Source organism: Cavia porcellus, unplaced genomic scaffold (assembly GCF_034190915.1).
Source record: "Cavia porcellus strain 051 isolate PalLab524CR breed Dunkin Hartley unplaced genomic scaffold, mCavPor4.1 scaffold_33, whole genome shotgun sequence".
NCBI classification, from domain to species: Eukaryota; Metazoa; Chordata; class Mammalia; order Rodentia; family Caviidae; genus Cavia; species Cavia porcellus.
In genome coordinates, this window is record NW_026947516.1 from 5362364 (window position 1) to 5506542 (window position 144179).

General features: G+C 40.7%; 1 protein-coding gene across 8 annotated transcripts; it reads left to right on the forward strand.

Moving 5' to 3' along the window:
* Positions 1-1252: 1252 nt before the first annotated feature.
* LOC101788316 (patatin-like phospholipase domain-containing protein 4) lies at positions 1253-59061 on the forward strand. 8 transcript variants are annotated; one of them, XR_001199573.3, is made up of 4 exons: positions 1253-1526; positions 2638-2839; positions 32063-32237; positions 46540-59061. XR_001199573.3 is itself a non-coding variant. In XM_005000351.4 (3 exons), exons 1-3 carry the CDS (start codon positions 2014-2016, stop codon positions 17816-17818), a joined length of 321 nt encoding a protein of 106 aa, XP_005000408.2. In that variant the 5' UTR covers positions 1660-2013; the 3' UTR covers positions 17819-19594. The 8 variants fall into 8 exon arrangements, 1 of the variants encoding a protein (XP_005000408.2); XR_001199575.3 differs by lacking the exon at positions 1253-1526 and adding an exon at positions 1574-1623; XR_001199574.2 differs by lacking the exon at positions 1253-1526 and adding an exon at positions 1596-1653.
* The last annotated feature ends 85118 nt before the right edge of the window (positions 59062-144179 follow it).

Here is a 144179-nt window from a genome sequence, read left to right on the forward strand (position 1 = left end):
CCCTGTTCTAAAAGCAGCAATCTCATTCATGAAGGATTCACCCTCATTTCTTACCTGCTGCCCAAAGCCCCTCCTCCCAACACTATAACATTGAATGTTAATTTTCATCATATGAATTTTAGAGGCATATAAACATTCAGAGGACAGCATACTGCAGGAGTAAGACCAGTGTCTCACAAGCTTTAAAGAGCACAGCAATACTCAAGGCTAGTGTTAAAATGGCAGATTTCTCATTCGGGAGGGAATTCATCTTATAAGCTTTCTGGAAGTTATTCTCATTGCACTCAATCACACAGAGGACAGCAGAAAGCCAAAGAACTAGTTTGTCGTTCTATAGTTCTTGATATTTACTTTGCCTTTCTTTCACTAAATTTTGATGGAAATAAACAACTGTACCTAACTATACCACACTCAGTAATTCAAAGTGTATTAGGGATCGGCTGTTTGGGCACATTATTTACATGAATTAAAAACAAATCTGTTTGTAAACAATTATACCAAGTACTCTTCCTTACAGAGGATGTTGTGGGTCACTGGTGACACTCAGAAAGACAAAGTCCAGGGGAGAAGCAATTCAGAGCACTCTCTCTCTCCTCTGTTCCCCTGATCCCACCCCCCCTCACCCCCGCACCCCAGACCCCCGCCCCAGCTAGCTACCTTCCGCGAGGTGCAAGCTCTGTGGTTAAATCAGGCGACCTGGTGGGCTTTCAATTACAAAACTGAAGTAACTCCACAAGAGAGAGAGATTGGAAAAAGAATTGTCAGACTCCTTTAATTCTGGAAAAGGATGCTGGCTTGCAGAATTCTTCAAGTCTCGACCACACACCCAATGGTGACATTGGGGGAGCCTGAACTCTCTATGGGGGCCCTCAAGGTGGCCTGGGTTTTACAATTTAGCGATAAATAGAACTGCATTGTTCCATTTTGCAGATAAGCTACCCAGGAAACAGATTACACACCTGCCCAAGGTCACAGTGCCTAAAAACTACAGAGAACGTGTAAATTGCAGGACTTCACAGTTTGGCATTTCCAAAAAAAACAACGCTTGGGGAAGAACACAAAACAATGCCTCGCCTCAAGGTAGCCCCAGGACTCCGCCCTAAACTTCACCGGCCTTTCCCCAAGGGCAAGAGGGCGGGAAGGGAGGAGAACCACTTCCAGGATACAGACCGGGCACCAGCAAGCACTTCCGGAGCAGAGGTGGTGAGGGTCGTTAAAGGTCAGCTGGTTTTCAGGCGATAGCCGACACGCACTTCGGGCTGAAAGGGCTTCAATGATTAAAAAGCAGCTGTGGTTAGCCAAACAGCGCGGCTCTTGAAGAAATAGACTTTTCTATGGCCTGCGCCCGAAAGCACAGCGGCCTACGCACCAAGTAGGCACAGCCATGTTGAGCACTGTATTTAAATACAAGAGGCGGGGCCGGGCTAAGCAAGGCGATGGTTCTATGACGTCACAAAGAAGTTGGGGCAGGAGAGGAAGCCGGACCTTCTTGGGCGGGCAGAGCGAGCAACTTCTGGCTCTAATAGGTAAGTCCATTTTGAATGACAGCCCTGTTCTCCCTTCTGGTTAGGGTTGGGGGTTGGGGGCGGGCCTATCAACACGGAAGTGTCTGAGACGGCATGGGTAGGATGAGGAGCGGGAGGGCGATTCAGGGTAGGCTGTGCTATGGAGACGACCGTGATGGCTGAAACCCTTGCCCGCGCTTATCCAGAGTGGCCTGACCACCTGGAAAGTAACTCCCCAAATCCCTTTTCCCCTCCTTCTTGCAGAAATGCAATATAAACCTTCCTGCTTATGTTGCAGCCGGCTGCACCCGATGCTGGCAGGCGTAGAACCTTAGCAATCAGCAGTGCCTAAATTGTCCTGAGCTTTCCCTGCATAAGGGACCTTGAGCCCCAAACAAACCCACAGGACCTCAGAGTGGGCTGCCTTTTGGCACCATTGATTTAATTCATGTGTGTGTACCACACCCACTCAGATGATGAGAAATATGTACAGTGTTTTTATGTTTAGATGTGTTGCAGCTATAGAATGGTGAAAGGGCGAATCTTGAAGCCTGCCTTTGCTTTCACCAGTCAGGATTTTGGATTTCTCTTGAGGTACTGGGCAGTGAAACAAGCTGTATTGTTGAGTAATAATAGTTTATGGGATCGTTGGTTGCGAGCGTGCTTCTATTGGAAGAAAATGAGGGAGAGAAGCAGGGACCTGTTTTTGAGATGGGCTATTCCTTAGGATTCAGTGCGATTTCTAGTAATTGTTCCTCTTCAGCCTGATGGCAGCCACTTCCTGCAAAAAGTCCCAACAAGGTCAAGAAAAAAAAAAAAAAGTAATTACTGGATTGATACATATTTCTCGCCAAGTAATTAAATGTTAGATCGCGTAGTCTATGTGCTTAAAAAGCTACGGAATGTTCTATGTTACTGTTTAATGAATGAGGCTATGTTAGGGATCAAGGTGAGCAGGGAAAAGACGGTATTTCTTTGAACGTTTCCTGGATTTAATTAGAATCAGTGGAAACGACCGCGCTTAAGATAGCACATTACTTATTAAAAGAAGAACTGGAATGGCGATCATTATAAGATTACACAGCATGTGGGATGAGCGATAGCAATTTAAGGCATTTTTGGTTTTTTGTAGCTTTGCCAATTCCGCAGCAAGAATGAAGCCCATCAACCTGTCCTTCGCAGCCTGTGGGTTTCTTGGCATTTACCACTTGGGGGCGGCAGCTGCCTTGTGTAGGCACGGCAAGGAACTCCTGAAGAATGTCCAGGCTTTCGCAGGGGCCTCTGCAGGATCCTTGGTTGCTTCTGTCCTGCTAACCGCACCAGGAAAAATTGAGGTAATTAAGTAGTCACAAGGCTGTGTTCCTCATCAAGAGGCCAAGAGGGGGTGGCAAAATGAGTGGGGATGAGGCTTTGTCTGGGGAAAAAAAAGGTTAACACTTTTCTTTTACAATTAACTCTTTGGATATCAGGGCTCTGAGGGTATGGAAAGGGTTTATTTGGGGTAACATAAATAAAATACCTTATTTTACTCTGCAATAAAGCCCTGTTTCTTTTAGGCGAAGGATATTTGCTCTTCCGTTGATTGTGAGAACAGAACTGAGACCCTGTTTTTGAGACCTTGAGCAGGGGGGCTTTTGCTCACCCCTCATTTGCAAGCAGTCATACAAAGGAAACTGGCCTTAGGATTTCAATTAAGTGGCAAGATAGGGGAATTTAATTTGCTTTTAATTCTCACAGAGAGAAGCAGCTCCAAATTCCAGGAAGTTTAACCAAAAACGATAAAAATAGCCTTCAGCAGGTATTTTCATTAATGGGAGCTATGTTTTTCAGATGCTTTTTCAGCTGTCTAGACAGTGATCAAGCATTTGATCACAGTAAGAGCTGGTTTCTATGGATGGAGAAAATATTTGTTAATTACTTACACAGTCTAGTGGCTTTGAACAGTAATCAAATAGGGGTTTAACACAATCTTATTTTAACAGAATCATTTTGTAGTAAAATTTTACTGGTCCAATTCTGTCAAAGTCTGAACACATTTGTTTTTCTGTTTCTTACTTATTACCAGTCAATTACCTTTTCTCTAGCTTTTTAGACATTAAAAATTTTAACAAAATCCTTGAATTGATTTTCTTAGTAGTCTAAAATTTATTAAATCATTTTATGTATTTTACCACCTTAAAATGTTACACTTTAAAAACTAACTTTTCAAATAGCCTTCTTAAAATCTATTTGTTTTTAAAATCCATAAACACATATATATATATATATATGTATATATATATGTGTGTGTGTATATATATATATATATATATATGCATATATTTTTTTACATTTTAACCAGAAAGAAAAATACTTTTAAAGGCATTCCAAGGTTGTACATAATCAGTTGAGGGTTACAACATTAAACTAGACACGACAAAAACAAGGCCAACATTAAAGACACAAAAGTTTTTCTGTCCATGGTTTGGTGACCTAAAGGGAAATAAATTTTCATTATGACCCATAAGTCCAATAAGTCACATAGAACCTGCAAAATAGATCAAGAGAAAAAAGAAATCTGAATGTTAGTACTGAGGAAACAGATTCAAATGAACACATGGCTCCACAATAAAAATATACCAAGCACAAAACCAAATGGATAAAAAATCCCAAATCACAAATGGGCTAGAAGATGTTTCCTGCAGGGTGTCCCACTCTGGTGCAGAAGGAGCCAACCAAGCTCCTCTGCAACTTCAAATGTGTGCACTCAAACTACAAAGAACAAAGACTGAAATACTTACAGATGGCTCAAGCTCATTGATTGGTCAAAAATGTGGGGAAAGTTCCCTGTGTAATCCAGGAGAGCCAAAAATGTAATCCACCCAAAAAACAAGGCCCCATAATGAAAAATGGGGCAAGACCCCCAAGATGATAAACAAGTCAAGACATCTTTTTTAAAAGAAGTGTTTTTATTTTAGCCAGCCCAGTGACACAGTGCAGGTGGAATTTTCAAATCTGTGCAACTGAGTTAGAATTTTGACTGATTTTATAGTTCATTTATAATTAGTTCTTTGATCATTAAGTACATAATGATGAGAAACAGAAACAAGGTGGGCCTTCGTTTCACTTTGATTGAGGTCAAAGTAATTTTTCAGCGGGTTTTTAACCAATTCATAGCACTTGGTCTGCCAAATCCAGGAAAATTTGTTTTTCATAAAGAGAACAATGTGTGACACAGCATAATTTGTGTCTTACAAGGGAAACAAAAGTTGACATAGCACACAGGTTACTTGGGAGGGGCAACACATACAGAACAGCATAACGATGCAGTCAGCTAATATATAACTAGGTGGTTGGGGCTTGGATACTAGGGTAACACGCTCAGTACAGAATGACAATACTGCTAATAACTAACTTTTTAATGAAATATTTTTGCTAATTAGCTGTTAATCAATTATTTTAATTTTTGAGCATCTTAGAATCACAAGGACTCAGCCTAATGAAAGACACCTCAAGTGGAAAACAGACCCTCAAGGAAAGGTCATTGCAGAGATCCCTGTCAGGTCCTGGGATGTCTCATGCCCCATTGGCACTGTATCCGTGGCTAGTTTGTAGGCATTTCCATCTACAAATATTCAGCAATGAGCCTTCATAGAAAATCCTGTGGTTTCCATGCCTCCAAAAATCCACGCTTTTTAAATCTTGCCCTGCCCTTGTCCTGCCCTTGCCCTCTGTGCAACTAAGATCTCTATGGCAATGCCCAGTATTGTGACTCAGGTCTCCTCCTGTAATCATGTATCCTGGATCCTGGGGTCTAGCTCACCATGCTGCTCAGCCAATCACTGCCCAGCATGGTTGCCAGGCAATCATAAGTCTCCTGACTTGTGTTCACAGTTGGGACACAAATTTGCAGCTTACCACCTGACTCAATCACAGCCATTGCAATATTTTTCTTAACAATCCTAGGTTGTTTAGGAATTTAATTCCAGTTGTACTGATCAAAAGAACCTGACATACATTGTGAAGTGTGATGACATTCTTGCTCTGTCCTGATGTCAAAGGGGCCCAAACTTGAATCCTACAGTCCACTGATTTCTTTCAAACTGATGTAGATCAAATCTTTCATGAGAAAGATTGGAAATTCCATAGTAACTGGGCTTTGGCTCTGTTTTTGAGGGCTTGTACTGTAATCCTGAAAGTGCTACACACAGTCTGTCCTGGAGTATTGGTCCATGGTAGTATCAGTCAGCCCTTAAAGCTTAGCAATGACTGGAGAAGTCCTTAAGCCAAGGAAAACCCTGGCATTGCATGAATATTTTGAGTCCCTGCTTCATCTTTCCTGGTTTCATGTGGTTCACATTTCACAGAGTCCAATTTAGAAGAAGTCTGCAGCTGTGCCAGCAGAATGATGCACACAGTAGCCATGAAAGCCTTGCTCAATATACAAGCCAGCAAAATTCTAGAGAGCCCATGATCAGCAAGTTTTCTGAAACTACAAATGAATCTGGATGGAACAGAAATCCTTAGAAATGGGAATTCAAATCCACATTACTATCAATAACACAGATATATCTTTCAGGTATACAATGTTTTGTCCCACAACTCATGAAGGGATCCCAATTGCCTATCCCAAGATATTCTTTTTTTATTTAAAGGAAAAAAAAAGTATAAGTGTACAAGTAATACAGAATTACCAAAAAAAAGGGTAAGAAATCACTAGTTAGTAGATTACATACTGTTATCTTACAAATAGTTGTTCAAGTTACAGGATTAAAGCATACAAAGTGGACATTCAAACAGTGAGACTGCAAACAGTTGTGTTCAATGATCTAACAGAAACTCACTAATATGGTGATCTATCTTAACACAACTAAACACACTTGCAGTTGTATCCTTTAGAGCACTTTTTTCCTCTCTTTTTTAAAACAAAATTTACACATTTTGGATTTTATTACTCCCATAGTTCTTATTATTTTTTGGAAGAGAATAAAGGCAAATATGAAAAAACAAAGCAGTCAGTCAAAACAAAGATTAGAGATAGCACATGATGTAAGAACAGAATACAAGGTTATCAACAATGGATACCATGGTGCCTCTTGCTTCCTTAAAATGAATGCCTAGATATTCTTAGAAGACACGTGAAATGGCACATGTGATCAATCAGCAGTGTGTTTGCATCAAGTTTATTCCTATGCCCCTGCTTTATCTTGGCTAGTCTTGCGCAGGGCTCTCCATTTCTCTTTGGATGAGATACAAGGACCAGAGGCAAGTGTGTGGCATGGCTTCATAGTGTTTTTTTATGGGATGACAAAGCCCCAGATGAAAATCGTCCCAGGACACTGGGTCATAAAGACAGGATGAGGAATGACAGCAGGGGCATAAATGGGGACATTGAAGGGAGCTGATTGGCTCTGGGGGACACAAAGTATCAGGCTCTAGAATTCAGAATGCATCATCTGCACCTGCACCCACTTGAACAGTTTTGATAATCCACTTCTGGGCAATTGTGTGCTCTGAATTGGACTCAGCTGTTCATTGCTGCTTTCCTTTTATCACGGAGCAGAGAAAATTACAAGGTTTTTATGTGGATGGAGTGTTTTACCTAGGCAATAGGTGGTTCCCTTGCAAGGTTAGAAGCCAAAAATTCCTCCAGAGCCCATAGAGTTTGAAGCAAACTGACATGAAGTTTAGATATTTCATGTCCATTTCTCTTTGGGAAAGCTTTTTTCTACTATTTGGTAGGAATTGTTGTTACTTTTTAAGCTCAACCTGCACATGGCATCAAGGAAAATTCTACTTTCCTCACCCTGGTTGAAACCACACCCTGTGTCAGTTTGATTGCCATTCCTGGGTAGAACACTGAGAAAGGGACAGAACATTATCTCACTGCTTGAAATTCAGAGGACCTACATTGGAGTAACACTGAGAAACTCCAAGGAAAGTGTGCTGTCTTTTGACATCAAAAAGTCTGGGTGAACCCCTAGTTACTCAAAACCTTGGAAAGGCAATGGGTCCCTCCACAATGGAATTGGGAGCCCTCTGAAGCAGAGCTTGGGAGAAACAGGAACTACAAGGGAGGATTGAACACCACCAATGGAGTTGAAATTTCCATTGTCCAACCCAGAGAGACATTGGCTGCAGGCCTGAATATGTGAGTAGTTGATCAGCAGGTTAGCACACATCATAGGGAACCAAAAATTTTGTAGGGAGAAAGATATTTGCCCTGGATCTCAGAGTAGCCACAAACATTATTTGGTGTCAAAGGTGGTCAAAATTCCACTCAAAGGAAACAGATTTTTGCAGGTTCATTGACTGGAATGATAAAAGTTAAAACATTCCAAAGGTATGATAAAAAGTTTAGCTCTAAACCGTCTGAGAATAAAAGTCAACATCTAGCAGCCTCTCAAGCTTTAATGGGAGAAAAATTATTATCATGCATTATGTCACTGTGACATTTTCCTTCAGAGCTGTTGGAGAATACCCCCATAAATGGGGAGTGGACTTGTCTGTCTCACAAAGCTAAAGTTGGAAAATCAGAAGCAATTACAAAAAGAAACCAACCAACAAAGTCCACAAAGTGAAAACCAAAATGTTGCAATGTTTTCTAAAAACATCTGGTATTATTATTTGGAAAGATTTTTTTTCTGAGCTCTGGAATCCCTAGACCCTCAATCTCAGGGACTGTCAAAACAATATTACAAAGAACCTGTCAAGTAATATTCTGATTTGTGGAGCCATGACACAATAGAAATGTTCTAGGCTTGATATATGTTACAGTCCCCAAAAGTGCTGTTTTGGGTGGTTTAATTCTATCCTATTGTGTCTTCCAATGGGGTCACTTGATTATCTCTTGCCTTGTTTTTTTTTTTTTTTTTATTTAAGAGGAAAAAGAGAAAAACACAAAACAAACCAAAGCGGCGTAAGGGTACACGCAATACAGAACTACAAAACAAAACAAAACAAAACAAAAAACCATAACAGTAAGAAATTACCTGCTAGTAGATTACACACTATTTTCTTGAAAATAGTTCCTCAAATCACAGTATCAAAGAACACAAGGTGGACATTCAAACAGGGAGACTGCAATCAGCTGTGTTCAATGTTCCAAAAACATTGATAAAGTCAGCTATTTAACACCCCCAAACACACTTGCTGTTATATCCGTTAGAGCTCTTTTTCTTTTTTTTTTTTTCCCTCTCTTTTTTACAACAAAATTTACACATCTTGGATTTTATTACTCCTTAGTGCTTATTACTTTCTTTGGGGGGGGGAAGAATACAGTCAAATATGGCAAAACAAAGCTGTCAGTCAATACCAAGGATAGACATAGCACATGGTGTAGAACAGAGTACAAGTTTATCAACAATGGTTATCAACGTTGTCCCTTGTTTCCTTAAAAAGAATTGTCTATCTTATTAGATATTATAAAGTTGGACAAAACAGTAGACAACAAAACCAATAAAACTTAGGCATTGTAAACATTACAGGACTTCCAAAGAAGACAATAGTCAAACCAGAATGGGTATCTTAGTGAATCTTATTGTCTTCAAAGTAGTTGCCTATGTCTTCAAACTTGATACTGTCATACAGAATGGAACAGAGTCTAATCAGTCAAAACAAGATCGTGGGAGTACTACAGGACTTCAAAACAAGTTAATAGGAAATCGAAAAGAGTTACTATTTATATATCCTAATTTTTTTGAATTTTTTCTTAAATTAAGAAAAACATAAGAAATGACTAAATAATTGTTTTTTGAAACAATAAGGGGGAGATTGAGATAAAACAGGACATAACAATATAACAATAGAGGTCACAGCATGACTGTTTCAATAACCTAGTACTTCACCACCTTATAACCTGACTTAATAGTAGTTACCATAGTGTCTTTTTCCTTGAAATATTTGGGTAAAACTTCATATACTCTAGCTTCAAATATTTTCATATCAAGAAGCCCAGAATAAAGCCTTTCTAATTAATGAGTGAAAACTTTATAAGGCTTCAAGGCCACCTAATGGGAAATCATGATTACCACATATTTTTATATATTTGAATCATTACTTACATTAGGGAAACTATTCGGTATTCACACATGCGAGATTGATTTATTTCACTTATGAGTATGGTCTCAAGCTGCGCCCATTTATTGATAAATATCTCAATGCGATCCTTCTTTATAGCTGAATAATACTCCATTGTATAGAAATACCACAACTTTTTTATCCATTCCTCAGTTGATGGGCACTTGGGTTGTTTCCAAGATCTGGCGATTACAAATTGTGCTGCTATAAACATAGGTGCACATAAATCACTGTGGTATGATGCTTTCAGTTCTTCTGGGAATATGCCTAGAAGTGGAATAGCTGGAATAAATGGGATTTCCAGTCCCAACTTTTTGAGAAATCTCCAGACAGATCTCCACAAAGGCTGTACCAGTCTACACTCCCACCAGCAATGCAGGAGAGTTCCTTTTTCCCCACAGCCTCTCCAGCATTTGTTGTTGGTTTTCTTGATCCTGGCCATTCTTTCAGGAGTGAGATGGTATCTCAGTGTGGTTTTAATTTGCATTTCTCTAATGACCAATGATGATGAGCATTTTTTCATGTATTTATTTGCCATTTGCATTTCTTCATCTGAGAATTGCATATTCATCTCAGATGCCCATTTTTGGATTGGATCTTTGAATTTCGGAGGTCTGAGTTTCTTTAATTCTTTGTATGTTTTAGACAAGAGTCCCTTGTCTGAGAGAGAGTTCACTAAAATCTTTTCCCAGTTTGTGGGTTTTCTTTTCACTATGCTGGAGATTTCTTTTGACATGCAGAAACTTTTTAATAAGAAGTGGTCCCAGTTATTGATTCTGGGAAGTATTTCCCGTGCAGTTTGAGTCCTGTTCATGAATTCTTTACCTACTCCTATGTCTCCAAGGTTTCTACCTATTTTGTCTTCCAATAGATTTAGTGTTTCTGTTTTAATATTCAGATCTTTGACCCATTTAGATTTTAATTTAGTACATGGTGATAGACATGGGTCTAGCTTTAGTTTTCGGCAAATGGAGAGCCAGTTTTTCCAGCACCATATATTAAAGAGACTGTCGTTCTTCCAGCGAACCTGCATGGCTCCTTTATCAAAAATAAGGTGTTTGAGTGTGTCCGTAGTTGTGGTTGTATCTTCTAATCTATTCCACTGATCTTCAGCTCTGTTTTGATTCCAATACCATGTTGATTTTACTACTGTTGCTTTGTAGTATAATTTCAAGTCAGGGATTGTGATGCCTCCTGCTTTGTCTTTGCTGCTTAGAATTGCCTTTGCGATTCTAGGTCTCTTCTGGTTCCAGATGAAATTTAGGAGTGATTTCTCTAGATCTATAAGGTATGTTGATGGTATTTCTATTGGGATTGCATTGAATCTGTATAACAGTTTTGGGAGAATGGCCATTTTCACAATGTTTGTTCTTCCTATCCATGAGCAAGGGATGTCTTTCCATTTTCTGAGATCATCTTCAATTTCCTTTTTCAGTGTATTATAATTTTCACTGTATAAGTCTTTCACTTCTTTCGTAAGAGTAATTCCTAAATATTTCATTTTTTTGCTTGCTAATGTGAATAGTCCAGTTTCCCTTATTTCCCTCTCTGTGGTTTTGTTGTTTGTGTATAGGAATGCTATTGATTTCTGAGTATTGATTTTGTATCCAGCCACATTACTGAATTTATTTATTGTATCTAAGAGTATTTCAATGGAGTTTAGGGGGTCTTCTATGTAGAGTATCATGTCATCTGCAAACAATGATAATTTAACTTCTTCTTTTCCTATCTTTACCCCTTTTATTTCTCTTTCTTGCCTAATTGCTCTGGCTAGTACTTCCAGTACTATATTAAATAGGAGTGGTGATAAAGGACATCCTTGTCTTGTACCCGACTTTAAAGTAAAGGCTTTCAATTTTTGGCCATTTAGTATGATGCTGGCTGTTGGTTTGTCATAAATGGCCTTTATTATATTGAGGTAAAGACCATTTATTCCAATTTTCTGTAAAGTTCTTATCATGAATAAGTGTTGGACCTTATTGAAGGCTTTTTCTGCATCTATAGAGATGATCATGTGATTCTTATTTTTGGCTTTATTGATATGGTGGATTACATTTATTGATTTGCGTATGTTGAACCATCCTTGCATTCCTGGGATGAATCCCACCTGGTCATGGTGTATAATCTTCTTGATGATTTGCTGGATCCTATTTGCCAATATTTTATTGAGGATTTTTGCATCTGTGTTCATTAGGGAGATCAGTCTATAGTTCTCTTTTATAGTTGGGTCTTTCTCAGGTTTTGGTACTAGAGTAATATTTGCTTCCAGGAATGACTTAGGAAGGATTGCTTCCCTTTCAATTTCATTGAATAATTTGAGGAGTGTCGCCATTAGGTCTTCTTTATATTTCTTGTAGAATTCTGCAGTGAATCCATCTGGGCCTGGGCTCTTCTTGGTGGGCAAGGACCCAATTACATTCTCAATTTCATTAGCAGAGATTGGGTTATTCAACAGTTTTATATCCTCTTGACCTAGCTTTGGTACTTCATATGCTTCTAAGAATCTGTCTATTTCTTCTGTGTTATCAAACTTTTGAGAGTAGAGGTTTTTGAAATAGCTGTTGATGATCCTCTGTATTTCTATTGGGTCTGTAGTGATTTCTCCTTTTTCATTTCTTATTGCATGAATTTGAGCTTTTTCTTTCCTTTTTTTAATAAGGTTGGCTAGGGGCTTATCGATTTTATTTATTCTTTGAAAGAACCAACTCTTTGATTCGTTGATTCTTTGGATTGTTTTCTTAGTCTCTATTGCATTGATTTCTGCTCTGATTTTTATAATTTCCTCTCTTCTTTTGGCTTTGGGCTTGACTTGCTCTTCTTTTTCTAGCTGTTTGAGGTGTAGCATCAAGTTATTTATTTGTATTTGTTCTGTTTTCCTGATGTGGAAACTCAGTGCAATAAATTTTCCTCTGTGGACGGCTTTCATTGCATCCCACAGATTCCGGTAAGTTGTATCTGCATTTTCATTTTCTTTTAGGTATTGTTTAATTTCTTCTTTAATTTCTTCTGTGACCCACTGATTACTCAAGAGTGTGTTATTTAGTTTCCATGTGTTTGCGGAATTTTTGCAGTATCCTTTGTCATTAATTTCTAATTTCAGAGCGCTATGATCCGATAATATGCAAGGGATGATTTCAACTCTTTTGCATTTGCTTAAATATGTTCTGTGAGCTAATATATGGTCTATTTTAGAAAATGATCGATGTACTGCTGAGAAGAATGTGTATTCTGATGTTGTTGGGTGGAACATTCTGTATATGTCTATCAAACCCATTTGTTCACAGGTGTGATTCAGTTCTGTTATGTCTTTGCTCATTTTCTGTCTGGTTGATCTGTCCCTTGGTGTCAATGGTGTATTAAGGTCTCCTGTTACAATTGTGTTACTGATAATTTGAGTTTTCATTTCTGTTAATAATTGTTTTATATAACTGGGTGCTCTGGAGTTTGGTGCGTATATATTTAAGATAGTTATCTCTTCCTCTTGGAGTTTTCCCCTTACGAGTATGTAGTGACCTTCTTTGTCCTTTATGGTCATTGTTGGTTTAAAGTTCACGTTGTCTGCAAACAGAATGGCTACTCCTGCCTTTTTTTGGATTCCTGCTGCATGAAGAAATGTTTTCCATCCTTTGACTTTCAGTCTGTGAGTATCTTTCTGGGTTAGATGGGTTTCCTGTAAACAGCATATGGTTGGATTTTGTTTCTTGATCCATTCTGCTAGTCTGTTTCTTTTGATTGGTGCATTGAGACCATTTACATTAATGGTTATTACTGTTAAATGCTGGTTAATTGTAGGAATGTTATCTCTCTGCTGTTGCATCTTTATCTTTCGGTTCTGTTTAATTATTTGCTTTGCTTAGTGGTTTTTTCCTTTGTGTATCTAAACTGTCTTTCAATATTTTTTGCAGGGTTGGTTTGGTGTTCATGAAGTTCTTCAGCTGTTCTTTGTCATGGAAGTATCGTATTGCACCATCTATTTTGAATGACAGTTTTGCAGGATATATCAGTCTTGGTTGGAAATCATTTTGCTTTAGGATCTGGAATACTTCACTCCATGCTCTTCTTGACTTTATCATTTGTGCTGAGAAGTCTGCTGTGATTCTGATAGGTTTTCCTTTATAAGTGATTTGTCTTTTCTCTCTGACAGCTTTTAATAATCTATTCTTGTGTTGGATTTCTGGGATGGTGACTATTATATGTCTGGGTGTAGTTTTATTTTGGTTATGACTGTTTGGAGTTCTATATGCTTCACTGATCCTGATGTCAGTTTCTGATCTCAGGCTTGGGAAATTTTCAGCTATTACTTCTCTAAATATCCTCCTGACATCCTTCATGTTGTCTCCCTCTCTTTCATTAATCCCTATCATTCTTATGTTATTCTTCTTTGCATCGTCTTGCAGTTGTTGAATTGTTGTTTCCTGGTTCCTTGTTATTTTCAAAAGATCTTTCCTTTCCTGTTCACTAGCTGCAATCCTGTCTTCAAGGTCTGAAATTCTATCTTCACTTTCATTAAGGCGGTTTTTACAACTTTCAGTGGAGTTTTTTATTTCCTGTATATCTCTGTGCATCTGCATTATGTATTCTGTTTGTTTCTTATATTGCTCGTCTAGGGATTCTATCTTTTTGTTTTGTTCCTCCAATTTTTTATCTGTGTTTTCTTTAGATATATTTAGAATCTCTTTCATTTCTTTTATCATTTCTTCTTTTATCTGGGAGATTATTTCGAGTTTGAATTTCTTTAAAGCTTCCTGGAGTTGCTTGTCAATTTCAGTGGCTATTGTGTCCGATATATGAGGTGAATGGGATATATTTTCTTCTATATACATCGCTCCTAGGGTTTCTTGAGATCTCTTGCCTTGTTAACCACTGGCCAAGGAAGGAGACTACACATGTGGCAACAAACATGAGAATTTCACTTCAATACCCTGATCAAATACTCATGAAATTTAATTTCCCATTCATCCTAAAAGATTTTTATATCAGATTGACTGGCTCACCCTCTTTTCTCTGTCCTTTCCAAGATCTCTCCTCTTTTGGATGTTGATTACTTCTGATCAGAGTATTGATATCCAAACTCCTGCATATGCTCACACACATTCACCTTTTCAACATCCTAAAAACATGCTCAGGTGTAGTTTCTTTGCTTTTGGATGGATGCCCTTAAATTCAGCTTCATCCACATTCCCTGACTTCAAATACCATTTGATTGTAGTGGTTTTGTCACTGAGAAATTTCACAGCTTGCCGTGAAATTTCACAGCCAGTTCTTCTACTGAGTGATCATGAGGCCAACCAGGCTTCATTGAAGAGGTTATGGAAGAGAACTCAGCCAAATGACAGACATTTCAAGTGGAAAACACATCCTCAAGGGAGGGTCCCCTTGCCAGGTCCCTGGATATCTCGTGTGCCATCAGCACTGAATACAAGGGCAGATTTGCAGGCATTTCTATCTACAAACTTTTAGAAATAAAGATTTCAGAGAAAATCATGTTGTATAATGAGAAATCTCAAGTCCACTTCAAACACCATTGGCTCTTGAATTCTTTCCTACTTACCAATAAAGAGGACCACCAATCTCCTAGGTCAAACACTCCTGCCACACAAAAATGTTGTCATGTTTTCTCCTCAATGAGAAAAGGAAAGCAAAAATGCACAGCTGTGTCCAATTCATAGTTCACAGTTGCCCAGCAGGCCACCTTCAAAACTGTTCACATGGGTGAAGGTGCAGATGCTGCATTCTGCAGCGAGAGCCTGATATTTTGTGTCCACTATAGCCACTCAGCTCCCTTCTTTGTACCCATAAACTCAGGCCCCTGCACTCATTCATCATCCTTTCCAAATGACTCAGTGTCATGGGACATTATTCAACTGTGGCATAGTCATCCCATGACACACCCTAGGAAGCCAAGCCACATGCTGGGCCTTTTATCTCATCCCAAGAGAAATGGAGAGCCCTGGTTAAGGGCAGGCAGATTAAACAGGGGCATATGACTAAACCTGAAGCACAAACACTGCTGATTGAGCAGTTGTGCCATTTCATATGTCCTGAAATATATCTGGGCATAGGCCATTGGGATAACTTCATGAATTGTGGAGCAAAATATTGCATACCTCCAGTCTTGGCCATATCTGTGACACTGAGACTAAGGGTATTGGATCTGACTTCTAAGGATTTCTTTTGCACCTGGATACATTTGACGCATGAGAAAACCTGATTGTCATGGGCTCTCTGGGATGTTGCTGGTTTGTGTATTGAGCCAGTTCCTCATGGCTAGTGTGCGCAATGTTCCGCTGAGATAGCTGCACACCTTTTCTAAATTAGGATCTGTGAAATGTGAACCACTAGAAACCAGGAAAGATGAAACAGGGACTCCAAATATTCATGCAATGCCTGGGTTATTCTTTGCTTAGAGAATTCTCCAGAGTTGGTGGCTTTCAGGGCCAACTGATACTATCATGGAGGCAATAGTCCAAGACAGACTATGTATAGGGCTTTCAGGCTTACAGCCCAAGCCATCAAAAACAGAGCCAAAGCCCAGTCACTCTGGGATTTCCATTCTTCCTCATGAAATTTTTGTTCTCCACTGGTTAGACAAAAGTCAGTGAACTGTGGGAGTCAATTTTGGGCTATTTAGACTTCAGGAGAAAGCAAGAAAGTCTCCAATGTTTTTTCTCTACTTCACAAAACATGTAAAGTCCTTTTGAACAGGAAAACTGGAAAGAAAATTCGGACACAACATCAGGAGATTAGGGAAAATATTACATGGATTGAATGCCTGTGGTTGTGTGAGTTGAAAAGCTGTAGATTTTGGTCCCAAATGTGAACACAAATCATGAGGCTTGTGGTTGTATGGAAACCACACTCAGCAGTGATTGGCTGAGCAGCATTGTAAGTTAGAACCCATGTACCTAGATACGTTTGCAGGAGGAAACCTGAGTCAGAATCCTGGGTATTGCCATGGAGATCTTAGTTGTACAGAGGAACTTGCGGGGCAAAATATCAAAAGGCTGGGTTTTCAGAGGCCTGGTATCCAATACAGCTTTCTCTGAAAGCTTCATTGCTGAAAGTTTGTTGACTTTCAGCCTGCAAATCTGTCCATGCATACATAGTGATTGGGACATAAGACATCCCAGGAAGTGGGAGAGGATCTCTGCAAAGACTTTCCCTTGAAGATCTGCTTTCCAATTGAGTTGTCTGTCATTTGGTGGAGTCCACTTCCAGAACCACTTCAGTAAAATCTTGTTTGGCTAATGACTACAAAATAGAAGAACTGGCTGTTAAATATCTCAGCAGCAAAACTGCTGCAAGGAAATGGTATTTGAAATCAGAAACTGTGGATGAAGCTGAATTTCAAGGGCAGCCATTAGGAAAAAAGGAAACTACCATGATCATGTTTTCAGCATGTTTAAAAGGTGAATATGTGTGGGAATATGCAGCATATGGGATATCAGTACTTTGAACAGAACCAATCAACATGGAAGAGAGGAAAGACCAAGGGAAAAAACTTAGGAAACAGGAAGAGCAACACAATCTTATATAAAAATTTTTGAGGATGAAAGGGAAATTAAAATTTCATGATGATTTGATCAGGATCTTGAAGTGAAATTCTCATGTTTTTGGCACATGTGTAGTCTCCTGCCTGGGCTAGTGGAGCACAAGTCAGGAGCTCATCATGTAATCCTATTGGAAGACACAATACCACTGAATAAAACTACTCAAAAATTAGTGTATCAAAATCTTCAGACTGCACTTTTGGGGATTGTACCAGGTATCAAGCCTAGAGCATTTCTATTGTGTCATGGTTCCACAAATCAGAATGTTACTTGACAGGTTCTTTGGAATATTGTTTTTTTCAGTCCCTGAAATAGAGGGTCTTTGGATGGCAGAGCTCAGAATAAAAATCTTTTCTCGATATTAATATCAGGTGTTTTTAGAAAACAAACATTTTGGTTTTCACTTTTTGGACTTTGTTGGTTTGTTTTTCTAATTGCTTCTGATGTTCTAACTTACTTTTGTGAGACAGACAAATCCACACTCCTATTTACTGGGGAATTTTCTGACAGTTCTGAAGGAACCAAAAACCTGGTGATATATAATATTATAACAGTGTTTTTCCCATTAAAACCTGAAAGGTGTCCAAATGGTGACATATATATCTTAGCATGGATTTGAGCTAATCAACATTTTATCTAACTTTTGTGATGTTTTATCTTTTATTTTTCCAGTCAGTGAACATGTGGGAAGATGTTTTCTTCTGAAGGGAAGTTTTCACCAGCTTTACACCTAATACTGTTTGACTACTCTGAGTACCTGGGAAATTACATTTATCCCTACAGAATTTTTGTTTCCCTGTGATCTGTGCTCACCTATTGCTCATTTAATAACATCTTCAGGCCTGCAGTAAATGTCTCTCTGTGATGGACAATGGAAATATCAACTCCATTGGAAGTGTTCAATTCTCCCTGGTAATTACTATTTTTCCACAGCTCTGATTCAGAAGTGACACAATTCCATTGTGTAGAGACACATTGGTGTTTACTCACTTTCAAGTTTTCTAAAGTTTTGCATAACTAGAGGTTTTCCGATCCTTGCTGTTGTCAAGAGAAAGCACAGGGGGCTGGGGATTTAGCTCAGTGGCATAAGCGCCTGTCTTGCAAGCAGGCAGTCATGAGTTCGATCCCTGGTACTGATAAAAAACAAAACAAAACAAAACAAAACAAACAAAAGAGACAAAAAAAAAAGAGAGCACAGTTCCCTTGGAGTTTCTCATTGTTACACCAACGTGGGTGCTGTGAACTTCAAGCAGTGAGAAGATGTTGCTGTCCCCTTCTCAGTGTTCTACTGGGGAAGACAAGCCAACTGACACAAGGTGAGATTTCAAGCAAGTTGAGGAAAGTAGAGATTTCCCTGATGTCATGTCCAGATTGACCTTACACAGTAACAGGAATTCCTAACAAATTGTAATGAAAAGCTTTCCCAAAGAGATATGGACATGGAAAATCTCAAAATCTTGTCAGTTTGCTTCAAACTCCATGGGCTTTTAAGGAATTTTTGGCTTAAAACCTATCAAAGAGCCACCTATCTCCTATGTAAGACACTCCTGCCACTGAACAACATTGTAATGTTCTGTCTTTTATGAGAAAAGGAAAGCTGAAACATACAGATTTGTCTGATTAGAGAAGACTGTTTGAAAGCAGACCAATGTCAAAAGTGTTCCAGTGGGTGCAGGTGCAGATGCTGCATTTTATAGCCTTGACTCTGATACTTTATGTCACCCATAGCCACTCAGCTCCTTTCTATGTCCCCATTAACTCAGGCTCCTGCCCTCATTAATCACACTGTTCATGTGATCCAGTGTCCTTGGACATAGTCATCCCATGAAACACCATTGGAAGCCAACACACCCTTTCCTCTGGGACTTGTATCTCATCCCAAGAGAAATAAAGAGCCCTGGGGAAAACCAGCCTAGATAAAACATTGGAATATGACTAAACCTGATGCCCAAACACTGATGTGTGATCAGTTTTGCCATTTCACATGTCTTTTAAGAATATCTGGGCATAGGCCACTGGGATCCCTTCATGAGGTGTGGGGACAAAGTATTGCATACCTCAAAGACATATCAGAGGCATTGAGAGGAAGGGGTATTTGGATCCCATTTCTAAGAATGTCTCTTCAACCCAGATTCATTTGAAGTTTGAGAAAACCTTCTGAGCATTGGCTCTCTGGCAGGATGCTGGCTTATGTATTGAGCCAGGATCTCATGACTTGTATGTGCCGTGTTCTACTGGCATAGCTGCAGACTTCCTCTAAATTGGGCTCTGTGAGATGAGAACCACAAGAAACCAGGAAAGATGAAGCAGGGACTTCAAATATCCATGCAATGCCGGGGTTCTCCTTCACTTGGGGACTTCTCCCATGGTTGCTGTATTTCAGGACCAATTGATACTACCATGAAGGCAATAGTCCATGACAGGCTGTGTGTAGGGCTTTCAGGTTTACAGTGCAAGCCCTCAAAATAAAGCCTAAACCGAGTCACTTTGGCATTTCCATTCTTTCTCATGAATGTTTTCCTCTCCATCAGTTTGCAAGAAATCAGTAGAATATGGGGGTCACTATTGTGCACCTTACATGTCTGAATAGAGCAAGAAAGTCTCCAATAATTTTCCTCCACTTCACAAAATATGTCAAGTTCTTTTGATCAGGATGACTGGAAATAAAATTCGGACACTAGCTAGGGAGGTTAAAGAAAGTATTGCATGGATGGAATGGCTGTGGTTGTTTGACGTAAAAAAAAAAAAAAAAAAACCTTCAGAATTAGGTCTCAACTGTGGACATAAAGAGGCATGTGGTTGCCTGGCAAGTACACTGGACAGTGATTGGCTGAGCAGCATTGTGAGCTAGACCCCATGTTCTGGGCTATGTTTTCAGTGAGAGACCTGAGTAAGAAAGCTGGACTTTGCCATGGAGATCTTAATGAACAGAGCAACTTAAAGGACAAGATTTCAGAATCAGCGATTTTCAAAGGCCTGGTTTCTAACAGGATTTTCTCTCGAGGTTTCATTGCTGAAAATTTGTAGATGGAAATGCCTGCAAATCTGCCCGTGAATACAGTGTCATTAGGACATGAGATATCCCAGGACCTTACAAGGGATCTCGGCAGTGAACTTCCTTGAGGATCTGTTTTTCACTTGAGATGTGTGTCATCTGGCTGAGTCCTCCTCCATAACTTCTTCCATGAATCCTTCTTGCCCTAACGCCAATGCAGTAGAACAACTGGCTTTGAAATTTCTCCACAGCAAATCTGTTGCAAGCAAATAGGATTTGAAATCAGAGAAAGTGGATGAAGCTGAATTTCAAGGGCAACCATCTTAAATCAATGAAACTAACCCCTTAGCATGTTTTCAGCCTGTTTAACAGGTGAATATGTGTGGGAATATGTAGGAGGTTGGATATCAGTACTCAGATCAAAATTAATCAACATGGAACAGAGGAAAGACCACATTAAAAAACCGAGGAAAGAGGGATGTAAAAATCTGATGTAAAAATCTTTGAGGATGAAAGGGAAATTAAAATTTCCTAATGATTTGATCTGAGTATTGAAAAGAAATTCTCATACTTGTCACAGGTGTAGTTTCCTGCCTTGGCAAGTGGAGAGCAAGATACGGGGAAATTCAAGTAACCCTATTGGAAGACAAAATAGGAAAAGAATAAAACCAACCCAAATTTAGTGTATTCAAACCCTTCCACAGCACTTTTTGGGACTGTACCAGGTATCAAGCCTATAGCATCTCTATTGTGTCATTTTGCCAGCAATCAGAACGTTATTTGACAGGTTCTTTGGAATATTGTTTGGATAGTCCCTGAGACAAAGTGTCTGAGGATGGCAGAGTTGAGAATCAAATTCTTTCCTAGATATTAATGCCAGGTGTTTTTAGAAAATTTTAGTGAAATATTTTAGTTTTCACTTTTTGGGCTTTGTTTGTTGGTTTCTTTTTCTAATTCCTTCTGATTTTCTAACATTAACATTGTAAGACAGACGAGTCCACACTCCAATTTATCAGGTATTCTCCTACAGCTCTGAAGGATTCAATCAAGCTGACATAATATATGACAGTATTTTTTCTCCCATAAAAAATGATAGTCTGCCAGATGTTGACACTTCTGATCTGAGCAAGGTGTAGAACTAAGACCTTTTTATCAAACCTGTGGAATAGTTTATCTTTCCAGTCAATGATCTTGCTGAAAGTTGCTTTCTTGTGAGAGGAAGTTTTCACCACCCTGACTCCAAATACTCTTTGTGACTATTCTGAGCTCCTGGGAAAATATCTTTTCCCTATAAAATATTTGGTTTCCTGTGATTTGTGGTAACCTGCTGCTCAATTAATCACATCTTCAAGCTTGCAGGCAATGTCTCTCTTGACTGGACATTGGAAATTTCAACTTCATTGGGAGTGTTCCAACCTCCCTTGACATTCCTGTCTCTCTAAAGCTCTGCTTCACTGGTGACCCAATTCCATTGTGGAGAGACCTATTGCCTTTTCACACTTTCAGATTTTCAAAGGTTTTGGGTAACTAGAGGTTGGCCCAGCCATGTTGTTTTCAAGGGACAGCATACTTCCCTTGGAGCTTTTCATTGTTGCACCAACGTGGGTCCTCTGAATTTCAAGAAGTGAGAAAGTGTTGATGTCTCTTCTCATGGTTCTACTGGGAAAGGCAAGACTATGCACACAGTGGCTGGTTTAAAGCAGGGTGAGGAAAATGGAGATTTCCCTCCTCCCCTGTGCAGGTTGACCTCACAAAGGACAGAAATTCCTACCAAACACTAAAAAAATGCTTTGCCAAAGAGAAATGGACATGAAAAGTCTCAAGGTGTCAAGGTCCTTTCAGTTTGCTTCAAACTCTATGGGCTCTTAATTAATTTTTGGCTTCTAAACTATCAAGGGTACAACCTATCTGCTAGGAAAGACATTTCTGCCACAGAAAAATGTTGTAATGTTCTCTCCTCCATTAGAAAAAGAAAGTAGAAACACAGAGCTGAGTCCAATTCACAGCACACAATTGCCCAGCCAGCCACAGTTAAAACTGTTCAAGTGGATGCAGGTGCAGATGCTGCATTCTGCAGCCTATAGCTTGATGCTTTGTGTCCTCATTGCCACTCATCTATCTTCTATGTCCTCATAGTTCAGGCCCCTGAACACTTTCCTCATCCTGTCCATCAGACCCAGTGTCTTTGGATATTTTTCACCTGAGGCATAGTCATCGCTGTATAGCAACTAAGAAGCCAAGCCACACCCTTTCATCTGGGCCTTGTATCTCATTCCAAGAGAAATGAAGAGCCCTGGGAAAAGGCAGCCAAGATAAAACATAAGCATATGACTCAGTCTGATGCACACACACTTCTGAGTGATCAGTTGTGTCATTTCACTAGTCTTCTAAGAACATCTGGACATAGACCTTTGGTATAATGAAGAGGAATGGGGATTTGAATCCCATTTCTAAGGATTTCTTTTCCCCCAGAATACATTTGAAGGTTGAGAGAACCTGCTGATTATAGGCTTTCTGGCATATTGCTGGATTATGTATTGAGCCAGGACCACATGGCTAGTGTGTGCAGTGTTCTGCTGGCATAACTGCAGTCCTCCTCTAAATTGGACTCTGTGAAATGTGCACCATCATAAATCAGGAAAGATAAAGCAGGGACTCCAAATATTCATGCAATGCCAGGGTTCTCAGTTGCATAGGGACCTCTCCAGGGTTTGCTGGCTTTCAGGGCCAACTGATACTGCCATGGAGGCAATCGTCCACTACAGATTCAGGCTTACAGTCCAAGCCCTCAAAAACTGATCCAAAACCCAAACACTGTGGGATTTCCTTTATTCCTCATGAAAGGTTCACTCTCCATCAGTGTGAAAGATATCAGTGGACTTTGGGTGTAAAGTTTGGGCTCCTTATTCATCAAGATACATCAAGAAATTCTCCAGTAATTTTCCTCCACTTTACAAAATATGTCTAATTCGTCCTTTGATCAGGACAACTGGAAAGAAAATTTGGATCCAAGCTAGGGAGATTAAAAAAAATTGTATTGATGGAATGGCTTTGTTTGTGTGAGGTAGAAAGCTGCAGATTTTGGTCCCAACTTTGGACCCAAATCAGGAGGCTTTTGGTTGCCTGACAATCAAACTGGGCCATGATTAGCTGAGCAACATTGTGAGATAGAACTAAAGTTCTAGGATACATGTTTCCAGGAAGAGACCTGAGTCAGAATGCTGGGCATTGCCATGGAGATTTTAGTTGCACGGTGGAACTTTCAGGGCAAGATTTCAAAAGGGTGAGTTTTCAGAGGCCTGATGTCCAACAGGATTTTCTATGAAGGCTTTATTCCTGAAAGTTTGTAAATGTAAGTTTCTGCAAATCTGCCCTTGGATACAGTGCCAAAGGAACATGAGATATCCAAGGACCTGACAGAAGATCTCTGCAATACTTCCCTTGAGGATTGATTGTCCACTTGAGATATCTGTCCTTTGGCTGAGTCATCCTCAATAACCTCTTCAGTGAAGCCTTGTTGGCCTCATATTCAAGCAGTAGAAGAACTGACTTTGAAATTTCTTAGCAGCATAACCGATGCAAGCAAATGGTATCTGAAATCAGAGACTGTGAATCAAGATGAATTTCAAGGACAGCAATCTGAAAACAATGAAACTACACCTGAGCTTGTTTTCAACATGTTTACCAGGTGATAATATGTGGGAATATGCAGAAGGTTGGATATTAGTTCTCAGAATAGAATTACTCAACATCAAAGAGAGGAAAGACCAAGGAAAGAATGTAGGAAAAAAGGAGAGCCAGTCAATCTGATATAAAATCTTTGAGGATGAAAGGTAAATTAAACTTTCATGAAGATTTGATCAGGGTATTGAAGAGAACTTTTACTGTTTTTTGTTATATGTTTAGTCTAGTGCTTTGGCCAGTGTAGCCCAAGGCAGGAGATCATCAATTAACCCTATTTAAGACATAATAGCACACGATATAGGCACCAGAAAACTAGTGTATCCAAATCCTTAGACAGTATTTTTTTTGGATTGAACCAGGTATCAGTCCTAGAGCATTTCTGTTGTGTCATGGTTCCACAAATCATAATGTTAATTGACCAGTTCTTAGGAATACTGTTTTGACAGTCCCAGAGATAGAGGATCTGGGGATGGCAGAGCTCAGAATAAAAATGTTTCCAAATATTAATTCTAGGAATTTTTAGAAAGGCAGTGAAACATTTTGGTTTTCATATTTTTGACTTTGATATTTTGTTTGTTTTTAATTGCTTCTGGTTTACTAACTTTAACATGTCCATACTCCTATTTTTGCATGTAAGCTCCTACACCTCTGAAAGAATAAATCTAGGTGATATAATATATGATAATAGATTTTTAAAAATTTTATTGCAGTAGAAAATGAAAAAAACAAAATGTCTCAAGTTATAAAGAAAATAAAAAATTAAACAATATAAAGTCACTAGTTAATAGATTATATATTGTCAGCTTAGAAATAGTTGTTCATGTTACAAAATTAAAGCATATAAAGTGGATATTCAAAGAGTGAGACTGCAAGCATCTCTGTTCAATGAACAAACAAAAACTCAGTAATGTGTTTATGTATCTTGTACACTTAAATATATACGCAGTTATAGCCATCAGAGCACATTTTTTCTTCTCTTTTTTCAATGACAATTACACATTTTGGGTTTTATTACTCTTACTGTTCTTATTACTTTTTAGAGAATAAAACCCAAAGTGACATAACAAAACAGAGTCAGTAAAATCAAAAGTATGTACATAGTACATGGTGTAAAAACAAAATACAAGGTAGTCAACTATGGTTACCATAATGTCTCTTGCTATCTTAAAAAGAATTGCCTGTATCATCAGTTATATCAAAATTGAACAAAACTGTAAAGAACAAAACCAATAAAACCAAAACATTGGAGACATTACAGGACTTAAAAAGAAGATAATAGTCAACCCATATTGGGCATCAAAGTGAATCTTTCTGTCTTCACAGTTATTGCCTATACTCTCAAACTTGGTACTATCAAGCAAAACAGAATAGACTAAAATCAGTCAAAACAAGATGGTGAGCATCTTGGGGATTCAAATCCAGTGAAAAGGAAATTAAAGTGGGTTACTGTAATATATCACGCTATTTTTAAATTTATTTTTTCCTTAATTGAAAAGACAAAAATGAAAAAAATAAATAATAAAATAGGAGATTAAGATAAAAGAGGAAATAACAACAAAACCGCACAGGTCAGAACATAACCATTTAAGCAAAATAGTGTTTCACCACAAGATATCGCGACATAACAGTACATACCATAGTGACTCTTTTAGTATATCTTTGTATACTGTAGCATCAACCATATCACAACAATGTAAAACCATTCAACAGAATGCCAGTATTACAGGGTATTTAGAACCAGCTAACAGAAAATGAACAATGGTTTCTGTATTATCTCCTTATCTATAAAAGTTATTATTTGTATTATTAAATATAATAAAATCCAGTAAGATACAACACGTTAAGACAGATGGACACAGAAGAACAAAAGCTTGATGGGACTTCAAAACAAGTTGATATTAAATCAGCACTAGCTATTATGATGTCTTGTTTTCTTCAAAATAGCTGTTCATACCATCCAAACTTCTCTGCCTCATTTCTGTTGTGCTCTTTTTCTGTCATTAGTTATCAGTTTGTCTTCTTCATTTCTCTTTCTGCTCCATTCATTGTGGCCTCTCTGCCGCAGTTTCTGGAATCTTGGTATTTTTATTTTGTAGAATGCCCTGCAGTATTCTCTGTAGAGTTGAATTGGTGGTTGCAAATTCCCCTAGTTGCTCTTTATCCTGGAAGCACCTTGTTTCTCTATTAATTTCTAGGGACAGTTGTTCAGGATATATCAATCTTGGCTGAGGTTATTGCCTTTCAAATCTTGAATTATTTCACCCCACGTTCTTTGTGATTTGATGTTTTGTGCTGAGAAGTCTGCTGTAATTCTGATGAGTGTTCCCATGTAAGTGATCTGTTTCTTGTCTCTGACAGCTTTTAACATTCTTTTCTTGTATTGGATTTCTGGAATTTTGATTATTATATGTCTGGGTGTAGTTCTGTTTGGGTTGTAAGTGGCTGGGGTCCTGTATGCCCCATTGATCTGAGTATCTTTACCTTTTCCCATATTAGGGAAGTTCTCTTTGATTATTTCTGTGAATAGCCTTAGCAATTCATTTGTTTGTATCCCTGCTTCTTCCTTTACATTCTTGATTCTTAAGTTATAGATCACCTTATCATCTTATAGCCTTTGTATTGTGACTGCTTGTTTCCTTGTTATTTTTAGGAAATTTTTTCTTTCATGGTTCCACATTACAAATCTGTCCTCCAGTTCAGATCATCTTTCCTTAGTTTTTTTCAAGTGTTATGCCAGCTTTCTATAGAGTTTTTAGTCTCTTAGAACCTGTTTTATGTATTCTACATTTTTTCTACTTTGTCCATCAAACAATTTCATCTTTTTTCCTGTTCTTCCATTCCACCATCTTTTTTTTTTCTTGGGAGGTGCTTAGCATTGCTTTATCTATTCTACTTATATCTTGCTTTACTTGGTTAAATACTTCACTTTTGAACTCGTCTATGAGCTCACAGAGATATTGCTTTATGTCTATTGGTGCCATGCCTGATATTGCATGTTTTCTGTCCTCATTTTCCTTTGCATTCACCTTTCCTGTATCTGTGTTCTCAGGATTGGGGGCTGAGGACCTTTTCTTGTTTCTTCCTCTTCCTATACTTTTTCTTCCTTCCATACAAGCATATGTAGGAGGCCCAGTTTCCTTCTTTGTCAGTTACATTTTGTTTGAATCATGCCTGCCCTGTGTTAAACCCCACTGCGTTTTACTAGGGAGACACAGAACTGGGAAGCCTATGCAGGGCCCACCTCTCCTGGTCAGTCAACCTACTGAAGGCTTCAGTGCATTAGGGGGCACTGCCAGGTGCAGGGACCTGGTTTGGGCTATCCTACTGGGTCTTAGTCAGCAGCATCACCCAGAGCAAGCACTCCCTACCAATCCTGCTTGAGAGGGCAGTATGTGACTGAAATCACTGCAGTGTTCAGTTCTGGATAGTGTGCCCAGTCCTAGAATGTCCTTTGTTGAAGCCTCCTAGTCTATGGAACTCCTAGTCCCTGTTCCTCTTACTCACTATAGGTTGACAGAGGGCACCCTCCCAGCTCTGCTCTCAATTCAGTTTGAGGAATCCAGCTCTGAGAGCATTCCCATCTCTATCCCTGTTATGCCCATTCTGTTCCAGCAGTGGCAGCAGGAAATTCAAGCTTCGGTTTCCAGAGGCACAAATTCCAGCTTTGGCACTGAGATTTTTGCTGTTCAAGTTGTAGCACTGGGATTGCATTTCCAGGTGGTTTCTCACAGCTTAGTTTGTTCCTAGGTCAGCAGGGCATATCTTCTCCTGCTTAGGACCCATCACACTGCACCACTCCTGGAATCTAAGCTGGTAATATAAGAGAGACTCCACAGTTGCTGTTATATATCCCACATGTTCTCTCACTATGATAAGAGACTTTCTCCCATGAAAACATGAAAAGCTGCAAGATGTTGACAATCACAAAGTAACACAAAGTCCTAGCTAATTGTAGAGAAAAGTTTTCCCAAAAGAGTTGGACACGAATAATCTCCACATTGAAGTCTGTTTGCTGCAAACTCCATGTGTTCTTGAGGAATTTTTGGTTTCTAATCTATCAGTGGGACCACCTGTTTCCAATGTCAGACATTCCTGCCCTGAAAAATATTGTAATATTCTCTCCTCCATGAGAAAAGGAAAGAAGTATTGTCTCCTATATAAAAGCCTCTCAAAAGTCTCCAGGAGGAGGGAGAAAAATCACAGGTAACTCTCAGAGCAGAACAGTTTGTCTTCCTTAGCTAATCATCCTTGTTTGTGGGATAACGTGCTTGTTTGTTGGATAACTTGCTTGTTTGCAGGATGTGCCTTCCCCAGAGGATGTTTGACTAATCTAAATTTGCTTGTTAGCCTAATTGTTACCTGAAATTGCTCTACCCAAGAAACGTAACCTCCGTGTTACTGTTCTATAGTGCACCACAAAAATTCCCCCTGAGTTGTGAGACTAGCAGATGTTTGCAGTTGTACACATAAGAACACTATCCTTTAGCTGTTAAGCCTGCAGTTTTCCATATTGCCTACTGGAAGCTGAATCATCGGGCCAGTTCTTTAACAAATAATTTTTTTCATTCCAAATTATTTTCTCTGGCTACTTCATACCTCTGCAAGTGGACCATCACTTTTGGGGGCTCATCCAGGAGGGAATAACAGCCCACCATCTCAATTCCTGAGGACGGATTCGCTAAGAGTAACTACTGGAGGCTTCCGTTTGATTCAAAGTCATACCACGAAGTCTTAATTTTGTTTAGAAGATGAAGCCTTCCTCCTTGGGAGGTCAGATCCTTGTTAGGAATTCTAAATCATCCGTTTTGGAGTCTCTTGACTCATTTGGGTCTTGGACCCCAGCAGGACTGTCCTCCAATTTGATATGGGAATTTGAAGGGAAGTTTCAAACCAAAATTCATTTATTTTACCAGAGAAAGGTTGTTTTCATTTTTATCAGTACTGGTGGTTTTGTTTTTCTGTTAAGTCTTTTTGTAGTCCTGGCTTGTCTCGTGTTATTTGTTCTAACTTTTCCCTTCCAGGACACTTGTACCTGAGAGCTCACATGCTCCCTTGGACCAACTATCATCCATTTGGTTGCTCTGAGGGTGCAGACAGTTTTCTTTTAAACTCCAGGAGACCCTCCGAACAACAAAAAATCCTAGGTTTTGTGATTCTTTTGTATCATTCTGTTTCCTCTTTTATTTGCGTCCCCTTTCTCTTGATTTCCTCCTCTCACAGAGAACCACAGCAGGCAACAATGGGTCACTGCAGTGAGAAAACTTCTCTCACACCCCTTAGTCTTGTCATGGACCCTTTTAGAGAATTTAAGAACTGGGATGAAGGCTACAGTGAGCCTGTTTTCAGAAGAATGCTAATGGTTTTTGCTTCTCAGGAGTGGCTGATAGGGACAAATGGCATCTGGCCCCCAACCAGATCCTTTGACATGGCTAATGCCTAGGCTGTCTGCCAGTATGTTTTTGGGCCCAGTTCTGACCCAGAGCAAATAGTTTACATTCAGATGTGGATGGATCTCATCTATGATTCTCCACCCTGGATTAATCATTCCCTGTAGGTTGAGGTGGTGGCAACATTGAAAAGAAAACCAAAATCACCTGTGTTCAACTCCCAACTTTTGTGCCAGTTATATATCAGTGGAGGACCCCTGGAAGATGTCTCCGCCCTCCTCTTGTTCCCCTCCTAGAGACCCCTGACCCAACAGCTTCTCCCACCCTCCCAGTCCAATCCAGACCCAAAGTAGACCATGGCCAAATTCTCCTGATTCCACCATGGTGGAGTCAGCACTTTGCATCTTTCAGGAGGTTCCTGACTCCTGGGAACCAGGGGACTCGATTTTTGTCTATACTCCTTTTGCCACTTCTGACCTACATACTTGAAATGGCAAAAACCCTTCATTCTCCAAGGATCCCAAAAACCTTATTAGACTAATTAAATCTATGTTTCCACCCATCGTCCCACCTGCTACAAAGGTCAGCAGATTTTAAAAGTCCTCTTCACCTCTTAAGAATGACTTTGCATCTGCACTCTAGTGCAAAAATGAATCTTGGACCCAGACAGGAACCCCATGGCTGATCCAGAATGACTAGAGTGCTCCTTTCTTTTATCCCGCCCTGAAACCTCAACATCTGGAGATAGGGAGGCTCCGACACAAAATTGCCAACTGTTTCTCAGGGCCCAGCACATGGCAGCTAAGAAATTAGAGGGACTCAAGGGGATGCCCCTAATTAAGTTGATAGAGATAGCACATAGGGTGTTTGACAATGGAGAGAGATGACAAGAGGCAAAGAATAAGAAGGTCACAAAGGTGTTAGAGCTGTGGTGTGAAAAAGAAATTAAGCACAAACAGAAGCAAAAGACAGATAACAAAGTCAAAAAGCATACCCGTCTCAAAACCAACCAATGCACTTATTGTAAAGAAATAGGGCACTGGCAAAGGACTGCCCCAATTTAAAGGCAAAAATGGAAAAGGATGCCAAGATTTTGTTGAGCAAACAATGAGGGCATCAGGGCTAAAATGATCATCCTGAAAACCCAATAACCTTTCAAGTGAGAGTAAAACCAGTAAATTTCCTGGTAAACATAGGTGCAACTTATTCTGTCTAACTCAACCATTGGGGACACTGACTGATAACAAAGTAAACTTAGGCTGCTCCACCAGAGGGTGAAAATGTTACCCGAAGGTCGTGGCCCCATTAAATCTCCCTGGGCAAAAGAGCACTATGCATGAATTTCTATGGGTTCTGGAATGACCAATTCACTGCTAGAAAGAGACCTTCTTCATAAGTTAAAAGGCCAATTGAGTTTTCAAGTAGAGATCCCACAACTGATTCTGGGAACATCTGGGGAACAAATCAAGGTACATGCCTTCCTTTCTGAAAGGGTGATCCCACTTCAGAGACTGACAGATATCTCCTGAAGGCTTGGCAAGCTGAAATACTAGAAATGTGGGCCAAAAATATCCCCCTGGCCTGGCGATAAATCAAGTTACTTTGGTAATAGAGTTTTTGCCCCAGCTGTCTGCCATTAACCTTAGAAAATATCCAATAAATTTACAGGCCAGTCAAGGAATTACAAAAAATATCACTATATTAAAAGATAATAAGATTGTTGTACCTTGTATCTTTCCCTGGAATACACCATTGCTCACAGTACAGAAGCAGGGGACCCAAGATTACTGGCCAATGCAAAACCTCCGATAAGTCAACAGGCAAGTGGTTACTCTGCATCCTAGGTTTCCTTATCCCTACACTCTGCTGAGCCTTTTGAGCCTAGAGTACATCTGGTACTCAGTCTTGGACTAAAAGATGCTTTTTTCACCATCCCAGTGGCTTAGGTAAGTCAACCCATTTTTCCTTTTGAATGGACTGATCCAGAGACTGGAGTAAATGAACAGTCGACTTAGATGCCTTTACCACAAGTTTTTAAAAATGTTCCCACTTTATTTGATGAGGGCTTAGCTATGGACCTGACAGGGTATTGAGAAGATCACCCACAGGTCATACTTTTGCAATATGTTGATGACCTATTAGTGGCTGCTAAAAATTTTGAGGATTGCAAGAATGCAACCAAGACCCTGTTACTGACTTTGAATGATTTGGGCTACAAGGTTTCAGCAAAAAAGGCACAGATATGCCAGCAGACAGTGACTTACCTGGGATATCAATTACAAGGCAGAAAAATGACCCCTTCAAATAAAAGTGTTCAAGCCATCCTACATATACTGGCACCAAAAACCAAAAAGCAAGTTCCTGAATTTATTGGTGTAGTTGGATATTGTAGGCTCTGGATATTAAACTTTGCTGAGATAGCCCATCCACTATATGACTCTTTGAAAGGGCAAACACAGGGCCCAATGGAATGGACAGACATGTAAGAGACAGTATTCCAAAAATCAGGAAGGCCCTAGTGGATGCCACCGCACTAGGACTCCCTAACATAAACAAGCCATTGTTATTGTATGTGGATGAGCTGAGAGTAATTACAAATGGTGTAATAACCCAGGAACTGGGGCTCCAGCAGAGACCAATGGCCTGTCTCTCCAAGAAGCTGGACATTTTGGCCAAGAGTAGGCCACTAAGTTTAAGGATCATTTCTCCTGTGGGTGTGTTGATAAAGGAAATTACATAGCTCACCTTTGGCCAGAAGGTCACTGTGCTAAACTCTCACTGACTTGAGAGTTTTATCTGGGCCCCTCCAAAACGATGGCTATTGAATGCAAGGGTAATACATTACCAAGCACTGCTTTTAGATCCTGACCTTGTTGTTTTCAGTTCCTCGGCAGCCATGAATCCAGCCACACTTCTGCCCGATAAGGATCCATAAACCCCAAACCGTAATTCTCCACCTTGATTGACATCTACCAGAGCCTTCGATCCGACCTGACCCACAAACCTCTGGAATGGGAAACATCATTCTTCTTAGATGGTACCAGCGACATGTACCAAGGTAAATGTGTTGCAGGAGCATACGTGACCTCTGAGATCCAGATTTTGTGGGCCCAGAAGCTGCACTCTGGCAATTCTGCTCAGCTAGCTGGACTCATGTCTTTGAAAGAATCCTTAAAACTGGCTGAAAGTAAGCGGGTTAACATGTACATTGATGGCAGATATACTTATGCTACCACTCATGTACATGAGGCAATTTATCAGGAAAGAGGTCTATTGACCTCAGCAGGAGATAAAATAAAATGCACCCCCAATATTAGACCTGCTGGCAAGTTATTTGGTTACCTGAGAAATTGGCCATCATACATTGTAAGAAACACCAAAAAGGAGATGATCCCATTACAAGGGAAAAAATTTGGATGATATGGCAGCCAAAGAAATTGCCATAAAATCAGTGGGGTCTAAAGAAGATGATATAGAAGAAACCACTCCTATCTTCCTGGTGATTCCTCCAACATTATCAGAACCTGTGTATACACAAGGTATACAGAACCTGTGTATTATAGCTGTGTAATAAAGGTGGCTGGCAAGACTCCATGAATTCACCACTCCCACCTTAAGGTCCTAGATGCCCAAGAAAAGCAATCTTCTCAAGACTACTCTGCAACTAATTGGTAACTCCCTAAAGTTAAAGTTCACCAGTTGCACTTGACTGTAATACACATGCATCCCATCATTGCACTTCTTTTATATAACTTGATAGTTTCTGCCTCTTCTAGATTGTGCATGAATGTATTGTAATTGGAGAACTTGGACTATATATGATTAAATTTCTCATAATATGATAGAAAATTTTGAAACTGATCTGCCTACATTTACCTTAGTTTTATGCAAATTGCTTATATATCGAGCTGAGAGACAGAAGTTTATCCTTTCATGGGATCCCCGTATATTTATTGTGGACTAGATATCTACTTGACTAAGTTATTCAAGGGCATCTAGATTACTTATACCCTAAGGACTAGTCTGATATTTCCAGCTTAGCTTGCTGTGTGTATAATTACTATAAGGAAATGTATTGTTATGCTTTTTCCTTTGTAACATGGGAAGTTGGATACCAGTCTAAGAAATATCATAAAATAATCCAAGGGTATAACTCCTACTGCTCTACTGGTGATATGTGTAACCCAAGCACCTTAATTTTCCAAAATACCATGATCCTAAATGGAGATCAGGATTAACTTATGGGATCATGCACAGACCAAAGAAACACCTTTAAAACCCAATTCTAGACCACACCCACCCCTAAGCTCATTCCAGCCCCTAAGACAACACAGAAAAGTCTAGCAACAAAATGGGCTACAGAGACAAATCCAACCTCCTCTCTTAAAACCACTCTTCCTCCCACTCCATTTCAACTGGTGTCAGACCTGTTTTCTTCGCTTGAGATAGCTTGCAACTCCTAAGTGAAACACACATGACTGGGAAACTCAACCCTTGCTGGCTTTGCTTATCCCCAGCAATTCCCTACCTAGAAGAACATGTTAAGACCAATGGTACTGTAAAAGGAGTCAACCTCATCTGACTATAACTGCTAGGGGAATCAACCAATGTTTTTTTTTTTTTTAATTTTATTTAAGGAGAAAAAAAACAGAAAAAGGGTACAAGTTATACAGAATTTCAGAAAAAATAAACAGTAGGAAATCACTAGTTAATTAATTATTGTCATCTTAGAAATAGTTGTTGAAGTTACAAAATTAAAGCATATAGAGGGGACTTTCTTTTTTTATTTTATTTAAGAGGAAAAAGAGAAAAACACAAAACAAAACAAAAGCGCTGTAAGGGTACACATAATACAGAACTACAAAAACAAAAACAACAAAAAAAAATAACAGTAGGAAATCACCTGTTAATAGATTACATATTATCATCTTGAAAATAGTTGCTCAAATCACAGTATCAAAGAATACAAAGTGGACATTCAAACAGGGAGACTGCAAAAAGCTGTGTTCAATGATCCAAAAACATTGACATAGTCAGCTATTTAACACCCCTAAACACACTTGCTGTTATATCCGTTAGAGCTCTTTTTTTTCACCTCTATTTTTTACAACAAAATTTACACATTTTGGATTTTATTACTCCTTAGTTCTTATTACTTTTTTTGGGGGGGGGAGAGAATACAGTCAAATATGGCAAAACAAAGCTGTCAGTCAAAACCAAGGATAGACATAGCACATGGTGTAGAACAGAGTACAACGTTATCAACAATGGTTATCAACGTTGTCTCTTGTTTCCTTAAAAAGAATTGTCTATCTCATTAGATATTATAAAGTTGGACAAAACAGTAGAGAACAAGACCAATGAAACTTAGGCATTGTAAACATTACAGGACTTCCAAAGGAGACAATAGTCAAACCAGAATGGGCATCTTAGTGAATCTTATTGCCTTCAAAGTAGTTGCCTATACCCTCAAACTTGATACTATCATACAGAATGGAGCAGAGTCTAATCAGTCAAAACAAGATCGTGCGAGTATTACAGGACCTCAAAACAAGTTAATAGGAAATAAAAAAGAGTTACTATTATATATCCTAATTTTTGAAATTTTTCCCCTTAATTAAGACAAACATAAGAAATAACTAAATAATTTTTTTTAAAGAATAAGGGGGAGATTGAGATAAAACAGGACATAACAATATAACAATAGAGGTCAAAGCTTGACTGTTTCAGCAACCTAGTACTTCACCACCATATAACCTGACTTAATAGTAGTTACCATAGTGTCTGTCTTTTTCCTTGAAATATTTGGATAAAGCTTCATATACTATAGCTTCAAATATTTCCATATCAAGAAGCCCAGCATAAAGCCTTTCTAATTAATGAGTGAAAACTTTATAAAGCTTCAAGGCCACATAATGGGGAATCATGATTACCACATATTTTATATATTTGAATCATTACTTACATTAGGGAAACTATTTGGTATTCTCACATGTGAGACTGATTTATTTCACTTATGAATATGGTATCAAGCTGCGCCCATTTATTGATAAATATCTCAATGTGATCCTTCTTTATAGCTGAATAATACTCCATTGTATAGAAATACCACCACTTTTTTATCCATTCCTCAGTTGATGGACCCTTGGGTTGTTTCCAAGATCTGGCGATTACAAATTGTGCTGCTATAAACATAGGTGCACATATATCACTGTGGTATGATGCTTTCAGTTCTTCTGGGAATATGCCTATAAGTGGAATATCTGGAATAAATGGGATTTCCAATCCCAACTTTTTGAGAAATCTCCAGACAGATCTCCACAAAGGTTGTACCCCGTCTACACTCCCACCAACAGTGCAGGAGAGTTCCTTTTTCCCTCTCCAGCATTTGTTGTTGGTTTTCTTGATCCTGGCCATTCTTTCAGGAGTGAGATGGTATCTCAGTGTGGTTTTAATTTGCATTTCTCTAATGACCAATGATGATGAGCATTTTTTCATGTATTTATTTGCCATTTGCATTTCTTCATCTGAGAATTGCGTATTCATCTCAGATGCCCATTTTTGGATTGGATCTTTGAATTTTGGAGGTCTGAGTTTTTTTAATTCTTTATATTTTTTAGACAAGAGTCCCTTGTCTGAGAGAGAGTTTATGAAAATCTTTTCCCAGTTTGTGGGTTTTCTTTTCACTATGCTGGAGATCTCTTTTGACATGCAGACACTTTTTAATAAGAAGTGGTCCCAGTTATTGATTCTGGGAAGTATTTCCTGTGCGGTTAGAGTCCTGTTCGTGAATTCTCTACCTACTCCTATGTCTCCAAGGTTTCTACCTAATTTGTCTTCCAATAGATTTAGTGTTTCTGTTTTAATATTCAGATCTTTGACCCATTTAGATTTTAATTTAGTACATAGTGATAGACATGGGTCTAGCTTTAGTTTACAGCAAATGGAGAGCCAGTTTTTCCAGCACCATATATTAAAGAGACTGTCGTTCTTCCAGTGAACCTGCTTGGCTACTTTATCAAAGATAAGGTGGTTGAGTGTGTTTGTAGTTGTGGTTGTATCTTCTAATCTATTCCATTGATCTTCGGCTCTGTTTTAATTCCAATACCATGTTGATTTTACTACTGTTGCTTTGTAGTATAACTTCAAGTCAGGGATTGTGATGCCTCCTGCTTTGTCTTTGCTGCTTAGAATTGCCTTTGCGATTCTAGGTCTCTTCTGGTTCCAGATGAAATTTAGAAGTGATTTGTCTAGATCTATAAGGTATGTTGATGGTATTTCTATTGGGATTGCATTGAATCTGTATAAGAGTTTTGGGAGAATGGCCATTTTCACAATATTTGTTCTTCCTATCCTTGAGCAAGGGATGTCTTTCCATTTTCTGAGATCATCTTCAATTTCCTTTTTCAGTGTATTATAACTTTCACTGTATAAGTCTTTCACTTCTTTTGTAAGAGTAATTCCTAAATATTTCATTTTTTTGCTTGCTAATGTGAATAGTCCAGTTTCTCTTATTTCCCTCTCTGTGATTTTGTTGTTCGTGTATAGGAATTCTATTGATTTCTGAGTATTGATTTTGTATCCAGCCCCATTACTGAATTTATTTATTGTATCTAAGAGTCTTTCAATGGAGTTTAGAGGGTCTTCTATGTAGAGTATCATGTCATCTGCAAACAATGATAATTTAACTTCTTCTTTTCCTATCTTTACCCCTTTTATTTCTCTTTCTTGTCTAATTTCTCTGGCTAGTACTTCCAGTACTATATTAAATAGGAGTGGTGATAAAGGACATCCTTGTCTTGTGCCCGATTTTAAAGTAAAGGCTTTCAATTTTTGGCCATTTAGTATGATGCTGGCTGTTGGTTTGTCATAAATGGCCTTTATTATATTGAGGTAAAGACCATCTATTCCAATTTTCTGTAAAGTTCTTATCATGAATAAATGTTGGACCTTATTGAAGGCTTTTTCTGCATCTATAGAAATGATCATGTGATTCTTAGTTTTGGCTTTATTGATACAGTGGATTACATTTATTGATTTGCGTATGTTGAACCATCCTTGCATTCCTGGGATGAATCCCACTTGGTTATGGTGTATAATCTTCTTGATGATTTGCTGGATCCTATTTGCCAATATTTTATTGAGGATTTTTGCATCTGTGTTCATTAGGGAGATCGGTCTATAGTTCTCTTTTTTAGTTGGGTCTTTCTCAGGTTTTGGTACTAGAGTAATATTTGCTTCCAGGAATGACTTAGGAAGGATTGCTTCCCTTTCAATTTCATTGAATAGTTTGAGGAGTGTCGGCATTAGGTCTTCTTTGTATTTCTTGTAGAAATCTGCACTGAATCCATCTGGGCCTGGGCTCTTCTTGGTGGGTAAGGACTTAATTACATTTTCAATTTCATTAGCAGAGATTGGGTTATTCAACAGTTTTACATCCTCTTGATCTAGCTTTCGTACTTCATATGCTTCTAAGAATCTGTCTATTTTGTTCTGTGTTATCAAACTTTTGAGAGTAGAGGATTTCGAATAGGTGTTGATGATCTTCTGTATATTCATTGGGTCTGTAGTGATTTCTCCTTTTTCATTTCTTATTGCATGAATTTGAGCTTTTTCTTCCCTTTTTAAAATAAGGTTGGCTAGGGGCTTATCGATTTTATTTATTCTTTCAAAGAACCAACTCTTTGATTCGTTGATTCTTTGGATTATTTTCTTGGTCTCTATTGCATTGATTTCTGCTCTGATTTTTATAATTTCCTCTCTTCTTTTGGCTTTGGGCTTGACTTGCTCTTCTTTTTCTAGCTCTTTGAGGTGTAGCATCAAGTTATTTATTTGTATTTGTTCTGTTTTCCTGATGTGGAAACTCAGTGCCATAAATTTTCCTCTGTGGACGGCTTTCATTGCATCCCACAGATTCTGGTAAGTTGTATCTGCATTTTCATTTTCTTTTAGGTATTGTTTAATTTCTTCTTTAATTTCTTCTGTAACCCACTGATTACTAAAGAGTGTGTTTTCAGTTTCCATGTGTTTGCGGGATTTTTGCAGTATCTTTTATCATTAATTTCTAATTTCAGAGCGCTATGATCCAATAACATGCAAGGGATGATTTCAACTCTTTTGCATTTGTTTAAATAAGTTCTGTGAGCTAATATATGGTCTGATTTAGAAAATGATCCATGTACTGCTGAGAAGAATGTGTATTCTGATGTTGTTGGGTGGAACATTCTGTATATGTCTATCAAACCCATTTGTTCACAGGTGTCATTCAGTTCTGTTATGTCTTTGCTCATTTTCTGTCTGGTTGATCTGTCCCTTGGTGTCAATGGCATGTTAAGGTCTCCTGTTACAATTGTGTTACTGATAATTTGAGTTTTCATTTCTGTTTATAATTGTTTTATATAACTGGGTGCTCTGGAGTTTGGTGCATATATATTTAAGATAGTTATCTCTTCCTCTTGGAGTTTCCCCCTTACGAGTATGTAATGACCTTCTTTGTCCTTTATGGTCATTGTTGGTTTAAAGTTCACGTTGTCTGCAAACAGAATGGCTACTCCTGCCTTGTTTTGGATTCCTGCTGCATGAAGAATTGTTTTCCATCCTTTGACTTTCAGTCTGTGAGTATCCTTCTGGGTTAGATGGGTTTCCTGTAAACAGCATATGGTTGGATTTTGTTTCTTGATCCATTCTGCTAGTCTGTTTCTTTTGATTGGTGCATTGAGACCATTTACATTAATGGTTATTACTGTTAAATGCTGGTTAATTGTAGGAATGTTATCTCTCTGCTGTTGCATCTTTACCTTTCTGTTCTGTTTAATTATCTGCTTTGCTTAGTGGTTTTTTCCTTTGTGTATCTAAACTGTCTTTCAATATTTTTCGCAGGGTTGGTTTGGTGTTCATGAAGTTCTTCAGCTGTTCTTTGTCATGGAAGTGTCGTATTTCACCATCTATTTTGAATGATAATTTTTCAGGATATATCAGTCTAGGTTGGAAATCATTTTGCTTTAGGATCTGGAATACTTCACTCCATGCTCTTCTTGACTTTATCGTTTGTGCTGAGAAGTCTGCTGTGGTTTTCCTTTATAAGTGATCTGTCTTTTCTCTCTGACAGCTTTTAATAATCTATTCTTGTGTTGGATTGCTGGGATGGTGATTATTATGTGTCTGGGTGTAGTTTTATTTTGGTTGTGACTGTTTGGAGTTCTCTATGCTTCACTGATCCTGATGTCAGTTTCTGATCTCATGCTTGGGAAATTTTCAGCTATTACTTCTCTAAATATCCTCCTGACATCCTTCATGTTGTCTCCCTCTCTTTCATTAATCCCTATCATTCTTATGTTGTTCTTCTTTGCATCGTCTTGCAGTTGTTAAATTGTTGTTTCCTGGTTCCTTGTTATTTTCAAAAGATCTTTCCTTTCCTGTTCACTAGCTGCAATCCTGTCTTCAAGGTCTGAAATTCTATCTTCACTTTCATTAAGGAAGTTTTTACAACTTTCATTGGAGTTTTTTATTTCCTCTATATCTCTGTGCATCTGCATTATGTATTCTGTTTGTTTCTTATATTGCTCGTCTAGGGATTCTATCTTTTTGTTTAGTTCCTCCAATTTTTTATCTTTGTTTTCTTTAGATATATTTAGAATCTCTTTCATTTCTTTTATCATTTCTTCTTTTATCTGGGAGATTATTTCGAGTTTGAATTTCTTTAAAGCTTCCTGGAGTTGCTTGTCAATTTCAGTACCTATTGTGTCCAATATATTAGATGGTTGGGATATATTTTCTTCTATGTACATCCCTCCTAGGGTTTCTTGAGATGGGCTGGAGGTTTGAGGTTGTAATTTGGTCTTTCGTTTTGTCATTTTCCTATGTTTCTGTGTTTCAAGTGTTATTTCAATGCTTCCTCAGGATCTGTTGAAAATCCCCTTCTATGTTTGTAGCTACTGAGACTCTGGCACCACGCTACCCCAGGCCATTGGGCCTTCAGAACCAGTGGCCCTCCTCTGCCTGCTCAGAACTCTGCGGTTCCAGACAAGCTGGGCCTCAGGGTCACTGTGCGCCCATCTGCCCCTTGGAAGTTCCACAGTTCTTCAATCTCAGCCAGGTTAGTGTATTCACCACAGGCTGCAGTGCCTCAGGAACCTGTGATCCCTCCCTGCTTGCAGAGATATCCACAGTCCTCCAGACACATGGAGAGGCCGATGCAGGCACCCCAGATCTGCCCAGCTCCTCCTCTGCACACTGATGGCCAGGTGCGGCAACAAAACAGACTGGGCTCGGGTGATAGTGTGGGCCCGCCCACCCGTCGGGAGCTCAGCGGTTCTCCAAGTGCAACCAGGATGGGGAGGCGGATGTAGAATCCTCAAACCCACCTCTCCCCTTCACTGCCCCCGGAAGCCTGGAGGGACTCCAACAGTCTGGGCGGAGACATCCACAGTTCTCCAGACACACAGAGAGGCCGATGAAGGCACGCAGATCTGCCCAGCTCCTCCTCTGCACACCGATGGCCAGGCTGGGACTTTCAAACAGTAAGACTGCAAACAGTTTTGTTCAATAATCCAAAACCATTCAGTAATATGGTTATCTATCTTATACACTTAAATATACATGCAGTTATATCTTTTAGAAAAGTTTCTTTTCCTTTCTTTTATACAATGACAATTACACATTTTGGGTTTTATAACTCCCACAGTTCTTATTACTTTTTTTTGAAGAAAGTAAAACCAAATGTGACATACCAGGACAGAGTCAGTCAAATCACAAGGATGGACATAATACATAATGTAAAAACAAAATACAAGGTGATCAACAATGGTTACCATAATGCCTCTTGTTATCTTAAAAAGAATTGCCTATATCATCAATTATAATAAAATTAAACAAAACAGTAAAGAATAAGACCAATAAAACCAAATCATTGGAGACATTAGAGGACTTCAAAAGAAGATAATAGTCAACCAGAATGGGTATCACAATGAATCTTATTGTCTTCATAGTTGTTGCCTATACTTTCAAACTTGGTACTATCTAGCATAACAGAATAGAGGAAAATCAGTCAAAACAAGATGGTGAGAGCAATACAGAGTTTCAAATCAAGTTAATAGGAAATCAAAGCGGGTTACTATAATATATCCTGCTATTTTTTTTATTTTTCCCTCCTAATTAAAAGGTAGATAATAAAAAGGAGATTGAGATTAAAAAAGAGGGCAAACAACAAAACAGCACAGGTCAAAGCATAGCCATTTAAGCAAAATAGTGTTTTACCACAAGATAATCTCGACATAATAGTAGTTACCATAGTGTCTCTTTCCTTAAAATCTTTGGGTATAACTTCATATACTGTAACATCAAACATATCAAGACAATGTAAAACCATTCAAGAGAATGACAGTATTACAGGGTATTCAGAATCAACTAACAGAAAATGAACAATGGTTTCTGTATAATCTCCTTGTCTATAAAATTTTTGTTTATATTATCACATATAATAAAGACTAATAAGATACAACACGTTAAAACCGATGGAGACAGAAGAACAAAAGCTTGATGGGACTTCAAAACAAGAGGATATTAAACAGCACTACCTATTATGATGTCTTGTTTTCTCTGAAATGGCTGTTCCTACCATCCAACCTTCTCTGCCTCATTTCTGCTGAGCTATTTTTCTGTCACTAGTTGTCAGTTTGTCCTCTTCATTTTGCTTTCTGCTCCATTCATTGTGGCCGCTCTGCCACTGTTTCCGGAATCTTGGTATTTTTCATTTTTAGAATATCCTGCAGTAATCTCTGTAGAGTTGAATTGGTGGTTGGAAATTCCCCTAGTTCCTCTTTATCCTGGAAGCACCTTGTTTTTCCATCAATTTCTAGGGACAGTTGTGCAGGATATATCAATCTTGGCTGGAGGTTATTATCATTCAAAGCTTGAATTATTTCCCCCCATGCTTTTCGTGATTTGATGGTTTGTGCCGAGAAATCTGCTGTAATTCTGATGGGTGTTCCCTTGTAAGTGATCTGTTTCTTGTCTCTGATGGCTTTTAATATTGGATTTCTGGAATTTTGATTATTATATGTCTGGGTGTAGCTCTGTTTGGGTTGTAGGTGGCTGGGGTCCTGTATGCCTCATACATCTGAGTATCTTTACCTTTTGCTAAATTAGGGAAATTCTCCTGAATTATTTCTGTGAATAGCTTTTGTAGTTCATTTGTTTGAGTCCCTACTTCTTCTTTTATGTTCTTAATTCTTAAGTTATAGATCCTCTTGTCATCTTCTAGTCTTTGTATTATTGCTGTTTGTTTTCTTGTTATTTTTAAGAAGTTTTTCATTTCATGCTCCCACCTTACAAATCTGTCCTCCAGTTCTGATAATCTATCCTGAGTTTCTTTCAAGCTGTTATGCCAGCTTTCAATACAGTTTTTAGTTTCCTGGTAATCTCTGTGAACCTGCTTCACGTATTCTATGTTTTCTCTATTTTCTCCATGAAACAATTCTCCCCTTTTTTTCTGTTCTTCCATTCCACCATCTGTTTTTTCTTGGGTGGTGCTTAGCATTTCTCTAACTATTCTACTTATTTCTTGCTTTATTTGATTAAATACTTCATTTTTGAACTCGTCTATGAGGCTCCGGAGATACCATTTTATATCTACAGGTGCCGTGTCTGATATTGCATGTTTTCTGTCTTCATTCTCTTTTGCTTTTACCTTTCCTGGATCAGTGTTCTCAGGATTGGGGTCTGAGGAGCCTTTCCTGTTGCTCCCTTTTCCCATACTTTTTGTTCCTTCCATACAAGTGTATGTAGGAGGCTCAGGTTTTTTTTTTTTTTCTCTTTGTCTGTGGCAGTTTGTTTGAATCCGCCGGCTGAGTGTTCCCGCCCACTGCAGTGTACTAGGGAGACACAGACCTGCGCAGCCTCTGCTGGGCCCACCCCTCCAGGTCCACCTACTGAATGTTTCACTGCTAGGGTGCGCCGCCAGGCACAGGGACCTGATTTGGGCTAGCCTACAGGATCTTAGTCCGCAGAGTCACCAGGCCAAGTGCTCCCCACCACTCCCGCTTGAGGGGAATATGCGACTAAAGTCACTGCAGGGCTGTGTTCCAGCTAGTCTGCCCATTCCCAGAATGTCCTCTGTTGGAGCCTCCTTGTCTATGAAAGAGTCCCCATTTCACTCACTGTAGGTCGAGCCAGTCCCTCTCTCGACGCTGTTTGGGCCGATTCCCACTCTCAGAGCTTTGGCGCGCCTCTCTCCCTGCCGTGCAAATTGGGAAGCAGTATCAGCAGCAGGAAATTCAAATTGTGGCTTCCAATGGCGTGGGATCCAGCTTCCACACTGACACTTTATCTGTTCCTGTTATAGCATCAGAATTGCATTTCCAGTTGGTTTCTCTCAGCTTACTTTGTTCCTGGGTCGGCAGGGTACATCTCCCCTCTCGTGGGACTCCTCACACGGCACCACTCCTGGATTCTAAGCTGGTAATCTCAGAGAGCCTCCATGCCTGCTGTTATTTGTCCACCATGTTCTCCCAGAAGTCAACCAATGTTTTGTTGAGGGGCCCTTTCCTGACAGGAGGAAATGGAACTCACATATATATAATGAATCCAATACTCTTCCTAAGTATTGTAACTTATCAACCTCAATCTCTATCAATAGCAGCCACCATAACCAAATCAATTGGCATGTGACAGCCCCTGAGGGCCACTGGTGCACCTGTACTTTTGTATTAACCCTCTGTGCCTATACAACTCTCTTCCAGGAGCACGCTCAAGAAATATGTGTTTTTGTCCAAGTTTTCCCTCGAGTTTAGTGGTACCCAGAAACTGAATTTATCACCATTCTTTTTCATGAACATGAGATGGTAAAAAGGACCCCCCTTTTTCCAGTAGTGTCTGGAGTTAGCATAATAACTGTCATTGGACTAGGGGCAATCTCACTAGTATTGAGCCTATATCGGACTGACCTTCTAACTAGACAAAAGGACTCGGGTCTACAACAGCTTCACAATGTATTGCTCCACTAGAAACATCCATTGATTCTCTGGCAGAGGTGGACCTACAAAACCACAGAGGATTAGATCTGTTGCTGGCTAATTGAGGGGACCTCTGTCTGGCTTTGGGAGAACAATGTTGTCTATATGCTAATAAGTCTGGGATTGTTAGGCAGAATTTAGAAGAATTACAATAAAGGTTGTCAGAATGAGAAAAATCTAGAAAAGGAGCTCAAGGCTGGGTGGAGCAAATTTTCAACTTCTCACCATTGGTCACTAGGTTAATTGCAACCTTGGCAGGACCCCTTCTGCAGATTTTATTAATAGTAAATAAAGGACCCTGCATAGTCAATATATTGACCTACTATATGCATCAGGAAATACAGGGCATTAAACTGATGGTGCTATGCCAACAGGGATATGAAATGGTACTGACCCACCATGCTGAACAACTTTAGGAACTTCCTCAAAGAATTGGGGAATGACATAAACTCAGTGGGGAATGTTGTAACCTATATAAACCCCCTAATAACTCTCCCTTGAGGTAAGAGAAAAATCAAAATTCACTCTAAGAGCCGAACAGGATGTCTTCCTAATCTAAATTTGATTAATTGAAGGATAACTCATTTATTTGCAAGATAACTTGCCTGTTTGCTGTATGTGCCTTCCCTAGAGGATGTTTAGCTAATCTTAACTTGCTTGCTAGCTCAAAACTTGCCTAAACATTGCTTTACCTGAGAAAAGTAACCACCATCTCCCTGTTCTATAGTGCATCACAATAACTTCTCCTCCATTATGAGACCAGCAGATGGTTGTGGTTTTACAGGATAAACACCCAGTCTTTTAGCATTTAGGCACACAGTCTGGCATATGGGCTACTGAAGACTGTATTGCCAGGCCTGTGCTTTAATAAATAATATTTTTCTTTTCAAATTTCATTCCAAATTATTTCCAAATTATTTTGGTTGTGTGACGTGGAAAGCTGCAGATTGAGGTCTCAACTGTGGAAAAAAATCAGGAGGCTTTTGGTTGCCTGGCAACCACACTTGGTTGTGATTGCCTGAGCAGCATTGTTTACAAGACCCCAAGTTCTAAGAAAAAATATTTGTAGGAGGAGACCTGAGTCAGAATGCTGGACATTGCCAAAGAGATCTAAGTTGCACAGAGGGACTTGAAAGGCAAGAAAACAAAAAAGGGTGGATTTTCAGAGGCCTGGTATCAAACAGGATTTTCTCTGAAGGTTGCACTGCAGAGTTTGTGGATGGAAATGCCAGCAAATATGCCCATGGATACAGTGCCAATGGGACATGAGTTACCCCAGGACCTGCAGGGGATCTCTGCAATGACTTTCCATTGAGCATCTGTTTGCCATTTGAGATGTGTGTCATTTGGATCAGTTTTCTTCCATAACCTCTTCAGGGAAGCCTTTTTTGCCTCATGACCATACAGTAGAATAACTGGCTGTGAAATTTTTCACCAGCAAAATCACTGGAAGCAAATGGTATTTGAAATCATAAATGGTAGATGAAGCTGAATTTCAAGGGTAGCCATCTAAAAACAAAGAAACTACCCCTGAGCATGTTTAACAGGTGAATATGTATGGGAATATGCAGGATCTTGGATATCAGTACTCAGAATGAACTAATCAACATGGAAGAGAGGAAAGACAAAGGAAAGAACAAAGGACAGAGCGAGAGCCAGTCAATTTGATGTAAAAATCTTTGAGGATTAAAGGCAAATGAAAATTTCATGATGATTTGATCATGTTATTGAAGTGAAATTTTCATGGTTGTTGTCACATGTGTAATCTCTTGCCTTGGCCAGTGGAGCACAAGCCAGGAGATCATCAAGTGATGCAATGGGAAAACAAAATACTACAGAATAAAACCACAAAAACTAGTGTATCTATTTCCTTAGACAGCACTTTTGGGGATTATACCACGGATCAATCCTAGAATATTTCTATTGTATCATGGTCCCACAAATCAGAATGTTACTTGACAGGTTCTGTTGAATATTCTTTTGATATTCCCTGAGACAGAGGATCTGGGAATGGCAGGGCTCAGAATAAAAATCTCTGCTAGATATTAATACCAAATATTTTCAGAGAACAGTGAAACCTTTGGTTTTCAATTTTTTGACTTTGTTGGTTGGTTTTTCCAAATGCTTCTGATTTTTAACTTTAAATTGTGAGACAGACAAGTACACACTCCGATTTTTAGGGTTATTGTCCTTGATCTCTGAAGGAAACCGTTAAGGTGATATGATAATAGGTTTTCTCCCACTAAATCCTGAAATGCTGCCAGATGTTGACACATTTATTCTGAGTATGGTGTGAGGCTAAACAACTTTTAATCAAAATTTTACACTGTTTTATCTTTTTCTTTCCAGGCAATGATCCTGTGGGAAGATGCATTCTTGTGAGAGGAAGTATTGACTACCATGACAGAAAATACTGTTTGTGACTACTGTAAGCTCCTGGGCAAATATCTTTCTCCCTACCAAATTTTTGCTACCCTGCAATCTGCACTAACCTATTGCTCATTTAAACACAATTTCAGGCCTGCAGCCAATGTCTCTCCTGGCTGGACAATGGAAATTTCAACTCCATTGGGGATGTCCCAAACTATCTTGTAATTCCTGTTTCTCCAAACTCTGCTACAGTGGTGACCCAATGCCATTATGGAGAGACCTACTGCCTTTTCCTCACTTTCAGCTTTTACAAAGTTTTGAGTAACTAGGTGTTTGCCCAGCCTTACCATTGTCAAGAGAAAGCACACTTCCCTTGGAGTTTCTCAGTGTTACTGCTACTTGGGTCCTCTGAATTTCAAGCAGTGAGAAAATGTTGCTGTCCCCTTCTCATGGTTCTACAGGGCAAGGCAAGCCAACTTACACAGCATGTGGTTTCAAGCAGGGTGAGGGAAGTAGAAATTTACCTGATGCCATGTGTAGATTGACATCAAAATGTAACAGAAATTCCTACCAAATTGAAGACAAAAGCTTTCCCTAGGAGAGATAGACATGAAAATCTCAAGGTCCTGTCAGTTTTCTTCTAACTCCATGGTCTCTTGAGGCATTTTTGGCTTCTAACCTATCAAGGGGAACACCAATCTCCTCGGTAAGGCACAGCTGCCCTTGAAAAATGTTGTAATGTTCTTTCCTCTATGAAAAAAAGAAAGCAGAAACTCATAGCTGATTCCAATTAAGAGCACACAATTTCTCAGGAGGCCATTATTAAAACTGTTCAATTTGGTGCAGGTGGCCAAGATGCCTTCAGCAGCCTACAGCGTAATACTTTGTGACCCCCTTAGCCACTCAGCTCTCTTCTATGTCCCCATTAACTCAGGCCACTGCACTCATTCCTCATCCTGTCCATCTATCCCAGTGTCACTGAGCATTTTTCAACTGGGGCATAGTAATCCCATGACACACATTAAGAAGCCATGCCACACTCTTGACTTTGGACCTTGTATCTCAGCCCAAGAGAAATGGCGATCCATAGGGAAAGGTCGACAACACAAAAAGGTGCATATGACTAAACTTGATGCTCACACACTGCTGATGGTTCAGTTATGTAATTTCACATGTCTTCTAAGTATGTCTGAGCATAGGCCATTGGGATAGCTTCATTAGTCATGGCACCAAAATATTGCAGACCTCAAAGATATGTCTGGGGAACTGAGAAGAAGGGGGATTAGGATGCCATTTCTAATGATTTTTATTCTATATGGATACATTTGAATTTTGAGAAAATCTGCTGATCATAGGCTCTTGGGAATGTTACTGGGCTATGTAGTGAGCCAGGACCTAATGGCTACTGTGTGCAGTGTTCTGCTGGCATAGTTGCAGACCTCCTCTAAATTGCACTCTGCAAAATGTGAACCACAAGAACCCAGGAAAGATGAAGCAGGGACTTCCCATATTCATGCAATCCTGGGGTTCTCTATCACTTAGGAACTTCTCCAGTGGTTGCTGGCTTTCAGTGCCAACTGATACTACCATGGAAGAAATAGTCCAGGACAGACTGTGTGTAGGGCTTTCAGACTTACAATCCAAGCCCTCAAAAACTAAGCGAAGCGCCAGTCTCTGTGGGATTTCCATTCTTCCTCATGAAAGTTTTTCTCTCCATTACTTTTAAAGAAATCAGTGTACTGTGGGAGTCAATATTGGGCTGCCTAGACATCAGGAAAGAACAAGAAATTGTCCAATAATTTTCCTCCATGTCACAAAATACGTCAAGTTCTTTTGATCATGACAACTGAAAAGAAATTTCGGACACAGCCTAAGGAGAATAAGGAAAATATTGCATGGATTGAATGGCTGTCACTGTGTGAGGTGGAAAGCTACATATTTGGGCCTCAAATGTGGATATAAATCAGGAGGTTTGTGGCTGCTTGACAACCATGTGGGCAGCAATTGGCTGACAGATTTCTGAGTGAGACTCCAGTTTCTAGGATACATGTTTGCAGGAGGATACCTGAGTTAGAAAGCTGGCCATTAAGATGGAGACCTGAGTTGAACAAGAAACTTGCAAGGTAAGATTTGAAAAGTGTGGATTTTCTTTGTCCTCATATCCAACAAGATTTTCTCTGAAGGCTTCATTGCTGAAAGTTTGTAGATGGAAATGCCTGCCAATATGCTCATGGATAGAGTGCCAATGGGACATGAGGTATCCCAGGACCTTGCAAGGGATCTCTCCAATGACCTTCACTTGGGGATCTGTTTTTCACATCAGATGTCTATCATTTGCCTTATGCTCTTCCAAAACCTCTTAGTGAAGCCTTGTTGGTCTCGTGACTATGCAGTAGAAGAACTGGCTATGAAATTTCTCAGCAGCAAAACTGATGCAAGCAAATGGTATTTGAAATTAGAGACTGAGGCTGAAGCTGAATTTCAAAGGGCAGCCATCGGACAATAAAATTACCCTACAGAATGTTTTCACCATGTTTAACAGGTGAACATGTGTGTGATTATGCAGGAGGTTGGATATAAGCACTCAGAACAGAACTAATGAACATGGAAGAGAAGAAAGACAAAGGAAAGTACATAGGAAATAGGGACAACCAGTTATTCTGATGTAAAACACTTTGAGGATGAAAGGGAAAATGAACATTCATGATGGTTTGTTCAGGGTAGTTAAGTGAAATTCTCATGTTTGTTTTCACATGTGTCATCTCCAGCCTTGGCCAGTGGAGCACAAGGCAGGAGACCATCAACTCTATTGGAAAATATAATAGCACAGAATAAAACCACACAAAACTAGTGTATCCAAATCCTTAGACAGCACTTTTGTGGTTTGTACTGGTATCAAAGCTTAGAGCATTTCAATTGTGTCATGTTTCCAAAAATCAGAAGGTTACTTGACATGTTTTTGGAATTTTGTTTTTATAGTCTCTGAGATAGAGGTTCTGGGGATGGCAGAGCTCTGAATCAAAATGTTTGCTTGATACTAATAATAGTTGTTTTTGGAAAACTCTGAATACTTTTGGTATCCACGTTTTGGACTTTGTTGGTTGGTTTGTTTTTCTAATTGCTTCTGGTTTTTCAACTTTAACTTTGTGAGACAGAGAAGTCCACATTCCCATTTATGGGGGTATTCTCCTACAGCTCCAAAGGAATCAATCAAGTTGACATAATATATGATAATAGTTTTTCTCACATTAAAACCTGAAATACATCTAGATGTTTATCTTTTCAATATGAGTGCGGTGTGGAACTAAACACCTTTTAATCTAACCTATGGAATGCTTTATCTTTTAGCATTCCATTGAGTGATCCTGTGGGAAACTGCTTCCTTTTGGAGAAGTTTTGACCACCTTGACTCCAAATACTGTTTGTGACTACTCTGAGATCCTGGGCAATTATGTTTTGCGTAAAAAAATTTCAATTCCCTGTGATCTGTGCTATACTGTTCCTCATTTAATCACATCTCCAGGCCTGCAGCCAATGTCTCTCTGGGCTGGACAATACAAATTTCAGCTCCAATGGAGGTGTTCAGTCCCCCTTTTAATTACTGTTTCTTCAAATCTCTGCTTCATAGGTGACCCAATTCCATTATGGAGAGACCCATTGGCTTTTGCTCACTTTCAGCTTTTCCAAGTTTTTGAGTAAGTAGGGTATTTCCCAGCTTTGCTTTTGGCAAGAGACAGCAAACTTCCCTTGGAGTTTCTCAGTGTTATTCCAACATGGGTCCTTTGAAGTTCAAGCAGTGATAAAATTTTGCTGTCCCATTCTGAGTATACTACAGGGTAAGGCAAGCCAATTAACAAAGGGTGTTGTTTTCAAGCAGGGTGAGTAAAGTTGAGATTTCCCTAATGCCATGTGCAAAATGATGTCACAAATTAACATAAATTCCTACCAAATAGTAGAGAAATGCTTTCCCAAAGAGAGATAAAGATGAAAAATCTCAAGGTCATGTCATTTCCCTTCAAACACCATGGGCTCTTGAAGAAGTTTTGGCTTCTAACCTGTCAAGGGGACCACCTATCTCTTATATATAAGACACTTCTGTCACTGAACAGACTGGTAAAGTTCTCTCATTCATGAGAAAAGGAAAGCAAAAATGCACAATGTTGTCCAATTGATAGCACACAATTGTCCCAGCAGGCCACTTATAAAACTGTTCCAGTGGGTGTGGGTACAGATGATGCATTCTACAGGACAGAGCCTGAAGATGTGCATTCCACATTACCACTCTGTTCCCTTCTTTGTCCACATTTCCTCAGTTCCCTGCACTTACTTGTCATTATGTCCATATGACCCAGTGTACTTGGACCTGGGGCATAGTCATCCCATGACACAACAGAGGAAGACAAACCACACCCTTGCCTCTGGTCCTTGTAGAAAGCCTGATGATCATGTGTCCTCTGGGATGTTGCTTGCTTATGTATAGAGCCAGGTCCTCATGGCCAGTGTGTGCAGTATTCTGCTGGCATAGCTTCAGGCACCTCCTAGTTTGACTCTGGAAATACGAGCCACATGAAACCAAAAAGATGAAACAGGAAATCGAAATGTTCATGCAGTGCCTCAGTTCTCCTTCCTTTAGAGACTTCTCCAGTGGTTGCTTGTTTTCAGGGCAAACTGATACTACCATAGAGGCAATAGTCCAGAATAGGCAATGTGTAAGAGTTTGAGGCTTACAGACCACGCCCTCGATAACCAAGGCAAAGCCCAGTCACTGTGGGATTTCCATTCTCCCTCATGAAAGTTTTGTTCTCCATCATTTTGAAAGCTATCAGTGCACTGTGAGAATCAAGTTTGGGCCTCTTAGACATCAGGAGTGAATAAGAAAGACTCTAATAATTTTCCTCCACTTCACAAAAAATCTCAAGTTCTTTTGATCAGAACAAATACAAAGAAATTTCAACACAAACTGGGTAGGTTAAGGAAAATTTTGCATGAATGGTATGGCTGTGGCAGTGTGAGGGGGAAAGGTTCAAATTTTGGTCCAAGCTGTGGACACAAATCAGAAGGCTTGTGGTTATTAGGCAACCACTCTGCCATGATTGGCTGAGCAACACTGTGAGCTAGATACCAGGTTCTAGGATACAAGTTAGCAGGAGACGTGAGTCAGAATGCTGAGCCATGCCAAAGAGATCTTAATTGCCCAGAAGTACTAGCAGGACAAGATTTCAAAAGGGTGGATTTCCTCAGGCCAGCTATCCAACAGGATTTTCTCTGAAAGTTTCACAGCTGAAAGTTTGCAGTAGGAAATACCTGCAAATCTGCCAATGTACACAGTGGCAGTGGGACATGAAATATTACAGAACCTGGCAGGGAATCTCTGCAATGACCTTCCCTTGTTTTCCACTTCAGATGCCTATCATGTGGCTGAGTCCTCTTTCATAACCTCTTCCATGTAGCCTTGTTGGCCTCATGACCATGCAGTAGAAGAAATGGCTGCAAAATTTCTCAGATGCAAATTCTCAGCAAGCAAATTGTATTCGAAATCAGAGAGTGTGGATTAAGCTGATTTTCAAGGGAAGCCATCCGAAAACAATGAAACTACCCTTGATCATGTTTTCTGCATGATTAACAGGTGAATATATAGGAGGTTGAATATCAGTACAAGAAAAGAACAAATCAACATGAAGAGAGGAAAGACCAAGGAAAGAACAAAGGATACAAGGAGAGTGAGTCAATCTGATGTAAAAATCTTTGAGCATGAAAGGCAAATGAAAATTTCATGATATGATCAGTGTATTGAAGTGAAATTCTCATGTTTGTTTTCACATGTGTAGTCTCCTGCCGTATCCAGTTGAGCACAAGGGAGGAGATCATCAAATAGCCCTAATGGAAGACACAATAGCACATGATATATCCACCACAAAACTAGTGCACCCAAATCCTTAGAAAGCACTTTTGGTGAGTGTACAAGTTATCAAGCCTAGAGCATATCTATTCTGTCATGGTTCCACAAATCATAATGTTACTTGACAGATTCTTTGGAATATTGTTTTGACTGTCCCTGAGATAAAGGTTCTGGGGATGGCAGAGTTCAGAATAAAAATCTTTTCTAGATATTATGCCAGATGATTTAAACAGCAGCTAAACATTTTGGTTTTCCTTTTGGAGTTTATTGGTGGGTTTGCTTTTCTAATTGCTTGTGATTTTCTAACTTTAACTTAATGAGACAGCCAAGTCCACAGTGACATTTTGGGGGGGTATTCTCCTACAGCTCTGAAGAAACAAATCAAGGTGTATAATACATGATAATAATTTTCTCCCATTAAATCCAGAAAAGCTGCCAGATGTTGACATTTTTTAACTGAGCATGGTGTTGAGCTAAACAACTTTATTAAAAATTTTATTTAAAAGGAAAAAGAGAAAAAAACAAAACAAAACAAAGCAGTGTAAGGGTGCAAGTAATACAGAACTACAAAAAAAGTAAGAAATCACCAGTTAACAGATTACACATTATCATCTTAGAGATATTTGCTCAAGTCACAGTATCAAAGCATTCAAAGTGGACATTCAAACAGAGAGACTGCAAACAGTTGTGTTCAATGATCCAACCAAAAACATTAATATGGTCGAGCTAAACCACTTTTTAATGAAACATTTGGAATGTTTTATCTTTTATTTTTCCAGTCAATGAACCTGCAGGAAGTTGCTTTTTTATGAAGGGAAGTTTTGACCACCTTGACACCAAATCCTGTTTGTGACAACTCTGAGATTCTGGGCAAATATCTTTCTCCCTACAAAATTGTTGGTTCCCTGTGATCTGTGCTAACCTGTTGCTCATTTAATCACATCTTCAGTCCTGCAGCCAATGTTTTTCTGGGCTGGACAATGTAATTTCAATTCCATTGGAGGTATTCAATCCTCCATTGTAATTCCTTTTTCTCCAAAACTCTGCTTCAGAGATGAATCAATTACAATATGTAGAGACCCATTGCCTTTTTCTCACTTTTAGATGTTCCAAGGTTTTGAGTAACAAGGGGTTTGTCCAGACTTGCTGTTGTCAAGAGACATATTTCCCTTGGTGTTTCTCAGTGTTACTCCAATGCGGATGCTCTGAATATAGAGCAGTGTGTAAATATTGCTGTCTGTCCCCTTCTCAGTTTTCTACTGAGGAAAGTAAGTGAACTGACACAGGCTGTGGTTTCAAGCACGGTGAGAAGAAGACAATAGAGATTTCCCTGATGCCCTGTGCAGGTTTACCTCACAAAGTAACAGAAATTCCTACCAAATAGTACAGAAAATCTTTCCCAAAGAGTGATGGACATGAAACATCACAACGTTGAGTTAGTTTGCTTCAAACTCCTTGGGCTCTTAAGCAATTTTTGGCTTCCCAACTATCAAGGGGACAACCTATCTCTTAGGTAAGACACTCCTGCCACTGAAAAATGTTGCAATATTATCTCCTCCATGAGAAAAGGAAAACAGAAATGCACAGCTGAGTCCCACTCAGTGCAAGCAATCGCCCAGCAGGGCACTGTCAAATCTGTTCAAGTTGGTGCAGAGGCAATTGCTGCATTCTGTGCCCTAGAGCCTGATACTTTGTGCCCCCATGGCCACTCAGCTCCCTTCTTTGTTCAGATTAACTCAGGCCACTGTACTCATTCCTCATTCTGTCCATATGACCCAGAGTCCTTGGACATTTTTCACTTGGGGCATACTCAACCCATGACACACCCTAGGATGCCAAACCACACCCTTGGCTCTGGGCCTTGTATTTCATCCCATGAAAATGGAGAGTTCTGGGCAAGGCCGGCCAAGATAAAACTGGGGCATGTAACCATGCTGATGCACACACACTACTAAGTGATTAATTGTTTCATTTGACTTGTCTTATAAGAATATCTAGACATCAGCTATCGGGATTTCTTCATGAGTTGTGGAGACAAAATACTGCATTCCTCCAAGACATATCTGGGTCATTTTGAGGAAAGGGGATTTGGATCCCATTTTGAAGGATTGCTCTTCCACCAGGATACATTTGAAGTTTGAGAAAACTTGGTGATTATGGGCTCTCTGGGATGTTTCTTGCTTATGTATTGAGCCAGGTCCTCATGTCCAGTGTGTGCAGTATTCTGCTGGCATAGCTTCAGACCTCTTATGAACTGAGCTCTACTTAATGTGACCCAGAAGAAATCAGGAATGATGAAGCAGGGACTCCAAATATTCATGAAATTCTTGTGTTACCCTTTGCTTATGGACTTCTCCAGTGCTTGCCAGCTTTTAGGGCCAACTAATAATTCCATGGAGGCAATACTCCACAACAGACTGTGTGTAGAGCTTTAAGAATTACATTCCAATCCCTCAAAAACTGAGCCAAATTGAAGTCACTGTGGGATTCCCATTCTCCTCATGAAAGTTTTAAGCTCCTTGAGTTTGAAAGAAATCAATAGAATGTGGGAGTCAACTTTGGGCCCCTTTGACATCAGGGCAGAGCAAGAAAGTCTCCAATAATTTTCCACCACTTCACAAAATAGGTCAAGTTCTTTTGATCTGGAAAGAAATTTTGGACCCAAACCAGGAAGATATAGGAAAATATTGCATGGGAAGAAAGGCTGTGATTGTGTGAGGAGGAAAGCTTCAAATTTGGGTCAAAGCTATGGACACAAATCAGTAGGCTCATGGTTGCATGGCAAGCACACTGGGTGATGATTGACTGAACAACACTGTAAGCTAGACCCCTGGATTTATGATACATGTTTGCAGGAGACCTCCATCAGAATGCTGGGCTTTGCCTTGAAGATCTTAATTGCACAGAGGAACCTGCAACCCACGATTTCAAAATCATGGATTTACCCAGCCCTGGCATCCAACAGGATTTTCTCTGAAGGCTTCATAGCTGAAAGTTTTCTGATAGAAAGTCCTGCAATGCCATAGCTCAGAATAAAAATCTTTCCTGGATATTTGTACCAGGTGTGTTTAGAAAAGAGTGAAACCTTCTGGTTTTCCATTGTGGACTCTGATTGTTGGTTTATTTTTCTAATTGCTTCTGGTGTTCTAACTTTAACTTTGTAAACTGACAAATCCACACTCCCATTTTTAGGGGAATTCTCCTACAGGTCTGAAGGAATCAATCAAGGTGATATAATACATGATAATAGTTTTTCTCACATTAAAACCTGAAAGTCTGCCAGATGTTGACACTTTTAATCAGAGCACAGTGTGGAGCTAAACACTGTTTTATCAAACTTTTGGAATGTTTTATCTTGTATATTTACAGTCGATAATCCTGAAGGAAGGTGCTTTCTTATGAGCGAGAGTTTTGACCACCTTGATACTAAATACTGTTTTTGACTACTCTGAGCTCCTCGGGAAATATCTTTCTCCCTACAAAGTTTTTTGTTCCCTGTGATCTGTGCAAACCTGCTGCTCATTCAATACCTTATTTAGGTCTGCAGTCAATGTCTTTCTGGGCTGGACAATCAAATTTCAACTTCATTTTTAGGAGTATAATACTCCCTTTTATTTGATGTTCCAAGGCCACCCTATTCCACTGTGGGGAGGACAATTGTCTTTTCCTCACTTTCAGCTTTTCTAAGGTTCTGTAACCTGGGGTTTGACCAGCTTGGCTGTGGTCCAGAGAGCACAATTCCCTTGAAGTTTCACAGTGTTACTCTAACGTGGGCCTTCTGGAATTCAAGCAGTGAGAAAATGTTGCCTTCCCATTCTCCGTTTTCCACTGGGTTAAGTAGGCAAACTGACCCATGGTGAGTTTTCCATCAGGGTGAGGAAAGGAGAATTTCTCTAATGCTATGTGCAGGTTGACTTCAAGGTAAGAGAAATTCCTATTAACTAGTAGAGAATAGGTCTACCAAAGAGAGATGGACATGAAAAATCTCAAGGTTGTGTCAGTTTTCTTCAAACTCCATGGGCTTTTAAGGAAATCTTGGCTTTTAACCTATTATGTGGATCATCGATATCCTAGGTAAGACACTCCAGCCACTGAAAACTGTTGTAATGTTCTCTCACCCATGAGAATAGGAAAGCAGAAACACACAGAAGAGTCAAATTTAGAGCACACAATAACCCAGCTTTCCAATGTCAAAACTGTTAAAATATTGCCAGGTCAGAAGACCCAGGCTGCAGCCTAGGGCCTGATGTGTTGTGTCCCCCGTAAGCAGTCAGCTCCCATCTATGTCCCCAATTAACTGAGGCCCCTGAAATCATTCCTCATCCTGTCCACATGATCCAGTTTCATTGAACCTTGTTCATCTGGGGCTTAGTCATCCCATGACACACCCTAGGATGGGCAGGCACACCTTTGCGTCTGGTCCTTGCATCCCATATCAAGAGAAATGGTGTGCCCTGGCAAGGGGAGTGAAGACAAAAAGAGCATATGCCTAAAGCCTGATGCACACATTCTCCTGATGGATCATTGTGTCATTTGTCAGGTTTTCTAAGAATATCCCAGCATAGGCCTTTGTGATCCCTTCATGAGTTGTGGATACAAATTATTTCATACCTCCAAGACATGTATGGGGCACTGAGAGGAAGTGGGATTTGGATTCAATTTCTAAGGTTTTCTCTTCCACCTGAATACATTTGAAGTTTGAGAAAACCTGCTGATCTCTGCCTCTCTAGGATGTTGCTGGCTTATGTATTGAACCAGTCTTATGCTGGCTGAGCTGCAGACCTCCTCTAATGGGCTCAGAGAAATGTGAACCATATTAAAGATGGAAAGATGAAGCAGGCACTCCAAACATTCATGCTGTGCAGGGGTTGTTCTTCACTTAGTGACTTCTCCAGTGGTTTCTGAGTTTCAGGGCCAGCTGATACTTCTATGGAGGCAATGTTCCATGCTGACTGTGCATAGGGTTGCAGGCTTACAGTTCAAGCCCTCAAAAACTGAGCCAAAGCCTTGTCCTAGTGGCATTTCCTTCAATCCTTTTGAGAAATATGCTCTCAATAATTCTGAAAAAATCAACAGACTGTGGGAGTTCAGATTGGGCCCCTTAGATGCCCGGAAAGAGTAAGAAATACTCTAATAATTTTCCTCCAGATGGCAAAGTGTGTCAAGTTCTTTTGATCATGAACCTGGAGAGAAAATTTGAAACAATGTAGGGAATATAAGGAAAATACTACACCTTTGCAATATTTGTGTGGGATGGAATGCTGCAGAGTTGGGTCGCATCTGTGGACACCAATTTCTAGGTTTGTGGTTGCCAGGAAACCACACTAGGCAGTGATTGGCTGAGGAGCACTATGAGCTAGACCCCAGGTTCTAAGATCCTTGTTTGCAGTACAGGACCTGAGACAGAATGCTGAGCATGGCCATGGAGATCTTAGTTGCACACAAAACCATGCAGGGCAAGATTTGAAAAGGGTGGATTTTTCAGAGGTCTGGTATCCAATATTTTTTTCTCTGAAGGTTTCATTCCTCAATGTTTGTGGATGGAAATGCCTGCAAATCTTCCCATGGTTACAGTGCCAATGGGACACGAGATATTCCGGACCTGGCAGGGGATCTCTTCTATGATCTTCCGTTGAGGATTTGTTTTCTACTTGAGATGTCTGGCCATTTGCGGAGTCCTAACCTCTTGATTAAAGCCTTGCTGGCCTCATTCTCTCACAGTAGAAAAACTGGCCATGAAATTTTTCAGAATCACACCCTCTTCAAGCGCATGGGATTTGAAATCAGAGACTGAGGCTAAAATTTAACTTCAAGGGCAGATATCCTAAAACAATGAATCTATCCCTGAGCATGTTTTCAGCAAGTTTCATAGGTGAATAAGTGTGGGAATATGCAGGAAGTTGGATGCCAAGACTGAGAACAGAACTAAAACACATGGAAGAGAACATAGATGAAGGAAAAAACACAGGAATGAGGGAGAGCCAGTCAATCTGAGGTTAAAAACTTTGAGAATAAAAGAAATTAAAATGTCATGATAATTTGATCAGGGTACTGAAGGGAAATTGTCATGTTTGTTGTCACATGTGTAGACTTCTGCCTCGGTCAGTGTAGCACAAGGCAGGATTTCATCAAGTAACCCTATTGGAAGACAGAAATAGCACAGAATATAACAATCCAAAAACCTGTGCATCCATTTCCTTAGACAGCACTTTTGGGGACTGAACTTTGTATCAAGCCTAGAGCATTTCCTTTGTCTTGGACCAAAGAATCTGAAAGCTTTTTTACATGTTCTTTGGAATATGGGTTGACAGCTTTTGAGATACAGGTTCTGGGAATGGCAGGGCTTAGAATAAAAATCTTTCATAGATATTAATTCCATTGTTGGTTAGAAAAGCATTGAAACACTTTGATTTTCACTTTTTGGACTTTGTTGGTTGGTTGATTTTGCTAATTTCTTTTGCTTTTCTACCTTTAACTTCATGAGACATGCAAATCCAAACTCCCATTTTTGGGTTACTTCTCCTACAGCTTTCAAGGAATCAATCAAGGTGATGTAATATATGATAATTGATTTTCTCCTAATAAAAGCTGAAAGCCTTCCAGATGCTGTCACTGTTCATCTAAGTACAGCTTTGTGCTCAACATCTTTCTACCAAACTTTGGGAATGTTTTATATTTTATCTTTTCAGTCAAGGTCCCTGTCAGGAGATGCTTTCTCGTGAAGGAATGTTCTGACTACCCAGACACCAAATACTGATTGTGACTACTCTGGGCTCCTGGGCAAATATCATTCTCCCTACAAAGCTTTAGTTCCCTGTGATTTGTGCTAACCTGTTGCTCATTCAACCCCATCTTTAGGCCTGCAGTCAATGTCTTTCTTGGCTAGACAATAAAAATTTCAACTCCGTTTGAGGTGTTCAATCCTCCCTTGTAATTGCTGTTTCCACAAAGCTCCACTTCAGAGGCAACCCTATTCCACTGTGGACAGGCCCATTGTCTTTTAATCTCTTTCAGCTTTTCTAAGGTTTTGAGTAACCTGGGGTTTGAGCAGCCTTGCTAAAGTCCAGAGATATCACACTTCCCTTAAGTTTCACAGTGTTAGTCTAACGTGTGTCCTCTGAAATCCAAGAAGTGAGAAAAAGTTGCTGTCCACTTCTCAGTGTTCTCCTGGGTTAAGCGAGCCAACTGACCCAGGGTTTGGTTACAATCGGGGTGAGGAAAACAGTGATTTCCCTTATGCCACATGCATGTTGACCTCACAAAGTAACAGATATTTCTACCAAATAGTAGAGAAAAGCTTTCCCATAGAGAGATGGACATGAAAAATCTTGTTGTGTCAGTTTTATTCAAATTCCATGAGCTTTTAAGGAATTTTTGGTTTCTAACCTATCAGGTGTATCATCTATGTGCTAGGTACAACATTCCTATCCCTGAAAATTTTTGTAATGTACTCTCTCCCATGAGTAAAGGAAAACAGAGACACAGAGCTGAGTCCAATGTAGAGCACACAATTGCCTGGCTGCCCAGTGTCAAAACTGTTAAAATGGGTGCCAGGTCAGAAGCTGCAGGCTGCAGCCTAGAGACTGATACATCATGTCCCCCATAGCCACTGAGATCCCTGCTATAACCCCATTAATTTGGGCACCTGCAATCATTCCTCATCCTGTCCCTTTGACACAGTGTCCTTGGACCTTGATCACCTGGGGCTTATTTATCCCATGACACACCTTAGGAAGGCCAGCCACACCCTTGCCTCTTGGGCTTGTATCCCACCCCAAGAGAAATGGAGTGCCTTGGGAGAAGGGAACCAAGACAAAAAGGGGGATATACCTAAAGCCTGATGGACCAATTCTGCTGATTGATCTTTGTGTGATTTCACAGGACTTCTAAGAATATCACGGCATGGGCATTGGGATGCCTTCATAAATTGTGGAGACAAATTACTTCAGACCCCAAAGACATATCTGGGCCACTGTGATCAAGGGGGATTTGGATCCTGTTTCTAAGGTTTACCATTCCATCTGATTCATTTAAAGTTTGAAAAAAAATCTGCTGATCATGGGTTCTCTAGGAAGTTGCTGGATTGTGTATAGAGCCAGGACCTCATGGCTAGTGTGTGCAGTGTTATGCTCTCAGAGCTGCCGACCTCCTCTAAATTGGGCTTAGAGAAATGTGAACCATAAGAAACCAGAAAAGATGAAGCAGGGACTCCAAACATTCATGCAGTATTGACGTTCTCCTTCGCTTATTGATTTCTCCAGGGGTTGCAGGATTTAAGGTCCAACTAACTGATAAAAGTATGGAGGCAATGATTGAGGGCACACTGCATAGGCCTTGCGTGTTTAAACTCCAAGCCCTTAAAAAGATAGCCAAAGCCTAGTCACTGTGGGATGTCCATTCTTCCTCATAAAAGATTTAGTCTCCATCAGTTTGAAAGAAATCAGTGGACTGGGGGAATCAAATTTGAGCAAGACGCTTCCCCTTAGATGTAAGGACAGAGCAAGTAAGTCTCCAATAATTTTCCTCCAGTGAACAAATTATGCCAAGTTTTTTGATCAAGACAACTGGAAAGAATATTCAGACACAACCTAGAGAGTTTAAGGAAAATATTGCATGGATGGAAAGGCTGTGGTTGTATAAGGTGAAAACTGCAGAATTGGGTCCCAACATGGACCAAAACAGGAAACTTGTGGTTGCCTGTCAACCACACTGGGTGATGATTGGCTTAGCAGCATTGTGAGCTAGACACCGTGTTCTAGGATACATGTTTGCAGGAGGGGATCTGAGTCAGAATGCTGAAGCTTGCCAAGGAGATGTTAGTTGCACAGAGCAACACACAAGGCAATATTTCAAAAGGGTGGCTTTTCGGAGGTCTGGTATCCAACAGGATTTTCTCTGAAGGCTTCATTGCTGAAAGATTGTAGATGGAAAAGCCTGCAAATCTGCTAAGTGATACAATGTAAATGGGACATGACATATCCCAGGACCTTACAAGGGATCTCTGCAATGATCTTCCCTAGAGGATCTGTTTTCCACTTGAGATGTCTGTCATTTGGCTGAGTCCTCTTTCATAGCCTCATTGGGAAGCCTTGTTGGACTCATGACTATGCAGTAGAAAAACGGGCTGTGAAATTTTGCAGTTACAAAAGTGCTGCAAGCAACTGGTATTTGAAATCAGAGACTGTGGTTGAAGCTCAATGTCAAGGTCATCCACTTGAAAATAATGAAAATACCCCTAGCATGTCTATAGAACATAGTAAAGTGGGAGAATCAATCAATTTGATGTAAAAATCTTTGAAGATCAAAAGGAAATTAAAATTTCATGATGATTTGATCAGTGTATAATACTGCATGAATCAACTCATGTTGATTGTCACATATGCATTTTTCTGCCTTGGCCAGTGGAGCACAAGGCATGAAATCAAGTAACACTATTGGAAGTCATAATCGCACAGAATAATATCACCAATAATCTAGTGTATCCAAATCCTTACACAGCACTTTTGGGCATTGTTCCAGGTAACAAGCCTCGTGCATTTCTATTGTGTCATTGGGGTATTTTCCTACAGCTCTGATGCAATCAATCCAGGTGATATAATTTATGACAATAGTTTTTCTCCCATTTAAATCTGAAAGACTGCCAGATGTTGACACTTTTAATCTGAGATCAGGGTGGAGTTAAACCCCTTTTTATCAAACCTTTGGAATGTTTTATGTTTTATCATTCCAGTCAATGATCCTGCAGGAAGGTGCTCTCATGTGTGGAGCAGATTTGGCCACCTTTACACTAAACAGTGTTTATGCCTATGCTGAGCACCTTGGCAACTATGATTTTCCCTACAATATTTTTGGTTTGCTTTGACTTGTGCTAAACTGCTGCTCTATTAATCATATCTTCAGGCCTGCAGTCAAAGGTGGTCCAGAATGGACAATGGAAATTTAAACTTAATGTTCCAAAGGTTTCATAAAATGGTGTTTAGCTCCATACCGTGTTCAGATTAAAAGTGTCAACATCTGGGAGACTTTCAGGTTTTTGGGGGAGAAAAACTGTTATCATGTATTATACCATATTGATTGATTCCCTCAGTTTTATAAAAGAGTAGCCCTATAAATGGGAGGGTGGACTTTCCTCTTTCATGTCATAAAATTAGAAAACCAGAAGAAATTAGGACAACAAACCAACCAAGTAAAAAAGCTGGAAACCATAATGTTTCACTGCTTTCTAAAACACCTGTTATTAACATATAGGAAAGATTTTTATTCTGAGCTCTGCTTTCCCTAGACCCTCTATCTCAGGGACTATCAAAACAATATTCCAATGAACCTGTCAGGTAACATTCTGATCTGTGGAACCTTGACAAATTGGAAATTCTCTAGGATTGCTACTTGGTACCATCCCCTAAATTCTGTCTAAGGAAATGGATACACTAGTCTCAGTTGGTTTTATTCTGTGCTATTGTGTCTCTCAGTTGGGTTGTTTGATGATGTCCTGCCTTGTGCTCCACAGGCCAAGGCAGGATACTACACATATGACAACAAACATGAGAGTTTTGCTTCAATGCCCTGATCAAAGAATCATGAGATTTTAGTTTCCCTTTCATTCTCAAAGATTTTTATAACACATTGTCTGCATCTCCCTCTTTCCTCTGTGCTTTACTTGGTCTTTCCTATTTTTCATTGCTCATTAGTTCTGTTGTGTATCCTGACATCCAGACTCTGCATAGTCCTATACATATTGATCTATTAAACATGCTGAAATCATGCACAGTTGTAGTTTTATTGTTTTGGATGACTGCCCTTGAAATTCAGCTGCATCTACAGTCTCTGATTTCAAGTAGACTTTGCTTGCAGCATTTTTTCTGCTGAGAAATTTTACAGGCAGGTTTTCCACTGTGTGGTCATCAGGCCAAAAAGTCTTCATTGAAGACCTTATGGGACAGCACTCAGCCAAATGACAGACATCTCAAGTGAAAAACAGATTCTCAAAGGCAGGTCATTGCAGAGATCCCCGGCCAAGCCCTAAGATGTCTCATGTCCCATTGGCACTGTATTCATGGGCAGATTTGCACACATTTCCATCAGCAAACTTACAGCAATGAAGCCTTCAGAGAAAATCCTGTTGGATAGCAGGCCTTTGAAAATCCACCTTTTTGTACTCTTGCACTGCAAGTTTTAATAGCCAACTAAGGTCTCCATGGCAACACTGAGCATTCTGACTCAGGTCTCCTCCTGCAAACATGCATCCTTTTATCTGCAGTCTAGCTCAAAATGCTTCTGAGCCACTCAGGGCTCAGTGCTCAGTGCAGTTGCCAGGCAACCACAAGCCTCCTGATTTGTGTCCACACTTGGAACCCAAATCTGCAGCTTTCCATCTCACACAACCATAGCCATTTCCTCCATGAAATATTTTCCTTAATCTCCCTAGGATATGTCTGAATTTTCTTGCCCATTGTCCTAAACAAAAGAACTTGACATGTTTTGTGAAGTGGAGGAAAATTATTGGAGACTTTCTTGGTCTGTTCTGATGTTTAAGAGGCCCAATCTTGACTACCAAAGTCCACAGATGCCTTACAGTAATAGAAGCTAAAACTTTCATGAGGAAAGACTGAAAATCCCCAAATGACTGGGCTTTGGCTTGGATTTTGAGAGTTTGGACTGTAAGCCTGAAATCCCTACACACAGTCTGTCCTGGACTATTGGCTCCATGGTAGTAACAGTTGGCCCTGAAAGCTAAAAAACATGGAAGAAGTCCCTAAATGAAGGAGAACCATGGCATTGCATGAATATTTGGAGTCCCTAGTTCATCTTTCCTGATTTCTGGTGGTTCACATTATGCAAAGCCCTATGTAGAAGAGGTCTGCACCTATGCCAGCCGAACACTGTACACACTAGCCATGAGGACCTTGCTCAAAACATACGCCAGCAAAATCGCAGAGACTCCCATGATCAAAAGGTTTTCTCAAATTTCAAATGTGTCCAGGTAGAAGACGAATCTTTAGAAATGGAGTCAAAGTACCCCATAATATCAATGCCTCAAATATGTATATATGGTATACAAAGTTTTGTCTCCACAACTCATAAAGAGATTCCAAAGGCCTATGCCTAGATATTCATAGAAGACTTGTCAAATGACACAACTGATCAATCAGCAGTGTTTGTGCATTACCTTTAGTCATAAGCACCTCTGTTATGCCTTCTGGCTTGCCTATGGCACTTCTTTTATCCTGGGATGAGATTCAAGTTCCAGAGGCAAGATGTAGCTTGGCTTCCTAGGGTTTGTCATGATATGACTATGCCCCAGGTAAAATATCCCCAAGGATACTGGGTCATAAGGAGAGCATGAGGAATGAGTGCAGGAGCCTGAGTTACTGGAGATATAGAAGGGAGGTGATTAGCTATGAGAGATACAATGTATCAGGCTCTAGGCTGCAGAATGCAGAATCAGCACCTGCCTCCTCCTTGAATAGTTGTAAAAGTGGCCTGTGGGAAAAATTGTGTGCTCTGAATTGGACACAGCTGTGCTTTTCTTCTTTCCTTTTCTCATGTAGAAGAGAACATTATAATGTTTTTCAGTGGGGGGAGTGTCTTACCTAAAAAATAGGTGGTTTCTGTAATAGGTTAGAAGCCACAAATTCCTAAAGAGCCCATGGAGTATGAAGCAAACTAACAAGACCTTGAGATTTTCCATGTCACTGTCTCTTTAAGGAAGCTTTTCTCTACTATATGGTAAGAATTCCTGTTATTCTGTGAGGTCCACCTGCACATTACATAAGGGAAATCTCTACTTTCCTTACCCTACTTGAAACCACACCCTGTGTCAGTTGGCTTGCCTTCACCAGTAGAACACTGAGAAGGGTGTTGTTCTCTAAGAAAATAGCTTCGTTATATGTGTAGTATAGCAAACCTGCAAACGTGGCTTACTAAATGTTTTTTTTTTTTTATCCTTTTTCCCTAACTGATATGTTAAGTGAACTAAATTGATATGCTGAGCAACATTCTCCTCTGTAAAGAATTGCAAGAATATCACCTAATTGATATGTTAACCATTGTTGCCCTCTACAAACTACAGAAGTTGTGCTAAAACAAGCTAACAAGGGTTGTTAATCACTGTTAGGCGCCTCTATTCTCCACTAAAGAGCTAAAGAAACCTAGAAGGGCCCATTAATTTACACTTGTTTAAAGTAACCTGCTTGTGTGCAGAAAGATTTGCGTATGAGTTTAACCCTTTACCCTGACCTTGACACATAACCACCGTTTTCTGTCCTGTATGGTGCCTTATTGCCTCCCTCTCCCCTCACCTATCTATCTAGGCCATAAAGAATTTGGGTTTCTGGTGACCTCTTCCCAACCCGGTGATGATCTGTCATAAAATGAGCCTGCCCCAATTTTAAGAACTGTTTAGCTTCAAAGAAATTACCGGGAAATACTATGGCCCAGACCCCAATCGGTGCTTTCCTTTTGTTCTGTATGCATCAAATGAGTTAGATATCAGATCTTTGTAAAACTTAAGTTTCAGCTTCTTGTAACTCTTGACCCCTTCCACTCACTAGTGAAAACGAGCTGTCCTGGGATAATTAACTGTCCACTTTCTTCTCCAAATATTGCTGCAGACATGCCACTCCAAGATAATGTCAGTCTGTAGGATGGGAGTAATTTGAGAAACACCAGGAACTCCTGAGATTGTCAGAGCTAAGTAGACAGCAATACAGTTTCCAGACTCGGGTCAACAAGTTTGATGGCTCTGCAGGTTTCTTTGTTTCTCCCCCGACCCTTTTCCTCCAGCCTCTTTTTAAAGTCCTCCCTTCAGTCTCTGGGGGACAGTGTCCAAATTGGCTCCCGGAGACTTGTCACCAGGCCTGGAAATAAAGCCTTGCCACCTAAATTTTCGGTCTCTTGCCTCCTTGGATTTTATACCGGGGCCCAAGTTATAACAAAGGGGACAGCAATATTTTCTCACTGCTTCAAATTCAGAAAACCCATGTTGGGGTAACAGTGAGAACTTCCAAGTGAAGTGTGCTGTCTCTTGAAAACACCAACCTGAGAAACCACTATTTACTTAAAACATTGCAAAAGCTGAACATGAGGAAAGGCAATGGGCCTCTCCACAATGGAATTGGGGTACCTCTGAAGCAGAGCTTTGGAGAAACAGGAATTAAAAAAACACACCCAAGGGAGTTGAAATTTCCATTGTCCAGGCTAGAGAAACATTGCCTGCAGGTATGAAGATGTGATTAAATGAGCAACAGGTTAACACAGACCACAGGGAGCCATAAATTTGTAGGGAGAAAATATTTGCCCACAATCTCAGAGTACTCACAAACAGCATTTGATGTCAAGGTGGTCAAAACTTCCCCTCATAAGAAAAGACCTTCCCGCAGGATATTTGACTGGAATGATAATAGGTAAAAAGTTCTAAAGTTTGGTAAAAAGGTGTTTAGCTCCCCATATTCACTTGTTAAACATGCTGACAACATGCTCAGTGGCAGTTTCATTTTTTTAAGTTTGGGGCCCTTGAATTTTACCTTCATACACACTCTGTGATTTCAAACACTGTTTGCATACAGTGGTTTTGTTGCTGAGAAATTTCACAACTAGTTCTTTTACTGTGTGTAATGAGGCCAAAAAAAAAAAAAAAAGGCTTCACTGAATAGGTTCTGGAAGAGGACATAGCAAAATGACAGATGTCTCAAATGGAAAACACATCCTCAAAGGAAGGACATTGCAGCGATACCCTGCCATCTCCTTGGATATCTCAGGTCCCATTGGCACTGTATCCATAGGAGATTTGTAGTCATTTCCATCTACAACCTTTCCGCAAGGAAGCCTTAAGAGAATATCCTGTTGGATATCAGGCCTCTGAAAATACTAACTTTTGAAATCTTGCCCTGCAAGTTCCTCTGTTCATTAAAATCTCCAGGGCAACATCCAGTATTCTGACTCAGGTCGCCTCTTGCAAAGATGCATCCTAGAAAGTGGGATCTAGCTCATAATGCTATCAACAAATCACTGGTCAGTTTGGTTTCCAGGCAAACACAGCCTCCTGGTTTGTGTTCACATTGGGGACCCAAATCTCAGCTTTCCACCCTACACAACCACAGACATTCCATTCATGCCATATTTTCCTTCATCTCCCTAGGGTGTGTGCGAAATTTCTTTCTAGTTGTCCTGATCTAAAGAACTTGACATATTTTGTGAAGTGGAGGAAAATTATTGGAGACTTTCTTGCTCTGTCCTGATGTCAAAGGGGCCCAAAGTTGATTCCCACAGTCCACTTACCTCTTTCTAACTGGAGAACAAATCTTTTATGAGGAAGAATGAAAATTCCACCATGACTCGGCATTGTTTCAGTTTTTGAGGGCTTGTACTGTAAGCCTAAGAGTCCTACACACTGTGTGTCCTGGACTATTGCCTCTATGGGAGTATCAATTGGCCCTGAAAGCCAGCAACCACTGGAGAAGTCCTTAAGGGAATGGAGAAACCCAGAATTACATGAATATTTGGAGTTCCTGCTTCATCATTCCTGATTTCTTCTGTTTGACATTTCAGAGAGCCCAATTTTCAGCAGGTCTGCAGCTATGCCAACAGAAACTGCCCATACTAGACATGAGGTCCTGGCTCAATGTATTAGCCAGCAAAATCCCAGATAACCCATGATCAGCAGATTTTCTCAAACTTCAAATGTATCCAGGTGGACTGGAAATCCTTAAAATGTGATAAAAAGCCCAGAGTCAAGGGTGTGTCTTGGCTTCTTAGGGTGTGTCATGGGATGATTATGCCCAAGGTGAAAAATGTCCACAGACATTGGGTCATATGGACAGGGGCCTGATTTAACTGGGGCATAGAAGGGAGCTGAATGGCTAGGGAGTCACAAAGTACCAGCTCTAGGCAGCAGATTGCAGCATCTGCACCTGCACCCACTGGAAAAGTTTTGACAGTGGCCAGCTGGGCAATTGTGTGCTCTGAATTGGACTCAACTGTGCATTTCTGCTTTCTTTTTCTCATGGAGATAAGAAAATTACAAAGTTTTTCAGCGACCAGAGTGTCTTCCTTAGGAGAAAGATGGTCCCCTTGAAAGGATAGAAGCCAAAAATTTCTCAAGAACCCACGAAGTTTGAAGCAAATTGACATGACCTTGAGATTTTTCATGTCAATCTCTTTTGGGAAAGCTTTTCTCTATTATTTGGTAGGAATTTGTGTTACTTTTTGAGGTCATCCTACACATGGCATCAGGGAAATCTGTACTTTCTGCACACTGGTTGAAACCACACCCCATGTCCATTTGCTTGCCTTCCCAGGTAGAACACTGAGAAGGGAACAGCAACATTTTCTCACTGATTCAAATTCAGCGGGCCTGAGTTGGAATAACACTAAGAAACTGCAAAGGAAATGTGAAATCTCTTGACAACAGCAAGGCTGCACAAATTCCTAGTTGGTCAAAACCTTAGAAAATCTGAAAGTAAGGAAAAGGCAATGGGCTCTCCACAATGGAATTGTCTCACCTTTGAAGTAGAGCTTTGATGAAACATGAATTAGAAGGGAGGATTGAGCACCCCCAATGGAGTTGAACTTTTCATTTTGCACCCCAGAGAAACATTGCCTGCAGACCTGAAGATGTGATTAAATGCGAAACACATTAGCACAGATCATCTTGAATCAAAACTTTTGGAGGGACAAAGTTATTTGCCCAGGAGCTCAAAGTAACAAACAGTATTTGGTGTCAAGGTAGTCAAAAATTCCTCTCATCAGAAAGAACCTTCCAGCAGTCACATTGACTTGAAAGATAAAAGACAAACATTCTAAAAGTTTGATTAAAAGTTGATTAGATCCCCACCATTCTCAGATTAAAATTGTTAACATCTGGCAGCCTTGGGTATTAGTGAGAGAAAAAACATTATCATTTATCATACCACTTTGATTGGTTCCATCAGGGCTGTAGCAGAATACCTTCAAAAATGGGAGTGTAACTTTGTCTGTCTCACAAGTTAAAATTAGAAAATCAGAAGCAATTAAAAAAAAACAAACCAACAAACTCCAAAAAGTGAAAACTGAAACATTTCACTGCTTTCTAAAAATACCTGCTGCCATCTGAGAAGAATAATTGTTCCCATTTTAGAGGTTTGTGGGTCAGGTCAGATCGAAGGCTCTGGTAGCTGTCAATCATGGTGGAGTGTTCATGGTATGGGGCTGATAGATCCTCATCCAGCAGAAGTGTGGCTGGATTCAGGGCTGTCTAGGAATTAAAAACAACAGAGTCAGGATCTAAAAGCAGTGCTTTGCAATGCATTATCCTTGTATTGGATAGCCATCGATCTGGAGGGGCCCAGATAAGAGTCTCAAGCCAGTGAGTGGTTATCACAGTGACCTTCTGGCCAAAGGGGAGCTTTTTAGTTTCCTTTATCAACACACCCACCACAACAATGATCCTTAAGCATGGTGGCCCACCAGTGGCCACCACGTCCAGCCTTTTGGAGTGATAGGCTATTGATCTCTGCCAGGGCCCCAGTTCCTGGGTTATTACTCCCTTTGAAATCCTGATCAGCTCATCCACATACAAGAAAAATGGCTTGTTTATGTAGGGAATCTAAGTGCCAGTCATCCACTAGGGCCTGCCTCAATTGTTGGGAAGCTGTCTCTTGCATATCTGTCCATTCCAGTGTGCCCTGTGTTTTGCCTTTTTAAAGAGTCATATAGTGGCTGGGTTATTGCAACAAAGTTTAATATGTGGAGCCTAAAATATCCAACTGCATCAAGAAATTCAGGGACTTGCTTTTTGGTTTTTGTTGCCAGTTTCTGTAGGATGGCTTGAACCCTTTTATTGAAAAGGGTCCATTTTCTGCATTGTAATTGATATCCCATGTAAGTCACTATCTGCTGACCTGTGTTTTTTGCTGAAGCCATGTAGCCAAAATAATTTAAAGTCTTTAACAGGGTCTTGGTTGCTTCCTTGCAATCCTCAAAGGTTTTAGCAGCCACTAACATGTCACCAACACATTGCAAACCTGTGAACTCTGGGTGATCTTCTCCATACCCGATCAGGTTCCTAGCTAATGCCTCATCAAATAAAGTCAGAGCATTTTTAAAACCTTGTGGTAAATGTGTCCATGTCAACTGTTCAGTTACTCCAGTCTCTGGATCAGTCCATTCAAAAGCAAAAATGGGTTGACTTTCCAGAGCCAAGGGGAGGGTTAAGAAAGCATCTTTTAAGTCAAAGACTGAATATTAGATGTACTCTCTGCTCAAAAGGCTCAACAGTGTGTAGGAATAGGGAAAAGTAAGTTGCAGAGTAACCACTTGCCTGTTGAATTCCCGGAGGTTTTGCACTGTCTGCTAATCTTGGGTGGCCAGCTTCTAGACTGGGAGCAATAGTGTGTTCCAGGGAGAGATGCAAGGCACAAGAATCTTATTATCTCTTAATATAGTGATTTGTTTTGCATTTTCTTGAGGGGCCTATACATTTACTGGACTTTGTCTAAGGTGGATGACAGATACCTGGGGCAACATTATTACCAGAGGAACTTGATTTATTGACAGAACAGTGGGATTCTTTTCAGAACAGGCTACTGTTATCTCTGCTTGCCAAGCCTGCAGGAGATTTCTGTCAGTCTCTGGAGTGGATCATCTCCCATCAGGAGATGATTCTCCCCTTCAGGAAGGAAGACAACTACCTTGATTTGTTCCCCAGCTGTTTTTCGCTGAATCAGTTTTGGGGTCTCTGATTGAAAACTCAGTTGGTCTTTTAACTTATGAAGAAGGTCTCTTCCTAGGAGTGGATCATGGCATTCCAGAACCCACAGAAATTAATGCATAGTGGTCTTTGGTCCAGGGTGAGTTAACTGTGCCACCATATTTGGGTATGATTTTTGCCCTCCAGTGGTGCTGACCATATTTACTTTGTTATCAGTCAGATTCCCCAAAGATTGACTTAGACTAGAATAAGTTGCACTCATGTCCACCTGGAAATTTACTGTTTTTTCCACCACATGCAAGGATATCCTGGGCTCAGGGGTGGCATCTGAGTCCTTAAGCCATCATTGTTGGCTCAACAAAATCTTGGCATCCCTTTACACTTTGGCCTTTAATTTGGGGCAGTCCTTTGGCCAGTGTTCTATTTCTTTACAATAAGCACATTGGTTATTTTCGAGTGGGGGACAATTTTGACTTTCTTATCTGCCTTTTCTTTCTGCTTCTGCCAAGTTTCTTTTTCACACAACAGCTCTAACACCTTTGTGACCTTCTTATTGTTTGCATCTTGCTAGCTCTCTCTATTGTCTAACACCCTATTTGCTATCTCTATTAACTGAATTAGGCGCATCCCCTCAAATCCCTCTAATTTCTGTAAATTTTTTCTTATATCTGGGGCTAACTGAGATACAAAGGTAATATTAATAGCCTTTGCATTCTCACTCATGAGCAGATCAATTCGAGTACAGTGTCTATAGGTTTCTAGGATGCACTCCAGGAATGCAGAAAGGGCCTCATCAGCCAATTGCCATACCTCTGATTATTTGGACATATCTGTGGGCTTCTTAGCTGCCCCTTGGAACACCATTAGAAACATTTGGTGATATTGGATCAGAGCCTCCCTATGTCCAGATGTTTTGGCAATCCAGTTGGATTGGGGTAAAGGAAAGGAGCACTCTAGTCATTCTGGATCAGCCATGGGGGTTCTGTCTGGGCCCCAAGCACCTTTTTGTCCTGGATTACGGATGGGAGTTTGTTCTTTAGAGGCAAATAGGACTCTTAAAATCTACTGACAGTTGTCACAGGTGGAAATGAATGGTGGAATTGTAAGACTGGTGTCGCAAAGGAGACTCCAAGGGCTCCGTTCTCATGTAAGAACAAAGGGGTCTTTATTATTTCATGCGCACGGGGTCCTCCAAACAGGTGGAAATGGAGAACCCCGAGTGTAGGTGAGGCAGGTGCTTTTAAGGGGAAAAAACCGCAAAGCAAGCGCTTTTTTTTACAGAAGCCAATCATAGCAGTTAGAGCAGGATAGTCAGCGGTCTGTCTATTTGTGGTTGGTCAGCTCATAAGGGATGACCATCGGGTCAGAGTTAATTAACTGTCTTGTTCTGCACAACTTATTTTTAGGACACCTGGTTTCTGTATGGTTCGAGTTTGACATGCTTTACAACCCTGATTAGCGTAATCAGCAGGCTCTATCTCTGAGTTCCCTGGCACAGCACAGTCTGAGCATATCACAGCTGCAGATGTTTTCTTTTTGATCCTCCCTCGGAGCTGAGTTTGGACTAAGTCATGAGGCCCAGTGCTGTTTCTAGTTGAGAAACAGCATCTTGTTTTTAACCTTTAAATTTCTGGCCCTTCATTCCCCCCTTTTGTTGTATGATACCTCTAATCCTAGAGGTTAGTCATAGCTAAGGGAGTATATTATTGTCTAAGGACCATTATTTTCACCTGAGAGACTTGGGAGTTAATAAACTGAGTTATGCCATTTACAAAGAATCCTGCAGAGCCATCAAACTTGTTGACCTGAGTCTGGAAACTGTGTTGCTGTCCACTTAGCTCTGACAATCTTGGGCGTTCCTGTGTCAAGGTCAGGTAAAGGGTTAAACTCATACACAAATCTCTCTGCATACAAGCAGGCTACTTTAAACAAGTGTAAATTAATGGGCCATTCTAGTTTTCTTTAGCTCTTTAGCGGAGAATAGAGGCACCTAACAGTGATTAACAACCCTTGTTAGCTTGTTTTAGCACAACTTCTGTAGTTTGTAGAGGGCAACAATGGTTAATATATCAATTAAGTGAGATTTTGCAATTTTTTACAGAGGAGAGTATTGCTCAACATATCAATTAGGTCACTTAACATCTCAGGGAAAAAGGATAAAAGAAAAACACATTTTAACAAAGGTCTTGCAGCTGTCATTAAAGCTGTTAACCAAAAGGAGAAAGAAAACCAACATTTAAATTTACTCTGTTTTATCATACAAGTAACAATTTTTAAGTCAGACAGAGGCCTCCTTGGGGTCTCTACAAAGGAGGAGAACACAAAATTATCAATTATATTAGACAATCTTAAGCTTTAAAGTGTCCTTGGAAGAAATGACAGTTTACTTGTCCGCAGGCTGATGGTCTTTTGAAGCTGGGACCTGTTTGCAGTGGGAACGTTGAATCTAGGCAGGCTTTCAGCTATTTTGGCAGTCCATTGCGGCTCAAGAGATTCACGGTGAGGTCGCTTGTCCAGGTGTCTAGGCTCATTAGTTCGCAGTGGGCAGCAGCAAAATAACCAGTGGATGGAAGTCAGAGCTAGCTGAAAAGTCTGGGGGAGACTTAATAAGATCTTGATTAGTTAAATCAGCTAATTTTTAGAAACCTTTAAGGATCAGTGGAAGATCTCTCATATAAAACCTCAAAAGAGGAAATATCTGCAACATAGGGGGTGCATCATGCACGCAAAAGGGGCAAAAGGAAAAGAGACTCACCCAGTTTTCGCCAGTTTTTAAGGCCATTAGTAATTATAGTCTTTAAAATCTGACTTATCTTTTTACCTCTCCTGAACTCTGAGGCTGGTAAGCCCAATCAAGTTTTCTAATTGATCTGCAAAGCTTAGGTTAATTTGAGTTACTAGAATATAAAAGCCAGGCCATTGTCAGACCCCACGGATAAAAAGGGAGACCAAATCAGGGAAACTGCTATCAGAGCTGACTCAGACTAAGTAGAAAATGCTTTTACCCATCTAGTGAAAGTATCAACCATTATAAGTAAACACATATCTTTGAAGTTCAGGCTTTTTATTTTTGTAAAATCTATTTTCCAGTGTTTTTTAGGCATAGTCCCACGATAACCAGTGGTTTCTATTTGTTGCAGTTCTTTTGGATTTACCAATTGGCACTGAGGGCATCTGAAGCTCACAGACTGGGCTAGCTTGATATTCACCCCCGGGGATCTCTCGGAAGTTGAGCTACCAGATGCTGGTCTTTTTAAGTGCAAATGGGCTCTGACAAAGAAAATAGGTGGGATCAGCAGTAATGTCAAGCTTATCTCAATCTCCACTGATTTTGGGGCTTTCTGGCTGTCTTTTGGAAGGTGGAATTTGCCAAATTATTTTCTCCTATAACAAGATCATCTTCTGCTCAATGGCTTATACACCAGATAGTAGCCACTCTCCTTGGCATCTAGATGGCAGCCAACAAGTCCAAATTTGGGGAGCATTTTTAATCTTTTGACCCCAGAAGACAATAAGCACCATTTTTGATAAAGACTACTTGGGGCCTCAGTGTGGGCAATGGGTTTAGCCCACTATACTGATGTCTCTGGCTCTAAGATTTGTTCCCATAGAACCTAAGATTTTGTGTAACGGCAGCTCCCATGATCTGCTTACCTTGATAGACATAACTGCTTCCATCAGAGAAGTAGGATGGAACTCTAGATAGTAGCTTATCCACTAGATAAGGTCGAAGTCCCGTGAGGTGATCAATGACCTCAGTACAATTGTGGTGAGGCAACGAGGGGTCATCCTCAGGCAGCAAAGTAGTGGAGTTTTAAGCTGCTGTTTCCAGAAATAGTGCCTGATAATGTATGGCTCAGGAATTAGACATCCATTGGTCTGGTGGGGCCTTGATGAGAGTCTCCAGCGAATAGGAGGAAACAATTAAGAGTTTGTGTCCAAAAGTCAATTTTTAAGCCTCCTTTATGAGGGGGCCACTGAGGAAATCACCACAGACAGGGTGGCCATCTGGCTGCCACAGAACCAAGTGTCTTGGAAAGGTAGGCAACAGGCCTCTGCCAGGGTCCCAAACTCTGGATCAGTCTTGTGGCTCCTAGAAATTTTGCACTTGTCTTTTAGTCACAGGGACTGGAATCTTTTAGATGGCTCACCACAACCAGTGCAGTCTTTCTTTGTGTAGACTGATTCTGACAATGTCGGGGGGACTCACATCAGAGCAGTTACTTTCTCGGCTGTCCCCTCTGATGTGACTGGTACTCTTTGAGCCACCTGATCTGCCAAATTGTTTCTTCAGATGAATAGCAGTAATCTGCTGACAGCCAGACTGCTGCCAGCAAATCTAGGATCTGTGGAGCCTTTTTTTTTTTTTTTAATCTTAGCTCTGGCCGAGGTTAAGAGACCTCACTCCTAATAGATGGCTCCATGTACACATATAATAGCAAAAGCATATCTACTATCAGTATAGATGTTTACCCTCTTTCCCGTGGCTAGTTTTAGTACCTCAGTCAAAGCAATGAGCTCCGCCTTTTGGGCAGAGATGCCAGGCTCTAACTGCTTAACCCAGAGTACCTCCTTTTGGTGGTCACTGCTGCCCCGGCCACTCATCTGCCTCTGCCATTCTGGATGAAGCTGCTTCCATCTGTGAAATTTCTCAAGTCATTGTCAGGCATAAGGGTGGCTGGGTTTAAAGCTGAAGAAGTCTTGAAAACTACCAATTCTGGGTCTAGGAGCAGGGCCTAATAGTGTGAAATTCTAGCACTCACATTTTCGGGAGGAGTTTTGATAAGAGTCTCTAAACAGTGGGAGGTCACTACAGAAATCTTTTGTCCAAAAGTGAGTTTCTTAGCCTCTTTTAAGTAGCATTGCCACAGCGGCCAGAATTTTTAGGCATGGAGGCCACTCTCTTGTTACTGGATCAAGCCTTTTGGAAAGATAGGCTATAGGCCTCTTTCAAGGGCCAATGTCCTCAGTTAGGACTCCTTTGGCAATGCCCCTGAGTTTATCTATGAACAAGGTGAATGGCTTGGTAACATCAGGGAGTCCCAGGGCTGGGGCCTCTGTCAAGGCCCACTTGAGCTGTTGCAAGGTCCGTTCATATTTATCAGTCCAGTTTAGTGAGTTTTTCCCTTAAGGGAGCCATATAGGGGGTGAGCTGTTTCAGTAAAATTTAGAATCCACAGCCTGGAATATCTGACAGCTCCCAGAAATTTGCGTACCTGTTTCTTAGTTTCTGGGAATGGGATCTGCAATATAGCCTGGACACTTTCTTTAGACAAAATCCCCCTTTTTTTCGCAATTTGTAGCCCAGATGAGTCACAGCCTGACGGCACAATTGGGCCCTTTTAGCTAAGACTTTATAGCCTAATTGCCCCCAAAGTCCTTAACAGTTTCTCAGTTGTCTCTCGAAAAGCTTACAAGCTTCTGTGGGGGGCGAGGCTATTAACAAGTTATCCATGAACTGGAGGAGCACTATCTCAGGGTGTTTTTCCCTAAATTCTAAAAGATCTCTTGCTAATGCCTCATCAAAAAGAGTGGGAGAGTTCTTGGAACCCTGAGGTAAACGTGTCCGGGTCAGCTGTTCTTTTACCCCTGTATCTGGGTCAGTCCATCCAAAGGCAAAAAGGGGTTGACTCACCAGAGTAAGAGGCAAAGTGAAGAAAGCATCTTTCAGGTCCAGAACAGAGTACCAGGTGTTTTTGGGATTTGGCACTGTTGGATATAGACTCAGAACTCATCTATTAACCTCTCTGAGATCCTGTACAGGGCGATAGTTATTTGTCCCTTCTGGACTGGAAGCAGGGGATCTTCCAGGAAGAGGCACAAGGAATGAGAATATCATTGTCTCTTAGCCTCTGTATGTGGACTCTAATCCCTTTCTGGGCCTGCAGGCTTATTGGGCATTGCCACAAGCAGAAGGGGCATGCTTGGGGTAAGAATTCCACCAGAAGGGGAATCTGGTTAATTGCTAGCCTTGGAGGATTGTCTTCTGCCCAGACTTCTGGAATCTCCTGATTCCATTTGCTCAACAGTTTTAACTCTAAGTCAGTTGTGATGACTCACGTACACCAGACAAATTTCCCAGTAGATGGTAATTTTTCCTGTTTTAAAAGACCTTTTGTGCTATCTCTATCAACTGGCTGAGGGGCATTTTCTCAAAACTCTCAAACCTTTGTAATTTTTTTTCTAACATGTGGGGCCGACTGAGATGCAAAAAGAACAAGTGGTGATACTAGGGAAACCTCCTTACCTCTGGATGTCCAATAGGGGTGGGACAAAGGGAAAACATGGTTTTGGCATTCCGGATCAGAGAGCAGGCTTTTTCTGGATGGCATACCACCCTTTGTCCCAGGGTGTCACGTGGCAGGCCATCATTTTACTGAAATTACATACTTAACAAAAAGAAGCTTTTTCATAAGTAACAAAATTGTGCCATATAATCTCCCAGATGTCCACAGCACATGTAAGAACTTATATCTTATCTCTATTATCATCTATAATCTCATATTAATGGAAACACTTTGCAGCAAAGGTTTAGAATCTTATAAATAAATATATCAAAACTGATCTAATACTGTCAAATTTTGAACACATTTACTTCTTGTCAAACCTGTCGTTTTCAGTACTATAAACCAAGACAAAATTTACATCATCTCGAGCTTTCTATAACTTACAATATACCTCTAAGTTTTATCTTCTTTCATATTCTGGCACAGCCAGACATTTTTACTTGAAGACAAACCACTTTCTTTGTCCCTCCTTTTTACTATCACCAGTCAATTACCTTTTCTCTCGCTTCTCAGACAACATTAAAACTCTCAACAAAACCCTTGAAGTCACCTTCTAGTAGTCTAAAACATTTAATTATTTTATGTCTTTTTACCACATTAAAGTGCTGTTTTTTTAAAAAAAACTATAACCTTTTTACTGGCTCAATTACAGTATGACCTGGTTTTCACTTGGTAAAGTTGATATGATTCTTAAAAACCATAAATATGCACATATAGGTGCACATATATTTACTTTTTAACCAGAAAAAAAATACTCCTTTTAAAAGGCATGCCGAGGTAGCAAGCAATCAATTGAAGACTTACATATTACACAAGGTGCCACAACATTAAAGACACAAACAAAGGTTGTTTCTTGCACAGTTTGGTGAGCTAAAGGAAATAATTTTTCTTATTATGAACCTTGAATCTAATAAGCCATATGGATCCTGCAACAGAAATGGGCAACAAGCCCCTAAGTTAGTAACAAATTTAAACAGGCAAACAATTCTAAAGTACAAAAAACTCTGACCATAAGTATCTAAATCCCTTAGTCCATTCTGGGCTCGTAGAAAGGGTTCCTAGCAGAGAATGTTCTGTTAGATTTGAGGTAACCAAAAGGAGAACAATTAAAACAAATGGACAAACAAATAGACATACAAGATGAGACAAGCTGCAGCAAAATGGCCTTTGCTCAAAAATTAGTCAAATTTTGAGATCTGGAGGAATTAACAAATTAACCAACAGAGTGGTTCCCCACCCGGGGCAGAGTCACAAATGGCAAAAATCAATTGACTCTGTCCTCGGGAGGTTTCACTCCCCAAATTAAGGGCGTCCCCTTTCAAATGGAGCAGTTCCCCACCCAGGGCAGAGTCACAAATGGACAGAATTTGTCCGACAAACCAACTGACTCTGTCCTTGGGTGGTTCCCGCTCCCAAATTGAGGGCGTCCCCTCAAAATTACAAATTGACCACGGCCCAAACAAATCCTCCAGAGCACTTACTTTCAAATGTTCAGAAATGAGTCTGGGGTCTTGCTTCCATCCAGGGCAAGCCCCCAAATGTTATAACTCGGGCCCTGGTATAAAACCCAAGGAAACAAGAGTCCAAAAGTTTAAGTAGCAAAGGCTTTATTGAGCCAGTCGTGGCGGCACAGTCTCTCCCAGATCGACCCAAAGACTGTGCGCCCAAGACTGGGAAAAGGGGTTTTTAAAAGTAAGGGAAAGTGGGGGGGGGACACCTGCAAGGCCATTAAACCTGTTGACCTGCATCTGGAAACTGTATTGCTGTCCACTTAGCTCTGATAATCTCGAGAGTTCCTGGTGTTCCTCAAATTACTCCCATCCTGCAGACTGACATTATCTCAGAGTGGCATGTCTGCAGCAATATTTGGAGAAGAAAGTGGACAGTTAATTATCCCAGGACAGCTCGTCTTCACTAGTGAGTGTGAAGGGGTCACAAGTTACAAGATGCTGAAACTTAAGTTTTACAAAGATCTGCTATCTAACTCATTTGATACATACAGAACAAAAGGAAAGCACTGATCGGGGTTTGGGCCATAGTATTACCCGGTAATTTCTTTTAAGCTAAGCAGTTCTTAAAATTGGGGCAGGCTCATTTTATGACAGATCATCAGCAGGTCAGGAAGAGGTCACTAGAAACCCAAATTCTTTATGGCCCAGATAGGTGGGTGGGGGGAGGCAATAAGGTGCACTACAGAACAGAAAACGGTGGTTTTGTGTCAAGGTCAGGTAAAGGGTTAAACTCATAAGCAAATCTCTCTGCACACAAGCAGGTTACTTTAAACAAGTGTAAATTAATGGGCCATTCTAGGTTTCTTTAGCTCTTTAGTGGAGAATAGAGGCGCCTAACAGTGATTAACAACCCTTGTTAGCTTGTTTTAGCACAACTTCTGTAGTTTGTAGAGGGCAACAATGGTTAACATATCAATTAGGTGAGATTCTTGCAATTCTTTACAGAGGAGAATGTTGCTCAACATATCAATTAGGTCACTTAACATATCAGTTAGGGAAAAAGGATAAAAAAAACATTTAGTAAGCCACGTTTGCAGGTTTGCTATAATACACATATAACGAAGCTATTTTCTTAGAGTACAGCAGTCTCACCAATGAGTAAAAAGTAACTAGAACTGGAGCCAATCAAAAACAGGGGCATATAACTAAGCCTGATGCATGCAGACTGCTGATTGAGCATTTGTGTCAGGTGGAAGGAAAGGCCTGGCAAAGGCCATTGGGTTCACTTCATGAGTTGTGCAGAAAAAATATTGCATACCTCAATGACATATCTGGGGCATGGAGAGGAAGGTGGATTTGGATCCCATTTCTAAGGATTTCTCTTCCATCTGAATCTGAATTTCAAGGGCAGCTAGCTGAAAACAATGAAACTACCTCTCAGCATGTTTTCAGCATGCTTAACAGGTGACTATGTGTGGGAATATTCAGAGAGTGGGATATCAGTATTCAGAGAAGAACAAATCAACATGGAAGAGAGAAAAGACAAAAGATAGAATATAGAAAAGAGGGAGAGCAAGTCAATCTGAGATTAAAAAAAAGTCTTTGAGGATAAAAGGGGAATTAATCTTGCATGATGATTTGGTCAGGGATTAGAAGTAAATTCTCATGTTTGTTGTCCCATGTGTAGTCTCCTGCCTTGGACAGTGGAGCACATGCCAGCAGATCATCAAGTAAGCTTATTGGAAGACACAATAGCACAGAATAAAACCACCCTAAATTAGTTATCCAAATCCATAGACAGTATTTTTGGGGAAGGTACCATGTATCAAGAGTAGAACATTTCTATTGTGTCATAGTTTCAAAAATCGAAATGTTACTTGACAGGTTCTTTGGAATATTGTTTTAAGAGTCACTGAGATAGAGAGTCTAGGGTGGCAGAGCTTAGAATAAAAATCGTTCCTATATATTAATGCAAGGTGTTTTTAGAAAACAGTGAAATTTTTTGGATTCCAATTGTTGGACTTTTTTGGATGGTGTGTTATTGTAATTTCTTCTAGTTTTCTAACTTTAACTTTGTGAGACAGACATGTCCACACTCCCATTTGTGGGGGTATTCTCCTACAGTTCTAAACATATCAATTAAGGTGATATAATACATGACAATAGTTTTTATCCCATTAAAACTGAAAGGCTTCCTGTTGGGAGCCGCGGCCGACACCGGTCGCCTTACTTGGCGGACGTAGGGCCTGTGGGTGGGAGCGGAGCCTGAGCTAGATTGCCCCTCCCATCGAGTGAGCCAAGTTGGCGCCTGCTTCCTGCCCCCTGATTGCCCTGGCGACTTAAACAACCCGCTCTGTAAGATAGTCTGCCTAGCAACAACTGATGTTAGCCAGTCAGCCCGCATCGCGCGCTTTGAACTGATTGGCTGCTGTCACCCTATAAAAGTGAATGCCTCTCCCGCCACGAGAGAGAAGCACAGAGAGAGATAGAGAAAGTCCACCGGAGAGAAAGGGCTGGTGGCAGAGCGGAGGCCTCACGGGGCCCACGCGGAGACAAATAAAGACAAGGTTGCACACCGCCAGACTTTGTCGTGTGTCTTTCCTGCCGGCCGGGAGCGACCCCGACATTTGGTGGCCCGTACGGGGACTGATCAACCCCGAGACACGGCGGTGGTGTGCAACGCTCCAGCGTGGTGCTGCCGGACAGGTGAGTTGGGGATAAGCCTGGGCTCTGGGTGGCGCGCACCTACAGGGCTTTTAGACTCCCCTCAGGCTCACGCGTAGGTGACGGGTTCTTTAAGTCACACGCGGTGAGTTACAGCCCTTAGAGGTTGAGGATGGGTAATTTACCGAGCGCGGAGGCGCGGCCCTTGGTAAAGGCCCTTAGAAAGCTTTTAAAAGCTAGAGACCTCAGGGTAGGTCAAAAAACACTGGAACTATTCATAGCAGAGATAGATAGGGTGGCTCCCTGGTTTTTACCCACAGGGCATTTAAACCTGCCGTCATGGGAGAAGTTAGGCGGGGACCTCGCCTCGGTGGAATTGGGAGGCGATATTTCGCTGGCTATTCGCGCCCTGTGGGAAATGATACATGCGTGCCTTGACTCCTATGCCGAGTTGCGCCGCAAATTGTGTGCGTGCGCTGCCCGGGAAAAGCAGAGAGAGGAGGAAGGACCCCCGAGCGCTCTCTGGTGGGGAGGAGATAGAGAGCCATCCGCTCCGCCCTGGAGCTCTTCTCCAGAAGCGGCTCCCTGCCGAGAGGCCGCTACAGGGAACCCTCCCTTCTCTCAGCCGGCACAGGAAGTGACGCCCCGTTCCACTCTGTCAGGACCGCCGTCCTATGACGTTGCGCTGCGGGGCGGACGGTATTTTCATGGGCGGCTACTCTGCCGAGCAGGCTGAAAAAAACGCCGGTCGAGGAAACGGGGGCTGGGGATTTAGCTCAGCGGCATAAGCGCCTGCCTTGTAAGCAGGCAATCGCGAGTTCGATCCCTGGTACCAATAAAAAAAAAAAAACGAAAAAGACCAAAAATAAAAAAAAATAAAAAAATAAAAAACAAAAAGGGGGAGTAAGCCAAGGCCTGCCTCCAAAGGCGTGGTTATCTATGGCATGACAATGGTTGGGCCCGGATCCGGTGGTTAGCTGGAACCGAGGCGCGGTTTGTGTTTTTCTGCAGGAACCGGGACGAGAACCACTGTGGGTCCCAGAGAGGTTGACGCGACAAGTCCCTCGACTGAAGATCAGGCCTGTTCCACCAGAGGCCAACCGCAGACCCAACAACAAGATGAGCCCTAAAAGAACTGCAGGACAATCCCTTTTTGGGGAGCCTGGAATGGCTTGCTCCCCTATGTTTTACCATTGTTAGGTCCCCTGTGCTCCTTGCTTCTGTTCTTACTTGTAGGACCATTCTTGCTCCGATGGGTTACATCATTTATTAATGGGCGCCTTGTGGCGGCCCGGCGTCAAGTACGCCTGGTTGCCCATGCGGCCCTGGCAGCAGCCCGTGATGGGCACAATGACCCCCAGGCCTACGCATGGCTCGCTCGACTGGCCTACGACCGGGTCTAGGTGTGGCGGGTCTTCCGCATTCCTTCCCTAATGACACCACACAGCAGGGTAGGTGAGTCAATGACGGGTAAGAGCGTGCCTCCCCAGCACGACTCGACCTAAGCCAGGCCCTACCCCATACTGCACGAAAGCCGCTGGATTACTAGAATCTGCCCAGATCTAGATGTCTCTCCGAGAGGATCACACGGAGGGGCATGAGTGCATGCCTATGTGCATCCAGGTTCCGTCCAGTTCACTCCTGGCCCTGGAAAAAGGACAAGGGTCTCAAGGCCTTGGCGGACCCGGGGGCGGCCGACCAGGGTCCAAGCCAAGGGCCTATGGTGGGCCTCAACACAGGGCATAAGCCTCTGCACTCGATCCAGGGCGGGCTGCGATGCATACATTCATTCAAAGTAAATAAAATAGGGGGAGATGTTGGGAGCCGCGGCCGACACCGGTCGCCTTACTTGGCGGACGTAGGGCCTGTGGGTGGGAGCGGAGCCTGAGCTAGATTGCCCCTCCCATCGAGTGAGCCAAGTTGGCGCCTGCTTCCTGCCCCCTGATTGCCCTGGCGACTTAAACAACCCACTCTGTAAGATAGTCTGCCTAGCAACAACTGATGTTAGCCAGTCAGCCCGCATTGCGCGCTTTGAACTGATTGGCTGCTGTCACCCTATAAAAGTGAATGCCTCTCCCACCACGAGAGAGAAGCACAGAGAGAGATAGAGAAAGTCCACCGGCGAGAAAGGGCTGGTGGCAGAGCGGAGGCCTCGCGGGGCTCACGCGGAGACAAATAAAGACAAGGTTGCACACCGCCAGACTTTGTCGTGTGTCTTTCCTGCCGACCGGGAGCGACACCGACAGCTTCCAGATGTTGAAACTTTTAATTAGAGAATGGTGTGGAGCTAAACACTTTTTTATCAAACCTTTGGAATGTTTTTACTTTTATCTTTCCAGTCAATGATACTGCAGGAAGGTGTTTTCTTGAGAGGGAAAATTTTGACCACGTTGACACAAAATACTGTTTGTGACCACTCTGAGCTCTGTGAAAATATCTTTCTCACTAAAAAATATTGGTTACTCTGTGATCTGTGCTAACCCTGTTGTTCCTTTCATCACATCTTCAGTTCTGCAGCTGGACAATTGATACTTCAATTCCATTGGGGGTGTTCAATACTCCATTATAATTCCTGTTTCTCCAAAGCACTGCTTCAGAGGTGACCCAATTCCATTGTGGAAAGACCCATGCCTTATCCTCACTTTCAGCTTTTCCAAGGTTTTGAGGAACTAGGGGTTTTACCAGCCTTCCTGTTGTCAAGAGACAGCACATTTCACTGGGAGTTTCTCAAGGTTATTCCAACGTGGGCCCTCTGAATTTCAAGCAGTGAGGAACTATTGCTGTCCCCTTCTCAATGTTCTACAGGGGAAGGCAATCCAACTGACACAGGGTGTGGTTTCAAACATGGAGTGGAAAGTAGAGGTTTCGCTGATGCTATGTAAACATTAACCTCACAAAGTAACAGCAATTCCTATCAAATGGTAGAGAAAAGCTTTACTACAGGAAGATGCACATGAAAAATCTCAAGGAAATGTCTGTTTGCTTTAAAATCCATGGGCTCTTGGGGAGTTTTTGGTTTCTAACCTATCAATCGGACCACTTATCTCTGAGGTAAAACACTCCTGTAGCTGAAAAATTTGGAATATTCTCTCTTCTATGAGAAAGGAAAGGAGAAAAACAGAGGTGTGTCCAATTCCCAGCACACAGTTTCCCAGTAGACCAATGTCATAACTGTTGAAGTGTATGCAGGTGCAGATGCTGCATTCTGTATCTTAGAGCCTGATACTTCCAGTCCACCATGGCCACTCAGCTCACTTTTATGTTCCCATTAACTCAGGCCTGTGGAATTATTACTTATCCTGTCCATATGACCCAGTGTCTTTTGACATTTTTAACCTGAGAAATAGTCATCCCATGACACACCCAGGAACTCAAGACAGACTCGTATCTCTGGGCCTGTGTCTCCTCCCAAGGGCATTGGAGAAACCTGGGCAAAGTCAGCCAAGATAAAACAGGAGCATATGTATAAACCTGATGAGCACACACTGTTGATTGATCAGTTGTATCATTTCACATGTCTTCTAAGAATATGTGGGCATAGGCCATTGGGATCCCTTCATGAGTTGTGGAAAAAATAATTTCAAACCTCAAAAAGATATCTGGGGCCTTGAGGGGAAGGGGAATTTGGATCCCATTTCTAAGGATTTCTCTTCCATCTGGATACATATGAAGTTTCAGAAAACCTGCTAATCATGGTCTTTCTGAGATTTTGCTGGTTTATGTATTGATCCAGGACCTCATGGGTAGAGTGTGGAATATTATTCTAGCATACCTGCAGCCCTTCTCTAAATTGGGTTTTGTGAAATGTGAACCATAGAAAACAAGAAAGATAAAGCAGTGACTCCAAATATTCATGCAATGCCAGGGTTCTCCTCTGCTTAGGGACTTCTCCTGGGGTTTCTGCCTTTTAGTGCCAAATGATACTATCATGGAGGTAATAGTCCAGGAAAGACTGTGTGTAGGGCTTTTTGGCTTGCACTCCAAGCCCTCATAAATCGAGTGAATGCCCAGTCACTGTGGGCTGTCCATTATTGCTCAGGAGGTTTTGATCTCCGTCAGTTTGAAAGAAATTTGTGGACTGTGGGAGTCAGGATTGGGCCTCTTAGACATCAGGACAGAGCAAGAAAGTCTCCAATAATTTTACTCCATTTCACAAAATATATCAAGTTCTTTTGATCAGTACAACTAAAAAGAAAATTAAGAAACAACCTAGGAGGATTAAGGAAAATTTTGCATGGATGGAATGGCTGGGGTTTTGTGAGGTGGAAAGCTGCAGATTTGGGTCCCAAATGTGGACACAAATCAGGAGGCTTATGGTTGCCTGTCAAAACACATAGGGCGGTGATGGGCTGAGCAGCATTATGAGCTAGACCCCAGGATCTAGGATACATGTTTGCAGGAGGAGACCTGAGTCAGAATGCTAGGCGTTGCCATGGAGATCTTAGTCGCACAGAGGAACTTGCAGAGCAGAATTTCAAAAGGTTGGGTTTTCAGAGGTGTGGTATCCCTCAGAATTTCCTCAGAAGGCTTCATTACTGAAAGTTTGTAGATGGAAATGCCTGCAAATCTGCCCATGGATATAGTACCAATGGGACATTAGATATCCCAGGAACTGGCAGGGGATCACTACAATGATCTCTATTAACGATTTGTTTTCCACTTCAGATGTCTGCCATTTGGCTGAGTCTTCTTACATAACCTCTTCAGTGAAGCCTTGTTTGCCTCATGACCACACAATAGAAGAACTGATTGTTAAGTTTCTCTGCATCAAAACTGCTGAAAGCAAATTTTATTTGAAATCAGAGACTGTGGATGAATCTGAATTTCAAGGTCAGTCATTTGAAAATAATGAAACTTTCCCTGAGCATATTTTCAGCATATTTAACAGGTATATATGTTTGGGCATGGGCAGGAGAATTGATATCCGTACTCAGAACTGAACTAATCAAAATGGAAAAGAAGAAAGTCCAAGAAAGAACATAGGAAAGTGGGAGAGCCAGTTGTTTTGATTGGCTGATAAAAATCATTTAGGATGAAAGGAAAATTAAAATTTCATGATGATTTGATTAGAGTATTGAAGTGAAACTAAGATATTTGTTGTCACATGTGTAGTCTCTTGCTTTTGCTAGTGGAGCACAATGCAGGGCATCATTAAGTAACCCAATTGAAAAACAAAATAACTCAAAGTAAAAGCACCCAAAAACTAGTGTATCCAAATCAATAGACTGCACTTTTGGGGACTGTACCAAGTATCTAGCCTGGAGCATTTATATTGTATAATGGTTCCACAAATCAGAATGTTACTTGAAAGGTTATTTGGAATAATGTTTTGACAGTCCCTCAGTTACAAGGTCTAGGGATGACAAAGCTCAGATTAAAATTTTTCATAGATATTAATACCAGGGTTTCAGAAAACAGTGAAAAATTTTGGTATTACCTTTTTGAATTTTTGGTTTGTTTGATTTTCTCATTGCTTTTGGTTTTCTAAATTTTACTTTGTGAGACAGACATGTCTGCACTCCCATTTGGGGGGGGGGGAATTTTCCTACAGCTCTAAAGGAATCAATCAAGTAAACATAATACGTGATAATATTTTTTCTCTCATTAAAACCTGAAAGGCTACCAGAGGTTGACACTTTTAATCTGAGATCTGTGTGGAGCTAAGCACCATTTTATCAAATCTTTGGAATTTTTAAACTTTTTTCTTTCCAGTCCATGACCCTGTGGGAAAGTGCTTTCTTGTGAGGGGGAGTATTGTTAACCTTGACACCAAGTACTGTTTGTGACTGCTCTGAGCTCCTGGGCAAATATCTTTCTTCATAGAAAATTTTTGGATCACTGTGATCTTTGCTATTCTTTTTTTTTTTTTTTTGTCTTTTTCATTTTTATTGGTACCAAGGATCGAAATCACGACTGCCTGCTTGCAAGGCAGGCATTTATGCCGCTGAACTGAATCCCCAGCCCCAGATCTTTGCTATTCTTTTGTTCATTTTATTACAACTCCAGGCATATAGCCAATGCCTCTCTGGGCTGGACAATGGAAATTTCAATTCCCTTTGGTGTATTCAATCCTCCCTTGTAATTTTTGTTTCTCCAAAGCTCTGATTCACAGGTGACCCAATTCCAATGTGGAGAGACCCATTGCCTTTTCCTCAATTTCAGCTTTTCCAAGGTTTTGAGTAACTAGGTGTTTGCCCAGCCTTGTTTTTATCAAGAGAAAGCACACTTCCCTTAGAGGTTTTTAGTGTAACTCCAGAGTAGGTCCTCTTAATTTCAAGCAGTGAGAAAATGTTGATGTCCCTTTCTTGTGTTCTGCTGGGTAAGGCAAGCCAACTGACACAGGGTTTGGTATCAGGCAGGATGAGGAAAATAGTGATTTCCCTGATGCGATGTGCAGCTTGACATCACAAAGTGACAGAAATTGCTATCAAATAGTAGAGAAAAGATTTCCCAAAGACAGATGGACATGGAAATTCCCAAGGTCACGTCAGATTGTTTCAAACACCATGGGCTCTTGCGGCATTTTAGGCTTCTAACCATACAATGGGACCATCCTCTCCATGAGGACCATTCCTCATCCTCTCCATAAGACCCATTGCCATTGGACATTTTTCACCTGGGGCATAGTCATCCTATGACTCAACCTAGGAAGGCAAGCCAAAACCTTGCCCCTGGGCCTTGTATCTCATTGAAAAAGAAATTGAGAAACCTGCACAAGGGGAGCAAAGATTAAACAGGGGCATATAACTAACCCTCATGCCCAAACCCTGCTGATTGATCAGTTGTGTCATTTCACATTTCTTCTAAGTATATCCGGGCATAAGCCATTGGGATCTCTTCATGAGTTATGGAGACAAAATATTGCATACCTCAAAGATATATCTGGGCCATTGAGAGTAACAGAGACTTGGATCTCATTTCTAAGGATTTCTCTTCCTCCCAGATACAAGTGAAGTTTGAGAAAACCTGCTGATCATGTGCTCTCTGGCAATGTTGCTGGCTTCGATTTGATCCAGGACCTCATGGCTAGTGTGTGCAGTGTTCCACAGGCATAGCTGCATACCTCCTCTAAATTGGGTGATGCAAAACTTGAAACAAAAGAAACCAGGAAAGATGAAGCAGGGAGTCCAAATATTCATGCAATGCCAGGGTTCTCCTTCACTTAGTGAATTCTGCTGTTGTTGCTGCCTGTCAGGGCCAACTGATAATATGCTAGTGGCAATAGTCCAAGACAGACTGTGTGTATAGTTTTCAGGCTTACAGTCCAAGTCCTCAAAAACAGAACCAAAGCCCAGTCACTGTGGGATTTCCAGTCTTCCTCATGATATTTTGCTCTTTATAAGTTTGAAAGAAAATAGTAGGCTGTGTCAATCAAGTTTGGGCCCCTTAAAGTCAGGACAGTACAAGAGACTTATCTCCAATAATTTTCCTCCATTTCACAAAATATGTCAAGTACTTTTGATTAGGACAACTTTAAAGGAAATTTGGACACAACCTAGGGAGATAAAGGAAAATATTCCATGGATAGAATAGCTGTGGTTTCCTGAATTGGAAAGGTGCAGATATAGGGCCCACATGTGGATACAAATTAGGAGGGTTTTGGTTGCCTGCCAACCACACTGGGCAGTGATTGGCTGGTCAGCATTGTGACCTAGATACCAGGATGTAGGATACAATTTTTGAAGTAGGAGACCTGAGTCAGAATGCTGGGCGATGCCATTGAGACCTTAATTCCAAAGAGGAACTTGCAGCGAAGATTCAAAAAGGGTGGATTTTCAGAGGCCTGGATTCCAAGATTTTCTCTGAAAATTTCATTGTTGAGTTTGTAGATGGAAATGGCTGCATATATGCCTATGAACACAGTGCCCATGGGAAATTAAATATCCCAGGACCTGGCTGGGGATCTCTGCAATGACCTTCCCTTGAGGATCTGTTTTCCACTTGAGATGTCTGTCATTTGGCTGAGTCCTCTTCCATAACCTCTTCAGTGAAGGCACATTAGCTTCATGACCATGTAGTAGAAGAACTGGCTCTGAAAATTCTCAGTAGCAAAACCACAGCAAGCAAATGGTATTTGAAATCAGAGACTATGGATGAAGCTGAATTTCAAGGGCAGCCACCCCAAAACAAAGAAACTATCCCACACATGTTTTCACTTGTTTAACAGGTGTATACTTGGGGGGAATATGCAGAAGGTTGGACATTAATACTCAGAACAAAACTAATCCACATGGATGAGTGGAAAGACCAAGCATAGAACAGAGGAAACTGGGAGAGCCAGTCATTCTGATGTAAAAATCTTTGAGGATGAAAGGAAATTAAAATTTCATGATGATTTGTTGAGGGTATTGATGTGAAATTCTCATGTTTGTTGTCAACTGTGTAGTCTCTTGCCTTGGGCAGTCGAGCACAAGGAAGGAGATCATCTAGTAACCCTATTGAAAGGCTCAATAGCACAGAATAAAACCAACCAAAAACTAATTTATACAAATCCTTAGACAGCACTTTTGGGGATTGTACCAGGTATCAAGCCTAGAATATTTGTACTGTGTCATGTTTCAACAAATCAAAATGTTACTTGACAGGTTCTCTGGAATATTGTTTTGACAGTCCCTGAGATAGAAGTCTGGTGATGGCAGCACTCAGAATAAAAATTTTTCCTAGGTATTAATACCAGGGTGTTTTTAGAAAACAGTGAAACATTTCGGTTTTCACTTTTTTGGACTTTGTTGGTAGGCTTGTTATTCAAATTGCTTCTTGTTTTCTAACTTTAACTTAGTGAGACAGACAAGTGCACACTCATATTTTGAGGGTATTCTCCTAATACTCTGATGGAATCAATCAAGGTGATACAATACATGATAATTTTTCTCCCATTAAAGCATGAAAGGCTGCCAGAAGTTGACACTTCATTGTGAGCCCAGTGTGCAGCTAAACACTTTTAATCAAACTTTGGAATATTTTATCTTTTATCTTTCCAATCAATGATCCTGCAGGAAAGTGACTTATTATGAGGGGAAACTTTGCCCACGTTGACAGAAAACACTGCTTGTGACTACTCAACTTCAGGGCAAAAATCGTTCTCCCTACAAAATTTTGGGTTCCTGTGTTCTGTGCTAACCTGTCGTTCACTTAATCACATCTTCATGCCTGCAGCCAATGTGTCTCTGGGCCAGATAATTGAAATTTCAACTCCATGTTGTTATTTAATCCTCCCTTTTAAGTCCTGTTTCTCTAAATCTCTGCTTTAGTGGTGACTTAATTCTATTGTCAAGAGACCCATTGCTTTTTGCTCACTTTCAGCTTTTCAAAGGTTTTGAATAACTAGGTGTTTATGCAGTCTTGCTGTTGTCATGACATAGCACACTTCCATTGGAGTGTCTCTGTGTTACTCCAAAGTGGGTCCTCTGAATTTCAAGCAGTGAGAAAATGTTGCTGGCCCCTTCTCAGTGATCTACTGTGGAAGCAAGTGAAAAGACAGGGTATGGTTTCAAGCAGGGTGAGGAAAGTAGATTTCCTGATGCCATGTGCAGGAATTTCCACTCACAACGTAATAGAAATTCCTACCAAATAATAGAGAGATGAACATGAAAAATCTTGTCTTATGAGTTTGCTTCAAATTCCATGGGATCTTGAGGAATTTTTAGCTTCTAACCTATCAAGTGGACCACCTATCTCCTAAGAAAACACTCCGGGCCTGAAAAATGTTGTAATGTTCTCTCCTCTGTGAGAAAAGGAAAACAGAAACTCACAGATGAGTTCAATACAGAGCACAATGTTGCCCAGTGGGCCACTGTCAAATCTATTCAAGTGGTTGCAGATGTAGATGTTACATTCTTCAGCCTAGAGAGTGATACTTTGAGACCCTTATAGCCACTCAGCTCCATTTCTATGTCCACATTAACTCAGGGCCCTGCACTCATTTATCATGCTATCCATATGACACAGTATCCTTGAACAGTTATCAGCTGGGGCATAGTCATCCTATGAAACACACTAGGAAGCCAAGCAACATACTTAACTATGGGACTTGTATCTCATCCTGAGAGAAATGGAGAGCCACAGGCACTTGCAGCCAAATAAATCAGAGACATATGACTAGTCCTGATGAACACATACTGCAGATTGATCAGTGGTGCCCTTTCACATGTCTTCTAAGAATATTTGGTCATAGGCCATTGGGATACCTTCATGAGTTCTGAAGACACAATATTACATTCTTCAAAGATGTGTCTGGGGCACTGAGAGAAAGGGGTATTTGGATCCCAGTTCAATGGATTTCTCTTCAACCCGGATACATTTGAGGTTTGAGAAAGCCTGCTGATCATGGGCTCTCTGGGATGTTGCTGGCTTATGTATGGAGCCAGGTCCTCATAGCTCATATGTGCAGTGATCTGCTAGCATAGCTGCAGACTTCCTTTAAATTGGGATCTGTGATATGTGAACCACAAGAAACAAGGAAGGGTGAAGCAGGAGCTCCAAATAATCAGGCAATCCTAGGGTTCTACTTTGCTTAAGGAATTATCCAGTGGTTGCTGCCTTTCACAGCCAACTGATACTACCATGGAGGCAATAGTGCAGGACAGACTCTGTAGGACTTTCAGGCTTACAGGTCCAAGCCCCAAAAAACCGAGCCAAAGAACAGTCACTGTGTGATTTCCATTCTTCTTCATCAAAGTATTGTACTGCATCAGTTTTAAGTATATCAGTGGACTGTGGTAGTCAAGTTTGGGCCCCTTTGACATCAGGAAATAGCAACAGAGTCTTCAATAATTGTCCCCCACTTCAAAATTATGTTAGTGCTTTTGAATAAGATACCTAGAAAGAAAATTAGGACACAACCTAGGGAGAATAAGCAAAATATTTTAATGGGTGGAATGGCTGTGGTTGTGTGACATGGAATGCTGCAAATTTCCATCTCAAATATGGACACAAATCAGGAGGCTATTGTTTGCCTGGAAAGCACACTGGGCAGTGATTGGCTGAGCAGCATTGTGAGCTAGACCCCAGTTTCTAGGATACATGTTTGCATGAGGAGACTTGAGTCAGAATGCTGGGCATTGCCATGGAGACCTTAGGTGCAGAGAGAAAGTTGCAGTTCAAGATTTCAAAAGGGTGGGTTTAAGAGGCCTGGTATCCAACAGGATTTTCTCTGAAGGCTTCACTGGCTAAATGTTTTTAGACACAAATGCTTGTAAACCTGGCAATATTTACAGTGCCAATGGGACATGAGTTATCCCAGGACCTGGCAGGGGATCTCTGAAATGACCTCCCCTTGATGATTTGTTTTCCACTTGAAATGTCTATCATTTGGCTTAGTCCTCTTCCATAACCTCTTCAGAGGTCTTCTTGGCTTCATAACCACATGTTAGAATTGTCTGTGAATTTTATCAGAAACAAAACCACTGCAAGCAAATGGAATTTGAAATCAGACACTTCGGATTAACCTGAATTTCAAGGGAAGCCATCCAAAAACAAGCAACCCCCCCCCTGCGAATGTTTTCAGCATTTTTAACAGGTGAATATGTGTGGGGATATGCAGGAGGTTGGATATAAGAACTCAGAACTGAACTAATTAACATGGAAGATAGGAAAGACCAAGGAAAGAACATAGGAAAGAGAGAGAGCCAGTCAATCTGACATAAAAATCTCTGAGGATGAAAGCGAAATTAAAATTTCATGATGATTTGATCAGCATATTGAAGGGAAATTCTCATGTTTGCTGTCACATGTGTAGTCTCTGGCCTTCATCAGTGGAACACAAGGCAGGAGATCATCAAGTAACCATTTTGGAAAGAACAATAATGCAGAATAAAACCACCACATACTAGTGTATACAAATACTTATACGGCACTTTTGGGGATTGTAACAGTTATTAAGCCTAGAGCATTTCTATTATATCATTGTTCCACATATCAGAATGTTACTTGACAGGTTCTATGGAATAATGTTTTGAAAGTCCCTGAGACAGAAGGTCTGGGAATGACATAGCTCAGAATAAAAATGTTTCCTTGACGTTAATAACAGGTGTTTTTAGAAAACAGTGAAACATTTTGGTTTGCACTTTTGGACTTTTTTAGTTTGTTTCTTGTTCTAATTGCTTCTGGTTTTCTAACTGAAAATTTGAGAGAAGACAACTCCACCCTGCTATTTATGGTGGTATTCTTCTACAGCTCTTAAGGAATCAATCAAGGTGATAAAATACATGAAAGTAGATTAAAACATGAAAGTAGCTTAAAACACCCATTAAAACATGAAAGGCTGCCAGACACCAACTGGCAGACACCAACACTTTTAATCTGAGCACAGTTTGCAGCTAAGCATCTTTTAATCAAATATTTGGAATGTTTTATATTTTAACTTTCCAGTCATTGATCCTGCAGGATGGTGCTTTCTTATGAGGGGAAGATTTGACCACCTTGACACCAAATACTGATTGTGACTACTCTGAGCTACTGGTAAATAAGTTTCTGCCTACAAAATTTTTAGTTTCCTGTGATCTGTGTAATCTTTTTATTTAATCACATCTTCTAGCCTGCAGGCAATGTCTCTCTGGCTGAACAATGAAAATTTCAACTCCATTGGGGGTGTTCAATCCTCCTTTGTAATATCTGTTTCTCTAAAGCTCTGTTTAAAAGGTGACCAATTCCATTGTGGAAAGACCCAATGTCATTACCTCAATTTCAGCTTTTCTAATCTTTTGAGTAACTAGGCATTTGCCCAACTTTCCTGGTGTCATGAGGCAGCACATTTCCCTAGGAGTTTCACAGTGTTACTCCAACATGGGTCTTCTGAACTTGAAGCGGTGAGAAAATGTTGCTGTCCCCTTCTCAGTGTTCTACTTGTTAAGGGAAGCCAAAAGAACCAGGATGGGGTTTCAAACATGGTGAGGTAAGTAGAGATTTCCTTGATGCCACCTGCAGTTTCATCTCACAAAGGTACAGAAATTTCTATCAAATAGTAAAAAATGCTTTCCCAAAGAAAGATTGACATGTAAAATCTCAAGATTGTGTTATTTTGCTGCAAACTCCATGGGCTCTTGAGGAATTTTTGGCTTCTAGCTTTTCAAGAGGATTGCCTATCTCCTAGGTAACACATTTCTGCCACTGAAAAATTTTGTAATGTTATTTCATCCATGAGATAAAAAAGTAGAAATGCACAGCTGATTCCAATACACAGCACACAATTGCCCAGCACACTACTGTCAAAACTGTTCATGAGGGTGTAGGTACAGATGCTGCATTCTGCAGCCTAGAACCTCATACTTTGGGTCCCCCATAGCCACTCACCTCCCTTTTATTATCCATTTACTCAGACCCCTCATCTCATTCCTTGTCCTGTTCATATGACCAGGTGTCCTTGGACATTTTTCAACTGGGGTAGAGTTATCCCTTGACACACCCCAGGAAGCCAAGCCACATACTTGGCTGTGGGCTTTGTATCTCATCCCAAGAGAATTGGTGAGCCCTGGTCAAAATCAGCCAAGTTAAACTGGGGCAAATGACTAAATCTGATGCACACACACACTGCTGATTGATCATCTGAGTCATTTCTAATATCTTCTAAAATATCTGAGCATAGATCCTTGGGATCCCTTCATGAGTTGTCGAGACAAAATATTGCATTTAAAAACATATGGGAGGCATTGAGAGGAAGGTATACTGGATCCAGTTTCTAAGGATTTCTTTTTCCACCCAGATACATTTGAAGTTTGGGAAAACCTGCTGATCATGGGCTCTCTGGGATGTTGATGGCTTACATTTAGCCAGGTACTCATGGCTAGTGTGTGCAGTGTTCTGTAGGCATAACTGCAGATCACCTGAAAATTCGGCTCTGAACATGTGAACCACAATAAAGCAGGAACGTTGAAATTGGGACTGCAAATATTCAAGGAATGCCATGGTTCTCCTTTGCTTATGGACTTCTCCAGTGATTGTTGGATTTCAGGGCAAACTGAAACTACCATGGAGGCAAAAGTCCAGAACAGACTGTATGTTGGGCTTTCAGGCTTACATCCCAAGCCCTCAAAAACAGAGTGAAAGCCTGGAATTTCCATTCTTCCTCATGAAAGTTCCACTGTCCATGAGTTTGAAAGAAATCAGTGAAATGTGGGAGTCAAATTTGGTGCCCTTAGACATCAGGACAGAGCAAGAAAGTCTCCAAAGATTTTCCTCCACTTCACAAAATATGTCAAGTTTTCTTGATCAGGACAACTAAAGAAAATTCAGACACAACCTAGGGATATTAAGAAAAATATTGCCTGAATAGATGGTAGTCCTTGAGTGAGGTTGTTATGCGACAGATTTTGTCCCAACTGTGGACTCCATTAAGGAGGCTTATGGTACCCTGACAACCACACTGGTCAGTTATTGGCTGAGCAGCCTTGTGAGCTAGACATCAGGTTCTTGGATACATATTTGCAGGAGGAGACTTTAGTCCATATGGTGGGCATTTCCAAGAATATCTTAGTTGCACAGAGGAACTTGCAGGGCAGGATTGCAAATGGGTGGGTTTTCAGAGGCCTCATATCCAACAGGATTTTCTATGAAGGTTTCATTGCAGAATGTTTGCAAATGGAATTGCATGCAAATCTTGCCATGTATACAGTGTTAACATTAAATGAGAAATCCCAGGACCTGGCAGGGGATCTGTCATTGACATTCCCTTGAGAATCTGCTTTCCACTTGAGATGTTTGTCATTTGCCTCTGTCCTCTTCCATAAGCTCTTCAGTGAATCCTTGATGGCCTCATGACCATGTAGTAGAAGAACTGGCTGTAAAAACACTCAGAACAAAACCAATGCAAGAAAATGGTGTTTGAAATCAGAGACTGTGGATGAAGCTGAATTTCAAGGGCAGGCATTCAAAAAAAATGACACTACTCCTGAGCATATTTTTAGCTTGTTTAACAGTTGAATATGTGTGGGAATATACAGGAGGTCGGATATCAGTACTCAGAAGAGAAATAATCAAAATAGAAGAGAAGAAAGACCAAGGAAAGAACATAATAGAGACACAGTCAATCTGATGTAAAAATATTTGAGGATGAAGTGGAAATTAAAATTTCATTATGATTTAATCAGATATTGAAGAAAATTCTCATGTTTGTTGTCACATGTGTAGTCTTCTGCTTTGGTCAGGAAGGAGATCATCAAGTAAACCTATTGAAAACACAATTGCACAGAAAAGTTGTGTATCTATTTTGTTAGACAGCACATTTGGGAATTATTACCAGGTATCAATCCTAGAGCATTTCTATTGTGTCATGTTTCCACAAGTCAGACAGGTTTTTTTGAATATTGTTTTGACAGTCAGTGAGTTAAGCAGTCTGCAGATGGCAGAGCTCAGAATAAAATCATTTCTTGATATTAATATGAGGGGTTTTAGAAAACAGTGAAACATTTTGGGTTTAACTTTCTAAAGTTTGCTTGTTGGTTTGTTTTTCTAATTGCTTCTCGTTGTCTAAGTTTACCTTTGTGAGACAGACTAGTCTACACTCCACTTTTTTTGGTTATTCTCCTACAGCTTGGAAGAAATCAAGGAAAACAAAAAAACAGTAAAGAGTGAGAATCAAGTTATGGCCCACTAGACGTCATGACAAAGCAAGAAAGTTTCCAAAAATTTTCCTCTACATCACAAAATACATCAATTCTTTTGATTAGTAAAACTGTATAGATAATTCAGACACAGCCTAAGGAGATTAAGGAAAATATTGCATGGATGGGATGGCTGTGGTTGTGTGAGGTGCAAAACTGCAGATTTGGGTACCAACTATGGACACAAATCAGGAAGCTTGTGGTTGCCTGGCAACCACATTGGGCCATGACTGGCTGAGCAGCATTTTCAGCTAGACCCCAGGTTACAGGATAAATGTTTCCAGGAAGTGATCTGACTAAGAATGCTGGGCCTTCCATGGTATCTTTGTTGCACAGAGGAATTTGCAGGGCAAGATTTCAAAAGGGTGGTATCCAGTAGCATATTCTCTGAAGGCTTCATTGCTTAAAGTTTGTTGATGGACTTGACATCAAATGTGTTTTTGAATACAGTGCCAATGGGATATGAGATATTCCAGGACATGGCAGGGGATCTCCGGAATGACCTTCCCTTAGGGTCCGTTTTCTACTTGAGTTGTCTCTCATTTGGCTGAGTCTTCTTTCATAATCTCTTGAAGCTTGTTGACTTCTTTACCATGCAGTAGAAAAACTGGCTGGGAAATTTGTCAGCAGCAAGCAAATGGTACTGGAAATCAGAGATTGTGGATGAACACAAATTTTAAGGGAAGCCATCTGAAACTACCCCTGAACATGTTGTCCGCATGTTAAACAGGTGAATATTTGTGGGAATATACAGGAGATTGTATGTCAGGATGTACAACAGAGCTAATTAAAAAGGAAAAAGAGGAAAGCCCAAGGAAAGAACGTAGGAAAGATGGAATGTCTGTCAACCTGGTGTAAAAATCTTGGGGGATGCAAGGGAAATTATAATTTCATGATGATTTGATTAGGGTATTGAAGTGAATTTCTCATATTTGTTATCAAATGTGTACTTTCCTGCCCTGGCCAGTGGAGCACAAGGCAGGAGATCCTCAAGTAGTAGTTTTGACCATCCCTAAGAAAGAGGGTTTGGTAATTGCAGAGCTCAAAATTTAGAAGTTTCCAAGATAATAATATCATGCATTTTGGGAAAAGCACAGAAGCCCTTGTGTTTTCACTGTCTGGACTTTGTTGGTTGGTTGGGTTTCCCATTCACTTCTAGTTTTCCAACTTTAATGCTGTGAGGCAGATAAGTCCACACTCCCATGTTTGGGGTAATTCTCCTACAGTTCTGAAGGAAACAAACAGTGTGATATAATTACTGATTAGAGTTTTTCTTCCATTAAAACCTGAAAAGATGCAAGAAGCAGGGATGTTTTGAATAAGCCCAGTGTTGAACTAAACATCTTTTTATCAAAACTTTGAAATGTTTTATCTTTTATCTTTCCAGTCAAACATCCTGCAGGAAGGTGCTTTATTGTGAAGGGAAGTTTTGACTACCTTGACACTAAATATGTTTTATGACTACTCTGAGATCCTGGGCAAATATCTTTCTCCTTACAAAGCTTTTGGTTCTCTGTGATCTGTGCTAACCTGTTTCTCATTGAATCACATCTTTAGGCCTGCAGCCAATGTCTCTCTGAGGTGGACAATGGAATTTTCATCTCATTTGGGGGTGTTTATCCCTCCCATGTACTTCCTGTTTCCCCAACTATGCTTTGGAGTCCACCATGTGCCATTGCAGGGAGGCCCACTGCCATTTCCTCACTTTCTGTTTTACTAAGGTTTTGTGCAACTAGCGATTTGCCCAGCTGTGTTGATGCCCAGAGACAGCACACTTCACTTGAAGTTTCACATATGGTACAAGAGCGGGAATCCTCTGAATTTCAAGAATTTAGGAAGTGTAGCCCTTTCTCAGTGTCCTACTGGGTAAGGCTAGCCAAATGACACAGGATGTATTTTCCAGCAGGTAGAGGAAAGGATAGGACTCACTTTTGCCATGTACAGGTTTACCTCACAAGTAACACAAATTCCTACCTAATGGTAGAGAAAATATTTCCAAAAAGAATTGGACATGAAAAATTTAAAGGTCATGTTAGTTTCCTTCAAACTCCATGTGCTCTTTAGCTATTCTTGGCTTCTAACCTATCAAGGGGTCCACCTATCTCCAAGGTCAGAAACTCCTGCTCCTGAAAAAATTTAAATGTTCTTTTTCCCATTAGCAAATTAAACAGAAACAGCTGAGTCCAATTCAGAGCACAGACTTGCCAAGCAAGCCACTGTCAAAACTGTTCAAGTAGTTGCAGGTGCAGAGGCTGCATCTTGGGCATGATGCTTTGTGTCCCCTATAGCCATTCAGCACCTGTGTATGTCCCCATTATCTCAGTCTCATGCACTCTTTCCTCATCCTGTCCATATGACACTGTGTCCTTGCACCTTGTTCACATGGATCCTGGTCATCCCATGACACACACTAGGAAGCACAGCCACACCTTTTCTCTGTCCCTTATATCTCATCCGAAGAGAAATGGAGAACCTTGGGCAAGGGAAGCCAAGACAAAGTAGAGGCAGTGCCTAAAACCTGAAGCACACACTGCTGATTTATCAGTTGTATCATTTCAAATGACTTCTAGGAATATCTTGGCACATGCCATTGAGATCACTTCATGGGTTGTGCAGACAAAATATTGCATAGCTTGAAGTCATATCTGGGGTGTTGAGAAAGGGTATTTCAATCCCTTTTTTAAGTTTTTCTCTTTCAGCTAGATACATTTGAAGTTAGATAAAATATGCTGATCATGTGTTTCCTAGGATATTGGTGGCTTATGTATTAAGCCAGGACCTCATGGTTGGTGTGTGCAGTTTTCTATTGACATAGCTGCACACCACTTATAAATTAATCTCTGTGAAATATAAGTAACAGGAAACCAGAAAAAATGAAGCAGGGACTCCAAATTTTCATGCAACCCCAGGGTTCTCCTTCGATCAGGGACTTTTGTAGTGGTTGCTGGATTTCAGGACCAATTGATACTACCATGGAGGCAATAGTCCAGAACAGACTGTATGTAGATCTTTCAGGTTTACAGTCCAAACCCTGAAAAAATCTGACAAATCCCTGTCAAAGTGGGATTTCCATTCTTCCTCTTGAAAGTTATGCTCTGTAACAGTTTGAAAAAAATCACTGGACTTTGGCAGACAAGTTTGGGGCCCTTAGTCATCAGTAAAGAGCAACAAAGTTTTCTATAATTTCCTCCACTTTACAAAATATGTCAAGCCCTATTGATTAGGACAACTGAAAAGAAAATATGGACACAATCTAGGGAGGCTAAGCAAAATCCTGCATGGATGGAGTGACTGTGGTTATGTTCGGTGGAAAGCTGCATAGTTGGTTTCGAAGAGTGGACAAAAATCAGAGACTTGTGGTTTCCAGCAAACACTGGATGCTGACTCACTGAGCAGCACTGTGAGCTAGACCACATGGACCTAGGAAACATATTTGCAGGAGAAGACCTGAGTCATAATTCTGAATGTTGCCATGGGGATCTCAGTTGCACAGAAGAACTTGCAGGGAAAGATTTCAAAATGTTAGATTTTCAAAGGCCTGGTATCCAAAAGTATTTTCTCTGAAGGCTTCTTTGCTCAATTTTGGTAGATGGAAATGCCTTCAAATCTGCCCATGGATACAGTGTCAATATGACATGAGATATCCCAAGCCCTGGCAGAGGATTTCTGCAATGACCTTCCCTAGAGGATCTGTTTTCCATTGACATGTCTGTCTTTTTGCAGAGTCCGGTTCCCTAATCTCTTCAGTGAAGCTTTACTGGCCACAATCCCACAGGTAAAAGAACTAGATGTGAAATTTCTTGGCAGCAAAACCACTGCAATCACATTTGATTTGTATTCAGCTACCGTGAATGAATTTGAACTTCAACGGCCATCATCTTAAAACAATGAATCTACCCCTTTGCATGTTTTGGGTATGAGTAACATGTTAATATGGTTGGAAATATGCAAGCAGTTAGATATCAGTACTCAGAACAGAAATAATCAACATGGAAAAGAAGAAAGACCAAGGAAAGAACAGAGGAAAGAGGGAGATCCAGGCAATGTGATGTAAAAAACTTGGGGGATGAAACAGGAAATTAAAAATTCATGATGATTTGATCAGGGTATTGAAATGAAACTCTCAGGTTTGTTGTCACATGTGTAGTCTCCTGCCTTGGCCAGTGGAACACAAAGCAGGAGATCCTCAAGTAACCCAATTGGAAGACATAATAGCACAGAAAAAATCCACCAAATAACCAGAGTTTCCAATTCCTTAGACAGCACTTTTGGGGATTGTACAAGGTATCAAGCCTAGAACATTTCTATTATGTCATGGATCCACAAATCACAATATTCATTGCCAGGTTCTTTGGAACATTGTTTTGACAGTCCCCAAGATAGTGGGTCTGGGGATGGCAGAGCTCATAATAAAAATCTTTCCTATTATGAATACAATGAATTTTTAGAAAAGAATTCACTCTTTGTTTTTCATTTTGATGACTTTGTTTTTAGGTTGGTTTTTCTAATTCCATCAGGCTTTCTAAAGTTAGATCTGTGAGACAGACAAGTCCACACTCCATTTAAGGGGGAATTCTCCTACAGCTCTGAAGGAAGCAATGATGGTGAAATAATACATGATAATAGTTTTACTTCCATTAAATCCTGCTCGTCTGCCAAATCTGACACTTTATATCTAAGTGCAGTGTTGAGCTAAACCCCTATCAAAATTTTGGAATGTTTTATCTTTAGTCTTTCTAATCAATGTATCTGTGGAAAGGTGCTTTTTTGTGAGGGGAAGTTTTTACCACCTTTACATCAAATACTGTTTCAGGCTACTCTGAGCTATTTCACAAATTTCTTTCTCCTTTCAAAGTTTATGGTTCTCTTATCTGTGCTCTCCTGTTGTTCACTCAATCACATCATCTGGCCTGAAGCCAATATCTCTCTGAGTTGGATAAAGGAAATTTGTATTTAATTTGTGGTGTTCAATGCTTCTTTGTAATCCTTGTTTGCACAAATCTCTGCTTCATAGGTCAACTTATTCCATTGTTCAGAGACCCAGTGCCATTTCCTCACTTTCAGCTTTTCTAAGGTTTTAAGTAACTAGGGGTTTGCCTAGACTTGCTGTTGTCAAGAAACAGCATACTTCCCTGAAATTTCAAAGTGTTGTCCAGTTGGGTGACCCTTTCAAATTCAAACCCTGAGAAAACGCTGCCATACCCTTAAACCCTTCTCATTGTTCTACTGGGTAAGTCTAGCCAATTGACACATGCTGTGGTTTCTAGAAGGGTGAGGAAACGAGATATTTCACTATGCCTCATCCAAGTAGACCTCCAATGTAACAAAAATTTCTACCTAATAGAAGAGAAAAGCTTTCCCCAAGAGAGATGGACATGACAAATCTCCATGTAGGGTTAGTTTGCTGCAAACTCCATGTGCCCTTGAGAAGGTTTTGGCTTCTAACCTATAGAAGGAACCACCTACCTCCCAGGTCATATCTTCTTGCCCCTGTAAAACATTATAATATTCTCCCCTCTACCTCTTGTCTCCTGTATAAAACCACTCATAAGTCTCTGGAAGGTGAAAGAAAAATCAAGACTAACTCTAAGCGCAGAACAGGATGTCTTCCCATTCTATTCTTGCTTGTTTCCAGGATAACTCACTTCTTTGAAGGATAACTTGCTTGTTTGCTGGATATGTCTTCCCTAGAAGATGTTGCCTAATCTAAACTTGCTTGTTATCCCAACCCTTACCTGAAAATTGCTCTACCTGAGAAATTTGACCACCATGTTTCAGTTCTGTAGTGTGCCATGAAACCTCCCCCTCATTTTGAGACCAGCAGATATTTGCAGTTTTACAGGATAAAAAACAAAAAAACACTGCCTTTTAGCTGTTAGGCATGAAGTCTCCCATAATGGCTACTGAAGGCTGCATGACCAGGCCTGCACTTTGATAAATATTTTTTATTTCCAAATTAGTTTCTGGCTCCCTCATACCTCAGGAAGTGGAGCACCTCTTTTAGGGGCTCATCTGGGATGGAATAACACCTCAATGACTCAATTCTTTAGGACTGATTCCTTATAAGTACTGGAGAATCTGTTTGATTAAAAGTGGTACCACAAAGTCTTAATTTTGTTTAGGAGGGGAGGCCCAGATTCCTGGGAGATTGGATCCTTCTTAGGAATCCTACACCATTTGTTTTGGAGTCTCTTGACTCATTTGGATCTTGGAACCCAGCAGGGCTGCCATTCAATATGATACTGGAATTTGAAGGTATGCCTCCAGCCTAAATTAATGTATTTTGGCAGAAAAAACTTGTTTTAATCTTTAGCAGTAGTTGGGTTTTGTTTATGTTTTTTGTCTTTGTGTACTTCTGTCTTAGTTCATGTTTTTCTTCTAACTTTTCCCTTCCAGAACACTTGTTCCTGAGAGGACACATGTTCCCTTGGACTTACTTCGATCCATTGGTTTGCTCTGAGTGTGCTGATAGTTTTCTTTTAAGCCCCAAGTGACCCTGAGACCTGACAAAGAAAATCCTAGGTATTGTGATTCTCTGCATGTTGTTCTATATCTGCTTGTATTTGCTGACCTTTTCTCTTTATTTCCTCCTCTCACAGAGAACAAGAGCAGGCAATAATTGGTCAGTCCGGTACAAAAACTGGTCCCACATCCCTTAGTCTTGCCTTGGATCATTTAAAAGAATTTAAGAGACTGAAGTTCACGGGTAGCCTGTTTTTAATGGGATGCTAATGGTTTTTGCCTCTCAGGTGTGGCTGATAATGATAAGTGGCATATGGCCTGTGACCAGATCCTTTGACATGGGAAATGCCCATGCTGTCCACTGGTATGTGTTTGGGCCCCTTTTCACTCAGATCAAATTGTTTACGTTCAGATTTAGATAGATCTCATCTATGATTCTCTACCATGGATTCATCCTTCCTCTCAGATGGAGGTGGAGGCAAAATTGAAAAGAAAACCAAAATCACCTGCATGTGACTCCAACCCTCCTCACCAGTTTTACCATGAGTGCAGGACCCCCTGGAAGAGACCTCCTCACTCCCCATTATAGTGCTCCTAGACACCCTCACCTGACACTTCCCTCCACCCTCACAGTGGGATCCCAAGCTGAAGCAGACTGTGGCCAAATTCCCCCGACTCCACCATGGTGGATTCACCACTCTGCCCCCTTCAGGAATTTCCTGAACCACAGCAGCCAGGGAACTGGATTTTTGTCTATTCTCCTTTTGCCAGTTCTGACCTGTATAGTTAGAAGGGCCAAAACCTTGAAATCTCAAAGGATTGCAAAAAACTTACTAGTCTAATTGAATCTATTTTTTCCACCCATTGTTCCATTTGTGACAACTGTCAGCAGAATTTAATGGTCCTCATCATCTATGACGAACAAACACATCCACACTCAAGGACCAAAAGGCATCTTGGACAAGAACAAGACCACCATGGCTGATCCAGAATGACTAGAGCTCTCATTTCCTTCATCCTGCACTGAGTGGAACCCCAACACATCTGGAGGTAGGGAGGCTCAGACCCAATATAGCCAGCTGTTTTAGTGGGGCACCTAAGAACCCCATGAATATGACCAAAGTATCAGCAGTAAGGCAATTGGCTGATGAGTCCCCTTCTACTGCATTCCTGGAGCACTTCCTAGAGGCCTATAAACTCTACACTCCAATTGATCTGGCCAAGACTGATTGCAAGGGCTATTAATAATGCCTTTGTATCTCAGGGAGCTCCAGATATTAGAAAAATTATAGAAAGTAGAGGTACTCAAGGGGATGCCCTTTATTCACTTTATAGAGATAGCACACAGGGTGTTTGAAAATAGAGAGGGCTGGCAAGAGGCAAACAATAAGGTCACAAAGGTGTTAGAGCTGTTGTGTGAAAAAGAAACTAAGCATAAACAGAAAGAAAAGATGGATGAGAAAGACTAAAAGTGTTCCCCACTTGAAAAGAACCAATGCACTTATTGTAAAGAAATCTGGCACTGGCTAAAGGACTGCCCCAAGTTAAAGGCAAAAATGGAAAGCAATTCCAAGATTTTGTTGAGCCAACAATGAGGGAATCAGGCCTGAAATGTCATCCTTGAGCCACAGATAACCTTGCAAGTGGGGAAAAACTGAATTTGCTGGTGGACACATGCACAACTTATTCTGTTCTAACTCAATCATTGGGGACTCTGATTGATAACAAAATAAACATGCTCAGCAACACCAGAGGGCAAAAATCATACCTGAATGTGGTGGCTCAGTTAACTAAAACTGGTCAAAAGTTCACTATGCATGAATTTATAGGTTCCAGACTTCCCTGATGCACTGCTAGGAAGAGACCTTCTTCATAAGTTAATAGTCCAATTGAGTTTTCAAGTAGAGACCCCACAACTGATTTTGGGAACAACACCTGGGAAACAAATCAGGGTACTTGCCTTCCTTCCTGAAAGGGAAAATCATCTCCTGCTGGGAGACAGTCCCATTTCTGAGACTGACAGATATCTCCTGCAGGCTTGGCAAGTGATTACACAAGGAGTCTGCTCCAAAAATACCACCCCCCCCCCCCCGTGGTCTGGTGATATATCCAGTTACTCTGGTAATTGTCTTGTTGCCCCAGGAGTCTGCCATCCACCTTAGATAATATCCAATATGTTTACAGGCAAGTCAAGTAATTGCAAAACATATTGCTAGATTAAAGATAATAAGATTCTTGTACGTTGTATCTCTCCCTGGAATACTCCACTGCTCCAAGTCCAGAAGCCGGGGATCCAAGATTAGCAACCATTGCAAGACCTCCTGGAAGTCAACAGGAAAGTGGTTACTCTGCATCCTACTGTATCAAATGCCTACACCCTGCTGAGCCTTTTGAGTCCAGAGTACATCTGGTACTCATCTTGGACCTAAAAGGTGCTTTCTTCCCCCTCCCAGGGGGTCCAGTAATTCAACCCATTTTTGCTTTTGAATGGCCTGATCCAGAGACTGGAACAACTGAATAGTTGACTTGGATAGGTTTACCAAAACTTTTAAAAATGCTCCCACTTTATTTGAAAAGGGCTTAGCTAGGTATTGAGAGTTCATCCAGAGGTCATATTTTTGCAATAGGTTGATGACCTATTAGTGGCTGCTAAAACTTTTGAGGATTGCAAAGAAGCAACCAAGTCCCTGTTAACGACTAAACGATTTTGGCTACAAGTTTTAGCAAAAAAGGCACAGATATGCCAGCAGACAGTGATTTCCCTGGGATATCATTTACAATGCAGAAAAAGGACCCTTTCAAATAAAAGGTTTCATCCTACAGATAACAGCACCAAAAACCAAATGCAAGTCCCTGAGGTTTTTGGTACACTTGGATATTGTAGACACTGGATATTAAACTTTGCTGAGACAGCCCAGCCATTACTATGACTTTTTAAAAGCACACATGCAGGGCCCACTGGCATGGAAAGTTGTGCAAGAGACAGCCTTCCAGCATTTGAGGCAGGCCCAGGTGGGTGCCCCTGTACTAGGACACCCTAACATAAACAAGCCATTTTTCTTGTATTGGGATGAGCTGAGAGGGATTGCAAAGGGAGTAATAACCCAGGAACTGGAGCCATGGCAGAAACGAACAGCCTGTCTCTCCATGAGTCTGGACATGGTGACTACCAGTTGACCACCATGCTTAAGGATCATTGCTGTGGGGTGAGCATTGATAAAGGAAAGTTAGAAGCTCATCTTTGGCCAGAAGGTCACTCTGGTAGTCTCTCATTGGTTGAGACCCTTATCTGGGCCCCTCCAGATTGACGACAATCAAATGCAAGGATAATGCATTACCAAGCACTGCTTTTAGATCCTGACTCTGTTGTTTGCAATTCCTCAGAAGCCCTGAATCCAGCCACACTTCTCCCCCATGAGGATCTGTCAGCCCCAAACCATGAATGCTCCACCTTGATTCACAGCTACCAGAGCCTATGATTCTACCTGACAAACAAACTTCTAGAAAGGGAACAATCATTCTTCTCAGAAAGTATCAGCTACATGTACCAAGGCAAAAGAGTTGCAGTGGAGGCCTTGACCACCAAGACACAGAATTTGTGGGCACAGAGGCTGGACTCTGGCACTTCTGCTGAGTGAGCTGAACTTATCAAGATGACAGAAGCCTTAAAACTGGCTAATGTTAAGCAGATTAACATCTACAATGATAGCAGATATGCTTTGGCTAGCGTTCAAATACATGGGGCTATTTATCAGGAGAGAGGACTACTGACCTCAGCAGGAGATAAAATATAAAATTCACCCCAAATATTAGACCTGCTGGCAGTCATCTGGTTACCTGAGAATGTGGCCATCAGACATTGCAAGGACCAACCGAAAGGAGATTGTCCCATAGTGCCATGGGAAACAATTTCACTGATATGGCAGCCAAAAACCTGCCATAAAATCAGTGGGGTCTGAGGAAGGGGATATAGAGGAAACCACTCCTACCCTCTTGCTGATGCCTCCAATGTAAACAGAACTTTTGTATACCCAAAAGGACCTCCAATTGGCCCCCAGCTCCAGGCAAAGCCTGACATTCCAGGAGGTTGGTATCAGTTACCAGATAAGAGAATTTTGCTTCCTGAAGTCCTCGGACTACAGCTTATCCACCAAGGTCATCAGTCCACTCATTTGGGAGGATCAAAACTGGACTAGCTCTTTCAGGACCAATTCTTTATGCCCCAGCTGTCCATATTGACAGTGGCTGCCAGTTCAAGATGTCCTCAGTGCCACTTAGTTAACCCAAAATGAGAGCTCCACATGGAAACCGCTCATTTCAGGGAACTTACCCAGAAGAACACTGGGACATAGGCTTTACTGAAATGAAGAAGCTGGGTGTCCAGGAACATGAATACCTGCTAGTGATGTTTGATACCTTCACGGGGTGGGTAGAGGCATTTCTAACCTGGTCAAAATCAGCTCTCACAGTGGTTAAAATGTTGTTATATGAGATCATTCCTTGTTTTGGCCTACCCTTGTCTATGGGGTCTGACAATGGCCCAGCTTTCATAGCCCAGATAACTCAAGAACTAACCCAGACCTTACAGATTGATTGGAAACTTCATTGGGTGTACTGACATCAAAGCTCAGGGCAAGTAGTGAGGATGAATCAGACATTAAAAATATAATTAGAATGCTGTCTCTGGAAACCAGTGATAAATGGGTAAGCCTCCTTCATTTTGTCCTGCTGCAGACGCCATGTACTCCTTGTGTTTCTGGTCCACTTCCTTTGGAAGCAATGTGTGGGAGCACCCCTCCTCTCATTCCAAAACCATCTGTGGAAAAGTTGGCGGTATTGACTATCCAAGATCTCATTAAGTCCCTGCAGGCTTTTCAGCCAATCTTGATTCTATACATCAATTATTCAGGCTGAGGCATCCTCCAGTAGAATCTCACTCAGAATCTAGCTCCCTGGTGGAACCTAGTACTCTGGTCCTAGTCAAGTGCCACCAATGAGACACCCTTGATCTTGGCTGGGATCTTGGCTTACACCATGGTGCTGATTTCTCCTACTGCAGTGAGGTGGTTGGTAAGACTGCATGGATTCGCCACTCCCATCTTAAGGCCCTGGGTGCCCAAGAAAAGCAATCTTCTCAAGACAATTGGACCCTGCAAACATCTGGTAACCCCCTGAAGTTAAAGTTCACCAGATTCTCTTGACTATAATAAACCTGTATCTCCTTATTGTACTTCTTATATATAGCTTGAGAGTTTCAGCTACTTCAAAACCTGTGCATGGACCCAACTGGGCAACTTGGACTATATATGATGATGTTTCTCATAATATGATAGAAAACATTGAAACTGATCTGCTATAATTAACTTAGATTTAAGCAAATTGCTCATATATCGAGCTGAGAGAAAAAAGGATCCTTTCATGGGACCTTCTTATAATTACTGTGGATGAAACCTCTACTTGGCTAATTTACTCAAGGACACCCAAATATCCTTACACCCTAAGGACCAATCTGATATTTCCAGCTCGTCTTACTGTGGGTATAATTACTATAAGGAAATGTATTGGTATGCATGGTCCTGTGTAACATGGGGAGTTGGATACCAGTCTGAGAAGTGTCTCAAAATAATCAAAGGTATAATGCCTCCTGCTTTACCCGTGATGCCTGTAACCCCATAACCTTAGTTTTCCAAAATCCTCTGGATCACAATTGGAAATCAGGATTAACTTATGGGATCTGCCTCTATGTGTCAGGCACATGTCCAGGAAACACCTTTAAAACCCAATTCTCACCGACACCCACCCCTAATGTCACCCTGCCCCCTAAGACAACACAGAAAAATCTAGCAACAAAAGGGGCAACAGAGAGGACTTCTACCTCCTCTCTTGAAACCCCCCTTCCTTCTATTCTATCTCAGTCAGAATCAGACCTGTTTTCTTCGCTTGAGGTAGCCTCCAAACTCGTAAATGAAACCCACTTGTTTGGGAACCTCACCCCTTGCTGGCTTTGCTTACCCTGGCACCTCCCTACCTAGAAGGATATGTTAAGACTGATAAAGGATATGTTAAGACAGTAAAGGGGTCAACCTCATCTGACTGTAATTCCTCGCAACTCAATCAAAAGGTTTGTTGACTGACCTTTTCCTTACGGGAGGAAAGGTAACTTGCATGTATAATGAATCGAATACTCCTCCTACTTATTGTAATTTATCAGCCTCAATCTCCATCAATAGCAGCCACCATCCAATAAAACAATTGGCACATGACTGCCACTGAGGGACACTAGTGGGCCTGTACTTCTGGATTAATCCCCTGTGCCTATGCAACTGTCTTCCAGGAACACTCTCAAGAAATAAATGTTCTTGTCCAAGTTTTCCCTCGAGGTTATTGGCACCCAGAAACTGATGGTATCACCATCATTTCTCAAGAACATGAGATAGCAAAAAGGAACCCCTTCTTCCAGTAGTGAGCAGAGACATCATAATAACTGCTATCAGACAAGGGGCAGCTTCACTGGTAGTGATCCTGTATGAGACTGACCTTCTAGCTACACAAATGGACTCAGGTCTAGAGCAATTTCACAATGCTGTTGCTGCACTAGAAACATCCATTGATTCTGTGGCAGAGGTGGTCCTACAAAATTGCAGAGGATTAGATCTTTTGCTGGCTAAGCAAGGAGGACTTTTCCTGGCTTTAGGAGAATAATGTTGTCTGTATACTAATAAGTCTGGGATTGTTAGACAGAACTTCAAAGAATTACAATGGTTTTTAGAAAGAGACAAACCAAAAGAGGAGCTCAAGGGTGGATGGAGCAAATCTTCCAATTCTCACAATGGGTCACTAGCTTATTTGCAACCTTGGCGGGACCCCGTATGCTGATTTTATTAATGGTAACTATAGGACCCTGTGCTGTCAACAGATTGGCTTCCTATATCTGTCAGCAAGTACAGGGCATAAACCTGATGGTGCTATGCAAATAGTGATATGAAATGGTACCGGTCTAACACCCTGAGCAACCTATAGAACTTCCCCCACGAATTGGGGTAGGATGTAAAATCAGTTGGGAAGCTGTAACCTATATAAAACTCTCTCATAAGTTTCCCCAGAGGGAAGAGAAAAATCAAATGTTACTCTAAGAGCAGAACAGAAGGTCTTCCTAATCTAAACTTGATTTTTTGCAAAATAACTCGCTTGTTTTCTGGATGACTTGCTTGTTTGCTTTAAGTGCCTTCCTCAGAGGATATTTGTCTAATCTAAACTTGCTTATTAGCTCAACCTTCAAATGAACCTTGCTCTTTCCGAGTAATGTAACCACCATTTCCCTGGACTTTAGTGTGGCAAGAAACTCCCCCTGCATTGTGAGACCAGCAGATGTCTGAGGTTTTACAGGATAAAAAGGCTGCCCTTTAGCTGTTAGGCTTACAGTCTTCCATAATGTGTACTCAAGGCTACATCATCAGGCCTATGCTTAAATAAATAATTTTTTCTGTTCCAAATTTCTTTCAAAATTATTTCCAAATTATTTTGAATGTATGAGGTGCAAAGCTGCAGATTTGGGCCCCAACTGTGGACACAAATGAGGAGGCATTTTGTTGCGTGGCAACCACACTGGGCTGTGATTGGCTGAGCAGCATTGTGAGCTAGATCCCAGGTTCTGGAATACATCTTTGCAGAAGGATACCTGAGTCATAATGATGAGCATTGGCAAGGAAATCTTAGGTGCATAGAGGAACTTGCAGGGCAAGATTTCAAAAGGGTGGATTTTCAAATGCCTGTTATCCAACTGGATATTTTCTGAAGGCTTCATTGCTGAAAGTTTGTAGGTGGAAATTTCTGCAAATCTGCCCATGGATACAGTGCCAATGAGACTTTAGATATTTCAGGACCTGGCAGAGGATCCTTGCAATGACGCTCCCTTGTGAATCTATTTTCCACTAGAGATGTCTGTCGTTTGGGTGTGTCATCTTCCATAACATCCTATGTGAAGCTGTGTTGGCTTCATGACCACGCTGTAGAAGAACTGTCTTGAAATTTCTCAGCAGAAAAACTGCTTAAGGAAATGTTATTTGAAATCAGAGACTTCATATGAAGCTGAATTTCAAGGGCTGCCATCTGAAAACAATGAAACTACCCCTGAGCATGTTTAACAGTTGAATATGTGTGGGAATATGCAGGATTTTGGATATCAGTACTCAGAACAGAACTAATTAATATTGAAGAAAGGAAATACCAAAGAAAGAACATTTGAGAGAGGGAGAGCCAAGTAATTTGATGTCAAAATATTTGAGGATGAATGGGAAATTAAAATTTCATGATGATTTGACAAGGGTATTGAAGTAAAATTCTCATCTTTGTTGTCACATGTGTCATGTCCTGAATTGACCAGTGGAGTATAGTGCAGGAAATCATCAAATAACCCTATTGGAAGACAAAACAGCTTAGAATAAAACCACCTTCACACTATCCAAATCCTTACACAGCACTTTTGGGGACTGTGCCTGGTACGAAGCCTAAAGCATTTACATTGTGTCATGGTTTCACAAATCAGAACGTTAATTGAACAGTTCTTAGGAATATTCTTTTGACAGTTCCTGAGACAAAATTCTGGAGAAAAGTAAGTGCTGTAAGAATATAACTTCACTTATATTTAAGTTTATAAGATAAATAACCATTTTATTGAGTTTCTGTTGTGTCATTGAACAGAACTTTTTGCAGTCTCACTATTTTAATGTCCAAATTATATGCTTTAATTTTGTAACTTGAACAACTATTACTAAGATGACAATATGAAACCTATTAACTAGTGATTTCCTACTGTTAATTTTTTTTTAATTCCATATAATGTGCCATTTTTCTGTTTTTTTCTTTTTCTTGTTAAATAAAATTTTTAAAAATGAAAAAAAAAATTATCCTGTAGTACATCACCTTGATTGATTCCTTCAGAACTAGAGGAAAATACCCAAAAATATGGGACTGTGGAGCTGTCTGTCTCACAATGCAAAAGTTAAAAAAAGAAGCAATTAAAAAGCAAACCAATGAACTGCAAAGTTTATTCACAGAAACAATCAAGGAGTTTTAAGACAGGCACTGTAACATTTTGATTTTCACATTTTGGACTTTTTTATAATAAAATTGAACAAAACTGTAAAGAACAAATAAATAAAACTAAAACATTGGAAACATTATAAGACTTCAAAAGAAGATAACATTCAAACCAGATTGGGCATCATAGTGAATCTTATTGTCTTCACAGTTCTTGCCTATACTCTCAAACTTGGTACTATCAAGCAAAAGAGAATAGAGTAAAATCATCCAAAAGAAGATGGTAAGAACAATACAGGGTTTCAAACCAAGTTAATGGGAAATCAAAGTGGGTTACTATAATATATCCTACTATTTTTATTTATATTTACCTTAATTAAAAAGATAAAAAATAAAAAAGTTAATAATAAAAAAGGAGATTGAGATAAAAGAGGACGTAACAACAAAATAGCACAAGTCAGAACATAGCCACTTAACCAAAATAGTGTTTCACCACAAGATATCCCAACATACACTAGTTACCATAGTTACCATCTGTTTTTTTTTTCATGAAGTTCTTAGCATTTCTTTAACTATTTTACTTATATCTTGCTTTACTTGGTTAAGGCTTTCACTTTTGAACTCGTCTGTGAGTTCTCAGAGATATCACTTTAATATCTATTGGTGCCCTGCCTGATATTGCATGTTTCCTTTCCTCATTTTCCTTTGCAATTACCTTTCCTGAAACAGTCTTCTCAGGATTGGGGACTGAGGACCCTTTCTTGTTGCTCCCTGTTCCCATAATTTTTGTTCATTCCATATAAGCATATATAGGAAGTCCATTTTTTTCTTTGTGGGTATCAGTGTTTTTGAATCATGCTGGCTAGGTATTCCCATCCACTGCAGTATACTAGGAACACACAGAGCTTGCCAGTCTATGCTGGTTCCGCCCCTCCAGGTCAGTCAACCTGCTGAAGGCTTCACTGTATTAGGGTACAATGCCAGGCACAGGGACCTGGTTTGGGCTAGCCTACTGGGTCTTAGTCTGGGACATTACCCAGGTTAAGCACTCTCCACCAATCCTGTTTGAGAGGGGAATATGTGACCAAAGTCACTGCAGTGTCCTTTTTCAGCTAGTCTGCCTGGTCCCAGAATGTCCTCAATTTGATCCTCCTAATCTATGGAAGGGTCCCCATTCTTCTCTCTCACTGCAGGTCAATGCAGATCTCCCCTCCAACTCTGCTCTCAATTTGGTTCATGGATTCCATCTCTCAGAGAATTCATATCTCTATTCTTACCATGCCAATTCACATGCAACAGTAGCGACAGGAAATTCAAGATATGGGTTCAGGAGGCACGGGTTCTAGCTTTGGCACTGAGACTTTTGATGTTCAATTCATAGAACCAGGATTGCCTTTCCAGATGGTTTCTCTCAGCTTAGATCATTCCTGGTTCAGCAGATTATATCTCCTGTGACTTAGGACTCCCCACACTACATCATTCCTGGAATCTAAGATGGCTATCTCAGAGAGCCTCCATAGCTGCTGTTATGTATCTGCATGTTCTCCCACCATGATAATACTTGTTCTCCTATTAAAAACTGAAAGGCTGCTAGATGTTGACATTTATAATCTGGGCATAGTGTGCAGCTAAACACCATTTTATCAAACCTTTGGAAATATTTATCTTTTATCTTTCCAGTTAATGATCCTGCAGGAAGGTGCTTTCTTCTGATGGGAAGTTTTGACCACCTTGATACCAAATACTGTTTGTGACTACCCTGAGATCCTGGGCAAAAATCTTTCCCTAAAAGTGTTTGGTTCCCTGTGATATGTGCTAACCTGTTGCTCATTAAAACACATTTTTAAGACTGCAGCCAATGCCTCTCTGGGCTGCCCAATGGAAATTTCAACTGCATTATGTGTGTTAAACACTCCCTTGAAATTCTTGTTTCTCCAAAGCTCTGCTTCAGAGGTGACCCAATTCTATTTCAGAGAGACCCATTGCCTTTTCCTCACTTACAGTTTTTCCAGGGTTTTGAGTAACTAGGGGCTTTCCCAGACTTCTTGTTGTCAAGAGCCAGCACATTTCGCTTGGAATTACTCAATATTACTCCAACATGGGCCCCCTCATTGTTAACCAATTAGAAATGTTGCTGTCCCATTATCTGTGTTCTACTGGGGAAGCAAGCCAACTGACACAGTCTGTGGTTTCAAGCAGGATGAGCAGTGAAAAGATTTCACTGATGCCATGTGCAGGTTGACCTCACAATGTAACAGAAATTCTTACCAAATTGTAGAGAAAACCATTGGCAAAGAGAGATTAACATGAAAAATCTCAAATTCCTATCAATTTGCTTCAAAATCCATGGGCTCTTTACGAATATTTGGCTTGGAACCTATCAATAGGACCATGTATCTCCTGGGTAAGACACTCCTGCCAAAGCAAAATGTTGTAATGTTCTCTCTTCCATGAGAAAAATAACGGAGAAACACAGAGCTGAGCCCAATTCAGAGCACACAATTGCCCTGAAGGCCACAGTCAAGACTGTTCAAGAGAGGGCAGGTGCAGTTGCTCCATTCTGCAGTCTAAAGTCTGATGTTTTGTGAACCCCATAACCACTCAGATCCCATCTATGTCCTAATTAACTCAGGCCCCTGAACTCATCCCTCATCCTGTCCATATGACCCATGGTCCTTGGACATGTTTCACCTCATGCATCATCATCACATGACACACTAGAAAGCCAAGCCACAGCCTAGCCAATGGGCCTTATATCTCATGCAAAAAGAAATGGAGAACCCTGAGCAAAGACAGCAAAGATAAAACATGGACATATGTCAAAATCTGATGCAAAAAACTGCTGCTTGGTCAGTTGTGTCATTTCAAATGTCTTCAAACTATATCTGGGAATAGGCAATTGGGATCATTTCATGAGCTATGAAGACGATATATTGCATACCTTAAAGACATATCTGATACAATGATAGGAAGAGGGATGTGGATCCCATTTCTAAGGATTTCTTTCCATAGGGATATAGTTGATGTTTGGGAAAACCTTCTGATCATGGGCTCTCTGGGATATTGCTGGCTTATATATTGAGCAAGGTCCTCAGGGCTAGTGTGTGCACTGTGCTGCAGACCTCCTCTAAATTGTACTCTGCAAAATATGAATAAAAAGAAACCTGGGAAGATGAAGTAGGGAATCCAATTATTCACGCAACTTTGGGGTTCTCCTTTGCTTAGGGAATTCTCCAGTGATTGCTGGCTTTCAGGGCCAAGTGACACTAGCATGGAGGCTATAGTCCAGGACAAACTGTATGTAGGGCTTACAGGTTTAGAGTCCAAGCCCTAAATAACTGAGCCAAACCCAGTCACTGTGGGATTTCCAGTTTTTTTCTTGAAAGTTTTGCTCTCCATCAGTTTGAAAGAAATCAGCACACTGTGGGAGTCAAGATTGGGCCAATTAGACATGAGGACAGAGCAAGATATTCTCCAATAATTTTCCTATTCTTCACAAAATATGTAAAGTTTTTTGATCAGGAAAACTGGAAAGAAAATTAGGACACAACCTAGGGAGATTAAGGAAAATATTGTATGGTTGGAATTGCTGTGGTTGTGTGAGTTGGAAAACTGCAAATTTGGATCCCAACAGTGGACACAAATTCGGAGGCTTGTGGTTGCCTACTAAGCACACTGTGTGGTTATTGGCAGAGCACCATTGTGAGTTAGACCCCAGGGTCTAGGATACATGTTTGCAGGAGGAGACCCATCACAATGATGGGCGTTGCCATGCATATGTTAGTTGCACAGAGAAACCTGCTGGGCAAAATTTCAAAAGGATGGCTTTTAAAAGGCCTGGTATCCAACAGAATTTTCACTGAATTCTGCATTGCTGAAAGTTTTTAGATGCAATTCCTGCAAATCTGCCCACGGATACATTGCCAATGAGACATGAGATATTTCAAGACCTAGCAGGGAGTCTCTGCAATGACCTTCCCTTGAGGATTTGTTTTCCACTTTAGATGCTTTTTGTTTGGCTGAGTCCTATTGTTTAACCTCATTATTGAAGCATTCTTGGTCTCATGGCCTCACAGTAGAGGTACTGGCTGTGAAATTTTTCAGCTGCAAAACCGCTGATAACAAATGGTATTTGAAAACAGACTGTGAAGCTGAATTTTAAGGGCAGCCATCCAAACACAATGTAACTACATCTGCGCATGTCTTCAGCATGTTTCACAGGTGAATATGTGTGGGAAAAATGCAAGAAATTGGATAACAGTACTCAGAACTGAACTAATCACACGGAAGGGAGGATATACCAGGAAAGAACAGAGGAAAGAGTGAGAACCAGTCAATCTGATGTAAAAATCACTGAGGATGAAAGGAAAATTAAAATTTCATGATGATTCAATCAGGGTATTAAAATGAAATTCTCATGTTTATTGTCAGATGTGTAGTCTCCTGTCTTGGCAGGTGGAGCACAAAGCAGGCGATCCTCGAGACACAATAACCTCTGGGGTTCGTACCATGTATCATGCATCAATCATTTCTATAGTGTCTATTTCTATTGCAAAAATCATGTTACAGGACAGGTTCTTTGGAATATTCTTTTGAAATTTCTTGAGATAGAGGATCTGAGGATGGCAGATTTCAGAATAAAAAACTTTCCTAGATATCAATAGTTTTTCTCTCATTTAATCCTGAAAGACTTCCAGATGTTGACACTTTTAATCTGATCATGGTGTGGAGATAAACACTTTTTTATCAAACCTTTCAATGTTTTGTCCTTTATGTTTCTAGTTACTGATCCTGTGGTAAGGAGCTTTCTTGTGAGGGGAAGTTTGACCCCCTCACACCAACAAGGCTTCACTGAAGAGGTTAGGAAGAGGACTCAACCAAATAACAGATATCTAAAGTGGAAAACGGATCCTCAAGGGAATGTCATTGCAGAGATCCTCTGTCAGGTCCAAGGATATCACAAGTCCCATTGGCTCTGAATCCATGGGTAGATATGCAGGCATTTCCATCTACAAAATTTCAGCAATGAATCTTTCAGAGTAGATCCTGTTGGGGTAGCAGGCATAAAAATATCTTCCCTTTTAAAATCTTGCCCTGGAATTTCCTCTGTGCATTAAGGTCTCCCGGGCAACTGTCAGTGTTCTGACTCAAATCTTCTCTTTCAAACGTGTATGCTAGACCCTGGAGTTTAGCTCTTAGTGCTGCTCAGTCAATCACTGCCCAGTGTGGTTGCCAAGCAACCACAAGTCTTCTGATTTATATCCACAGTTGGGAACCAAATCTGCAGCATCCCACCTCACACAAAATAAGCCATTCCATCAATGCAATATTTTCCTAATTCTCCCTAGGTTTTTCAAAAATTTCTTTCCAGTTTTCCTGATCAAAAGAACTTAACATTTTTTGTGAAGTTAAGAAAAAATTTTGGAGACTTTCTTGTTTTGTCCTGATGTGTAAGGGGCCCAATCTTAACTTCCACAGTGTACTGATTTCTTTTAAACTGATGAAGAGCAAACTTTCTTGAGGAAGAATGGAAATCCCACCTACACTGAAATTTGGTATGGTTTTTGAGGGCTTTGACTGTAAGCCTGAAAAGCCTATACACAGTCTGTCCTGGACTATTTGCCTCCATTGTACTGTCACTTGGCTCTGAAAACCAGCAGCTACTGGAAAAGTCCCTATGCAAAGGAGAACCCCAGATATTAATTAATAATTGGAGTCCTTGCTTCTTCTTTCCTTGTTTCTTGTGGTTCACATTTTGCATAACCCAATTTAGAGGAGGTCTGCAGCTATGCCAGCAGAGCACTGCATACACCAGCCATGGGGACCTAGCTCAACACATAAGCAAGGAACATCCCAGAGATCCCATGATCAGCAGGTTTTCTCACTCTTAAACTGTATCTGGGTGGAAGAGAAATCCTTAGAAATGCAATCCAAATCTTCCTTTCTTTCAATGCCCCAGATATATTTTAGAGTTATGAAAATTTTGTCTCCAAAACTCATAAAGGGATTCCAATTGCTTATGCCCAGATACTCTTAGAAGACATGTGAAATGACACAACTGATCAATCAACAGTGTGTGTTCTTCAGGTTTAGCTGTAGGACCCTTTTGTATCTTGGTTTCACTTGCCCAGGTCTTTTCATTTCTCTTGGGAAGAGATAGAAGGCCCAGAAGGAAGGGTGTGGTTTGGATTCCTAGGGTGTGTCATGGGATGATTACGCTCCAAATGAAAAATGTACAAGGACACTTGATCATGTGGATAGGTTGAAGAATGAGTGAATGGGCCTGAGATAATGGGCGCATAGAAGGGAGCTGTGTCTATGTGGGACACAAAGTAGGAGGCTCCAGGCTGCAGAATGCAGCATCTGCACCTGCACCCACTTGAATAGTATTGACAGTGGCCTGCTGGGCAACTGTATGCTCTAAATGGGATTCAGCTGTACATTTCTGCTTTCCATTTCTCATGGAGGAGAGAATATTACAATGTTTTTCAATGGCATCAGTGTCTTGCCTAGCAGATAGGCAGTGAGTAGGTAGTTTAGAAACCAAAAATTTCTCAAGAACCCTTGGAGTTTGAAGCAAACTGACACAGTTTACAGCAAATGACTTTGAGATTTTTCATGTCCATCTATTCTTTGGGAAAGCTTTTATCTACTATTTTGTAGGAATTCCTATTAATTTGTGTGATCAACCTACACATGACATCAGGGTAATCTCTACTTACCTCACCCTGCTTGAAACCACACCATGTGTCAGTAAATTTGCCTTCCCCAGTAGAACACTGAGAAGGGCACAGAAACATTTTCTCACTGCTTGAAATCCAGAGGGCACACCTTGGACTAACAATGAGAAACTCCAATGGAAATTTACTGTCTCTTGACAACAGCAAGGCAGGGAAAACCACTAGTTACTCAAAATCTTGGAATACTTGACTGTAAGTAAAAGGCAGTGGTTCTCTCCACAATGGATTGGGTCACTTCTGAAGCAGAGCTTTGGGGAAACAGAAATTAAGTGGGAGAATTTAACACATCCAACTGAGTTGAAATTTCCATTCCCCAACCCAGAGAGACATTGGCTGCTGGTCTGAAAATGTGTTTTGATGAGCAACAGGTCAGTACAGATCACAGGGAAGAAAACATTTTGTAAGGAGAATGATATTTGCCCAGGATCTGAGAGTAGACACAAACATTATTAGGTCTCAAGGTGGTCAAAACTTCCCCTCACAAGATAGCACCTTACCACAGTAACATTGATGGGAAAAAATAAAAAATAAAACATTCAAAAAGTTTCATAAAAATGTGTTTAGCTCCACACCATGCTCAGATTAAAAGTGTCAACATATGGCAGCCTTTTATGTTTTAATAGAAGAAACACTATTATCATGTATTATATCACCTTGATTGATTTCTTTAGGGCTCGAGGAGAATATCCCCATAAGTGGGAGTGTGATCTTGTCTGTGTCACAAAGTTACAGTTAGAAAACCAGCAGCAATTAGAAAAACAAACCAACCAAAAAAGTCCAAAATGTGAAAACCAAAAGGTTTCACTATTTTCTAAAAACACCTGGTATTAATACCAAGGAAAGATTTATATTCTGAGCTCTGCCATCCCCAGACCTTGTATCTCAGAAACTGTCAAAACAATATTCCATAGATCCTGTCAAAAAACATTCTAATTTGGGGAAACATGCCCCAATAGAAATGCTCTAGGCTTAATGCCTGATTCAATCTCCAAAAGTGCTGTCTAAGGAAATGTATACACTAGTTTTTCAGTGGCTTTATTCTGTTCCACTGTGTATTCCAATAGAGTGAGTTTATGATCTCCTGCCTTGTGTTCCAATGGCCAAGGCATGAGACTACACATGTGCCAACAAACATGAGAATTTCACTTCAACACGCTGATCAAATAATCATGAAATTTTAATTTCCCTTTCATCCTCAAAAACTTTTAGAACAGATTGCTTGCCTTCCCTCTCCCCTATTTTCTTTGGTTGTTATTTCTTCTCTTCCATGTTGATTTGTTCTATTAAGAGAACAGATATCCAACCTCCTGGATATTCTCACACATATTTACCTGCTAAACTTGCTGCAAACATGATCAGGGGAGTTTCCTTGTTTTCGAATGGTTACCCTTGAAATTCAGCTTCATCCACAGTTTCTGATTTCAAATAACATTAGCTTGCAGTGGTATTGCTGCTGAGAAATTTCACAGCCAGTTTTTCTACTGCATTATCATGAGGCCAAGGATTCACTGAAGAGGTTATGGAACAGGAATCAGCCAAATGACAGACATCTGAAGTGGAAAACAGATCCTGAAGGGAAGGTTATTGCAGAGATTCCCCTGACAGGTCCTGGGATATCTCATGTCCAATGGCAGTGTATCTTTGAGCAGATTTGCAGGCATATCCCTCTACAAACTTTCAGCAATGTGCTCTGTGCAACTAAGATTTCCATGGCAATGCCCAGGATTCTGACTCAGATCACTTTCTGAAAACATGTATTCTAGAATCTGAAGTCTAACTCACAATGCTACTCAGCCAATCACAGCCCTGTGTGGTTGCCACAAGCCCGCTTTTTTGTGTTCACAGTTGGAACCCAAATCTGCAGCTTTCCATTTCACACAACCACAGCTATTCCATCCGTGCAATATTTTCTTAATCTCTCTAGGTTGTGTCAGAATTCTCTTTCCAGTAGTCCTTATCAAAAGAACTTGACATATTTTGTGAAGTGGAGCAAAATTATTGTAGACATTCTTGTTATTTCCTGATGTTTAAGGGTCAAAACTTGACTCCCACAGTGCACTGATTTATTTTAAACTGATGCAGAACACCACTTTCATGAGGAAAAATGAAAATCCCATCTTCTGGCTGCAGGCCAGAAGGTGTGATTAGTTGATCAATAGATTAGCATAGATCACAGGGAATGAAACATTTTTTGGGGAGAAAGACATGTGCCCAGGAACTCAGAGTAGTTTCAAACAGTATTTGGTGTCAAGGTGGTCCAAACTTTCCCTCAAAAGAAAACACCTTCCTGCAGGTTCACTGACTGTAATGATAAAAGTTAAAGGTTTGATAAAAGTTGTTTAGCTCTAAATGGTGCTGAGATTAAAAGAGTGAACATCTGGCACTTCTCACGTTTTAATGCGAGAAAAATTATTATCATGTATTATGTCACGAGACATTTTCCTTTAGAAGTGTAAGATGGAGAGTGGACTTGTCTGTCTCACAAAGCTAAGGTTGGAAAACCAGAAGCAACTAGAAAAGCAAACCAAAAAATTCAAAAAAGTGAAAACCAAAATGTTTTCCTGTTTTCTAAAATCACCTGATATTAATATCAAGAAAAGATTTTTATACTGAGCTCTGCCATCCACAGACCCTCTATCTCAGGGACTGTCAAAACAATATTACAAAGAACCTGTCAAGTGACATTCTGATTTGTGGAACCATGACATGATAGAAATGCTCTAGGCTTCATACAAGTTACAATCCCCCTAAATGCTCTTTACGTGTTGGTATACACTAGTTTTGGGTTGTTTGATTCTGTCTAATTGTGTCTTCCAGTAGGGTCACTCGATGATCTCCTGCCTTGTGATCCAATGGCCAAGGCAGGAGATTGAACATGTGACAACAAACATGAGAATTTCACTTCAATACTCTGATCAAATCATCATGAAATTTAATTTCCCATTTATTCTCACAGATTTTTACATCAGATTGATTGGCTCACCCTCTTTCCTCTGTTCTTTCCAAAGTCTTCTCTCTTCCATGTTGATTAATTCTGTTCTGAGTACTGATATCCAATCTCCTGCATATTCCCACACATATTCACCTATTCAACACACTGGGAACATGCTCAAGGATAGTTTCATTGTTTGGATTGCTGACTTTAAATTCAGCTTCATCCACAGGTGCTGATTTCAAATACCATTTGATTGTAGCGGTTTTGTTGCTGAGAATTTTCAGAGCCAGGTGTTCTACTTGGTGATCATGAGGCCAACAAGGCTTCACTGAAGAGGTTATGGAAGAGGCCTGAGCCAAATGACAGACATCTCAAGTACCAAACACTTCCTCAAGGAAAGGTCATTGCAGAGATCCCCTGCCAAGTCCTGAGATATCTCAGGTCCCATTAGCACTGTATCCATGGGCAGATGTGTGGGCATTTCCATCTAAAAACTTTCAGCAATAAATCCTTTGAAGGAAATCCGGTTGGACACCAGGCCTATGAATATCCACTATTTTGAAATCTTTTCTGCAACTTGCTTTGTGCATTAAGTTTTCCATGGCATTGCCCAGCATTGTGACTCAGGTCTCACAGAAACCTGTTTCCTAGAATGTGGGGTTTAGCACAAAATGCTGCTCAGCAAATCAATGCAGAGTTTGGGCAGTAGGCAACCAAAAGTCCGCTGATTTGGGTCCAAATATGAACGCAAATGTGTCCATGTTTGGACCCAAATCAGCAGCTTTCAACCTCACACAACCACAGCCATCCAATCCATGCAATATTTTCCTTAATGTATAATCCCTATGTTGTGTCCGAATTTTCTTTCCAGTTGTCTTGATCAAAAGAACTTGACATATTTTGTGAAGTGGAGGAAAATTATTCGAGATTTTCTTGCTTTGTCCTGATGTCTAAGGGGCCCAAACTTGACTTCCACAGTCCACTGATAGCTTTCATATTGGTGAAGAGCAAAATTTTCATGAGGGAGAATGGAAATTACAAATGACTGGACTTTGGCTCTTTTTTTGATATCTTTTACTGTAAGCATAAAAGCCCTAAACAAACTTTGAACTGGACTATTACCTCTATCATACTATCAGTAAGACGTGAAAGTCCTCAACCACTGGAAAAGTCCAGAACCAAAGGAGAACCACAGCATTGCATGAATATTTGGATACGCTTCTTCATCTTTCCTGGTTTCTTGTGGTTCACATTTAACAGAGCCCAATATAGAAGAGGTCTGCAGCTATGCCAGCCGAACAATATACACACTGGCCATGAGGTCCTGGACCATAAGCCAGCAACATCCCAGACAGCCCATGCTCACCATTCTCAAACTTCAAATATATATGAGTGGAAGAGTAATCCTTACAAAAAGTTTCCAAATCCACCGTCTATCAATGCCCTAGATATGAATTTGAAGTATGCAATATTTTTTCTCCACAATTCATGATGGAATCACAATGGCCTATGTTCAGATATTCTTAGAAGACATGAAATGACACAACTGATCAATTTGCAGTGTGTGTGCATCAGGTTTAGTCATACGCCCTGTTTTATATTGGCTATAGTTGCCCTGAACTCTCCATTTCTCTTTGGATGAGATACAAGGCCCCACAGAGGGTGTGATTGGCTTCGTACTGTGTGTCATAGATGACTATGACACAGGTGAAAAATGTCAAAGGACACTGGGTCATATGGACAGGATGAGGAATAAATACGGGGACCTGAGTTAGTGGGGACTTAGAAGGGAGCTGTGGTGGTATGGGGGGCACAAAGTATCAGGCTCTATGCTGCAGAATGTAGCATGTGCGATTGCACCTACTTGAACAGTTTTACACTGTGCTGCTGAGCAACTAGGTGCTCTGAATTGAACACTGCTGTGAGTTTCTGTTTTCCTTTTCTCAAGGAGGGGAAAACATTATAACGCTTTTAAGTGGCAGGAGTGTCTTATATTCAGAAGATAGGTGATCCACTTGATAGCTTAGGAGCCAAAAATTCTTCAAGAGCCAGTGGAGTTTGAAGCAAACTGACATGAACTTTAGATTTTTCATGTCTGTCTCTCTTTGGGAAAACTTTTCTCTACTATTTAGTAGGAATATCTGTTATTTGTGAGGTCAACCTGCACATGGTATCAGGGAAATCTCTACTTTCCTCACCCTGCTTGAAACCACACCCTGTATCAGTTGGCTTGCCTTCCCAGTAAAACACTGGAAAGTGGACACTAATATTTTCTCATTGCTTAAAATTCAGATGATCCACATTGGAATAACACTGACAGACTATGAGGGAAGTGTGCTGTCTCTTAACAACAGCAAGACTGGGCAAACCTATAGTGATTCAAAACCTTAGAAAAGCTGAAAGTTAGAAAAAGGCAATGGATCTCTCCACAATGGAATTGGGTCTCCTGAATCAGAGCTTTGAAGAAACAGGAATTACAAGGGAGAATTGAACAAACCCACTGGATTTGAAATTTCCATTTTTCAGCCCAGAGATACATTGGCAGCAGGCCTTAATATATGATTAAAGAGCAAAAAATTAGCACAGACAACAGGGAACCAAAAATTTGTAGGGAAAAAGATATTTGCCAAGGGGCTCAAAGTAGTCACGAATAGTATTTGGTGTCAAGGTGCTCAAAATTTCCCATCATGAGAAATCACCATTCTGCAAGGATCATTGACTGGAAAGATAAAAAATAAAACATTCGAAATGTTTGATAAAAGTTGTTTACTTCCACAATGTGCTCAGATTAAAAGTGTTGACATCTGGCAGCCTTTCAGGTTTTAATGGGAGAAAAATTATTATCACCTTGATTGATTCTTTCAGAGCTGTAGTAGAATACCCCTATAAATGGGAGTGTGGACTTGTGTGTCTCACAAAGTTAAAATTAGAAAACCAGAAGCAATTAGAACAGCAAATCAAGTCCAAAATTTGAAAACCAATCAGTTTCAATGTTTTCTAAAAACACCTTTAATTTCCCTTTCATTCTCAGTTTTTACATCAGGTTGAATGGCTCACCCTATTTTTTATGTTCTTTACTTGTTCTTTTCAATTTTTTCTTATTGATTAGCTCTGTTGTCCTGATATCCAACCTCCTGCATATTCCCACAAATATTCACCTGTTAAACATGCTGAAAACATGCTTATGGATGGTTTCATTGTTTTTGGATGCCTGCCCTTTAAATTAAGCTTCAAGCATAGTCTCAGATTTCAAACTCCTTTTGCCTATAACAGTTATGCTGTTATGAAATTTCATGGCAAGTTCTTCTACTAAGTGATCATGAGGCCAACAAGGCTTCATTCAAGATATCATGGAAAGGACTCAGCCAAAAGTCAGAAATCTGAAGCGCAAAACACATCCTCAAGGGAAGGTCCTTGCAGAGATCCCCTGCCAGGTCCTGGTATGTCCCACCGGCATTGAATACATGGGCAGATTTGCAGGCATTTCCATTTACAAACTTTTGGAAAAGAAGACTTCAGAGAAAATCACATTGGACAATGACAAATCTCACATTTGCTTCAAACACCATTGGCTCTTGAGGAATTCTTGCCTCCTAACCTATAAAGGGGACCACCGGTCTCCTAGGTAAAACACTCCTGCCACTGAAAAATGTTGTAATGTTCTCTCCTCAATGAGAAAAGGAAAGCAGAAATGCACAGCTGTGTTCAATTCAGAGCGCACAGTTGCCCATCAGGCTACCTTCAAAACTGTTCAAGTGGGTGCAGTGCAGACGCTGTATTCTGCAGCGAAACCTGATACTTTGTGTCCCCATAGCCACTCAGTTCCCTTCTTTGTACCCATAAAACTCAGGCTCCTGCACTCATTCATCATCCTTTCCAAATGAATCAGTGTAATGGGATATTATTCACCTGTGGCATAGTCCTAGGAAGCCAAGCCACATGCTTGCCTAAGACCTTTTATCTCATTCCAAGAGAAATGGAGAGCCCTGGACAAGGGCAGCCAGATAAAACAGGGGAATATGACTAAGCATGATGCACATACACTGCTGAATGAACAGGTGTGTCATTTCACATATCTTTAAAGTACATCTGGTCATATGCCATTGGAATAACTTCATGAGTGTGAAGATAAAATATTGCTTACCTCCAAGACATATCTGTGGCATTGAGACCAAGGTGTATAGGATCTGATTTCTAAGGATTTCTCTTCCACCTTGATACATTTGAAGTATGAGAAAACCTGTCAGTGATGGGCTTTCTGGGATGTTGCTGGTTTGTGTATTGAACCAGGTCCTCATGGCTCATGTGTGCAGTGTTCTGCTTTATGTAGATGCATACCTCCTCTAAATTAGGCTCTGCAAAATATGAACTACTAGAAACCAGGAAAGAGGAAGCAGGGATTCCAAATATTCATGTAATGCCTGGGTTCTTATTTGCTTAGAGAATTCTCCAGAGGTTAGTGGCTTTCAGGGCCAACTGATACTACCATGGAAGCAATAGTCCAAGACACAGTGTGTGTAGGGATTTTAGGCATACAGTCCAAACCATCAAAAACAGAACCAAAACCCAGTCACTGTGGGATTTCCATTCTTCCTCATGAAATTTTTTTCTCCATCCACTAGAAAAAAAATCAGTAAACTGAGAGTCACTTTTGGGCCATTGAGACATCAGGACAGAGCAAGAAAGCCTCCAAAAATTTTCCCCCACTGCAAAAAATATGTCAACTTCTTTTTATCAGGACAACTGAAAAGAAAAAATAAAATTCAGACACAACATAGGGAGATTAAGGAAAATATTGCATGGATGGAATGGTTGTGGTTGTGTGAGTTGAAAAGCCTCAAATTTTGGTCCCAAGTGTGAACACAAATAATGAGGCATTTGGTTGCATGGCAACTGCACTGGGCAGTGATTGGCTGACCAGCATGGTGAGCTAGAATCCAAGTTCTAGGCTACATGTTTTCAGTGGGCACCCTGAGCCAGAATGCTGGGCTTTGCCATGGAGATCTTAGTTGCACAGAGGAATGTTCATGGCAATATTTCAAAATGGTGGATTTTCAGAGGCCTGGTGTCCAAGATCGTATTCTACGAAAGCTTCATTGCTGAAAGTTTGTGCATGGAATTGCCTGCAAATCTGCCCAGGAATACAGTGCCATTGGGATGTAAGATATCTCAGGAACTAGCAGGGGATCTTTGCAATGACTTTCCCTTGAGGATCTGTTTTCCAACTTAGTTGGCTGTCATTTGGTTGAGTCTTCTTCCAGAACCACTTCAGTAAAATATTGTGGGGATAATGACTACAAAATCGAAGAACTAGCTGTTAAATATCTCAGCAGCAAAATCCTGCAAGCAAATGGTATTTGAATCAGAGAGTATGGATGAAGGTGAATTTAAAGGGCAGCCATCAGAAAAAAAAAAAAAAAAAAAACTACCCCTGATAATGTTTTCAGCATGTTTAAAAGGTGAATATTCAGGATATTGGATATCTATATTCTGAACAGAACAAATCAACATAGAAAATATGAAAGACAAAGAAAAAAAACATAGGAAACAAGGAGAGCAAGACAATCTGATGTAAAATCTTTGAGAATGAAAGGGAAATTAAAATTTCATGATGATTTGATCAGGATATTGAAGTGAAATTCTCATGTTTTTGTCACATGTGTAGTCTCCTGCCTGGGCTAGTGGATCACAAGGCAGGAGATCCCTATTGGAAGACACAATACCACTGAATAAAACCACCCAAAATTAATGTATCAAAAACTGTAGACAGCATTTCTGTGGAGTGTATCATTTATCAAGCCTAGAGCATTTCTATTGTGTCATGGTTCCACAAATCAGAATGTTACTTGACAGGTTCTTGGAATGTTGTTTTCACAAACCCTGAGATAGAGGGTTTTGGAATGGCAGAGCTCAGAATAAAAATCTTTTCTTGATATTAATATCAGATGATTTTAGAAAACAGTAAAACATTTTTGTTTTCACTTTTTGGAATTTTTTAGTTGTTGTGCTTTTCTAATTTCTTCTGATATTCTAAGTTACCTTTATGAGACAGACATGTCCCCACTACTATTTACTGGAGTATTCTCCTACAGTTTTCAAGGAATTAATCATGGTGATATAATACATTATATAATAGTGTTTTCTCGTTAAAACCTGAAAGGTATCCAGATGGTGACACTTTTGTCTGAACATGGTGAGGAGGTAATCAATTTTTTATCTAATCTTTGGGATGTTTTATCTTTTCTTTTCAGTCAATGAACTTTCCTGAAGATGCTTTCTTCTGAAGGGAAGTTTTGACCTGTTTTACACCAAATACTGTTTGACTACTCTGAGTACCTGGGAAATTACCTTTGTCCCTACAAAATTTTTGGTTCCCTGTGATCTGTGCTACCCTGTTGCTCATTTCATCACATCTTCAGGCCTTCAGTAAAAGTCTCTCTGTGGTCGACATTGGAAATATCAACTCCATTGGAGGTGTTCAATTCTCCCTTGTAATTATGGTTTTTTCAAAGCTCTGATTCAGAAGTGACCCAATTCCATTGTGGAGAGACACATTGGCATTTACTCACTTTCAGATTTTCTAAGGTTTTGGGTAACTAGAGGTTTTTCCAGCCTTGCTGTTGTCAAGAGACAGCACAGTTCCCTTGTAGTTTCTCATTGTTACTCCAACGTGAGCATTCTCAGTGTCAAGCAGTGTGAAAATGTTGCTGTCCCTTTCTCAGTATTCTATTGGGTCAGGCAAGCCAACTGACACAGGGTGAGATTTGAAACTGGTGTAGGAAAGTAGAGATTTCCCTGATACCATGTCCAGGTTGACCTTACACAGTAAAGGAATTCATACAAAATAGTAGAGAAAACCTTTCCCAAAGAGAGATGGACATGAAAAGTTTCAAAATCTTGTCAGTTTGCTTCTAACTCCATGGGCTGTTGAGGAATTTTTGGCTTACAACATATCAAAGAGCCACCTATCTCCTATGTAAGACACTCCTGCCAATGAAAACCATTGTAATGTTCTGTCCTCTATGAGAAAAGGAAACCTGAAACATACATATATGTCCAATTCAGAGCATACTGTTGCCCAGCAGGCCAATGTCAAAACTGTTCCAGTGGGAGCAGGTGCAGATGCTGCATTCGGCAGCCTTAAAGATGATTCGTTGTGTCCCCAATAGCCACTTAGCTACATTCTATTTTCCCACTAACTGAGGCTCCTGCCCTCAATAGTCTTACTGTGCATGTGCCCCAGTGTCCTTGGACATTTTTCACCTGGACTATACTCATCCCACAACACACCCTAGGAAGCCAAGACACACCCTTACCTCTGGGAATTGTATCTCATCCCAGAAGAAATGAAAAGCTCTGTGAAAAGCCAGCCAAGATAAAATATTGGAATATGACTAAACCTGATGCCCACACACTGCTGATTGATCAGTTTTGCCATTTCATATGTCTTCTAAGAATATCTGGGCATAGGCCTTTGGGAACCCTTCATGAGGTTTGGAAACAAATTATTGCATGCCTCAAAGATGTATTAAGGGCATTGAGAGGAAAGGGATATTTGGATTCCATTTCTAAGGATTTCTCTTCAACCTGGATACATTTGAAGTTTGAGAAATCTTTCTGATCATTGGCTCTCTGGAATGTTGCTGGTTTATGTATTGAGCCAGGACCTCATGGCTAGTGTGTGCCATGTTCTACTGGTATAGCTGCAGACCTCCTCTAAATTTGGCTCTGGGAAATGGGAAGAACAAGAAACCAGGAAAGAGGAATCAGGGACTCCAAACATTCATGCAATTCCGGGCTTCTCCTTTGCTTGGGACATCTCCAATGTTTGCTGGATTTCAGGGCCACTTGATACTACCATCAAGGCAATAGTTCAGGGCAGACTGTGTGAGTCTTTCAGGCTTACAGTCCAAGCCCACAAAAGCCAAGCCAAAGCACAGTCACTTTCGGATTTCCATTCTTCCTCCTGGAAGTTTTGCTCTGCATCAGTTTGAAAGAAATCTGTAGACTGTGGGAGTCACTATTGGGCCCCTTAAATGTCAGGATAGAGCAAAAAAGTCTCCAATAATTTTCCTCTACTTCACAAAATATGTCAAGTTCTTTTAATCAGGACAACTGGAAAGAAAATTTGGACACTACCTAGAGAGATTAAAGAAAGTATTACATGGATGGAAGGCTGTGGTTGTTTGAGGTGAAAAGCTGCAGAATTAGGTTTCAACTGTGGACATAAATAACGAGTTATGTGGTTGCACGGCAACCACACTGGGCAGTGATTGGATGAGTAGCATTGTGAGCTAGACCCCAGGTTCTAGACTACATGTTTCAGTGATGAAAGAGTTTTGGCCCAGACAGGACACTGTAGCCAGTGAAGCCTTAGAGGTGGAACCAAGGACTTCCTATCTCCCCTACCCCTAGGAATTTACCTGTGACTCCAGCTTCCCTGCCCCTAGTAACTTACCTATGGTGCCAAACAAAGAGCAATTGGGCTACCATGCATCCCTAATGCCCCCTTAGGTTCCACCCCAAACTGAGGCTGCTTATATACACCCCATGCGACATGTCCCCCAGAGAAAAAGCCAGACTCCAGTGGTCGGGGGGTGTTTTGGTTTTCGCTCTCTGCATTCTCAGAATAAAGGCCTCTTTTGTTTTATACTTCTCATCTTTTGGATATAATCTTATCATTTGGTGCCATGACCTCGATCAGCAGGCTATTGACTACTGGGACACACCCAGTTCGAGTTCCCAGCCGATTCATGAGCCAGATTACATCCTGGATTAATTCTCTTCTTTTTGTCTCCCAGGACCTGCTTAATTTGTCTCCAACTGATCGCACACAACACTGGCCCATTAATCTCAGGTGAGCAAATTCCGGAGAATTCTTCAGCATTTGACTCGGCCCCAGGGGGATTTTCTCCCCACTTTCCTTGGGTTTGTGACACTCTCATGTCCTTAAGACAGCCCAGGGCAGGGTCTTTCTGGGCAACTTGTATCCACACTCCAAAATCTCTCATGTCCTTTGGGTTTGGATAGCCCAAGGCAGAGTTTTCCTGGGCCAGCCCACACTGGAAGGCTCTCATATCCCTCGAAGCTTCACACCTCTCACAGGCAGAACTGTTACTGAACCCACCTGGAAGCTATTCATACATCTCTCGGTGATAACTGAGAAATACGAGTTTTTGGAAACCTAACTGCCATTTGGTGCCACATGATGAGTGATGGCTCAACCTGTGGACCATGACTCATTTCTTGACTGAATTAGTAATGGGAAATGCTTTTTCTAATGCCAAAAGGATGCCTCTGCAATGCTTAATTTCCAATGTACATACTCTTAAAAGCACCATAAAAACTAAACAATTAATCTTTTACTGCCAGGAGGTTTGGCTGACCTACCCACTTACCAGCAGCCCATGGCCCAAAGAGGGGATGTTTGACCCCTGTATTCTCAAAAATTTGGATGATTTCTGCAAAACTGGTGACAAGTTAACAGAGATCCCTTACATACAGGCTTTCTTGCTCTGAGAATGTGCTCATCTCTCATTAAATATTTACCCCCACCCAGGTACTTTTAGCTAACTCTGCTGTATCATAAACTCTCTCCTCCTGTCCTCATGGTCCTCTAGATGAAGTACCCCTGGTTTTCTATTGGCCACCACCTCCCCAACCCCACAATTGTTCCTTGCTGGAATCTCCCACTGTGCAATCCCCTCCCCCTCCCTCTCCCAAGTCCCATAACTCTCCCCGTGGCTCTAATCCCTCTCTTAGCTCTTCTTCGAAGTCTCTGACCTCTTACTCTCCTGAGAATTCTCTATCCCCTACGGCATTCTCACCTCCAGCCCACCATACTAGGTCTTGGTCACTGTGTCCTTCTGGCAGGCCACGTGACTGTTGCTGCTTGTACCAGGGATGGTCGCCATGTTGTGGCCCTCCGCCATGTGAAAGGGTGCCGCCATCTTGGGATGGATCTCACAGTCAATGGCCACCCCTTTGTGACTCCTCTTGTGATCACCAACAGCCACCCTGTTTTGGACCTCATGATGGTTCACTGAGCTGTGGACAGCAATTACATCACTGCAAGGCACACAGTGAGACACCAACTGCCTATGTTTCCTTGTCCCATGTTAACCTGCAGTCGCTTTGTAGCCACTCTACAGATAATTGATCACATGCACCTACTGGATGGATGGCTGACCAATCTGCATCTACTATGCAATCTTCTCCTCAATCTCTGCTACCACTTTGGGAGCAAGCTGTCCCCAAGGGACTTGTTAATACACATGTGCCTTTTTATCTTTCTGACTTATCTCAGATTACCCATAAGTTATGTAGCTTCTCTGTTGACCCACAAGATTATATCAGGCAATTTGAATTTATAACTAATTTTTATGATTTACATTTTAAGGATGTTTATGTGATTCTAAAGACCACTCTCAGTTCACAAGAGCAAACTCAGCTGTGGCAGTTAGCTCCCGAAGAAGCTGATCACAGATATAAGGTGAACACTGCTAATAATGACCCTGAGCCTACAGCTATGCCAGAACAAGATCTAACTGGAACTATCAAAATGAGGAAGGTTTAACAAAGTTACATAAAATGATTGAGTGTCTAATCGTGGGCCTTAATAAGATTGCTCACAAATATACTGACTATAACAAACTTTTAGAACAGGTCTAGGAGGCTAATGAAAACCCAGCTGTGTTCATAAATCAGCTTTAGGAAACCTTAATTAAGTTTGCTAATGTGAACACAGACTCTCATGAAGGGGTAATTGTTGTCAACTCTTAATTTTATTTCCCAGTCTGCTCCTGATATTCATGCAAAATTACAAAAGTTGAACATGGCCCTAAAACTCCACAAGGGGATCTACTTAAGTTAGCTTTCTGTGTCTTCAAAAACAGAGAAAAAATTCAAAAAGGGGAAAAACAAGTTCAAAAAATAAAGTTTGCTAAATATCAGTCTGATCTCTTAGCAGTGGCATTTGGGGCTCCCAGGACAAGAAATCTGAAACAAAGTGTGGTTGCCCAAGTCCCACCTGGACCATGCTTTAAATGCAGCAAACAAGGACACTGGGCAAAAGATTGCCCCAACCCTGGCACTCCTCTAGGGCCATGTCCCTACTGCAACATTAAGGGCCATTGAAAGAGTGACTGTCATAGCTGCCAAGGAGCAGGTAAGCAACCCTCTATCTCCTTGCCCTCACAAGGAGACTCCATCAATGCCAGATTCATCACTGACTGATCTGCTGCGACTTGCTGCAGAAGATTGACAGGGCTCGGGGCTCACAGCCCCCACTCTGGTAAACTTGTCGGAGGACAGAGTCTCACTGGGGGTTCAGGTAAGATAATATTTCTACTTGTAAATATGGAGACGACTTACAGTGTACTTCCTGAATTTTCAGGAACTTGTAGTAAGTCCTTGATTTCTGTTGTGGGTGTTGATGGCCAGCCTACCCAGCCTTTGCAAACTAGGCCTGTCCCATGTTGATTCCAGACTCTTTTCTTTACCTATAGCTTCCTAGTAATCCCAACATATCCCACACACCTTTTAGGTAGAGACCTTCTTCAAAAGCTTAACTTCTTTATTTTCTCTCTCCCTGAAGCCCTAACCCTCCAAACAGTGTCACAATGCATCACAAAGCCATTCCCTCTGCTTCCTCTTCTCTGGTCAACCACATTGTTTGGGACACATCCAACCCCACTCTTGCTACACATGCCACATATGTTTAGTCTGTCTCAGGGATCCCTCAATTTTTCCCTTCATTTCCCAATATCCCATAGCTCCCCAACATTTAAGGGGGATTAAACCCATAATTAAGCACCTTTTGGACAATGCTTTTCTTAAACCTATCCATTCACCCCACAATACTCTCATTCTCCCAGTACAAGCCTGATGGGTACTATCACCTGGTACAGGACCTTAGGGTAATCAACAGTGCTGTTACCCCAACTCACCCAGTCATGCCAAGTCCCTTTACTATGCTCTGCCATATCCCTCCCTACACCACTCACTTTACAGTTATAGATCTTAAAGATGCCTTCTTTACTATCCCCCTACAACCTGATTTGCAGAATCTCTTTGCATTTACATGGACTGACCCAGACACTCTCAGATCTCAACAACCTACTTGGACAGTGCTCCCCCAAGGTTTCAGAGATAGTCCCCACTTCCTTAGTCAAGCTCTTGCTACTGACCTCACTGAACTTGATCTCAAACCTAGTGTTCTTCAATACATAAATGATCTTCTATTATGTTCTCCATCCCTTGTTAGCCATACACCATTCAGCCAGTTTTCTTAATTTCCTTGCTAGTCGTGGATACAGGGTCTCTCCTACTAAAGCACAGATAGCCTGTCCAAAAGTCAAATACCTAGGTCCCTCTCTCACCCCCACCACTTGTTCCATCACCTCAGATCATAAGGCAATTCTTCATGATCTCCAAGTGCCTACAACTAAACAACAGGTTACATCTTTCCTAGGTTTAGCTAATTTCTTATGTCTCTGGATTCCTAACTTTGCCACCCTATCTCAACCCTTCTACAAGGCTGCTAAGGGTTCCTTATCAGAAACCCTGGACCCTACTAGGCCCATACATGCCTCCTTTCATAAATTAAAAGAGGCTCTCCTAAAAGCTCCAGCTCTTACCTTTCCTGATCCTACCCAACCTTTCACCCTATACACTACCTCTCAGGAACACAATGCTAGTGGTGTACTAGGACATAAAAAGGGACTTTCTTTTCAAGCAGTAGTTTATTTGTCAAAACAGTTAGATCACACAGTAAAAGGATGGGCTCCTTGTCTCTGCGCTCTTGCAGTTGATGCCCTCCCGACACAGGAAGATTATAAGTTTACATTATGAAAATCTATTACAGTACACTCACCTCATCACCTACATGAGCTTATCTCAGATAAGGTGTTCCCTTTCCTAATGACCCCTTCTTGCCTTCAACAGGCACACTTAGCTCTCTCTCAAGACCCTTGCATCTCTATTGTAACTATTGGTCCTCTTAATGTGGCAACTTTACTTCCCACCTCAGAGGGCCATCTTCAACATGACTGTATTAAGTTCTTACAGATGACTCCCAAATTTTCATTCACATTAGTAGCACAACTCTCTCTTTAGCCTTTGAAACATGGTTCATAGATGGTAGTTCAACAAAAACAGACAAACAAAAGAAGGCAGGATATGCAATAATTAACCAGTTGAAAGTTATAGAGGCAAATCCAGTGCCATCTGGCACCTCATCACAGAGGGCAGAACTTATTGTCTTACAAGGGCTTTTACCTTAGCAAAGGACAAGATTATGAATATATACACTGACTCAAAGTATACATTTAGCATTTTACAATCTCATGCCTCTATCTGGCAAGAATGGGGATTTATTCCCACTCAGGGAACACCCATCATTAATACTCCCCTTATCCTTAAATTTCTAGAGGCAGTCTAACTTCCCAAGCAGGCAGCAGTTATTCATTGTAGAGGATAACAAAACTCTACAGATCCTATTGTTCAAAGCAATGCATTTGCAGATTCACAAGCCCAATTAGCTGCATATGGGCCCTGCCCTTCTCATCTTCTCCCATTAGTCCCAAACAGTCTACCTCAGCCCAATTATTCACCAGAGCAGTTACAACTACTTCATAAACCACAAAACAGTGGTTACACACAAAACACTCAGGGATGGGTTTTTCAGGGATCTAAACTTGTTCTCCCACATCAACTGGCCTTAGACATCATCACTGACTTACACAACTTGTTTCATATAGGATCACAGGTCCTATGCTACCTCTTAGCCTCAATAGTCACACACCCTTCTCTAAAAGCTATCATTATTAAGATTATTCACACCTGTTATCACTGTGCTAGGACCTCTCTTCAGGGACGTATAGCACCCCCTTAATTTCCTACCTATCAGTTTACAGGACACACCCCTGGGTAAGACCAGCAGATAGATTTTACACACATGCCATGCCACAAAACTTTCAAATATCTTCTCACCTTTGTACCTTTTCAGGATGGATAGAAGCCTTTCCCACTACCAGGGAAAATGCTAATGTAGTTACCAAAGTCATATTACAAGAAATCATCCCAAGGTTTAGTCTACGTCTGAGTATTGAGTCCGATAATGGTCCCACCTTTATTTCTCAGATCACTCAACAGGTATCCTCAAGCTTACACATCACCTGGCACCTCACATCCTATACTCTCCACAATCCTCAGGAAAAGTAGGAAAGGCAAATGGTCTCATAAAGACACACCTTAGATAGCTCACCTTAGAACTACACCAGTCTTGGCCTCAACTTTTGCCCTTATACTTAGCCAACCTCAGGGAAATTCCATATCTATAAAGACATGTCTAAGTCAAAGGCATCCTTCTTAATTGCCTTTGAATTTATGAATGGCAGACCATTCTTACTCCACAATTTGCCTACTCCCCAAAATCTCTCTCCCCTGATGACTGTGTCCCAGTCCTCTCCTTCCTCCAACACTTGTTGCAACAACATGCTGATCTCTGCCTTCCAAAACCCTGTGGAGAGGCCAAACCAGATCCTCCCATATCCCCATGAGATCCAATTTATCTCAAATGTTCTAAATCCACAGGACTACAACCAAGGTGCAATGGCCCCTATTTGGTCTACTTGAGGACCCCTATAGCAGTCAAAGTCTCTGGACTCCCATCCTGGTTTCACATACTCAGGCTAAGAGGTGCCTGCTCAGCCCTAAATCTAATCATTCTGAGTAGTCACCTCATCTTCTGTCCCCCACCCATCTCCATTTCATGAAGGCCTTGCAGCCACAGTTAACAGGCTAAGTCATGTTTTGTTACCCACTTTGGATCCTAACTTCTTAAGTTCTATTAATGATCATTTTTACAGGAGGACTTTTAACAGTCTTTCCTAAAGACTCCCACATTAAGCATAAGATCATTTTCATAATGTTCTATGTGACAATTGTCTTAACTCTTTCTACCCTCAGCTGTTTGTTTAAACATGTCATCCCTTAAAGCCTAGGCCCTTATCTTCCCTATACTGGTACCGCCACCACCTTCCCTGCTGCCCCTATTTTTTTTCAGTTCAACTCCTGGATCAGAGACAAGTTTTACTCACCTACCATTTTAACTTTTACCCTTTCAGATGGGGGAGTAATCACCTCTCATAACTTCACTCCTTGTAACCCTACATTTATTTTGCAGAATTCTGCCTTACCGTGCAAATGTTTCTACCTCAATGTCATCCTGATATAATGACATGTCTAAATCAAAGGCATCCTTCTTTCTACCTCACCTGGATCCTTAAATATGACAGTTCCATGCCTCCTCATAACACCTTATCTCTTTGTTTTTCCAGTCTAAGGTACATGCATTCACCAGTGAAATTGTCCTGGCTAAAACACCTGGCACCAGCATCTATCTGAGCATCAACCGTCATTCTGTTGACTCCCCTAGACTTCAGTACAGTGCCCCGGCCAGGAGGAAGTAGATAAAGAGAGAAATCTTCACCCCTTTTCATAATAATAATCATGAGATGGGATATGAAAGAGTTTTGGCCCAGACAGGACACTGTAGACGTTGAAGCCTTAGAGGTGGAACCAAGGAGCTCTTATCTCCCCCAAACCTAGGAATTTAGCTGTGACTCCATCTTCCCCACCCCTACGAATTTACCTGTGGCACCAAAGAACAATGGGCTACCCGTGCATCCCTAATGCCCCCTTAGGTTCCACTCCAAATCGAGGCTACTTATATACCCCCCATGCCACATGTCCACCAGAAAGAAAGCCGGACTCCAGTGGTTGGGAGGTGTTTTTGTTTTCTCTCACCATGTTTTCAGAATAAAGGCCTCTTTTGTTTTATACCTCTCATCCTTTGGATATAATCATATCAAGAGGGAGTCCTGATTCAGAAGGCTGGGGTTTGCTATGGAGACCTTAATGCACAGAGGAACTTGCAGGGCAAAATTTCAGAATGGTACATTTTCAGAGGACTGGTTTTCTCTCAACATATCATGCTGAAAGTTTGTAGATGGAAATGCCTTCAAATCTGCCCACGGATACAGTGCCAATGGGATGTGAGATATCCCAGGACCTTGCAAGGGATCTCTGCAGTGACCTTCCTTGAGGGTATGTTTTTTACTTGAGATATCTGTCATTTGTGTGAGTCCTCCTCCATAACCTCTTCCTTGAATCCTTCTTGCCCTCATGAACACGTAGAACAACTGGCTTTGGAATTTCTCAGTAGCAAAACCGCTGCAAGCAAGTGGTATTTGAAATCTCAGACAGTGGATGAAGCTGAATTTCAAGGGCAGCCATCTTAAAACAATGAAACTACACCCTTATCACGTTTTCAGCCTGTTTAAGAGGTCTATATGTGTGAGAATATGCAGGAGGTTCCATATCAGTACTCAGATAAGAACTAATCAACATGGAACAGAGGAAAGACTGAGGAAAAAACAGGAAAGAGGGAGAGCCAGTCAATCTGATGTACAAATCTTTGAGGATGAAAGGGAAATTAAAATTTCCTAATGATTTGATTAGGATATTGAAGTGAAATTCTCATGCTTGTTGTCACATGTGTAGTCTGCTGCCTTAGCGAGTGGAGCACAAGGCAAAGGGAACATCAAGTAACCTTATTGGAAGACAAAATAGAAAAAGAATAAAACCAACCCAAAACTAGTGTATCAAATCCTTACACAGCTCTTTTGGGGTCTGTACCAGGTATCAAGCCTGTAGCATCTCTATTGTGTCATGTTTTCAGGAATTAGAATGTTATTTGACAGGTACTTTGCAATATTGTTTTGAAAGTCCCTGAGTTAGAGGGTCTGAAGATGGCAGAGCTCAGAATCAAAATAGTTCCTAGATATTAATACCAGGTGTTTTAAAAAACATTGAAAGATTTTATTTTTCACTTTGTTGGTTGGTTTCTTTTTATAATTGCTTCTGATTTTCTAACTTTAACTTTGTGAGACAGACAAGTCCACACTCCAATTTATCTCCTACAGCTCTGAAGGAATCAATCAAGTTGTCACATAATACGTGACAAGGTTTTCTTCCATTAAAAATTGAAAGTCTTCCAGACGTTGACATTTTTAATCAGAGCAAGGTGTGGAGCTAAGACCTTTTAATCAAACCTGTGGAATGTTTTATCTTTCCAGTACATGATCCTCTGGAAAGATGCTTTCTTGTGAAGGGAAGTTTTGACCACCCTGACTCCAGATACAATTTGTGAGTACTCTGAGCTCCTGACAAAACATCTTTTCCCTATAAAATATTTGGTTCCCTGTAATCTGTGGTAACTGCTGCACAATTATTCACATCTTCAGGCTTGCAAGCAATGTCTCTCTTGGCTGGACAATGGAAATTTCAACTCCATTGGGAGGGTCCAATCCTCCATTGACATTCCTGTATCTCTAAAGTTCTCCTTCAGAGGTGACCCAATTCCATTGTAGAGAGATCCATTGCTTTTTCCACACCTTCAGCTTTTCCAGTGTTTTGGGTAATTAGATGTTTGCTCAGCACTGTTGTTGTCAAGAGACAGCACAGGTCCCTTGGAGTTTATCATTGTTACACCAACTTGCATCCTCTTTGTTTCAAGCAGTGAGAAAATGTTGCTGTCCCTTCAGATGGTTCTACTGGGAAAGGCAGGACTACTCACACAGGGTGTGGTTTCAATCAGGGTGAGGAAAGTGGGGATTTTCCTACTCCCCTGTGTAGGTTGACCTCAGAAATAACAGAAATTCTTACCAAATAGTAGAAAAAAGCTTTCCTAAAGAGAGATGGACAAGAAAAGTCTCAAGATCATGTCAGTTTGCTTCTAACTCCATGGGCTCTTGAGGAATTTTTGGCTTCTAACCTATCAAGGGTCCACCTATCTGCTAGGAAAGACACTTCTGCCACTGAAAAATGTTGTAATGTTCTCTTCTTCATCAGAAAAGGAAAGCAGAAATGCAGAGCTGAGTCCAATAAACAGCATACAATTGGCCAGCACACCACTGTGAAAACTGTTCAAGTGGGTGCAGATGCTGCATTTTGTAGCCTATAGCCTGATACTTTGTGTCCCCTGTAGCCACTCATTTATCTTCTATGTCCTTATTACTTCAGACCCCTGAACACTTTCCTCATCCTGTCCATCAGACCCAATGTCCTTGGACATTTTTCACCTGGGGCATATTCATCCCAATACATGCCCTAAGAAGCCAAGCCTCACCCTGTCCTCTGGACATTGGATCTCATGCCAAGAGAAATGGAGAGCCCTGGGCAAAGGAAACCAAGATAACACATGGGCATATTACTTAACCTGATGCACACACACTTCTGAATGATCAGTTGTGTCATTTCACTAGTCTTCTAAGAATATCTGGACATAAGCCATTGGGATGCCTTCCTGAGTTGTAGAGACAAAATATTGCATATCTCAAAAACATATCTGAGAGGAAGGGGGATTTGCATCCCATTTCTAAGAATTTCTCTTCCCCCAGAATACATTTGAAGTTTGAGAAAACCTGCTATTCATGGGCTCTCTGACATGTTGCTGGCTTAGGTATTGAGCCAGGACCTCATGGCTAGTGTGTGCAGTGTTCTGCTGGCATAACTGCAGACATCATTTAAATTGGGCTCTGCAAAATGTGAACCACAATAAACCAGGAAAGATAAAGCAGGTACTCCAAACATTCATGCAATACCAGAGTTCTCTATTGCTTACACACCTCTCCAGGGGTTGCTGGCTTTCAGGGTGAATTGATACTGCCATGGGGGCCACAGTGCAGTACAGATTGTTTGTAGGGCTTTCAGGCTTACATTCCAAGCCCTTAAAAACTGATCCAATAACCAATCAGTGTAAGATTTTCATTATTCCTCAGGAAGGTTTCACTTTCCTTCATTTTGAAAGAAATCAGTGTACTTTTCCTGTCAGGACAAGTAAGTTGAGTGCAGGTAGGGAACCCGGTCCCAGCCTGGCAGACCTCTCTCCCTTGCCTGGGGCCCAGGCCCCTTCCTATCAGGACCAGTAAATTGAGCAGAAGCATGGAATCCCACCCCAGTCTGGCGAAATTCTCTCCCTTGCCCGGGGGCCAGGGCACAGTTTCCTGCAGGGAACAGGCCAAACCACAGAACCCATCCCATCCAGGCGGACCTCTCTCCCTCAATTGGAACAACACTTGAAGCTTGAAAATATAGGAAATGTCAAAACTAAAGACCAAAATGCAATCTCAAACATCTAGCCCATCCCAAGAAAACCTAGGAGCCATGTGCATAGAAGAACATATATACCACATACCTGAAATACCTGAAATAATAGTAAGTGAAATAAAGAAGCAACTCTGGGAAGCCTTAAAGGAATTCAAACTAGAAATAATCTCTCAGGTAAAAGAAGAAATGATAAAAGAAATGAATGAGATACTGAACATATCTAAACAAGACAGAGTTAAAAAATTGGAGAAACTAAAAAAAGATGGAATCCCTGAATGAACAATATAAGACACAAACAGAATATATAAAGCAGATGCAAAGAGATATACAGGAAATCAAAAACTCCATTGAAAGTTGTAAAAACTGCCTCAATGAATGTGAAGATAGAATTTCAGACCTCGAAGAGAAGATTGCAGCCGTGAACAGGAAAGGAAAGATCTTTTAAAAATAACAAGAAATCAGGAAATAACAATTCAACACCTGCCAGATGAAGCAAAGAGGAACAACATAAGTTTGATAGGGATAAATGAAAAAGAAGGACACAACATAAAGGATGTCAAGAGGATATTTAGACAAGTAATAGCTGAAAATTTCAAACATGAGATTGGAAATTGATATCAAGACCAACGAAACATATAGAACTCCAAGTAGACATAAGCAAAATAAAACTACACTCAGACACATAATAATGGCCATTCCAGAAACTGAACAAAAGAATAGAACATTAAAGGCTGTCAGAGAGAAAAGACACACCACCTACAAAGGAAAACCTATCAGAATCTCAGCAGACTTCTCAGGACAAACAATAATGTCAAGAGGAGCATGGAGTGGAGTTTTTCAGATCCTAAAGGATAATGATTTCCAACCTAGACTGGTGTACCCTGCAAAACTGCCCTTCAAAATAGATGGAGAAAAAAAGATACTTCCATGACAAAGAACAGCTGAAACAATACCTGATCACAAAGCCAGTCCTGCAAAGAATACCAAAAGATGGCTTAGATACATTTAGGGAAAAACCACGAAACAAAGCAGACAATTAAACAGAACAGAAAGATAAAGATGCAACAGCAGAAAGATAACATGTCAACAATAAACCAATATATAACAGTTATAACCCATAATGTAAATGGTCTCAAAGCACCAATTAAAAGAAACAGACTGGCAGAATGGATCAAGAAAAAAATCCAACCATTTGTTGTCTACAAGAAACCCATCTAAATAAAAAGGATACTCACAGACTGAAAGTCAAAGGATGGAAAACAATATTTCATGAAACAGGAACCCCCAAAAAAGCAGGGGTGGCTATTCTGTTTGCAGACAATGTAAACTTCAAGCCAAAAATGATCCGAAGGGATAAAGAAGGTCACTACATACTGGTTAGGGGAAAACTTCAAGAGGAAGAGATAACTATCTTAAATATATATGCACCAAATCCCAGAACATGCAGTTATATAAAACAAGTACTAACACAAACTAAAAACCAAATTAGCAGTAGCACAATTTGAATAGGAGATCTTAACACACCACTGACACCAATGGACAGATCAACCAGACAGAAAATCAGCAAAGAAATAAAAGAATCACACCTGTGAACAAATGGACTTGATTGACATATACAGAGTATTCCACCCAAAAACAACACAATACACATTCTTCTCAACACATGGGTCATTCTCTAAAATAGACCATATATTAATTTACAAAACATTTTTAAATAAATGCAAATGGTTGAATTATCTGCTATCAGTTGAATTGCATGCTATCAGACCATAGCACTATGAAATTAGAAATTAATAATGAAAGATACCACAAAAGTCCTACAAACACATGGAAACTGAATAACATACTCTTGAGTAATCAGTGGGTCACAGTATAAATTAAAGAAGAAATTAAACAATACCTACAAACAAATGACAACTCAAATACAACTTACCGGAATCTGTGGGATGCAATGAAAGCTGTCCTCAGAGGAAAATTTATTGCACAGAGTTCACACATCAGGAAAACAGAACAAATACAAATATATAACCTGATGTTACACCTCAAACATCTAGAAAAAGAAGAGCAAGTCAAGCTCAAAGCCAAAAAAAAGAGAAGAAATTATAAAAATTGGCACAGAAATGAATGCAATAGAGACTAAAAAAAAAATCAATGAATCAAAGATTGGTTCTTTGAAAGAATAAATAAAATTGACAGGCCCATAGCCAACATTATTTTAAAAAGGGAAGAAAAAGCTGAAATTCATGCAATAATGAATGAAAGAGGAGAAATCAATACAGACCCTATAGAAATACAGATAATCATCAACACCTATTTTGAAAACCTCTACACTTGGGGGCTGGAGATTTAGCTCGGCAGCATAAGCACCTGCCTTGCAAGCAGGCAGTCATGAGTTCGATCCCCAGTACCAATAAAAAGGAAAAAGACAAAAAAAAAATTAAAAAAAAAGAAAACTTCTACTTTCAAAGATTTGATAACACAGAGGAAATAGACATATTCCTAGAATCATACAAAGTACCAAAACTAAATCATGAAGATGTAAAACTGCTGAATAACCTGATTTCTTTTAATGAAATCAAAAATGTAACTGAATCTTTACCTACAAAGAAGAGCCCAGACCCAGATGGATTCACTGCAGAATTCTACAAGAAATACAAAGAAGACCTAATGCCAACACTCCTCATACTC

Excerpts from the sequence above, each read along its gene's own strand:
- LOC101788316 (XM_005000351.4), top strand. The coding sequence starts at position 2,014 with ATGTGTTGCAGCTATAGAATGGTGAAAGGGCGAATCTTGAAGCCTGCC. Across the intron at positions 2,100-2,637 it reads GATTTTGGATTTCTCTTGAG|CTTTGCCAATTCCGCAGCAA; the intron begins GTACTGGGCAGT and ends GGTTTTTTGTAG. Across the intron at positions 2,840-17,785 it reads CCGCACCAGGAAAAATTGAG|TCAGTGAACATGTGGGAAGA; the intron begins GTAATTAAGTAG and ends TTATTTTTCCAG.